General features: G+C 38.3%; 4 protein-coding genes across 4 annotated transcripts in view; all 4 read right to left on the bottom strand.

Moving 5' to 3' along the window:
• Positions 1-44,837: 44,837 nt before the first annotated feature.
• Positions 44,838-46,025, bottom strand: LOC140238729 (neuropeptides B/W receptor type 1-like). Its single transcript, XM_072318625.1, has one exon. The coding sequence runs from the start codon at positions 46,023-46,025 to the stop codon at positions 44,838-44,840; it is 1,188 nt and encodes a 395-aa protein (XP_072174726.1).
• Positions 46,026-57,470: 11,445 nt separating this feature from the next.
• On the bottom strand, positions 57,471-83,275 carry LOC140238728 (E3 ubiquitin-protein ligase MIB2-like). Its single transcript, XM_072318624.1, has 17 exons — positions 83,044-83,275; positions 81,068-81,245; positions 79,645-79,751; positions 79,000-79,200; positions 78,548-78,654; positions 77,036-77,146; positions 69,310-69,414; positions 68,431-68,587; positions 68,149-68,264; positions 67,700-67,848; positions 66,728-66,887; positions 65,778-65,968; positions 65,139-65,265; positions 64,251-64,478; positions 59,351-59,532; positions 58,332-58,652; positions 57,471-57,597 (listed from the first exon to the last, which is right to left on the bottom strand). Exons 1-17 carry the CDS (start codon positions 83,273-83,275, stop codon positions 57,471-57,473), a joined length of 2,799 nt encoding a protein of 932 aa, XP_072174725.1.
• Positions 83,276-95,533: 12,258 nt separating this feature from the next.
• Positions 95,534-128,967, bottom strand: LOC140238726 (uncharacterized). The gene is made up of 20 exons (XM_072318623.1): positions 128,871-128,967; positions 128,570-128,696; positions 123,403-123,653; positions 122,601-122,778; positions 119,609-119,715; positions 118,389-118,580; positions 117,390-117,496; positions 116,779-116,889; positions 116,117-116,218; positions 114,456-114,612; positions 111,542-111,660; positions 110,853-111,007; positions 110,230-110,401; positions 108,357-108,541; positions 107,067-107,193; positions 106,301-106,525; positions 102,626-102,823; positions 100,494-100,498; positions 99,295-99,647; positions 95,534-95,769 (listed from the first exon to the last, which is right to left on the bottom strand). Exons 1-20 carry the CDS (start codon positions 128,965-128,967, stop codon positions 95,534-95,536), a joined length of 3,204 nt encoding a protein of 1,067 aa, XP_072174724.1.
• Positions 128,968-142,008: 13,041 nt separating this feature from the next.
• LOC140238725 (carbohydrate sulfotransferase 15-like) overlaps positions 142,009-144,179 on the bottom strand; it is a 10,712-nt gene continuing 8,541 nt past the window's right edge. The window contains exons 8-9 of the mRNA XM_072318622.1: positions 143,342-143,486; positions 142,009-142,193 (exon numbers count right to left, since the gene is read on the bottom strand). Of these exons, the coding sequence (XP_072174723.1) occupies positions 142,009-142,193; positions 143,342-143,486 (330 nt within the window). The remainder of the gene's footprint in view (positions 142,194-143,341; positions 143,487-144,179) is intronic.

The following is a 144,179-nucleotide window of genomic DNA, read 5'->3' as shown; positions in this document are numbered from 1 at the left end:
TTCCGTGTGACACTTGGCGCTCCATGGTTTTTGTCCATGGTTTAAACCATGGTTTCATTTGTACCACCTTCGTGAATTCGGGCCTAGGGGTCTATAGGCCTATGAAGTAGTCCTACTCAGCACAAGATTACGTATGTTAGTACAGTGAATTAGTTTTGGACAGTTTGCGCAGGACTGTCTTCAGAAAAGCTTTTTATCAAGAGCAGAAAAATGGGGGAAACAGATTTTTGCAATTCTTAACAAATTAACATTTCCGCCTCCCTTGGTTGATCATCCCTGTATTATGACTCTCTCCTCTCCCCTAAATAATAATAATAATGTTAGTAATGATAATAATGATAATAACAATAACAATAATACACTGAAATGACGATAATAATACAAGAAGAATCTGTGGGCAGAACTTCCGGAGAATCTCATAAGCGTTTTTGGTAATTTTTTTTTGTTTTTGGGTTTTGTTTTGTTTTTTGTTTGATTTTTTTTTTCCTGCGTGGGTAGAAATGTGTGTGTGTGTAGTGGGGGTGGTGGTCATGGGTAGAAGAGATCGAGCACAAGTAACGACGGAATGAGAAAAAAATTTCTTTTTATTTCATCAATAAAAATGTGCAAAATCGTATCTATGAGAAAAAAAAATAAAACCCTCAGACCCGTGGATCTCCACGGGTGCTGCTAGTATATATATATATATATATATATATATATATATGAACGATATGATATGAATATATTGTAACGAACAACGGGGCCTTGGCACTTATGCAGACCGAGCCGACTGTCCGTTTGATCGATACGATCACTCTATGAAGAGGATAAAACCTTAAGTTTCCCACCACTTGTACGTCACCAGTCTACACCTGCTTCTAGTATTGCACCGCTTCAAAGAATTCAAAACACAGCTGCTAGGCTTGTAACCCTTACAAAAAGATCTGACCACATCACTCCTGTTCTCCAAACCCTCCACTGGCTCCCCATACATCAACGTATCACCTTCAAAATCCTCCTTATCGTTTACAAGATATGTAATAATCTTGCTCCATCTTACCTCAAAGACTTAATTTCTTTCCGCTCCTCCACTTCAACCCGTTCTCTTCGTTCTTCCTCCACTCTCCAACTATCACATGGTTCCCGCACCTGCACCCGCTATGGTGATAGGGCTTTTTCTGTTATTTCCCCGTCTCTCTGGAATAAACTTCCTCTCCATATTCGTAATGCTGATAACGTTGATAAGTTCAAGTCATCGTCGAAAACTTATCTGTTTACCCAACTTTAATTATGTTGTTTTGCTGCTGCATGTTATATCATAATACGTATATTTACATAATGCTGTATTTTATTTTAATGTCTATACTTCTTTTTTTTCGGATCGATGCGCTTAGAAACATCAGTATTAAGCGCTATATAAATGTTATTCATTATCATTATCATTACACCTTGCACTTCACACCATCTGATTCAAAGGCACATTCTCACTTCTCACATCTAATTCACCCAACACACTGACCAGTGAATTTTCACTCTCACTCACGACGTTGTTTCTAGAGTACGTCGTCCTCCGACGTTCGCCCTGGAAGTACGTCGTTTGTACTTTTTGATTTCCAAAGTACTGAACTTCGTTCTCCGACGTCAGTTCTGGAAGTACGTCGGACGTACTTGTTCCTTCCAAAGTACTGAACTTCGTTCTCCGACGTCTGTTCTGGAAGTACGTCGGACGTACTTGTTCCTTCCAAAGTACTGAACTTCGTTCTCCGACGTCTGTTCTGGATACTCAGTTATCCCACGGTGCAGCAAAGCCCGCTCGAGAATGCTCGCAAAGGCTGCTGGACGAGTTGTCTTCTGCTGCAGAACCACCGGATGCCATCCTAGTCTCACTGGCATTCATTCCAACCAATACTTATCTTATATTGAACACGAATGCATCACAACTTCAGAGGCGATGTGTTAAACCCACAAATGTAAAAACGCCCACAAATGTAAAAACGCCCACAAATGTAAAAATTTAACACCGCCTACAAAATTGTAGAAAACGCCCACTAATGTAGAAATGATTTCAAACGTCGTCCACAAATGTAAAAACGACAAGTACTATAGTACGTTGCCTTTCTTTAGGATAGCAGTGCACTTCTTGTAAAATAATATGTACGTGTACGGAGACGAGTGCGTGTGTGTGGGTATATAGTGGAGAGTTCAGCGGGGGAAATGGATGTGTGTGCGTGTGTCTGTCTGTGTGTTACGGTGTGCTGCGTGTCACACCTTTCCGGCGGGCAGCTGCGCCTCCGGGCAAGTTACAAATGTACGCGGGCTTGTTGCGAGTACGAGCAGTACAATTTCTGCGGGTGGACAAAGAGTTCCGTACTTGGGTTTTACCTCAGCTAGACGCGTGCCACTTACCTGCCATTTGCATGATGGAGTATCGTTGCATGTACTACTGTGATAACATGCTTGTCTTCTGTCTGTTTGTGTGTGTGTGTGTGTGTGTGTGTGTGTGTGTGTGTGTATGTATGTTTTCCTGCAAGTTTCTGTTTCTGGGCGGCGGGTGAGGACTGCATGACTGCAAAGGAATCCCTCTCGAGGTAATTTGAAATGGCAGAAAGTCGAATACAGAATGTCTATTATACTCTCAACTATTCTAAACCAGCAGAGAGGCAGTAACTGGCCAACACCACTGCGGGGAGCTCCGGAGGGAAAAAAAAAAAAAAAAAAAAAAAAAAAAAACAAACCTCCCCGCAAGTCAACCCGCAGGCTTCCCCAGACACGATGTGACAAGGCCTTAGTTTTAGAGCTCCAGTCCCCGTATGTCGCTCGTAACTGAAAACGGATCGGCTTCGACAGGTCACAGTACACGGAATACATGCAATTAAGTAGCGCGCTTCTACTAGCCAGTAAGACTCACGAAATAAGGGTCTACATAAACGCCCAATTAGTAGAAATACGTCAACCACAAATGTAAAAATTTTTTACATTTGTGGTTGATGTTTGAATTCTTTACTACATTAGTGGGAGTTTTTTTACATTTGTGAGCGCTGTCGTTATTACATTTGTGGTTGAAATTTTTTACATTTGTGGGCGGTGTTTTTGACATTAGTGGGCGATTTTTACATTTGTGGGCGTGTTTGCATTTGTGGATTTAACACGACGTACCGGAACATCACCTTGCGTACTTACAGATATGGTGCGTACACCTTGCGTACTTACAGATATGGTGCGCGTACATACTCACGCTCAGAAGTCGTACTGAGCGCAAGACAGAAAGATAATGCTATCCCGAGGATCGGCCTCTCTTTTCAAATGGTTAGCACTGAGAGTATGAGCAGAGCAGCGTGCAAGTATGTTTCATGCGCAAGTGCGTTTTGAAAAATGAGGTAGCGAATAGTACATGTGCTAAAATATTATAGACATGGTTATCAATTTCTCCTAAAATTTCCTTTATTGTTTCTTTATTTTACACAGAGTTAAACTATCCCTTTAAAATCTTCACAGTTTGATTGAAATCATTCAAATCAAACATCAGCACCATTTTCAGTCCCATAACTGATCATGTTTACTAATTAATCAACGTTAATTATGTGTCATATGGCCAACCTGTATATACACGTATACACACACACAATGCTAAATGTATGTGTCAAACCTCTGTAACACAACTTTGAACTAACTGTATGAATTATCGCTGCACTTATCATCCATACTTTTTATCACTATCTGAATCTCCACAAAAACCACTAATTGACAAATAATCATCAATACAGAAGACTGACTTAAAAGAACAATTCAAACACTCTTTTAGAATGCATAGCTTGTTACATGTATAAATCAGCACAAAGTAACCACGACTACATTGTGTTACTGAATTTGTATGAACAAATTTCGCTTCTGGAAATGTTAGTTGACAAATTCCTAATGAAATGTTCTACACAGTACACAAAATACATAGATCTCATTTTGTTACAATATGATATGTTTATCATACACATCATATATCGCTACGTTGAGTAACGCATTGATACGATTTCTTCCATGAAATAAAAAAAAAAAAAAAAAAAACCTGTTTCACTCCCTAAGAAATGACAGCAGGAACATTTACTTCACCAACTTGATACATTGTTTCATTCCATGAATAACATTTCGGGAAATTTTGCTCAAAATTTCATTTTGCTTAAAAGTTCATGAATCCATCTCTTAATCTTGTATATTTTCCCCAATTACAATAACAAAAGTTTACGCAAATAATAGGTTAAGTTGATTCAACTTGGATAACCTTGTTCAGTAAAGTAACGTATTCTCTTAAAAACAAAAAAAAACAAACAAAAACAAAACACTCAGCGAAGCATGGTCAATCTCAAAGAGAATCATACCTTGACGATGATACCACACATAAACTTACTCTAATTAAAAACAACACGCTACGAGACAAATATCTACCAAGAATCCTACTTGCAATTAGACGGATTTCATTTTCAACAATATTAAGAGGAAGTAAAGTAAAACGGTCCTCTTGAGTAAGGTGGACCTGCCCAATTATCTCCATTAGTAGCCTGCACTAGTTTCTGAATAATAAATTGCGCTATTATAGTCTTCAAAGGAAATGGCGCGATCAATTCCCTCCGGTAGAGTAAATGGGGTATCTCACTGAGCGGCGAATCCTTAAGGGGGTAGCGATTTTGAGATTTCGCCGGGGTTCATTAAAGGTTGCACCAGCTTCGTTAAAGGGTTGCAAGCAAATTCGCGACCAGTTTTCCTTGTTGCAAACAGGTTTTTTTTTTTTTTTTAACATTTTCAACATTTCTTTGCGAATTTATTTATCCGCAAACAGTTGCAAGAGTTTGCAGAACAGTCGTAAGTCTTTGCAAACAGAATGGACGCTGTCGCTGAAGTTCTTTCTTCTTCGCCACTGCTACCGACACGTGACCACATGATTACTGAATAAAACTAACCCACTGAGAGAAATTTGCCATGCATATTAAGAGATTTACCATGCCGGAGAATCAAGGTACTAACAAGAGGGTGAAAACCTCTCGGGGGTCGGGGTGGTCCATGCCGAGGTCCCCGGCAGGGGGAAGAACTCCTTCCAGTCCAGGAGGGTGCTATACTAAACCCTCTGCTGCTGCTGAACCTCTTGGATGCTATTGGAGACGATGAGCCCTCTTCCTTAATTGCCCTCTGGTGAGGGTAAGAAAAGGAAGAAGAAGAAGAAGAAGTCATGTGTTGGGACCTCAGCAGACAAAGAATTGGTGGGAGCCTTTTTGAGGAATACCCCATGATCTACACCTTCTACTTAGACGAATTGAAGGACACAGCTGCCAAGAGAGAGGTAATGCTGAAGCGAAATGTCCATATTTTGGAAATCCATCCCGAAAATATTCTTCAATTGCGGTCAGAAGAAATCGGAATGCTGGGGAAGGCTTTGCTCACCCTTTTTATCAGGTTGGGTCGATAGATTCGCCTGGTTCTGTAAATGTGGATATTTTCGCGCGAGCAATATTTCGCGATCTGCAGAGTAAGATCAATATCGCGTGTTTTTAATTCCGCGGTATCAAGACATAACGCAGTGATGCATATGTAAGTAAAAATTTTCGCATGCTTTTATTTCGTGCTAGTTTGTGGTTACGAGAAATGCGCGAAAATGTCCCCAACGCGAAAATGTCCTCCTTTACAGTGTTTATCCAGGAGTTAGCAAAAGTACAGAAACATTATGTTACAACAAGTCGAGATCGACATAAAGTTGCTAATCTTGACAAAAACTGCCGCTATTATTTGCTAGTAGTTGCTAACTGCCTTTCGCACACACTTTCGCAAGCATTTGCTCAAATGTTGCTATCGTATAGTTGTTGCTAAACATCGCTAAAAGTCGCTATATTTTGGTAATGGCAGAGGCAAAATCTGATTTTCGACAACATTAATCAGAAAAGTTGGAGAATCCAAAATTCGCAACGTTCGTAAGCATTCAAAACACATCATTGAAGGCATGGATTTTTATATTTTATGGTCTCTATGCATTATACTTATGGGTTATTTTTGTGAGTAATACCTTTCTCACTTTTGCGAATTCGAGCGATTCTGTTATCAGCGTGAATGCGTCGACTGACGTATGAAATCGCATTTATCACAGTAGGGGTCACTATTAGCTCTTGTCTGTATTCTGTGCACACAAGTATTTCTATCTCACTGATGTATAAATCAGGCCTACTTATTTTATGCGCTTACACTCAGGTTGGGTGCGGAAATATAAGAGAGAGGGTGGAGGCAAGGAAACTGTACTGCCGACATTTAGGCAGAACACGAAATCCGATTTTTAAACAGAGTTTCAGAATTGATTGTGATTGGGAGGAAGAACGAGAATGTTTTTAAACTTTATAACAAATTGTAATGAACAAGGATGATGACATAGCAACCTCACCGTAAGAATGCATGAGTTGGGGTTCAAGGAAGCAGAAACACGAAGGAGAAGGCATGCATAGATTCTACATCGAAGAACATGTTGAGCAATGGAATTACACTGCTAGTTTCTTAAATATGTGGGTCTCCTACTCCGGCATTTCTATGATGAGCCCCCTCATGCATTCTTAGGGTGAGGCTGCTATGTTATCAACATTCTTTAGCGTAATTTCTCTATTTTTTTTTTCTTCCAGAGTGTTGGTTTCATGACTGCTCAAGGACCGCAATGAATTTAACAAATCCGTAGATGGAGCTGTCGATTTATGTATTACATGATGTGAAATTATGAAAATCGTCTGGAATGCCCTTTAGAATGTCTAGAATCGATCTTTTGCTGTAAATAAAACGCATTGGAAAAACAAAATGCATAATTTGTTTCTATCTGTATTCTTTTTTTTTTTAAATCTCAGATTGCGTAAACGAAAGTAAGTAAGTTGAGTAAAATACTAAATATGAGCACTTTTTTTTAAATATATACCTAAATAGTTCACTGATATAAGCTTTTGCAACGGGGTAGATGATGATTTAGAGTCTGCTATAAAAAGGATTAGTGATTTCGGTTCTAAAAAAAATACACGATGTTTACTGGAGAGGAAGACTGGATGCTATATAACAGACTTCTTTATCGAAATGGATGAATATAATATGTATTAAGTGTGCATGATGTCATACTGAGGTGCCATTGGATGTGCTATTGCTAATGTAGGAAAAGTGAGAAATCAATATAGCGCCCTCTATCGGGTGTCTGATTACTAGCTGACGAAGATTAGGAGGGAATAATTGTGACGTAAAGACCGAGGATGAAGCCAGACGTAGTGTATTATGATTATGTGGATGTGTGTGTGTGTTCGTGTGCGTGTGTGTGTGTTTGTGTATTTTTTTTTTTTTTTTTGGGGGGGGTGTTTATTATGAGGAAAAAAGTAGTATGTATTTAATAGAACTGAAATCAACTTGCTTGTAATAGTCCTGCCTTTGAGATCTTTGTCGGAATTTGGCTAGCAACTATTTTTAGGACTTTCTAACCTACTATGAGCAGTACGATTATTAAGTAAAAATTAATAAAGTTGTGATCAAATGCTTCTAACAAAATATCCAGTCAGCAGTTAACAAAGATCAATTGAAGAAAAAAAAAGTGTTTGTTCCAAAAGTGCAACCTTGTTTAGTAAATATTGTTGATTTCTTTCATTTTGTTGAAATTATTGAAGCTCTTGAGTTTATATAGGAAAGGAACTCCCCCGTTTATTGGTCATTATGTTTGGTTGTTATTATCATAAAACAGCAGCAGCAGCAACAACAACAACAACAAACAAACACACACAACACACACACACACAAAATCTGGACAGCGGTCTATGTCTCTAATGTCGTTCTTAGACGTAAACCTTATGCTCAGGCAACAAAATGAATTCGGTTGTTCACCTGTCATTCCTGTCCTCCCACTTTACCTTCAGTGTCAGATTAATCTGAATAACACCTTATAACAGGCATCCTCAAAGAGGCACAATGAGTCATCATCATACAGAGGTGCCACCGCACTCACTAGTATGCCAATGTAGGAAAAATAAGAAATCAATATAGCGCCCTCTATCGGGTGTTTGACCGTGCTGACGAAGGTTAGGAGGAAATTGGGTATGACGTACAGACCGAAGTCACACCTATACCAGTTTTTATGTTACGTATACTAGTACAATGTATGTTATTATGATATGTGGATATAGTGTGTGTGTCGCGGGGGGGGGGGGGGATGGATGGATCGTTTATTATGAGGAAAAAAAGTAGCATTTAATAGATCTGAAATTAAACTGCTCATAAGAGACATGTCTTCGTCTTTTAAGATTTTTTAATCTACTATCAGCAGTAGATATGAAGTAAAAACAAACTGGTGATCAAACCCTTCTGACAAAGCTCAAATCTAATGTTCATCTTCTATGATATTACATGTTGTTTTTCTCCATAAAATGATTTTGTTATCACTTATCTTTGCCAATATGACAAGCATAGGTACCAGGAATGTATAATAATAGTAATAGTATACTATACTATACTATAATAGGAATAGTATACAACCAGTACTAGAGGGGAATGAAACCCAAATGTACATTTGAATTGAGTGAAGTCAGCAATTTTAGTAGATTATTTGAGGAAAATCGGGCAATCCGTTCAATAGTTATAACTTTCGACAGTTTTGGTGCAGCCATCGCTGGATAGACTACTACAGCTCGTCATGTATGGAAACGCAGTAAAGCAATAGAGGAGAATTCCGCAAAATTTCATTTGCTGCGAAAAGAACACATTTCCTTAGCTTTTAATGGCATATGGTTTTACGATACATGCTTTCTGAAAGAGATAAGTGAAATGCTTAGCGAAATTTTATGAAAATCGGACAGTCCGTTCAAAGTTATGAATTTTGAGTCGGTGTATTCCACTAATTCACATATTCATGAAATCTGGACAAGACCCTCCTTTAAATATATCTAATACCATTACGTCTGGTGCTTTTGCCATTTTTTTTTTTTTAAGATTGGAGGGACTTTTATGGAAGCAAATTAACATTGTGTAATGCAACATTGTCAATTAATATAGATATGTCTAATATCTTTTAATATTCAACATAAATTTTATATGCTCTATCAAAATCTCTTGACTTATGCATAAACATGTCCAAAAAACAACAACAAACGAAGGAACAAACAAACAAACAAACAAACAATCCCGGCAGTGATGACAGGTGTATCGAGCAATGCTGTAGAAACTCTGTCATTGTTGTCATTTTTCTCAACTTATACTATTTAACCATAAAGTAGTACTTAGGTGAATTCTACAAAATGCACAAGCATACACACATAATAGATGTATCTACAAAATAAATCAATGTATGCAGACGGATATAACATTTATGTTTGAGAATAGAAGTACATGAATGTATATCAAATAATCTTACAATCTCATACATACAATACCTATATTATGTGAAAAGGAAATATTTAGGCTCATACATGTACATACATTATAATGATACATTATGCTACTGTAAAATCATTGTGCAAAGCTCTGAAGAAAACGCGTAAAGCGTTGAAAATTTTGTGCAATCGTTAAAAGTTGTTGAACGCAAATAATGCATTGCCATCTCTCTTTCGGTTTATCATCTCTTGTATTCGATAGACAATATAATATATGACTGCATTTTAAGGACTGCTTTAATTCCTTCTCATCTAGCAATCCCAGTATAGGAAAGGAATCTTGGGTCTCTAAAGAGTCCTGCAAAAAGTCAAAGAAAAAAATATTTAGGGAAATGTGAAATGCAGACTATTCCATAAGATTTGCTATGTTCCTCTTGTTCTTGAGAATGCGGTCAAGAATGCATTAGCTTCCTCGACTCATCTCATGCATACGAGTGCTAGCCCCATCAGGGTCTCTTTCTCTCCGGGTTTTATGATGTCCCGTATGTTATATTGCTTTTACATCTGTCTTTCTTTTCCGAGAATCGGGAAAAAAAAATGAAATGAAATGAAATGAAATCGAGATGATATAGGAAATCGTACGCTAGCCACGTATCAGAAGGATGCTTTGAAGAGTGTAAATGATCAAATTGGGATTTTCGAATGTCAACAGTTTTTTCATCGTTCATCAAATTAACCTCCCAGTCTCCCTTATTACTTCAGGATATTACATTAGTTTTATGATGATATTAGGTGAGAGAAAAATCTTGCTTTGATTTGATTGTTCCATCGAGAGTTCAGTCAGTTCTTCTGAAACTTATATGACCTAGAATTCCTTTCTTCCATTCGTTACTGTATATTACCTCCACGTTCGAATGTATATAAAGCTCATGTATACACTGCATCCCTCTAGAAAATTGTAACTTTCTGAGACAATGGACAATAACTTAGTAGAGTTACACGTGAATATAAGTATAGTATAGGAATCAATTCAGATCGGTGATGCCATTATTTCTTAAATTGAATCACTCAAATGACAATAAAATCGGTAAAGATAAGTTATATGTTATTAGGTGTCACATCATTTGCTCCTGCGACAATTGCGCCTGTCTTATTTTCCCCAAAATTAATAGGGTTAGGGTAACTGATAAGGTTTTGGGTTTGGTTTGATGCAATGATTAGGATTAGAGTTAGGGTTATTTTTGCGTTTAGATTTGATGTTTGGCTTAGCAAGCAGATATTTCATGGCAGCAAAAATATGCCATCGAACCATGTCAGTGATATCTGAGATTCCCATTTATACACTTTAGGTCGAGAGGGACGTTGTGAGTATAATAACATCTTTTTTGATAGGACGAAAGCACTGGGTGGGAATCAAACTAATTTCCGAGGATGCAGTCTTATCCATTATGCTTCATCGCCCTCTATTTACGATGACTAACAACATTCCTCCCAGTCTGGATTCCAATAGATATGCAGTATTCCGTTACTTTAATCATCTATGTGTTTTCATATAAATCTATTTAAACATTCTTCCCTACAAAATTGTATTTTAGAATCGGCGATGGTGTGACATGGTTTTGCAGTGACTAATTATGTTAGAAGAACGACTGAACGAGAAAATGTATAAATGCATTTTATTCTTTCTGCAAATTATTATTATTATTATTATTACTATTATTTATAGTGCGCTTTTCCCACAAGGCCCAAAGCGCTTACAATCAATTCAAAACATGTGCTAGGGTATGTATAATTGGATAAATGTTATATATACAGCTACGAACTAGTTGCTACTGAAAAGATCCTGACACATTTTTTTTTTTTGCAAGGTCAATTTATTGAGTTGCCACATCCCTAAAACCTTATCTGTTACGTTGTCCTCTCTTTTAAATGATACAATGATTTTGAACAAATAATTTGTGTATAATATGTTTATGTACTTTTTGCATCACAGCTTTTTTTGTGTAATTGTATCGGGAAAAAAAAATCACGACAACAATGGGATATCGAAAATAAGATTGACTTGAATTGAACTGAACTGAACAAAAACATTATGATTATTGTGGCATTTGGGAGCCGAAGAAGCGGTATATACAGAAGACGTGCCGTAATAAAGTCAAGCTAATTGTGATTCGAAGAAAGCGTGACTATTTATCCTTTGCAGACACGAATCGAAAAATAAAAAGTTGCTGAATGGGCAATCCAAGGACGAATGTAAACTTCTTCCATACCTTACTTAAAACACAATCACAGCACTACGTGAATGGGAAACATGTTCTTAATCAACTTCAATACCAACATGAATAGACAAGATCTGGAATATAAAGCGGGAAAGAGACTGCTAGAAATTAGATCGAGCTCCAGAGATCACAATAGTTATGAGAGCATCGACAGGGTGATCTATTAGATTACAAAAATATTTATCTTTCCTTCGTACTTAATCGTGCCGACATTTTGTCAATGCCCATTTACTGAAGAATGATGCACCAGCAACAACATAAAACAAAACGAAACAAATCAAAAGAAAACAAACTAAACAAAACAAAACATGCCAAACAAAGGAATTGATTGTTCAGCAGCCTATTGTTATTGAAGAAATAGGCACCTACTGGACGGTGTAATCTTATAAAAGAAAGAAATGTAATGATAATGACAATAACAGTATCAATTATAACGATATTGAAAATAGTAATAATAATAATAATGATAATAATAATAACAACGACAACAATAATGATAATAACAAAAAAATGATAATACCTGTAGATTAAGTATGCAGCGACCTAGTAGTTGCAAATTACGCATAATTTTCCAAATTTAGGATTTCTTGAACTTATGTTTACAACTGGCATAAACCAAACACCCACATAGACAAAAATATACATAACAGCTTTGTAAGTAAATAGATGGGACTTGTGTATATTTTGAATTTATAACACCCTGAAATAATCGCTTTTAAATTATCATAATTATCGTATTCGTCTCCTATCTATCTATTCATTTATTCATATATACCTATTTAATTATGTAACATAATATGAATACAAGCAATTCTGCCTCTGTTCAGTGTGCACACCTTTCTTTGCACTCTATTATATATATATATATATATATATATATATATATATATATATGATATAAATATGTACAGAGATCTTAAAATACATAAATAACTCTTCATAGCAAGCATAGTTAGAGTAGTTAAGATCTACATCTGAATTTGACGTCTTCTTTCTTTTCGATGGTATTCCTTATGACGCTTGATTACTCTTCTGAAAGAAAATCAAGAAATGTATTCTGTCATGCCTCTCAGACACAAATATACAAGTCTTAATATGTTTGACTTTCTTTTCACTAATTTCTAGTGGGTCGTTTGCAAACATTGATCGTGGTCCGGAAACTATTGACTTTTTCACGTCATCTGCTTATTCGACAGAAATTTGATCATAACAGATATCTCTTCTCCGACTTTTTCTTGAACTTTTCACTGTCAGGAGAGGAAGAAATGGGTGATTACTGCTCTGAAACTTCTCCGATATTTTTAGAGAACATGAAAGGAACTAAAAGAAGCCACAAATTTTTGGTTCTTTCTTGTTTGCTTGCTTCAGAAACCACAGGATGAATGACACGTTTCGTCTCTGGATGAAACCTTAATGGTCACCCCTCAGCCTTGGACACCTAGCCCTGCCAAGTGCGGAGAAAAAAAATCGCACGTGAGCGAACATCACGTGGCGCTTATAACCTTCCAGACACGCGTCTTTTTTTGGTTTTGTTTGTTTCTTTCTTTTTCTAGAAGCTGAAATTACCGTGATTCGCGCGCAGTACGTGATCTTCGTGCATGTGTATTTCTGTGTGTGGGATGTTATATCTATATGCTTCTTTGACGAGCAAGCGGAACACGAAGCAGTGTTTTATCTTCAGCAACGCAAACCGCCAGATTTCAGACGTGACCGTATGCGCTGCGCACAAAATATGGATGAAATGACTATTTGCTCAGTGCTAGAGCTCATGTGTAATGAAGCGAAGCGAAGAGATGGTTTTAGAGAGAATATTTGCTTGAGATATTCCGTCAATTCTACACGATTTTACGTTTGTTCTTCCAAACGAATCCTGAAGATCACGCGACAGATAACGTGCGCCATTCTCTACCGAAATTTGAGAGCTGAAATCAGTATTCCATTTATGAACAAAACACGACAAAAATGATCCGTATTTAGATATAACGTCACATGTTACTTTCATCACAAACAGATCTTATGTCTACATGTTGCAGCGCTGCATGAGTAATAAATGATATACGATTTTATGACATGCACAAGCAATCGGGAGAGTCGAAAGCGTGTCTGACACTTATGGACTCAGTCAGGCCTCGAAGGTACAAATTTGCATGCCACGTGGAATTGAATGTGATCATATTTTTCTCCTCATCAGAAAATGCGATCTGCCCCCCCCCCCTACCCTGCCACGCATTGACCAGATTTTATCTTCGTCCGGTGGAAAAGATGTAGAAGACTATTACAAGATATGACTTTTTTTTTTTCATTCCATATATAGAAATAATGTCAAAGGTTCTTCCTTTATTCGCTGTAATGCTGTTCCGATCCGCTGTTGACCGTCGAGACATGTTATTTCTTTTAAAATGTCAGATGGTGTCAAAATAACAACAAAGTTTCCCTTCGTAAGACTTCGTAACCCTTCGTAACACTTCGTAATGGATATTTACATATAGCGCTTCTCCCACAGAAGTGCTCAAAGCGCTAAAAAGAAGTGAAAATTGAAAATAATACCCTAAGACGCTTAGACGCTATATTGTAGGCCCCTACCGTATGCCCCCTCCCAAAAAAAAGTACAACGGGACCCTCCGCAATGATAACTTTAAAATAGTGAATCAATCCAAACACAATTTTAGGGTATGCAACTATAACTCATTGCCCACATCTTACAGAAAACCCCGCTCGATTTGCTTCAGTAGTCAAAGAGAAATGAGGAATTTTGTAGAGCATGTCAGGAATCTCTTCCTTACAAGTTTTGTCCATTGTGTTCACACATTATGCAGTTCCAAGAGCATCCAAGTGCTAAACTTGGAAGAATCAGACTCATGCCATGCTTTACAACAATTCAAACTTCTCTGTGCCAGCTTAACCAAATTGAATGGGGTTTTCTGCAAAATAGAGCTAAGATGTTATATTTTAAGACCCTGAAGTAGCATTTAGACAGTTTAATCATATATGGAGTTATCAATGCGAAAATTTGATTGTATTTTTTTTTTGGGGGGGGGGGGGAGATACTGTATTTCCCAAAGTGATAACCGCGCTTTTTCCATCGTGACTGTAATGATTGTAGTGGTATACTCACATACATGTAGGCATTTATTGTAACTACTGTACAAAGAAATAAAGCCATGCAGAGAACGAATGAAACAGCGTTTTAACCCGTTCTCTACCACGTACTCTAGATAGTGTGCATAGTACTATGAGGTTTTCTGTGGCAATTAGTACTCGAAGCACAAAGGGTTAAATGTCAGTTTTACTAATCTTACTGATATAATGTAAAGGCCTATCATACCGAAACCAATATGTATCATGTATTCTGTAATTATTCAAAACTCATAAAAAAAAGAAAAAAAACTCACTCAAAAAATAGTCATGTAAAAGGACTGATAATCCTCTTTTCCTACGTAATCTTCTCGCATTAGCTTTATGCTATCCAGCATATTCAACTTCGGAATATTCCAATTCTTTTAATTTTGTAGAATCATTTATTCTTTTCTTCCGTTTCCTTTTTGTATTTTGCCGTGGCGTCTGAATTAAATCACTGAAATAAGCATTAAGAGCGAAGAAAAGAAACCCAGATACCGAACAGAAACTTCTGGGCATCGATAGTCGAGATTATGCTTTCTGGCCACATTTTAATCAACCTGTATTTGCGGACACACGCGAGTGTCATCTTAATCCTGTCGTTTTTTTTTTCCGTCATACCTCATTTCACTCAATCTCTTAGCCGTGATAAAGACCCTGGGATTCATGTATTCTGAAATGTCGCGCCTCGTTAGCGAACAGCGAGCGTCAGAGTTAATATTGTTTCTTCTCTGCGCTTTAGGGGATCTCTCAGCACTCCCTGCTGGGCTCATAGGCAATTTTGTTGTCAAATTAAGTGCCTACAATGCCAGAAAGGAAAGTCACTTAGAGGTCACCTGTGAAAGTCATCTTCCTAAAGGGGTTACATTCTGAATTGGCAAATCCAATGAGAAGGATATATCATAAAACCAAATTCGAGGAAAATTGTTTATATATGACATATACGTTTATTCATATGTATTGTGAGTATACTGTACATATACACTGGAGCAAAATACTGGAATGAGTTACCAACTTTTATTAAAGAGATTCCAACACTGTCATCTTTTAAACGTAAATATAAAATGCTTTTAATCCAAAGTGCAATTGAATAATTATTGTCATAATTTTGCCACTTTCCCCCCTTTTTATCGTTGTGATGTTCTTTGTTTTTGTTGCGTAATGTATATTTCTTCACCTGTGTTTGCATCCCTGTAACTGCCTGTCTCTGTTCGATGAAAATGGCGTCTTATTTATTGTTTGTATAAGGGAATTGGTCTCGGTAGGCTTCATATGGCCCTTACTGATCCCTCACGTGCTATTATTATAATATATTTTTCACTTCTTTTTGTATTGCGAACGTGATGAACGTAATGTATTCTTTTTAGCACGTGAAATGAATTTCAATCTGAATATGAATTTGAATATATGTGCACATCTATATCATGTGTATATAGTATGTGTTTATATATGAAGAGTTTGTTCGCAAAAACCGATAAGTCCATTTTTGAAGATTCTGAAGTACGGTCTCTGTCATAAAGTACAAAATAATACCTTTTAAATGATATATTGGTCACTACATTTAAAGGTACATTTTTGAAGTTGTGGCCAAAAGAAGCAAAAATTTTCTTATTATTCTCTTTATTTTTCTTGACCTTTAATCGCAAATATCTCCATTTGGCAAATATGGACTTATCGGTTTTTGCAAACAAACTCTTCATATATATATATATATATATATATATATATATATATACACATTTATTATATAAATAATGCAGTTGTAAAATATGCATGTGTGAATGTATGAGTGTATGAATATACACACAGTTTCTTAATATACTATGTATTGTTTTAAGAGGCTATTAAGGATGCAAAGAATAATTACTATAAGCAAGCACCCTTTGAACCAAAACCTTTAAAGACGACATCCACCAAAAAAAAAAAAAAAAAAATGAATAAACTCTAAAAGAAAAAGAACAATTCTCAACAGAACCTCAAAAAAGGTGTGTGTGTGTGTGTGTGTATAATGAAACAAAGAAAGGGAAAACTGACCAGAAACAAACAACAAATAGTGAACATTTTGAGCAAAGAAAACGTGTTTTCCCGATGGAAACCCAATTTCTTTGCTCAAAGTTTTCACTATAATGTAACACATTTAATCAGGGTATTAACTGAAACAGTCTAGGTAACTGCCTGGTAATAACACTTGTCGAGGTAGTTGACGTTTTGTTTTCTTTTGTACGATTATGGATTCATTCTTATATGCTAGTAGTCGGCTTTCTTTCTAGCTTTTTATCAATTTGATCTCTTTCTATTTCTTATTTATCTGCATTCATTTGTTTATTTTGAGTATATATATATATATATATATATATATATATACATATATATATATATATATATATATATATATAGAGAGAGAGAGAGAGAGAGAGAGAGATACATAGACAGAAAGAAAGATTAAGAAGGAATTAGGAGACTTAGGAGTACAGCAAAGAACCAAAGACGGGAAGTTTGACGCAATCCATGAGCAGAAGAAGGATGATTTGGTTTGGTCACACGCTCCGGATGGATGGCTTTAACCCCCCCCCCCCCCCGCAAAAAAAGCACTTAAGTGGAGGTAAATAAATGGAAAGGTAAATAAAGGAAGGCCTCTCACATCATGGAAAAGAACAATAGATAATGACCGACAGGACAAGAAATATTTTATGGGGAAAGGCAAATACCCAGACGCAAGACAAAAAGTGGTGAAAAAAACGTTGGGGATTGATGCCCTCCCGAGGACAGAACAAGCTAACTAAAGGCCTACATATTTCAAAATCAGAAGGCCTTATAAAATTTCGATAAAGGACGGGAAACGCATGCAGGTTTCCTTCCTTATAACTATGTCTACGGATTTTCTTCTCTGATCTCTTGGATTACGGTTAAAATGCAGCTACAACTGGGAAACTTTTATATCAGAATACGTAAGAATAATCAAGAGATAAATGAGTACAACAGTGTCAGAATGATGATGCAGAGGTGATTACGCACTAAGATATGGCTACATCTGACCTGCAAGTATTTTTTGACTATCTACTATTTGTAAATACATTGTATATTCAATCAAAAAGGAAGGTGTAACAGCAACAACAATTATGTCGATTATAATGCTATAAATAGTACTAGTATTAGTAGTAGCAACGATGAAGATGGTAATGATGATGAAAATGATAATGATAATAATGTTAATACTACTAGTACTGCTGCTACTATACTAATATTGTAACAATAATGATGATAATAATAACGATGATGCTAATAATAATGATAAAAACAATAATAAAAAATGCTAAAGAAACAAATGAAATAGCAATCAAATGGTCTTATTTTGTTTTACCAGGGGTAGCTTCATCAGTATGGACACTGTTCTACCATTGCAGAGCATCAACGGTATAGTACACAGAATAGAATGTGAGTTCGCTTTAACAGTAGCATAAAAAATAATACATGTAAAGACCCTGAGAAGACTCAATAAGAATATGATATAATGCAATTTAGTATAGATTTGAAGGACTCAGCAGACACGCAGAGAAAGTAAAAAGAGTAAATGGCTGTGTCATGAATTTTGTATCAAACTCGTCGACTCTATCAAGGCAAATAGAAAGTGCAATGACAGCTTATCTCTCAATAATGATGAGAGTGAAGCATCAAGAATGACGTCATTAGTAACACGAGGGACTAAGGATTCCAAAACGACTCCGGGAAATCTGTATAGATGTGTGACTATTTTCATGTATCCTATCAATGCGTATATTCCTTACCATTTCTGGTTGAACGTCATTTCCTATATTCAATGTAGCTGCCGGAGGGGGGGGGGGGGGGGGGGGTGGGGGAGAAGGGGACAAAATTCAGTGTCCACACTTACTCCACTCAGTTTTGTTCTTTTATCGGCATCATCTACCTTCGGGCATTTTGAATAATAATGATGAAAATGATAACAAAGTCTTTTTCTTTTAATCCAGGGTAACCTCTTCAGTGTTACCACTGCTCTACCTGAGGATCCTGCTATTATTATTACCCTAGCATTGCCAGGTACCCATTTATACACCTGGGTCGAGAGGGATATAGTGAGTAAAAACATCTTGTACAAGGACGTAAGTACTGAGCGGGAATCGAACTCGGACTGGTCCTCAGATTGGGAGTCAAGAGTCTTATCCACTACACCACGGCGCCCCTGCCACTCCAGCGAACAATGTTCAGAAGATCAAGTAACGCGCTCGTTCCACACGGACGGACCTGGACAGGGCAACTAGGCATATAAGTACAGGTACTTAACAATCATACTACCCCGCCTGACAACACGTTATAAAGGGCAATGGTGTGTCTTTTTATGCAGAGATGCACTTTAGCTAGGTTCTGCCGCAGCGGGTTTGTTTTGTTATTAAACGTACATATTCGAAACAAGCAATTACCGGGTATTAAGAGGTTTCGAAGCGGTTCAATCAGGGATAATGTGACCAAGCCCTAACTGGCGTGAAACGCACCATCCTGTTAGGGGAGAGCATTTTTATAGTTCGTTTGCTTTTTTTTTTTTTTTAAAGAAATCAACACCAAAGTGTTAAGTAATTACATTTTGCATCATTGACTATCGGATGCGAAGCTGATGTTAACCTAAAAGTGAACATACACACAAGGCCATGTCTGTTTCAGGTAGTTTAGTCTGTACTCTGTATCATATGCTGTATCATATGCCGAGGATATGTGTAATAATTGCAAATGTGATTTAACAAAGTACATATAAAAAGTACTAACAGATGAAGAAAACACACTTGCATTTTCTTTAAATATTATACACATACATATGATTCAAGTTAACTAAGGATGGGGATGGAATTTCATTTCTTATAGAATACCCGTAACTGAGAATTTCACACTGAGAAGTAACATCAACTTCCATTTTGTTTTTGTTTGTTTTTTCTATATACACTGCCAGAGCAGCTTGGTGGAGAGTAACAGAAATTGAAATAGACAGAACAGCACTTTTATCTTTTATGATACTTCCTCGCCATTTTGTCGTTTCCTCAATATTGAAAAGGCCGGAAAGAGACGAAATTATTTATATATGAACTAACCATTCCGCACGCTCGAGGACGCGTGTGTAACAACAATGTACACCTCAACCGGTTCGGGGAAGCACGCAGTCAGCATAACGCAAAATGACTTCACGAAGAACGTGATGGGGGGGGGGGGGGGGGGGGGGTTGGAAGCGAATCACGTACAAAACATGCACTACATACGATTGTGACTAACATTTGTCGTGGGAAAAATTCGGTCGCGTTGAAAACAGGCGACGATGAAAACAGCAGCTCACATTATTTTGCTTATCAGTTTATCGAAGTCATCTCCCCAGAGGTTGTCAACTTCGGAGGTATGATGGCCTACAGCACAGGTTAAGGGAGACAATAACGTAACTGCTCCTATTTCACCTTATTAGGTTTGTGAATGAGGACGTGGGAGCAGTCTGTCAAAGAATGACCTTACCGCTCCCTGATGGACACAGATAAAAATTACCATCAGTGAAAAGAAGGTTCTAATCAGCCGCACTCCCACTTGATTGGCCTTCAAAACGATGGGGACTCCACCCTTGACGAATAACAAAATTAATGAAAAGTGAGAAGCAAGAATATAAAGAGACAAAACGAAGGAAAATCGAGGGATGCGCAGGAAATACTACTACCACTACTACGACTACTGCTGCTACTCCTACTACTGTAATGCGCTGTACTACTGGACCATTAATAAAACAAGTGAGTTTAAAGAGTTTTTTTTTTTTTTTTTTTTTTTTTTTTTAAGATGAGAGATTGCTGCTGGCAAAGTCTTTGGGATAGTTGATTCCAAAGTTTGGGAGCAGGAGATAGATAAAAATGCTTTATCAACAAATAATACAAATGTGAGAAAGTAAAGAATCATACAGGTTTAGTTTGGTTGCATTTTGTATAATTATCTAAACTTATATTACGATTTTTTAAAAAGACCAAATAAGGATGCTAAGGTATCAAAGGATACATAAAGGTATGGACGTTCGTCGAGTTCGTGACGCAGTGGCCATTCTGCCTGTAAGCTTTACATTACACAAATTTGCATATTTTTGCGTATAATTTGCGTAACAAAGATCAATTTATGCATTGATATCGAAATGGGTGGAAATAATACTTAATTTACATCTTCATTTAATATATACTTATATCTGCTGCTATGAAACACTTAGTATAATCTCATGTACTTTCACGAGAAAACTGCTCTCCTTTAGTATCCTATATTTTCATACATCGTGATGCTCTTTTAGTAAAAAATTAAATTTAGAAGCAAGATAGATAATTCCTATCAAAATAATAAAGTTCGAAAAATCGTTTCGAAAATCATAAAAATGCTACAAGCGCTTGGTTTGCAATAGCAACAAGGAAAAAAATATATATGTCTACATAATTAGCATTAAAAGTAGAAAGTTTCAGTAAACAGAACAAAGGCCTCGTAAACAAAGATGCCAATGACAATATCTATAATAGCTATAAATATCGGATATTCAAAGGATCATTTTTGTGTAGAGGTTGACATTTATTGAAGATATAATTACAAGAGTAAGATAGGGAATGTCTCTCGAATACGTTTCCTGGATAAGGCACACTTATACAAGGGTTGACGATTTAGCGTGTATTGCAAGTTTCTTTAAAGGAATGGAAATCACTAGTTTTAAGTACACGTAATTGGGTTATTTAGGTTGTTCCGATCGTCTTAACTTGAGTATACATTGCAGTATTCAGTTCTTTTGAAAAGACCACAATCATTGGAAACGACGAACTGGGATGACGACCCGAACCCGAGGGAGGGGGGGGGGGGGGGGGGGAGAGGGGGATGGCCAGGGCCCCAATTTCTTCAAATGTTGATATGATAGCAACTCTTGCTGGAATGGCAAATTTACTGGTAACGACAAGAATCCAGCTTCCTGATTGGCTGTTGCTATGGGAAGTTGCCATTCCAGCAAAAAAAGTGAAATGAACGTGCTTATCAATAATGTATCAATTTCCAACGTTAAAGAATGTTAAGGCTCAGGTGGAGTTCAAGTACAATTAGAACTTATGTGAGGGTATGATTTATGCGTGTGCGCGTGTAAAGTGCAATATGATATGGAATAAATAGTGTGCATGTCTTGTATTAAGTTGAGTGTGGGGTGCGAGCTATTGATATGAATACGGATTGACGGAGAGAGAAAAATAAAAAAAGAGAAAGGAGAGAAAGACAAATAGATAGAGATAGACAGAATTAGAAGTACATTTAACATCGTGGTTAGATAGATAAGCAAATAAATAGATGAAGAGAGAGAGAGAGAAAGAGAGAGAAAAAAAATAAAGAGATAGAGAGAGAGAGGGAGAGAAAGGAGAGAGAGAGAGAGAGAAGAGAAGAGAATGAAAGGTGTAAAATGATCCATTACTCTGCATTATTTTGACGCTAAATTGTAAAGAAGCCAGGTGGGATCATAAATCAGTGTTTCCGGAGGCTATCAATCTTAACAAAGCGCTAGATAGAATAAACAGATATACTCTCTCTCGATCATTTCCAAGGAGTACGAGCTATAAAAAAAAATCCCGAGCAAAAGGGTTTAATGAATATATGGTGTAAAAGCCGGAACCCTTGAAGCATTCTTAATGTAACAGATACACATTCTCTCCTCAATATCAATCACTGCCGACTGAAAAAGGTCATAAATATTTGCAGCGAAAAATCGCGTCTCTGCCATATTCACGACGTACATATATTTTGCTTTTATTTTTTCCTTTAGGGTTTTCAATATGGCATAGGATCACTTAGAATTATGCAAAGTCAATGGCATTTTATAAAATAGGTTGTGGAATTGAAACAATTCCTCCACGATACAGAACAATGAATGCCAACTTTCGGATGGCAGAAGAAATAGAGTCATATCTTCGTTAGATCTTAATCTCACGATCACATGTAATTCACATATCTGGTTGAATTGACACCTTTTTCCAGGGGGGGGGGGGAGGGGGTGGGGGGTGGGAGACAGAACTAACATAGACGGAGTGAATCTGTGAGACTGGCATTGGTGTAGCAGCTCTATAGTTTTTTGATGTAAATGTGAATGAAGATATGAATATTATATTGCAGTCGAATAAATCGAATTTCTTTGCATTTCCGTGGGGATTGCTTTGTTTCATTTTTCAGGAGGGGCGGGGGACAGAATTAACATAATTATAGATGGAGTCAATCTGAAAGACTGATTTTGATGCAGCATAGGTCTATTTTTGTGATACACGGTTGTGTAAAGAAATCACTTAATCTGCAAGTGAAAAAAGATACGGAATATCATATTGTAGTTGTAAATCGAATTTCTTTGCATTTCCGTGGGGACCTTAGAATAGTCACGTAACCATGTTGTATATACACAGAATAACAGAATATTCAGATACAGATTATCACTCCCGATATCCAGAGAATCTCATCCAAAACTGGAAAAGGGTATTTTGGTGCAGGATTGTGTGTCTGAAGACCTATAATCAAGAGTACCTATACTATATTTGTGGCTGTTGTTGACTTGTTCTAGTTTTGCTATTGTTCAGGTCAGTTTTAAATTCAGTTTATAACTATTTTCATTCTAAATGAATCTTGTATGCCATTTAACTGTGTTCCTCTTCTTCAATAAAATTACAATAATAAAAACAAATCAACGTTTTCAAGACCAGCTTAATAATTCTGTAACTATCGTACCATCATATTTTAGCAGTAGGTCCAAAATACACGTCAAATACTACACTACGGAAATAACGTGACGTTGAACGGAAAACAAAACCAGCAATTGAAACAGCATCCATGCATGCACACACTCACACACACACACACAGCACAACACATTAAGATGCATCTTTGTAATATCCTTTAATGTGGCTCAAATTGACGTGAGAAATATTGCCATCGACATTGTCACCTTCTGATTGTAAGAAAATCGAGGTATCCTAAAGATTTCATATTCTAGGAACCACAAAGTTTGGGGAAAGAAACAATGAAGAACCTTTTCTGCTGTTACCCTCATGTATACATACTGGTGTGGCCGTAAATAAATAAAAAATTAATACCTTAAAAGAGCCTTAGATTTGAAAAAGATTACCAGACTTATTTCAAACATATACCTTTAATGAATATCGAAAAGATGTACCACATAATTGTTGCCACTCCAATTGAATTATTTTGTTATCGATTTCCTTTATTCTCTATTTCTTCACTTATTCATCTAGTTGTATTTGTTTGTATGTGTGTTTGTGAGTTTGTGTGTGTGTGGGTGTGTGAGTTTGTGGGTGTGTGGGTGTGTGGATGTTTGTGTGCGTGTGTGTTCATACGTATTTGCGTCAGGGAAACAATGTTATATCAAGTACAACTTCACCTTAGAAAGTATCTTCAGAAAGTAGAATTTAAGATTGCTTCACAATATCGTCGAACTTTGCTTTTGAATGCATCCACAATGGTGGAAAGTTTGCGAGCATAACCAGTTTTTCAAAGACTTGCAATTTTATTGCCTTCACGCAGAGGAAATTGAATTAATAATTGTGCTTTGCCGCGGAAAGGTCAGTCAGTCACAATGGCTATCGTCAGACCGTTGGAAAAGAAATCTTGACCAATAATGCTGAATAGAGAGACCATCAAGTACAGTAGTGAAAAAAAAAATGATCATCGTTCACCGCGTCAAGTTCTATTAAGTAAGAAGTGAGGTTGTAACTTTAGATTGAATAGACCGATGCGACACAAGAATGCGTCTATAAAAAAAGAAGAAAAATGCTCGTAGGAATCCATTAGTCAGTCTATACATCTTAAACACCTTGGCGTCATTGATTTTCCTCTAGGTAAAGGGAAATATCTGAATAAGAAGAAGAGAAGAAGAAGAAGAAAGACGTGACAAGCAATTTGAGAGCTCAAAATTAGGTTACTATCCTATGTCTTCGCACAGTGGGTCAACAGTGATGAAAGAACAGGTATCTTCAACGTGAATGACGGACATGTTAAAATGCAAGATGTATGTTTTTACATCTCCACATTCATCTATAATTACTCTACTATCTGTCTATCGTTCCATCTATTATCCATCCATCTATATATATATATATATATCTACGTATATATATATATATATAATATAACAATAGAATACATTGCGTAATACGAAATATGGGATATTCTAAATCATTAGATCAGGAATATTTCTCATTATGTAACAAGTGAGGTATTACTGGAAAGGGTTTATTTTGCTCTGATGATGAACTTACTTTTGATTGTTTAAAAATGGCGCTTACCCCGTTTTGGGATGATTATATACATAATATATTATATTATTATTAGTATCATTATCATTATTATCAGCATATATATATATATATATATATATATACATTCATACATATATATATATATATATATATATATATATATATATATATATATATATATTAATTTCTGTGTGTGTGTGTGTGTGTGTGTGTTTGTGTGTGTGCGTGTTTCTGTATGTGCCTAAGTTTGTGAAGTGTTGAAAACGGCTACGAAAAGTAAGTCCAGGCCGACCGGTGTGAAAGCACGACAGTGCTATAACAATATATGCGCCTATGTTTAATAAGTATGCTATGAATATTCCATGTATAACTCTTCATGTCTGTCGAAAGAGAAGAAATCATGTGCACATAATATAGGTACATGTACGAGCATAATATAGGCCTATAGGTGTATTGTGGTACAGGCTATCATGAGAATAGTTTTCTGTAGGCCATTCGCTGGATCTGACAAAAGTCCCAAACTGTTGAAGACATACGTGTGGATGTCTTATTTTCGTACACTTAGATATGGCCAAACATTTGTCTTTCGCGAAAAGGTAAAGATAACCGGATGCAAATACCGGCCATACTGCATGGAAGTGAGAGTTGTCTGTGAGACATGTTCTTACTACCCCCCCCCCCCCTTCTCCCTTCCCCATTACAAAGCAAACAGAAGTTAATTCACGAACCGGCATATTGCTTTCTCGGGTTGCAAATAATCCCCGGCACGCGAGCGGGGTCGGCGAGTTCGATTAAAGGCAGTATTTGTTCGCCATACACAGTTGGCGCAGCTGATGAAGCCAAACTACCTCACCCAAACGGTTTCCCTCTCTGACAAAAAGCAGCTCTGAAGGCCTTTTGCCTCGTTAAATAGACAATTCTTTCTGACAGAAGTGAATATGATGTCAAATAGTGAACACTTCCCAAGGCACACTGCTCGAATGGAAACCATATGAAACATCAGGTACAAGGAGAACGAAAAGAAATCAGAAACCGAAAAGTAAGATGTTTTTGTTTTACCGTGACGGAGGGTACACGCATGAGTGAGGTCATTATAGCGCTAATGATGTACATAACCTTTATACTGAAACAAAAAAAAAAAAAAAAAACACAAACAAAAAAACCCGAAATTATCTTGAACGAATCGCTGTGTACAACATTATGTTTAGTAAAATAATTTATTTTATGTATTTATGTTCTATCTTAACATGTTTAAGATCATTTCAAACTAGTAAATGAACAGAAAGCAGCTAACAGCAAATAGCTTAAAACAATTTTTCTATACGTCTACTCACCCTGCTATAGTATATAAGAAAGTGAGCATAACTACAGTTCATATACGAACAAATTGATTACAATGTTAACACATGCACATGGATGTAGTCCAGCGACAATATATTTCAGACCTATATTGTTCAGTATTTTCTATTCAACCCACACTTGTAAAACAAAAACTCGCAGGGCATGTGCACGTACATGATTAAGGAGGGCCTACCTGTAATATCATGGCGTATTTTGCGGTAATATTGTAACTAGGGTGTTTACTTGTTTATTTTTCTAGAGGAATACAATGTTCTATATATCCTAACCCAATAAAATATGTAATTTACTTCTTTTCGTTGAACAAATATCTCGCCGATGATACAGATTTCAACACGAATAGCCATTGCTATGATACCATAAATATAACGACGGCCATTCAGAAATTTGATCGCCACGTTTTTACTTTAAACAAAGTTCAGGGTTGATCAATATCAAATTTCCTTCGTATAGAATAGCTTAATCTGCATGTATGCCAAATATGACATTTTTACACAAAACTGAACAGTTGTTCCACAGTGCCGCTGGACTACTGTGGCAATGGGGATTAGAAGCTGTTTGAAGGGATGTAAATTTGATGTGATTTAAGAGATAACAGAAAAGTCTTTGTCCACATAAAAAAACAACAAAAAAAAAAGGTACAAACTGAGAAGGTAGATTAAGTGGGAAGATTATTCTTAAGAACGCCCAAGAACAAGAAGTGAACATCCTTGATTGGAAGATGGGCGATGTAGCAAGGTCCACCTGTCAGTGACGCACACAAAAGTGGGATACGCTGGAAGTAGAGAATCATGGAAGTATAGAAGGGGGGGGGGGGGGCTTTTTTGTTCCCATACATAGAAATGCAAAGGGTGTCACCACTTTAGGCCCGCACATTTTTTTTTTTTTTTTTTTTTTTAACCCCGGAAGTGAAGTGGCAGTAGAAAAAAAAAATAGAAAAAAAGATAAGTTTGAGCCCGGTAATGCTCTCAAGACCATTTTTTTTTTTGCTTGTCAGCTGAAGAAACCTGGAAGTGGCACCAGAAGTTGCGCTATTTGTTTGTTTGATTGTTTGTTTGTTTGTTAGCTCATGAAACCCGGAATTGGCCCCCTCCAACTTTTGAAAACGTGGCGCCGGCGGTTGGACAGGAAGATGAATGAAAAAGTGAATACGAAGGAGGACAAGGTTGAAAATATCCGAAGAAAAAGAAGGAGAAGAAGGGAAAGAAAAAAGAGATCAATGAAATGGAAAACATGGAGACGGAGAAGAAGCAGGAGATGGAAGACAAATGAAAAGAAAAATGCAAAAATTACAAGAAGTACAAGCAAGAAAAGATGGAGGGATGGAAGGACAAGAAGGAGAAGAATTTGAACGAGACGAAGTGACCGAAGGAGTAGATCACAAATTCAGACAGTGATTTACAAAGAGGAAGACAATACATTTAGTTTTCTCGATACCCCTTCCTTCTCCCGGCGCTAGCTTTAAGTGATATCTATGACATTTACAGTTAGAACACAGCGAAAAGCTACATCATATACCATATGTATACCAAGGTCAGTACCTCGCCTTTAATCGACTGCATTCGTCCATGAGGAATGGCGTAGAGAATGCAGGGTGCATTACCTAGTGATTAACTGATTAATGGTAAACCCCAAGTTTATATATAACTGGAACCCGTAACCCGTGAAAGATCAGCTATAGTGGAGCTGAATATGTCCCATCCAGCCATTTTTTTTTTTTTCGTGAGATGGAAAAGGAACGTCTTTTCAACGAGAAGAAATAAACCTAATGGCTCACTGCACTGTGTAAGTGGATTGTAGGCACCTCTAAGTTAACTGGGCGTATCGATATTTACGATTTTGTTCCTTGTAACTGTCTTGTCAAATATAAATTCTGCTACTGCAGCTATTTCATTGCTTCCCTTTTGACTACAAGCAATAACACGAATAATAAAGATGCTAAAGTTGTAAACACGTTAATAATGTGATAATGATAAATATGTTTAATTCGATGATAACGCTTATGAATGATAAGTCTAATTTCATAACTCTGAAAATCATTTTAAAAACAATGAAAATGGTAATGATAATGACGACAATAAATAACTCTTAGCATTTGAACCGAGTTGTCTTACGGCAGTTGTGGTTACATATTTTTGCACCCTTGCCCACTCAGTTAACAGTATGCTTCTCCAGTAGTTCTTGCCAGTATCAATACCCAAATATACGACCAGCTACCTCTTCATATCCCCGTGTCGAACGGGACGCTTTCGGGGAAAGCATCTTGTCCGAGGATGTATTCAAGCTCCTGCACGGAGAAATCTTATCAGTCAGCCAGTGCCCTACCCCGTATACCACACATCCTTGGAGACGTGAGAAAAGAGGGGATAAACCAGGCAAAAATGTCAAATTCCACATCATTTTCAAAGAATGGAATGGTAGCTTTCTCCGGTGATGTTCGCTATATTAAAGGTTCAATAAATTCAAAAAATCTTAGGTTCGTTTATCCTAAAATGAAATAAGGTTCCTTGTTCCAAAGTCGCGTTATCACGAAACGCAAATTTTGAATAGATGTTCGTTAATCCGAAAATGAAATAGGATTCGTTAATTTGAACATTTGTGGTGTTATCCCGAATCTTCAGTAATGTAAAAATTTTATAAGTGTCGGTAATCCGAAAATGGAAAGAAAGAAAGGTGCATACTACTAACCTTCGGAATTACGAACTTATTTCATTTTCGGATTAAAGAACCTTCAGAATAACAAACTTCATGCATTTAACTTTCGGATCAACGAACCGTCGAAATAATGAACTGTAACCGCATTTTCATTTTATTTGGACTCTAAACACAGGAGTTATGGAATTTCGGAGTTTCACAAAATATTTATATCGAAAGCAACCACAGGTGCAAATCGCGTGACTGGCTGATATCATTGAACACATTCTCTCTCTCATGATTGCATGCATACGAATGTAAAGAAAAAAAAAACACCCATGAGTTTTTCTACAACCTAGCAACTACCCCCTCCCTCTGACTGGTCATTACTGCTATACTAATGCATTAATGCGATTAATGTACATTTATTCTCTTTGATCTCCTTTATACATACGCTAATGCATGGAAAATTTATGACGTGTGGGCGACTGGGGAACTTGCCAGGCCAATATATCATCATTGTTGGGTCCCATATCATTGAGGGTCCCATATCGTACAAGCTCTGCTTCTTAGTGGGACCCTCCACTTCCATCCTCATCCTTAGTTGACTTGTATTATACGCTTTATGTATATATTAACAAAGATGTAATCGCATCTACTTCTCATTTTCATATTTATGTACCTTGTCAAAGTATGTTCTGCAAGTATTACAAATATCCTGTACATATGCAATGTATATAATTTCTTTGTTTATTTGATGGAAGTGAAAATAAAGTTGAATATTGATTATTGAATATTGAATCATTTAATCTGATTGCATAATTATGTTGTTCCTACTAACATCGTCGTTTTTTTTGAAAATGTATGGCCCTTCAACATTTCGCCTTTTTTATCTTAAAAAACCGACCCCAGATTTCTCTCGAACGAACCTGCATGGCCGTCTGCATCTTGCTGTTATTGGACTGGGAATAGGATTCAGAACTACTAATTTAGATTGGCTAGCTGGACTCTAGGGAACAAAATGTGTCAAATTTTTACACTGAAAGTTCAATATTGTCTTCATTTAACAAGACAGACAAGGTGAAAAAAAAATCATCTTAAGAGACAGACATCGCACAGAGAAATAGCAACAATGAACAAAGCCAATTTTGAAAGCCAATAATGGCCAAAGCATGGAATAGAAGATTTTATTAGATGATACAAACGATATAGTTATCTTTTTTTTTTTTTAAATATGCAACTCTGAACGAGCATTCTTTTTTTGTAATGATGTCGTAGTTGCTATTGAATGTTTGCTTTCAGATGAATATAGTCTTGTGACATTTTTGTTTGTATTGGCGATGAGTACATTATTTCATATATTTTTAATCAATTGCATCGTACTCCACTCTTTAGACGCCGTTTCATTTACTACTGATAATCGAATTCTTTCGTTTTGATTTCAGTGTCACTGAATAAAGAATAAATTGATTTAATGGATTATATATAAAGCCGCGCAAAACAAACCAAACGAACCGATTACTTTGTGCATGGTGCAAAACACGTCCACACGCGACTAATCCCTACGTAATTAGACAGCAGAACGCTGGGATCAGTATTCGGTTCCCCCTGCTGGGTGAGCAATGAAATCACACGCTTCGCTTAATGGACGTCACAAGCGTATCCTGTGTATGACAAGACCGTGTGATTTCTCGTGGTGAAACCAGCGTAATTGCCTCACTAATTCCTATTCTGAACATCCATGTACCAACAAGGTAATTGAAGAGTGTGTTTAACAGTAGGCCCCTCTGCAACCAAACCAGCAGAATACTATTCCTGACAGCCTTATTGATTTCAATCAAACGGGGTAGGATAGCGATAATGATTATTATGAGTACTAAATAAAAAGGATAAGAATGTAATGGACTATTGTGAACAGATTCAACGAAATTGATATGAGGTTTAAACTAAATTTCCGTTAACACAGCCCAAGGGTTTCAGTGGTCAGAGGGTGAATGCTACGAAATACTCTCAAGTTTCATATTTTTATTATTTCAATCATGTCATTCTTCGTCAGGTAATTCGTTTATGGCTAAAATAGATGTTTTGATTGAAAGACCAGTAAACGTAAGGCATTAGGATGTGTGGCGATATTACTGATATTGAGAAACTATACATGTGTGTCAGTACACACGCACACGCACACACACACACACACACACACAACCATGCTATGAGCGACCTCCAAAACCAGTGAAAAGCGAATGTCTCTGATAATAATTATAGATATCAATAGCCAATGACCATGAATCAAAATAATGTCTGTGAACACTGCATATGTATATATATATATATATATATATATATATATGTATACACGGTGTATATATATGTATATGTAATGTATATGTATATCTATATAGTATACATGAATCCATATGTTAAACACTGAATCTTTTGGAAGACGAGGTGCTTTAAGCGTTCTGACAATCTACGAAGCAATCTGTAAAAATTTGTGTACACATAAAGCCCTTGTTTGCACTGAGATAATAGATTTTGTCTCTCAGTTTCCGAATTGATTTCTCAAAGTCCTGGAAAGTTGATCTTGCTCTTTTCGGACTTGGAAAAAAGGGCCAAAAAACAACAACAACAAAGGAGAGCGTTTAATCTCGCCAAATTTTCCTTTTCTGCCGATGATACGAATGAAATCACGTGATTCTGCCCAACTTTCGCGTCTTTTGTGCCGCTTCTCATCCCTCTGCCGCGGTCACGTGCTGGTGACAAGTTATTGGCAATGGCGCCAAAAATCTGGAGACAGGAAAGATCATGCCGACATGAAGATGGTGAAGAAGTTGTAATAAACCATGTTCCGCCTTCTGCATCAAAGCTCCCACCACGTCACGTACTGGATGACAGTTATTAGACATGCGACAGAATTGGGTTACTAGTAGTTTGCGTATAAGAGTTGAGCTTTTAATGGAGGGCGCCAACCCAAGAATTGAGGAGATTGGACGTCAAATCTTTGTTGTGCCATTTAAAGGAGCAGGAAGGCGTGCCGTCAACATGGAAATCACCAACATCACCAAGTCCTTATTAAGCGTCAAGTGAAATAATCTGAAGTGTTTGAATGCAAATGGGCTCAGCGCTATCTTTAAACATTTTAAAGTAAGTCTGCTATCATTCTTAAAGCTATGATGAAAACTATCCCATGTATTCTTATAATTTTCTTTGTTTTTAGCAGCTCTGCATACAAATGTCGTAACTTAAAAAGACTAAAGTTATACTTGTTTTGCGATCAAATGCTTCCTACTTTGCAGCCTTAAATTCACCGATTGCTGTGGATTGCGCAATATATTACACAAAGTAGTAAGCATAGTATCTGTACGAATAACCTACTGCGAACACATAACATGGACGTTATCACCGACTTCAGCTCTGAAATAAAATGTAATGAAACGCGGGAAAATTACGATTCAGGGTAGTAAAAGGGCATTAGATTAGAGGTAAGGGTTGCATTGAATGTATGGTTGTGGCATCATTGTGCTACTTTAATAGATTAGATTTCTTTCTCATTCCTGCTCAATGAGTTCCCGTTGTTTTCAGAACTCAGCAGCAAAGCATTTTGTCTTCACCATCTCGTTTATTAGGTGACACGCCCTATTAGTGTATAGTTCATCCCATACCTAATTCCGGTCTAATATTCTATTTCCTGCACATGCAGGCTAATCTAGGTTAATTTTAAATGAATTCACCTAGATCAAAACTGGAATGAGCTAAATATATCACGACACAATCTCAGAGACGACAATTACGTAGTGAAAATTTCATGAATAGGCAAGCTTTCAGGGGAATTCATTTACGTGCCAACCCTGGGTTGTAATGTTGTCATGCTAGATGGATTTTGTGCTTGTTCAGAAATCAACGTCAGTCACTGAAAAAAAAAGAGATATTGTCATGCGCATCATCCGAAGTGATAAAGCAGTCATTGAAATGAAGGTTTGTTCTGAAGTGGGCTCCACGGCAACATACAATATTGGCTGCTAACGATATTTTTCTCTTTTTCTCTATTTACATGTGCATGCTTAGTCACACTTTAATTATCATGATAGTGACACTGCTGAGATAAACCTTTAACCACTACTTTTTTAGGTCTCTGTGTCCGGTATTTTTGTGAAGTTTTTAAGTATAAGATTTGTTATGAAATCTTTTGACACAGACTGAGAGAGTACTTTAGAGATCAATGTGTGCGCGCGTGTGAGGGTGCGTGTTTGTGTGTGTGTGTGTGCGCGCGTGTGTGCGTGTGTGCGTGTGTGCGTGTGCGTGACTTGTTATTGAGAGCTTCCCTCGCTATCCCCAAATCACCAAATTTTAATGTTTGTCGTGTAGCATGTGATCCTCACTGGTTACATTTGGCATAAAAAAAAAAATTGGAACAAAAAAAAATGTATGTCTGTATGTCTGTCTGTCTGCTTCTTTGTCTCTCTATATATTTCCAAACGTTTGTAATTACTGAATAAATGTATTAATTCAACATACATACATACATACATACATACGTATGCACGTATATTTATGTCGCAGGATATGTCGCATGATATGTTGAGAATTCACGTATTGGCTCCACGAAGAAATGAAGAAATACACTGGTAATGCCCTTTTCAGCCAATAACGAATGATTTTATTCGACTCAAATTTTCATTACCGTCATTGTCAAGACTCCTGAAGAAGGCGGAGGTCGCTGAAAATTTGAGTCGAATAAACTCATTCTTTATTGGCTGAAAAAATCATTACCAGTATACTTCTTCATTATGTCGCATGATATATATAGAGAGAGAGAGCGAGAGAGACAGAGAAAGAGAAACAGACACAGACAGAGATATATATCATTTTTCTGTTACATTATGATGAACCACCACTGACCTTGTCGATAACCAAATCTAATTGTCTGAAAAAGATCAAATAAAATCAGATCAATCAATCAATTAAGATAATTCAAACGCTGTAGGTGGGTACGTAGGTGGGTATGGGTATGGACAAGCGCTTAGAGACTTAAATGCAATTTGCGCTCTCTATAAAAAATGGGTTTATTGTTATCATCATTATGCTGGAATAAATTAGTACGTTTGCCCCATGGCGTTTTTCTCTCTCTGACGTATAGGAACGAATAAACTTACATTTTACTCTCACTTAAGCTGCAAAATGCACACACTCTAATATTGATTAGAATCACCGTTCCCATTAGCGTGCATGACAGAAACAATTTCATCTGAATTATGTAGGACTGTATAAAAAATTGGACTTCACGAATATTTCTCAATAATACTTCAAGTCGCTACTTAACATTATTTTCGTTGTCGATCACTGAAAATGAGAACGGAATCTGGTCGAAACGATTCCCGATTTATCTTTGCAACTGTACATTGATCGAATCCACGCGGCCACTCGTGGGAAGTTGAATAGCGCTGTCAGTCACTTGACGTATATCGCCAAAAAACTGAATATCAATGTAAGTTTGTGTTGTGTATAGCATACATAGATAGATTTAAGTTTCGCAGAAGATCTTCGGATCTTCCGTGAGGCAGAATCGCTTAGCACGCTGCGTGTTTATAATGCCCGACCGGAAGGAGAGAAGTTAATCGAGTCCCGCAGGACTTTTTCCTTTTATTTCTTTTTTCTTTTTTTTTCTGCAGTTCAGCTTCACTCTGATGTCATGAACACAGCTACTCTATTTCCCTTGTTTTGTATTGGAGTTTGGAGGTTGGGTTTGCTTCTTTAATTTTGTCACACGTTATGTTGTAAATTGCCCCTTGAAACAGTACCCCGCTTGCCACCATTCGTTTTCTCTTTCCTTTTCTCTTCATTTGTTCTTGTTATACTGTAGCAGGATATTTAGGAACGTGTACGTTTACATAACTAAAAGGAATGGGAACTGAATTAATTAACTCTAGTCCAGGTGCATGGCGTCTCGCTTATCTCTTTGGAATTCCAGGTTGTTATTGTTTGACCAAATAACGGAGTTAAAGACAGGCAGGGAAGGAAGTGACTTGATATTGCTTCATAATGAGGAATTTCGGGCAACACCTTTCCAAGTGTAGTGATTATGACGGGGTTCTCTGTCGTTTATTTTCGTCATGGCTGTTTCACTACAGTAGTTTAGCCATAGGTGATAATATGTTGTTGGCATCTGGGAGAATAGAACAGATCAGTACCAAACTGGAATAGCCCTATAAGCAATGTGGTAAGCGTTCAATTTTTTTGCATTATCTTTCTTCTTTAAAGTCAATCACTACTGATCGAAATACACAATATAATATGACACGTTCCATTGGTAGTTTAGGAAAAGGGAGTTAATGCACGATGCAATGATAAATGTGCTACCATTGATTTTAGAGACGTCATTGTGGTGTGGTACTGGTGATGGTAAGGGAACCATAGATTGCTTTTAAAGTAATGAGACAATCATTGGACCTTTGCATCAAGACCGTATTCCCATCTAGAATATAATGCATGTTCGTGCGGCGTTTTTTTTTTTTTAAATCCTGACGTGGACATTTTCTTTTTCTTGTTTTTAATTTAAGAATGTTATATCTAAATTTGTTTCTTTCCCCTAACATTTTTTTTTTTTGGTTGAATATAAAGTTGGACGTTCCGTGACCGAGTAGAAGAGCAGCGATTTAGTTACAGTTTCAATGCATCTTGTTTACCATCTTCTCTGACATTAAATTGATGGTTTTTATATTTGACATTGTCTGTCTATTTGCCTGTTTATGCTCATAAAACACTGCTATAACAACTAATACATTTGCTTCACTTGTCACACGCAATGATAAGGATTGCAGTTGTGCATGCAGTTTTACTTCCACCACCTTTCGTTTTTCTCTCCCCTTTTCCCTCACTTTGGTTTGGCTATACTGCAGATGGGAATGATTACAATAACATAACCCAACTTGAAGTAGGAATGAGAACTGAATAAATTAACTCTAGGCCAGGTGCATATAGCGTCTCGCTCATCTCTTCAGGTTGTCATTGTTCGATCAACGGAGTTGAAGACAGGCTTTATGTTGCTAACGAGGTATCTCGCGCCACATGAATGGAATGCATACGCTGTTTAGTATTAGTAATGATTTTTTTCATGTCCATCCCTGCCAATAAAAGTGAAGTGTGTTTGACGGGGTTCTGTGTCATTCTGCCTATGAGAAAGCAAAGTTTTATTTTCGCCATGGCTGTTTCTCTATGCGTGGCCGTGGGTGATGGGTGTTGTTGGCATCTGGGCAGAAAAGAACCGAGTATCATGCTGTAATACCCCCCCCCCCCCCCGTTAGGTTCTAAGCGTTCAATACGGTGGTATATCTCTCTTCTTTATTATGTCAATCACTGCTGATGGAATTACAGAATTATGTTATGACACGTTTCACTCAAAGCTTAAAAAACAAAGTTTATGCACGATACAAGTAATGGTGCATGAGTCCGATAGACCATTGATTTTAGATGAGAAATTATGATATGCCTATAGTAGGGGTGTCATTGATTAGGAATTAATGACACGATTAAGCACTCCTTCCACTTCTAACTGTCCCCTTTGAATGTGTGTCGATCACGTGAGATCGTCATAAATTATCATTCACGTATAAGCTTACGTTCAAAGTGTACTCTTAGTTGGAGGAGACCTATAGTTACATGGTTAAAGGCGATGTCTCTTTCGCTGGAGCCGTACGTTTGGCCCGTTTTTCTTTTGCCCTTTTCTCTTTAATTGAGGCATCACTTTCGTCCAGGATAAATCACATTCTCTTGTATACAGACTCACTTGCTCGATATCCCTTGTTTTGTATCGGAGGCTTCATTGGTTTTACTGCTGGTAAATCTCACAGGCTTGTATATAGCTGTAAGAGCTCTCTGAACTGATCATTATGATAGCAAGATTAGAGGGAGTAATATTGGTTATGTAAATAATGGTCAAAGGTCATGTTTTAAAAGGCCACTGTTAAAGCCAAGATGGTTATAAACATTTAATTGTCATGTTTTATTTGTACGTGCCGAGGATCACTTGGACCCCGTTTACAGTGCGAGGCTCGGCCGCGCCGAGCCCACCTTCATTTCGGTGTAAACGCGCAAAAGGCCCAATGCGGGGCCAAAATTGGCCTCGCATTAGGCCACGCTCTGGAGGTGGTCTCGGCCGGCCTTTTTCTCAATGTAAACGCAAATTGGGCTAAATGCGCGGCCAATTTTAGTCTGGTTTCCAAACCCTAGCCTGTACTATTTCGCTATTCAGGATATTAACCACTTCAACGTCGAAAACTAGTATAGTTTAAGGTGGTTTTGTCCTGCAAAGGATTTTCTCCTTCGGGAAAGGCCTTTGCCCGAACGGCGACTATGTCGCCACGGAATTCAGTTGGCAAAGGATCTGAAAACCAGACAATACCAAATTGCGTTTGTTTACAAGTAGAGCGCCACTACGACAAAATATTGAAAGGTTTGAATCGAAAGCGCGGCCGAGCCCGGCAGTGTAAACGGACTAACTTGCGGGGCTCGGCCACGCAATTGAGGTTGGCCTTGGCCGCGGCAAAAGTGATCTGAATAATGTAGGCCCAAAAAAGTTCAACTAAGTATCTCATTATAACTTCAAGGTGCTATATTACATTCTTTTCTTTGTCGATCACGGATGACCGACATCTGATGACCCCCAGCGTATCACCTAACTCGTCTTCAGTGTGACGAGTTTCATATCTCGTATTGATTAGAATCACCGTTCCCATTAGCGTGCAAGAAGAGATGAAAGTCATGTTGGTTAAAATTGATTACATCATCCACTCGACGGGAACTTGCAATGCCTGTGCACTTTTGTGCGAAATCTGTCAGTCTCCAACGGAGCCGGCTGTTATAAAATGACAAATAGAAACTAGTCGACAATAAATCCGCAGAAATCTTACTTAACATTTGTGATGAAAAATCTACCCGAGCTCTACATTAATGACTTTGCCACGGAAAGTCAACAACTTTTTTTTTTTTCATCCTTCTTTCATTGCCTTACCAACGAAGCAAGACTTTCCTTTCAGGAGAACATTTTAGATTAATTAGAAATCTCTTACTAGACTCTGGCTACAAAACAAACAACAGCAACAACACAACACAACACACACAAAAACCACAAAAACATGTAGAATTCCTCATATTCCAAACTTTGCAGGAAAACGGTAATGAGGGAAGCTTGAGTATTCCTACACTTGATGCGCCCAGTGGCTGAATGCTTACTGCAGGCTTTTATCGGCAAAAATGTCAAAGGTCATTACATGAACCTCCAGTTGACTAATGATCCACGGAGACACAGCGTGTTCTACCAAAGTCGATGAGAATTTTAGCGTCTCGTACCGACGTGGCAGAGAAGAAGCGCAGTGGACTGAGTTTGCTTCAACCCGGTGCTTAACATATATGTATATGTATATTTAACACTTATATACATGTATATGTGTATATATACATATTATATATTTCCGCCACCATTTCCAATTCCTTTAGCAAAGATTGGTGAAGCCTTTTCAACATCTTCATCTCAAATTTCCATTAAACACGGGCTGTACATTTTGTTTATATACAGTGACGATAGTCATCAAAGCAATAGACATGAAAATGATAATCCTGTCGTGCCCAACTTAAGGTCATCACTTCAGTTTTGACAAAATATATGCTAGTCTTATCCATTTTTACCACAAGCAATCAACCATAATAATTATATTCACACTGACATTTTATTTTGTTACTCCGTAACCTGATTTTTAGCCTAATGAATCGAAAACTTTAACTTAACCCAAACGAATTATAGGCTTCAATTGTAGATTTATAGGTTTTCCCGGCCAATTTCGCACTTTTGTCGGTCCGTTTGATAAAAGGTTCATTCAATTTAGCGAAAATCCTCGTCACTGCACATTCTGTCATTCAAAATTGCAACTTGTTCATTCAATTTAGCATTTCGATCAATGAAATTCGCACATGTGCCTTTCGAATTCGTAAAACGGGCATTCAAATTGGCACGTGCTCTTCAGTCATTCAAATTCGCCAGCACTAGGTATGGTATGGTATGGTATTTCGGTCATTCAATTTCGCGTATGGGCAGTCAAATTCCAAACATGTTCATTGAAATTGGCGTAATGTTATTTCTATTTTGAAAAGGTGAGAACTGTGATTTATATGTATTTAAATGTGAATTTTTGCTTCATCCACACACTGTTAAGTATATAGCAAAGGTATCTTTGACCATAAATAATTCAAGTTTGTTGTTCTGTAACGCCCCTCTTCTTTATACACGTCATCAGAACTATACATGCACCAGTACCATAGATTCACTTCACTTTCTTATGTCCAGTCTGGTAGTACGAGTCAGATACAGGCGTATCTCTCAAGAAGACATTGGAAGAATCATAGAAGCATTTGAGGGTAATAACCTTTACAAACTGATGGCTAGAGCTGATCCAAGAACTTTATTCTTAATGATGATTAACGCAATATTGCACCCACCAAATGAAAATAATGAAACATGCAGATGAAAGAAATAACCACGATGTAAATTAAAACCTCCTCCCAATTAATGTCCAAACAAACTTCAGATTAATGTATCTGTGAATGAAATAATGTTATCGAACATTATAAACACATACACATATTTTGACAGTACTGTTGCAAAGGTGATATCAGAATAAAGAATGAATACGAAATATGAAATCTTAAGATGCTTGCAAACAATACCAATGATGAATGAAAATGGGAAAAAAGGAATAAAAGCATCAACGTGTCTGCTAAATTGACTGCAGTAAATGCGAAATTGGATGCCCAAGAATGAATTCGAATGACCGAGCGCAGCGTATACGTGATCACGTGACTATATCATGCCAAATTGAATGAACGATTTGCGAAATGGTGCTTGTCTTACGAATTTGAACTGAAAAAGTGCTGATTCGAATGATGTTAAAGGTAATTTGAATGCCCAAAAATGAATTTGAATGAAAAGATTATAAAATTGAAATACCGAACATGCCATCTAGGCTAAATTGTGCTAAACTGAATGCACAAATTAGGAATTGGACTGAAAAAAGTGCGAAATTGGCCGGGAAAACCTATATTATCAGCACTATCGCAAAGACTCAAATTTCAGAAGCTAATTATGAAGGCACACATTTTGTCGCACAGATGATCAAATAAGGCATACATGCGCATGTGATCATTGTCAAAGAACGAAAAATGTCGGTTAAATCAATATGTGCACAATATCCTCGGGAACAACTTTTGAATCTATTTAAGCAGACGTATCAGACGTAATACTTTTTTTTTTTTTTTGCGAGTGGAATCACAGTATATTATATATATATATATATATATATATATATATATATATATATATACTATAATATATATGGATCTATATGTAACTTTACGTGTTTGTTTTTACTCTAAATGTGTATAAACACTGTATAAAGGACTCCCTTGGGCAGGTCAGCTGGATATAATAGCAGAACTGAACTGAATGTTCATTCATAATGTGTGAATAATAACCCAAACACACAGATATTTATATATCATAATATACATGTATGAATATACATTATACAGATGATATTTATTTACATTTTTCATCACAGGAGCATAAAACAATACATGTATACAGTGAAAGTGGAACTGAGAAAGTTGTAAAGTATTCAGGAAAGGTTCTCTTTAATAACGCATATGTGTTATTTACAGCCGTTGATGCAGTTAAATAAACCCATGACATTGATATATGAATTAAACTAAAGCTGCCTTTCATATGGTTCAGAAGCAACTCTTACAGTTCAGCTGCAGCATATACAACTTTGATGCAAATCTCACTCTTTCAGGACAGCAGCATGTTCTTCTGACGCAATATTTAATTTTTTCGTCAAGATCATTGAAGCTCTGATAAAGACAGTGGTCACAAAATATCGATTTTGTTCAGATCATTCTTACTGCTTCAGATACACTTTTTATCAAGATAATCATGATAATACCAAAGGAAAAGAAATAAGGCATGACGCATTCGCAATTTAAGTCTTCCAGCAGACCTCGTTTCAATAGAAATTTAAGCAACGTACGCTCAAGGTAGAATAGGTTCAACCTTGCACCTCCACAAGTGTCTTTACGAGTGCAATTGTGCACCTTTCAGTCAACAAGGGCGCAAAGCTGTACCCTTGAAGGTGCTGTAAATGTGGCACTGGTTAAGGCGTAACCTACTTTTCTTAGAGTGTATTTAGATACCAATATGCAATTTAAATAGAGGCAGTACCTGCAGATGCGTAAATGTACTCGATAAGACACAGCAACATCTGTTGAATGTGAATTTGATTTCAGGTACAATTAATAGTTAGTAGTAAAAAAAAATATATATATATATATATATATATATATATATATATATATATATATATAGTAATACATTATGAAATGAACCTGTTCTGTCTGCTGGAGGTATTCAGTTTCATAAAATTTAGGTATAAATCAAATAAGTCAACCAACGGATGATGTGATGAGAATTGTGAGAATTCATGGAATTTGTTTTACTTTCCAAGTGTTGAGCGTCTCCCTGTGATCGTTCCTTTTTTTTTAATGATATTGTTTATTCGAATTTCCTTCGATATCATATCGTATTCAAAATGAAGCGAATACAAACAATGATTTTATATAGATTCACAAATCATACACACATACACGCACACACATTAGTCGATAGCAAAGGTATAAACCAAAAAAAGATATTTATGTACCTACTCATAATATTAGATCTCTGCTATAAACCGACTTAGCAAACACCTAGCAGACTAATTTACTTACAATAAAAATTCCGATTGTACAGATAATCAGGTCGTGTATCTAGCAACCAGAATATTTCTTTGAAATGTGCCACACGACACCTACAATGCATGCGTGATTAAAAGATATTGGTGCGCGCATGACAAGAAATAGGGAAAAAGACTTTTCTTATCGGTCCCGAGGGAAAACGGTCATAAATCCGAATACATGAGAAAACAGGATCATTATACAGAAAATGATTAATTTAGATTTGTCCCATATGTATCTCATACGTCACATTTTCTTAGGTTACAAACGTATCAATCAAAATCAAGCTATCAATGAAGGGACCCAGATGTAGTACATGTATTGATTCTATTTGGGAGTTAAAGGGGACCTCCGGATGATTTTCAAACTTTTACATTCGAGCAACTATAAATCAGTTATACTGAGTACATAGTTTCAAAATTTTTAGTGATTGGCACGAGGAATGAGAATGTTTTCAAATTTTCTAACAAATTGCAATGAACAAGGATGATGACATGGCAGCCTCACTATAAAATGCATGAGTTGGGGCTCAAGGAAACAGAACAAAAGAAGCATGCATAGATTCTACACAGGTGAACTTGTTAAGACAGCGGTATTGTAATGAGATGAACTGCTATATTTTTACATATGTGACCCTCCTGCTCATGCATTCTTATGGTGAGGCTCCTATATCATCAATATTGTTCAGTGTAATTTGTTTAAGTTTTTTTTTTCAGAGTATTGGTTTTCTGCGAAAAGACCACAATAAATTCCACAAATCTATACATGGAGTTGTCGATTTTTGCACTCCATAATGTGGAATTATGAAAATAGTCTAGAAAACCCCGTTAACTTATCCCTATAGACATATTCATTTTTTTTTTTCCACTCGAAAGACAATGCTATATTATGGTCAACAATCATCAAAGATCTCGAGATGGTTTGTCATACTGTACAATTCTCAACAATTATCAGCTTTGAAAGACATAATAATGCGATTATAGACAGAAAATGCAAAACGTCGCTTCATCAACTTCGAATCAATCACTATTAAGCAACATTTAAAAACTATCCCTTACAGGGATTTGAATTTGCGTAACTAATTTTCAAAGTGATTTTGCTAATTACGTTATTTAAACTGAGAAAATAAGAATAAAAAGTGAGAAAATGTGTGGCTTTAAATATCTCTCGAGTAGAGTGTCCATTGTCATTGTAATGTTGTCATGCCTTTTCTCGCATCTTGCATCTTCCAACTCACCAGACGACAGAGATAACTGTTTTTACAACTTTAAAATGAAAATAAAAACTCTAAAAATTTGTCTTAGTACATTTTGTCATCCAATGACGTATGTAATGTAAATGTTATGATATCACAATGCGATATTAATTCATATTTACAATACAACCGTCTCCCTGATTAACTCTTTTTGCATAACTATCTTAAAACAAACAAGAAGGATCTAAACAACATGAACGTCAAAAGTGTTCTTTCATATTCGTTCATGAAGTGTTTATACAATTTCCAAAGAACACCACATACTCATTAACACTCTCTAGGTCTTTTTCTTTCTTTCTTCTTCTTCTTCTTCTTTTTTTTTCTTTTTTTTTTACAAGTAAAACGTCACATACAACCAAACAAAAAACCGCATGACCACTTTTTTCCGTGAGAACTCAAAACAGGTGGAAAGAGAAAATTTAGTCAAATTTTATCTTTTTTCTTTTTTATTTGAAAGAATTCATCTTTGAAATATTTATAAAATTTGGGATCTTAAAACGAATGGGAAATTGTCTTTTTCCAGTTTTTTCTCTAGAACACTTTGATATTGTCTGATGTAGTTTTTATTTTTAGAATTACGAATTGAGCACGAGAGGCCCTTTAAACACCCTTCACTTTCAACTCTGGTAAGTTTTGAAAGGATGATGCTATTGCGTTTGAAGTTACTATCAATCACAAACAAAATGTGTCTAATGAAGTGAGTAAACTTTCAGTTTGATCCAATAATCCCTTTTTTGAGGTTGACATATTATGCTTGACATGGAGTTTTGTATCCTGTTCTTCTACCATATATTGCAGACAGGATAGCTGGGTAAAACTGCACTTCATTACACCATAGACTTCAGAGCCTCTTTTATTTTCTTCTTCTTCTTCTTCTTCTTCTTCTTAGTATATACTATACACTATTCTCCACAGTGTGTTCTTTCTTTCCACTATTTACATGAGTTTGTAAAGTCCATTTGTATCGAACTGTATGTAAATTTAAAGCTTAGAGTCTTCTCCTTCGGGATCTAAAATTCATGTCTGGAGGCTTTGTTGGATTTGTGATGCAGGGTCGCATATACCCATTAAAGGGGAAATCCAGTCAACATATAAGTTAGTCTGATAAGAAAGAGTAAAATATTACGAGTTTAGCGGTATAATTTTAATCGAAATCGGATGAAAAATAAGGAAGTTAAGACATTTTGAAGTTCCGCTATTTTTGCGGAAAATAGTTCTCGAAAGGTCAATATGAATGTTCAAATGGCAAAGTGAGCATGTCATTCCCTCACAACTTACCTTAGTTTGTACATACAATTTTGAAATTTCCAGTTTTTTATTCAAACGCAATTATACCCGAGGATCAAATCCTCGTATATCTAACCGATCACTATTTTGAATTTACTCAACCAGGAATAACATCATGTTTCAGACTTCATTGAAAGAAATATTGAATTTTTGCCATTTTTTTTTTGTGCACGATCAATGGAAAATTGTGAGGTTATGACATAGTTAGCTCACTCATTTGCATATTCATATCCACTACACAAGAACTATTTTGCAGATATTAGCAAAACTTCAAAATGTCATAACTTCCTGTCAAATTTTCAGTCAATTTTTTACCATTAGACTCGGAAGATTTTAGTCTATTTTATCAGACCAACTTATGTTTGGAGTAGATTTTCCCTTTAAATCATCATCGAAATACTCTCAGGTACACTACATTTCTCATGTTATATAAATCCTGGAATAAAAGATTCCCATATAAAAGCTATCGGGAGTGCCTAAACAACCTCATGCAATCGACACGAAATCTCTTGTTCATTAGCGCGTACACAAAGAAATTGATCACATGATTATAACCGGGAAGGCGCTTCCCGATATAGACCAATGTTTCGGCCGTTACAGATTGTTCAATAAGCTCTACAGTGCTATCCCGGAGATGAAAGAACACGATGGGCGGTAGCCAAGACGCTAGAAGAATAACAGTCACCGCCATTAGCATCTTGGTTGTTCGGTTTTCGCCACGATCTGTCACTTTGTGACGAGGTCGTATGCACACGCTCGCCGTCGCAAGATGGGACTTGTTTTCTCCGGCGTTTGTCAGCGAAGTTAAGTCTTGGTCTAGGACCTCAGCCGTGGCCTGCAGATAAGAGGGACTCGACGACCCATGCTCAGCCTCCGCGGAAGACTCCTTCGGATTGCTGAGCACCGCTGGGGAATCTTTGCTGGTCGGGTTGAGGTCGCTCCGGGTGACTTGCGTTTCTGTGACTCCTACGTTGGTGTCTCGCAGCGTAGTTCCGTTGCTTGATTGTCCACTTTCGTAATTGAGTCGAGACGCTCCACTCACCAGTTGGGCGTGGATTTTAACCTGCTTCCGAATAGTGCAGTAGATTTGTCCATACATGACGGAGCTCACGACGAGGGCGAGTACAAACCCTGATGTTTTTAGCCAAGCCTCGAGGGTGTCCAAAATGTGGTATGTGTCAACGACAAGGCAGATCTTCTGGCCCTGCTCAGACTCGTATCCTTCGACAAATATCAGCTTCGTGCAGGTCAACGAACCTCCAAGCACGGAACACACGATGGCGAAGGCGAGAGCTCGACGATTCGACGCCTTCTTGTTGAACGGGCGGCAGACAATGAAGTAGCGATCAACGGCGATGGCGGCTGTGAGAAAAAGGGACGCAAAGGCGAGCGAGTTGTTGCCGAAGAGAGCTATCCGGCAGATCACCCTGGTGGTGAACCGATCGGCGATCGACTTCAGTATGTTGATTGGGGCCAGGAGAGAGGCGGAAAAGTCTATGATGCCTTGAGAAATGATCAGGATATCGGTGCTGATCTTTCGCTTCTTTTTCCCGTAGACGACAATGATCATCAGGTTTCCGGGAATGCCAAGAAGAAACTGGATGCTGTAGAAAATGAGGGCGAATATGCTCGTCGGGTGAGAGGGATTCATGATTGTGTCTTTGGCAACAAGACGGCACTGAACTGAATGACAGTATCCTCTCGTGACCCTCTTTTAGCGGCTGTCACTTGGGTTGCATGAAAAATGACGAGAATGGCTTGAACATCCTGGTGTTCATTGTCCGGGACATCACCCGCAGTAGCTATCCAGAGTGCCAACCAAAAGAAACAAGAAGCAACAACAAGAGTTCCTTCTAGATAATCTCTACCACCATGACTTTGGGGGAAACGACTGTGCGACTATGAAGTGAAAACTTACAGCGATCTGAGCACCCTTGTTACACGGAACAGGCAGATTTTCTGTTACTCCTCTATGATGAAGAAATGTTTTTCACTGAATACGAAGATTTCCGCTGAATGCACACTGTTAATTTAAAAAAACAACAACCTACTATTAGCTGAAGGGAGTGGCCAAATGTTGCAAGGATTCTTCAAATAGACCCCTCCGTATTCCATTCCGTGCAGAAAATCAATTTCTAACTAAAGCTTTCCACATCCTCTCGAAATAACACGGAGAAGTGAACACGCCGGGGAATCAAATGACGGCCAAATGTTCACGCGAATGTTGACACAATCGACACCATCAGATGCCTCGTCACGGAACGAAGTGGAAATGTAATCTGTAGAAAGGGGTTCGTCATCCACCACCAAATTCATTTCTGTCATTTTCTCGCAAAAGCAGCTCGCTATATCGAGAAAGGTGCGATCGCTCCTCTAATCCGTCGGATCCGTATCTGACCAGTTAAATTGAATGGTTGGCATCGGGAAATCCTGCAAATTTGCATCCACTCAGTGCCTGGATCCATACCGTTCATGTTAAATTTTGAACAGTAGTTGAAGGATTAAAGTACATGAGGCACATGCAGCAAAGTAACACTGAATCGATCAGCTCGTATTGTAATCCTCAAACAGCCATTCATCCTATCATGCTCGAATGGCCGGTAATCCATTGGTTCATGCCAGTGTTACTGGTACTCCACTCCTCTGTTTAGAAGACACGGATATTTTAGGAGAAAATATGTATATAAAACACGAGGAGACGAGAAACATACAGATTGATTTCCGTTAGGGGCATACCCCAAGTTATTAAGAGCAGAAGACAGAATAGGGGCGAATACGAAGTCGCGATGATTTAAAAAGGGGGTGGGAGAGCTGGCACAAAGCAGCTATCACGCACCATGCGCACGCGCCCCAAGCCGTGTGCGATGAACGGTGTATTATCTGCGCAGAATCAGACAACATAATTCGTCCAAGTGGCTTCTCATCACGAATCATGAACATCACTCAGAAAATAGCAGACGAAAAATCGAATTCTAGCAGCTAGATGCAAATATTCGATTCCCATGCATTTGGTTCGACAAGCAGTGACAAGAAAGATTGTCAATGTAAACTAATGTTCAGATATTTGCGTTTAAATCGGAAACGAAAAACACAAAATTAAGTTCATGGGAAACTATAGTCCGGTTTATTATATTTTTTCTCTCCAGCAAGGATCTATTTGAATAGGTACTAAGTTTTTATTTATATTCTTGAAATAAACTTGATACTTTCTTTTTTGCGCATATTGCTCCGACCACATCATTAAAAGGCCTAATTCATTAATTTGTCTTCATAAGTTATTTTACTAAGCTTGATCATATAAGTAACATGCTTGGAAACTTTGCATCAAAGATGACAAAAAGCTGAAATGTCTTGGTGAACGTGGTACAAGGGTACATGGTTGTATCAAAGTTGGTAATAGCGTTAATATCATAACGTGACTTCACTATATCATATTGAAGCATGTTTCAAAGATGGTAATTTTCGTTTTCAGCGTGCACTTCACATTGTCAATATTACTGAGGTTAATAAAGGCTAACATAGCGGGGATATTAACGGCAAGCGAAATGCCAAGAGCTTCGGATCCCGGGAGAGAAAGGCGAATATCGCAAAGCTATGGCCAGGGAGATCACGAGATAAGCTCACGTCAGCTAGAGATGAGGAGTATTACCTCTTTAATCACCACGGGCAGCAGGATCATGTGACATAGCAATGTTACTCTACACTAATGGTCCGTAGAGGGTTAAAGATATTCATGGTCGCATAGGCAGCGGACGTCACACGGGCCATTGGCGCAACATCTAATTGAGTTGACAAAGCGGCTGTCACCTCCATTAAGGAAGGCTGTTCAATCAAAGCGGAGATTAACCCTTTAACGCAGGCGAAGGTATAAAGTGATGGCTAAAAAAAAAAGGGGGGGGGGGGTTACAGCATTACTCTGTCTCGTTTGCATTTGACCATCATCCAATCTTAATCAGAACTCGTTTGCAATTGTATGATAGCATTGCAAATTCCCCCATTGAGATATTGACGATGAGAAGGAAAGTGAAAATTCTCAATTTCAATTAGTTCCTTCCTTCAATGAGCATAGAGACATTAATCTATTTTTTTGTCATAAGGGCTAAACAAATACGGTTTATTATTGTTATTGCGATTAAAATTAATAACAAAAAATACAAAATGGCTGGATATATCTGTGTTTACTTTCACTAAGATTTCGTTGCTTCGTTGCATGTAGCGATCTATGTCCCGTCAAAAATAACACACAAAAAAAAAGAAATATTAAAATAGAATAATAAAAAGATAGGACTGTATGATCCTATTTTGCTCTGTCTGTATAGGTTAAATATATATGCATATAATGTACACATTCACATCTGTGAATACATTTAAACACATTCACACGTATAATAAACCTCGGCTTAGTCGATATCGCATGATAAATGTCGACGTAGCGAGAAGTCCAGGTGTTTTTAATGTTACTTCTTACATTTTTTTTTTCGTGAATAGCCGGTATAATACATGCCAAACAAATCGCCCATATGTCATGATTTTATGGACCTATCTATAGAAATCCTATTTAATTGTCTCGCGTAATATGTCGACAAATGCTTTCACCGTAATAAGAAAGAGACGACAAAAAAAGGGGGGGGGATGCTAAGCTGTGATGTTCTGTGTGGTGTTGACTTTCACCCTCGAAGCGCTTTTGTGTTTACTCTTGTAAAATGCATTTATATATATATATATATATATATATATATATATATATATATATATATGAAGAGTTTGTTTGCAAAAACCGAGAAGTCCATATTTGCCAAACGGAATTATTTGCGATTAAAGGTCAAGAAAAATAAAGAGAATAATAAGAAAATTTGTGCTTCTTTTGACCATAACTTCAAAAATATACCTCTATATGTTGTGACCAATATATCATTTAAAAGGTATTATTTTGTACTTTATGGCAGAGATCGTACTTCATTATCATTAATAACATACATACACTCAGCAAAAAAAGAAAGTAAACCCTTTTTCAAGTTTATATTTCTCATAGAATATTTGGCTAGTTGTCATTAATGCTCAAGTGCTCTTCCATATAACAATGAGAACAAAAGACAAATTCAACACAATTAGGTACATTAAGTTGCAAAAATAAACCTTTGATCTCTATGATATCTTTGAAGCCCAAAATATCAATAAAGGCCAAAAATAAGAGAGAAAAATGAAGAATCTTTGGTCAACCCGAATTCAAATGAAACAAGAGAAAAAGCAATATTAAAAAATGGTAGAAATTTCAATTTGTTCATAAAATTAGGAAAATTGTAAATAATATTTGGTTCTTAAATTCATCTCATGAATCTTTAAATTACTAACTAAAAAGAGTAAAATAGAGAAAATGTTTGATGTTATAAAGAGATAAAGAGAACAAAAACTAGTGCTTGCTTTTTCATCCATATCTCTCTTTGCGTTAAACTAGCTTTTTGATGTCATTGTTATCCTGAAGGGCATTGCCAAATGAAAGACAGCTTGTCAAAACTTGCAATTTTTACTTTAATGTGCCTTGGCGGGCAAAAATGAATGTGTTTACTCATGCGTAAAGTTTCCTTTTCAATTAACCTACTATCCTAACAACCAATATATCAAATAACCTTTAAAGGGTGTGTACAGTTCTGTTTGAGGTTAGGATTTAGCTTTTAATGTTTTGCGAGATATTGAGAAACCACTCTATGAGATGTCAAAGAGCATGCAACCTTAAGGGGTATCAAAAGTTTATTTGATGAAAATTGGTTTGAAAATGGCTGAGATATTCAAAAACAAGGTAAAACAAAGAGATCCTAATAAAAGGCGTGGCCTGTCGCCTTTTATTATTATCACTTTTTTGGATATCTCAGCCATTTGAAAACCAATTTTCATCAAATGTTGAACATGCTCTTTCATATTTCATAAGAGGTTTCTCATTATCTCACTTAGGAATGTTATAAACCTGAATCCCCTCCTCAACCAGTACTGTACGGTCCCTTTAATATTATGGTATATAATACATTGATTTTCATCAAAGTCTTCTATGAAAAATGTGAACTCGAAAAAGTGTTTACTTTCTTTTTTTGGCGAGTGTATATATATATATATACATATATATATATATATATATATGTGACGCATCTTTACATTTGCTGCTTCTTCCGAAGCCAAAATTTAACATAAATAGACCGGTTTACTAATAATGATTATGCATAACGATACGTCAACCCCACGCGACCCTATAGTGATTGTAACTATGTCGGGCAAGCGAAATAAGCGCGGATGCGCAAGCCACATTGTTTTTGCATTTTGATAATCGACAACTTAAATTGTTTCCTATAATCTTGCCTTGTGATGGCGTCAGCTTCAGGTTCTAGCCAAAGTTCGAGCAAGCCATGGGAGAACTGGACAGTAAAGGAATAAACTGAGTATTTTAGGGATATAGGTGTGAGCACAAGCGGCTATAACAAGGAGAAACTCATCAAATTTGCAACTGCCGTAGCCGATTTGGATTTGCTCATCGACCCGACCTCTCCCGGGCGGCGTGTTTTTTTTTAGACGGCACAGATTGGGGAAACTAAAAATCTATCGGGGACCTAATCCTAATCCTAACCCTAACCATCAAACCCTAACCCTAACCCCAACCCTAACCCTAACCCTAACCATAACCATAACCAAAAACCCTAACCCAACGTTTTTCCCATAGGTTTAACACGCGCCATGCCCCAATCTGTGCCGTCTTAAAAAAAAAAAAAAAAACGCTCCCGGGCGGACACCGGCCGGTCACTGCAGGAGAAGCTCGCTCGGGTTGGCTGCTCGTTCTCCGATCCTACCAAGCTCGCTGGGTTTACCTCCAACTTCGAGAGTATACCAGATTTTGGAATCTTTGACGTGTTCAACAACCTGATCATCAATCGGGCTGACTATGACCAGTAAAAGCTAAAGGGATACAAGTCATTTGAGGACTACCGTCTTTTCGCGGATGGGAATGTTTCAAGCCTGGGAAGTTCAATGAGGTTTCGGACACGAGCCCTGTTCGTGTTTTCCTTGGTGAGGTTAGGCCGACGCAAAAGGACCGGATATACCTCAACATACCAACGTACCAGACCTAAGTCGTTATGAATAAATCAAGGGGGGAAATAAATGTTGCCTACTGCGAATGTCAGGGATGATAGGTCTATCATTGTTTTTGTTTTTAGGTCTATCCTACGTCTAGATCTACTCTAGATCTAGTCTATCTAGGGCTAGGCCCCTAGACCTAACTGTTATTGTTAATAGAAAAATGGGTCAAAATCGTCATTCTATTTCATGAAGTCTAATCCAGTCTGAGTCTAACTTTAAAAAATCCTTTGAAAATATCGATTATGAGAGATTCGTTGATACCACCCCCATCCGAAAAAAAAAAGTTCGAGAGGATTAGATTTTACAATCAATCATAATGCTTAAAATCATTGAAGTATGAAGTGAGGCGGTCATACTGTTGCATGTTCCGTAGCAGCAGTGTTTTCCACCCATTTTCAGAAACTACTGAAGACAAAATCGAAACCAAAATTCAACAAAATCGAAATTATAGTCCAAATTGCGTTTGATCACAGCAGAATTATCCCTCATCTAAGGTTTGGAATTGATTTAGAGCTACACGAAATGCCAGGAGGTAAAGTCGAAGTTGATGCATCGCACACATGTACACAACATACACGTAAGTCTACATGTGGGGACATGTCGAGAACGGCTGCAGCAGCCGACATTGCAGGCTCGTATCCTTTGTTTGCCCGAGGTTGCGGCCGTGTGCAAAATCAAAGATCTGTGCATATACTAGTAAACCGGTCTATTGTGGGTAAGAATTCCAAAATTCATCTCATATTCTTTGTCTTTATCACTACCAGCAACGCGGCTAATATTTATAATGAACAATAATGTAACAAGAAAATGTAGATAATCAAGATTATGAAATGATAAATCTTCGAAGAAATCTTCAAGGAAATTTGGGAAAATGTGGCTCTTTGCAATTGACATAAGAGCGTGCGTCTCTTCTTAATGGCTCTCATAGTTTTGCAGGGAACTCGACTTCAAACAAACATTAACAACAACAAACTGAGGGGGATCGGAAACACTTTTGAGAGGACTCTTTTCATTCATGCATTCATTCAAAGGCAAGCCAGAGGCGACAACGGGTATAAACCCTCTTTTTTCATGATTAAGCACAATATCAGACTCCTTTTTATGCACTTATTACAACTTTTGATACTAAATATTTTTGTGGTCATATTAATCCAAATTTATGAGCTTAACTTGTTGAAAAAAGAAAATGTTTGGTATAAATTCTAATAAATGACCAGTGTAAAGAGAAAGAATCCGCCTAAAATACTAACACATACGCGCACATGCATGGACAAATTTAGTCACAAGAACTAACATGATAATCACTTGAATGATAACTACATTCTAATCATTCGATGGAGTGTAACATCATGTTTTCTTTTTGTTTGCTAAGACATTCCAGGGACACTCGGTTTTCGGAGCATGCTGTGTACAGTAAACTTTCTTCAAGCCTGTAAAGTTTCTGTACCTGTGTTCCAGAGTTCTCTCGCTTTAATACCGGGATTTGACAATAGCGGGCGCTATAGTTTGTAGCCATATCATTTGTACTTCCACTTCCCAGTCGGCTCCGCGTATAGTTCCACCCTACCCTATAAAGGCGCCACTTCACGGCATCATGGGAATCGAACACAGAGTATTGACACCAGTAATGAGAAGTAAACTTGTTCCTAGCCTGTTCACAGACATGCAGACCATGTCAAACTCTTACGCGTCTATGTAAATTCAATAAGATGCTTCTAGTCAGGCAATAATTGTTATGAGGACCTCCATGTCATTCTTTTTTAAAAACACAACCCAGCATACACTATTGTTGTAGTGTTACTTTTTTTTTTGCTTATCATTGCATGTAGAAATGTAACCTTAACACTCTTTTATTGCAGAAGTGTTATAAGTATCAATTATGAATTATCAAATATCGTACTGATCTGATCAATACAAGGTATCAAAACAAGAATGATTCAATCACGCATGCATACAATGGTTGTATTATATGAAAAGAAAATAATCTGCATGTTGCACACAATATCTTCAGCCGGCTACACAGTTATGTCTTGGAAACATTTTATATCAGAAATGAAAGATCGATATCATGCAATCAAGTGCTAGGTTGCAACTGATTGACAAATTTCCTGTCATCGACGCTGATAAACACAGATTATTCAGACGTTCCCGAGTATAAATAGCCATGATAAAACAAAATAAAACAGAACAAAAAAACATGGATATACATTAAATCCAAATATGTATTACAAACGGTACGTTGTTTTTCCCCATGGCTATTACATGTACTCAGACACCGAATAATAGGTCTAATTTACGTCGATATAGGACATTTTGTCAATCAGTTGCAATTTAACAAAAAATATCTCGACACAGGACTCTTTAATATAGAATGCATATAAAGTCCTTAATGTATCCTTCATTATATAACATTACTACGTAATCATGTTTGCATCTGAGCCCTTCATACCGCCACACCGTTCACTGTGCGCTTTATCATTTGAACATTAACCCTCTGTGTGCCACATTAATTACCTCTCCATAGGTTTGTGTGTGAAATTTGTACACATTGACACATTGACACAGAAGGGGTTAAGCAGATCTTAGCATTCGATTCCCACCGAAACTACCTCAAAAATGAACGAACAAGCAAACCGTAAAATCCTAAAACTTTGCAATCATAATGATGATAGTTCGAGGTCAACACACTTCCGACAATGTCCGACGATTAACAATTAAGGAGGTTAAAGATTTGCAACAAAGGATAACGTGAACACCTCTGTAAAATGATAAAAGGATGAGTGAACACGGGATTCATCAAACAGACCATGTAAATTGATTTTGCAAACATGCCACTTTTCATCTGCCGAACACTATTTGATTCTCTTAGTCGGAGACTGCTATAATAATAATAATAATGATAATTGCATTTATATGGCGCTTCATACTGACGTTTCTAAGCGCACTTTGCTACTCATACAAATAGATTAGAAAACGCAATAACATTAACAAAATCAGCGTTAACAGTAACAAAAGAAGAAGAAAGAAAAGACAAATACATGTGATACAATGGTACAATAATTGATAACTGTGCGCCTCCAGGAGAAAAAAAAAATTACAACTGATTAAACAGGTGAGTTTTAAGAAGAATTTTAAATGATTCGACAGATGAGGCATTCTGAATATACAGAGGGAGTTTATTCCAAAGAGTGGGAGCAATGGAAGAGAAGGCTCGGTCACCATAACGGGTTTTTGTACGTGGGCCATGAAGTAATTGGAGAGAGGAAGATGAACGGAGGGGTCTGGCAGAAGAGGAGGAGCGGAGAGAGACTAGGTTTTGAAGATATATGGGTGTAAGATTATGTGTGATTTTGTACGTCAGAAGTAGGATCTTGAAAGTAATACGGGAATGGACTGGAAGCCAATGTAGTGAGCGGAGAACAGGAGATATATGGTCATGTCTCCTACTAAGGGAGACTAATCTAGCGGCTGAATTTTGGATACGTTGGAGAGGGGATATGTGAGAAAGAGGGAGGCCGGCAAGGAGGGAGTTGCAGTAGTCCAGATAGGAGGAGACGAAGGCATGGACGAGCCGCTCAGCTGATGATTGATCAAGCAGACGCCTGATCTTCCCTATTTTGAAAATACCCCATGATGCAGACTTACAAATGTTCGTGATATGGTGTTTAAGAGTTAAGTGCTTGTCCAAAGTAAAGCCAAGGTCTCTAACACAGTCAGAGACCTTAATAATCCCATCCCGAGTAGTTAGATCTGGTAGAGGAACTGTGCTCCTAAACTGTGATGAGAAATGGATGAGTTCAGACTTGTCTTCGTTCAGACGGAGTCTGTTGGCAGTGGACCAGGCTTTGATGTCGTTGAGACATTCTCTCAGTGAATTAACAGCAGCAATCCTATCGCCAGGTGACATAGTTATGTAAATTTGAGTGTCGTCAGCATACATAGCGTAGTTGACTCCATGATGACAATTGATGATTCTGGTGAGTGGACCTGTATAGAGGAGAAAAAGAAGGGGGCCGGCAACGGATCCTTGCGGAACTCCGCAGCTGATAGGACTAAGACGTGAACAGGTCCCATTGATTATCACCCTCTGTGTGCGATCTTGAAGATATGACTTGATCCAGTGGATGGCAGTGCCTGTGATGGAGTAGTCATTACTAAGTCGTTGTAGTAGCAACGTGTGGTCGAGCGTGTCAAACGCAGCCGAATAGTCAAGAAGAAGAAGAGCAGCCTCATTGCCCTTGTCGACAGCAAGAAGGAGATCGTTGAGCACTTTCAACAAGGCAGTTTCTGTTGAGTGGAGGTTGCGGTATGCTGACTGGTTTGTAGGAAGCAGATGATTACTGTCAACATAAGACATTAACTGTGTAGACACAATCCTTTCAAGAAGCTTACTCACAAATGGCAGATTGGCAATTGGTCGGTAATTGCTCAGGACATCACGGGGTCGTTGTATCACTTCTGTTTTTCTGGTCAGACGCATTTTTTTTTTTTTTCATTCTAAAACCATTATAACCTGGGGTAAATATAACGTATTCTGTTATATGGACCTGATTATAGTGCTGATTCGCTCTTCCCCTTCATCGATGGCGTTTTTCATTTCATGTATTTGTGTATATTATAGGACACGCACCTTGCCACGCTAGGCGGGCAATTTGTTCTTAAAAACCCCCCTCATGAACAAGACGCCCAAAATGGCTGCCCCTTGCATTTCTTGACTTAAACTCACAAAATGATTACGACAACATATCTATTCGATGTGTTACAGGATCTCTTGCTTAATCATGCCGTTATCTACCGGGAGACCTCCATTTATCCGAGGAAACTCGGTGAACGATTCAATATCAGATGTAACGAAGACATTTCCGCAGTCTCGACTTCTCTTTCCTTCAAGGTTATAGTGAAATGGTAACTGCTTTAATGAGTTGAATGTCAAAGTTCCCTAACTATTATCAATCCTTTATAGCAAGGGGAAATTCATAACCGAGATGACTGTAAGTCCAGCAACACACATGTTCACAGTTCATTATCCCGTTGTCATTTACGACTCTAGCTATTGGGGTCATGCAAAACGCAGTCCTCGGTCAAATCTATGCTATGACACAGTGAAATTGTAGAGTTCTATTATGTTATAACCCGATGGGACCTCAGTTTGTGCATTGATAATTACACGAGGTTAGCAATGCCAGTCCAAACGCCGCCGATGCTCACGCAATTCTATTAGTTGTGTGACGTTGATCTGTATAAAACACAGAACGCACGCTAACCCATGTGTGTGCTCTATACGTACAGTATGTAACACAACCACTTGATAATATTATTTCATTGGTGAAAAAAATTAACACATGTAAAAGTTGACTTTAATACACTCAACCACGCTTCGCAGTGTCAGCGGAGTTATAAGCATATACATACCGTACCGTATGTCTATGCAAAACGGTGTTTATTGTCACAACGAAATGATAATGGCTACAACAAGAAATATGACATGGTTTCCACTTCATAATACTGAATCAAAGTAGTTCGTATACATACGTTGCTATTAAAAAGAAAGCTCAATCTCGTCATATCAAATCATCAAACCATAATTACTAGACAACGTGCAAGTTATATAGTGACTTAAGATAATTATGTCGCATAGAGATAAAAACCAAGCATTTTAACCATGTTAACTCGAACTTAAATCAATCGGAAGTGGGAATGGCCTAAAGTGACATACAGCCATGACAGTAGTCATGTAAAAATATTCAAAACTAGACAAAACAAAACACAACATTTCCATAGTGAAAGCGGACACTTGTGACATCACTGTTTGTGATAGTTTATGTCACTTCAAAGAATTCAAAGATGTTTCTCTCTCCAAATATTTTATCATAACACATTAAGAGCCATGGTTGCCATTAGAAAAATCAATTGTTTGAAGCACGTTGCCTGTCAACTTCCCGCGGGTACCAAATCAGCAACGCTCTTGATGACGTCATGCCCGCAGGCGAACGATATCCTCATCTCCGTCAGGACGGTGGTCGAAGCGGCGGAGGTCGCGACGACGCAGGGAATCTACTTCTTTGTCAGAGCCTCCATCATCGATTTCTTCACAATCTCTTCTGTGGTAAAAAAAAAACAAAACAAAAAAACAAAACAGAAACAAAGATCACGCACTCACCCGAGTATCGCGAGTTCACTCTCCACACATTCTTGCAGAATACTGCTGAGGACTTGGAAAATATGTCTCCCGCTCGATACCTGCCCAACCCCTGGATGTATCTATGAAAGTGAAGTCATTGATATATAGTTATGATTTTAATACTCAGAATATTTCAAGTTTCAACGTCCATAAAAAGGCATTGCAGGGTTGATGGAAATTTTCAATGATTTTTTTTTCTTAACCGCTAAGCTACAGCATCGGAAATGCTTTATTCTGGACTGCTGGTCCGAAAGTATACGGGGGGGGGGGGGGGGGTTGGGGATATACAATTATATTACAGGTTCACACATCTTTCTCGGACAATCCTGAAATGTGAAATCAATATGTTGCACGCATGTTAAGCTGCTTGTACGTGTGGTCTAGGAGGCTTATCTTGCGAAGGACAGTGACGGAGGGGGGGGGGGGTGTAATTTTTATGGCCTGCCTTTAAGAAGCCCTTGACAGGTGTCAAAATCCCAACCCATTTTTATTTCTGAATTGAGTATCTCCACGGAGGTGAAGTCATCTCCCTAGGAACAAGCAAATGAGTAGGCCTATCGTTGCGGGGTGGGGGTTCTGATATAGACACTGTGATCAACTTTACCGCAGAGACCAAAACTGAGCGTAACACTTCGTGAGGGACTGCCTCCTGACGCAGCACTCCCATCTGGTTGGGTGTTATCCGCTGATGCTGTGGCGGGTTTGCCACGGCCAGACGCGCCCGACGACTCGCGGGCAAGTCGAGCTCTGGGACTGTCGTCTTCTGCTCTCACTTTACGGGCTGTGCCCATTCTCATCCGTCTGGCTCGTAGTACCATATCAGCCAAATCAGGCAAATCCGACACCTTTCGGGCCCTCTGAATGCGGGGGGTTGCCCTGGTCTCGCTCGCCGTCTGTGGATTCGATGATTTTTCTTTCTTGTTGCCCTTCTTGGACTTGGACTTTTGCTTACTCTTGGACTGCTTTACCCGAACGCTGGTGATGAAAAGGAGCAGGTGAAACGAAGAAGACGTGATTTGTTGAATCTATATCTCGGATCGAACATTTTGTTGCTACATGTTATTCCATACGATTCCATAACGTTATGTCACTTGGAAATGAATTGTATTTTCACTTGACCTCTGACCCCATGATCCAAATCTTACCCTACGGCATCATTTGGCGGTAACTAATGTATCAATTAATTAATCAAGTGTACAAAGTCGGTCATTCCAGTGTGTACGTTACAGTGTAATCTTAGCATGAAATAGTGGAATTTTAGCATCTCAGTGTCACCTTTGACCCTTGACCTTTGACGCCAAGGCCCCAAAACCTCCAAAGAGAATTGTCAGGTAATTCACATGAAATACCTCGCACATAATGATATCCCACTTACCTTGAGCCATTTCCGACATCGCATAGAGGAAAAAGTGAAATGGTACAATTTTTCACTCAACCTTTGACCTTTGACCCAATGGTCTAAAACATTCCTTAGAGAATTTTTCACCTGGTAGTACAGGCGTGCTGAAATAGAGGGGAAGTAGTGAAATTATAGAACTTACGAGCACAAAGCAATATGCGCAGTGGGCCAGGTTAGACAAGCAGATAATACACTCCGGATTGCTTCATGCAGCTTTTGATATTAAAGCATTTTGGAGTTTCGAGACATAAAATTATATAGAACATTATGTAACCTTCTCTCTCTTTCAATTGCTTCCAGGGCAGGCAGGGTGGGGAAGTCACGACGTCTAAAGTAGTCTCGAAATGTCTCTTTGCTGTTATATAGGTCATCCATGTCTGCTCCGTGCGATACAAGGTAAGCAATGAGGGCGTCTCCCGTTGACGTAACTCCTTTCCCACCCCACTTCTCTTTCATCTGCAGCAATGGAAATTTAGATACACACACAGTTAGCCCTACGTCTTAATGATATATTCACGCCTATAACTTTTGATACAGCTTAAGGGGGACACTATTATGGTCATAATTACTCTATCAAGAAGACACTCGGCATTTAGGAGACAATTTTTTTTAAATTCATAATTCATATTGCCTTTATTTTTGAACATCTATATTTCAATTTAAATCCAATATTATGCCTTTTGTATTTCCTTTTCTTTATCATTATCTTTCAAACATTCTTAAAAATATGACAGAGAAAATGATTAAGTGATGCGGTAACAAACTACTGAAGTACTGTAAAATTGTTAAAGGCACTAGGCGAACATTTATAAGTCAGTTTCATGTCAGTTGACATTGGTTCGTTTGGCGGTTGGCGTTTGTGCTATGAGTCCCAACATATTTGTACCTTGCATAGGGCCCCACTCACAAGCCTTGCTTCTTTCGGGGTCCTAAAAACCATGTAAATTTTTGTATCAGCGATTTGTGCTATCTTGTTATTTATGTGCTTTTTTTTAATAAACTGACATTCATTCATTCATTCATTCATTCATTCATTCATTCATTCATTCATTCATTCATTTTGTTATATATCGGTTTGTAGCTTAATTCATTATTCGCTGTCTTGTGTATTTTCTGAGGGTCCCATACCGTACAAGCTTTGCTTTCTAGTGAGACCCTCCATTTCCATTCTTGATTAACTTGTACTATATTATGCATATGTATATATTGAAAAAAATAATACAATTATGTCTTTTTTCATTTGTTACTCGTTTTCACATGTATTTTGTAAATTCCCATTTTTGCAATTATTACAAATATATTCTGCCTATGCACTGTATATATAATTTCTCTGTTTATTTGATGGCAATGAAAATCAATTTGAAGTTTGAACATTGAATGACTAAAGATCTCAGTAACTGATAATTATAAGACAACCACACATTCTACATGATTTACATGTCGAATCTTATCTGACATGTAAGTGGGGACCGCAGCTCGAACCTAATGGTGCGTTCCCACTGCCGATCAGATCAACTCGATCAATCACGATCAAGCTTTTTTGGCCTGGTCGGGCTCGCTCGGCATTGGTATTCGGGGTCGATCTACCTTGATTGTCATCGCTCCTGCTTCCTTCACGATAATTTTGGACATGTTCAAAATATTCGAGTAGGAAGCCCGAACACCAACAGCTCGGGTAGTGATCGAGAAGAGATCGAGCTGATCGGGAATCGGTCGTATAGAAATCTAGTGTGGTCGGGACGGATTTTCCCCCGAGCTCAGTTCCCGATCATTTCGAGTTATTCTCGAATGCTACACGATCGGTTTCAGATCATCTCGATCCAGGATTCATCAGTTTCATGAATAACTCGACCACTACACGAACGATACAGGACTGCTATCGATTAATACTCGACTAAACTCGATCACGCTTCGACCGGCCCTCGATCAAATACCGAACACTTTTTGATTTGATTTGATTTGATTTGATTAATTCATTCTCCGTATGGCATCATTTACAATTTTTTTTTCAACATAATCAAACATAATAATATACAAATATGAAACGAAAAGAAAAGGAAAAGAAAATGGCCACGAAGAGAGCCACGACAACAAACAGCAGACATGGCAGAATTAGACTCTCCAGCCAAAAATACCAGAACAAAGAAAGGAAACACGACTGAAACTGAGAAAAATTAGGTATCCTGGCAATATGAGTGTAACGTGAAAGGAAATTTTCTAGATTATTTACTTTATTTATAAACTGAGAAATGTTTCTTGAATTCGTTTGCTAGCTTGTGTGTCTTAAAGTTGAAGTTGGTTACGTTGATATAAAATCTATTTCTTACGCTGACGTGTTGAAACAGTAGTTGTAACGTAGACTCATAAATGCTCAGTGGCTTACTTTACTTCTATTTACGTAGATGTTACACTTTTGCTTCGCTTAATAAGGTTTTGGTTATTGAGAGTTGTATGTACATTGCTTGAAGTCCCCCTTGTTATCGATTGGCTGGGATGAGTTGAGAAAAAAAATAAACAACCAAGATTTTCATCATTATTTTTGCTATTATGAAATGTTATATTGTTTTATTTTCATAATAATGTACTCTGTTCCACATATCAGCACACTTCATGAATTTAGAAAAAATGAATATGATACAAGTATTTTCTTTTACACGCTCTTGGGCCTATACCTTATCAATGAATACATACATATTTTTCATTCACTTTTTCATTCTTTAATAATGAGAACAATAATGACAAAGATAACACGACTCATTAGGGTTGTAGAACAGTCAATTTTTTCAACTCTATAATGGTGCATTTATGGGCATTTATGTTTCATTTTAGACCAAATTAATTTCAGCCCACCTATGTAATGCACTTATGAATCGTGGAGGTGTAACATTTTTTTTTTTAATGAGACATCAAACTTAGATTTGCTATTCTTCTTATATATCCACTGCAAATATTGAATGCATATGAACGAACCTATCATATTATACATGGTGTCCCGGCAGACAGAGTGCTACAAAACTGTCTCTTATTCAAAAAGACATGAGCGACTGAATGAAATCGTTACAGTATTTAATAGTTCCTAAAGAACACCTCAAATTTTATTTGACACAATGATAATCAATATTCGTGTAGGCGCTTTGATCTCATGGCCATTTCCCTGAAAATTTGTGATTTACAAAATTTGTAACTTTGGGCACTGATATCCTACTTGACTGAGCGATAGTGAAGCCATAAAAACTGATAACGAATGCGTCCAAAATAGCTACTGAAAACGGAATAAGTGAATGAATACAACTGAATGCATTTTTGTACCTTTTTTAGTGGCTCACAAACAGCAGTGATCAGTCTTTGTCATCGTTTTAAAAATCAGCGCAGAAATTTCTGTCGGAAGCTTAATCTTGCAAAGTTGTCAAAGTTGTCCCTCAGTCAAGAATGGCTTGGGCGGCAAAAGTATAAAAAAATGCAAATCACAAGTTCTCAGGAAAAATGACTATAGAATCGAAACGCCTGCATGAGAATTGATGATTGTGGTTTCAAAATAGGAAGTGTGCTTATATCAACTACTAAAGATAATCATTTTCTTTCATTCATTCATGCTTTTGTAATGAAGAGTCAGTTTTATAGCACTTTTTTGGGACACGCCGTATACAGGTATAAATACCGAGTTGTCTCATATAACCAAACGAATAACTGTAACCAATTCTTCTATCACTCGATCACTGTACGAACCTGCCGACCCGTTCGATGCACGATCTTACACAGATCGTGTCATGTCGATCTGGTCTAAGAAGTCTAGTAGAAATCGAGTTTTTTTTTTGACCGTGTAGTGATCGTGTATTGATTGTGTGTGGATCGGGATGTTCGAGTAGAGATCTGTGTGGTTGTCGAGGAGAGATTCTGGAGATGTCGAGAATGGTCGGGTGTGGATCGTAAAAGATCGAATAGCGGTCGGGAAGGGATCGTGTTGAAGGACGATCGAGCATTTAGTCGGGATTGCTCTGGTAAAAATAGGTGATCGGGATTGATCTCGCTTGATCGAGTTGATCTGATCGGCAGTGGGAACGGGGCATAAAGTTTTATGTAGTGATGTATGTACTGATGCAACGAAGAAGACAAGGATCAAGTGACTTGGTCCTATTGGGCAGTGGTTGGGGCTTTGTTTAAATAGGTGCCCCATATCTATTCCTCGCAGCTACTGGTATTAGAATTCCAGAACTTCCAAAGAGCATCAATGTAAGGCAACACATTTATAAGTAGGACGTTACATGGAGATACGGTGAGCCACTTCCTAGATATGGAAGAAAAACGTGAAGTTTTAGCATTGGTAATTCATGTATAAATCAAGTTTCATAACAGTTATTTAGACATAATACTGCATAGATAAGGGGAATAGTGAAAGTTTAGTATTTGGTCTTGAATTTTGAACTTTGACCTTGAGCTTGTTCTCCCAAACGTTGATAAGAACAAATTTGTCCACTCAAAAATACATAATATGCCAAACGGTTCTACGTCATGTCTTCCACAAAATTGATTACGGATGGACAAACCGAAAACATAATGCTTCCGGAGCCACTTCGTGGAGAAGGCATTTAAAATATTTATATGGGGACGTCCTCCCGTTTTCATCCTCCCACGAGCCCCATCCATGAAACTGAGATACCATAACAGTGACAACATACACTCATCCAAATTATGGCTGCACACAAACTGTACCGTATGTCTCCCCAAAATTACATCGGTGCCCTCCGCAACGATAACTTTAAAAATAGAGAATCAATCCAAATACAATTTCAGGGTATGAAACTATAACTCATTGTCCATATCTTACAGAAAAACCACACTAATTTGCTTCAGGGCTCAAAGAGAAATGAGGAATTTTGTAGAGCATGTCAGGCATCTCTTCCCTTCAAGTTCTGTCTATTGTATTCACACATGATTATGCAGTTCCAGGAGCATCCAAGTGCTAAACTTGGAAGAATCAGACTCATGACATGCTTTACAACAATCCACATTTCTCTGTGACCGCTTAACCAAATTGAATGGGATTTTCTGCAAAATAGAGCTAAGATGTTATATCTTAAGACACTGAAGTTAAGTAGCATTTAGACGGTTTGATAATATTGGGTGTTATCAATGCGAAAATCCGATTGTATTTTTTTTTGGGACATACTGTATACCTCTCTGACAAATGGCGTCCGCTCATGGTCAGAAGTGAACTCCTCCTCCCTAAGTATACTACTTATTAAGGCCACAAAGAGGCTGGTGAAATCCTCATCGTTCTCAATATTGCAGCTGGCGCCGTTCTTCAGCAGGTCCTCCACCACGTGAAGATGCAGGTTTTCTAGGGCAATCATCAACGGCGTGTCCCCGGACTCTTCATCGCGCAAGTTCAACGAGCAGCTGGCCTTTTTGATAGAATATTGTATAAAGAGCGAAGAGAAAACCAGAAACCGAAAATAAGTCGCTGTCGATCAGTAACACACACACAAAAAAGGGACACACTTTAAAAACTAATATAAAAAAAAGATAAATAGAAAAAATAAAATGAAAATAACAGAGATGCAAAAGTAAAAGGCAAAGGAATGTTATATCTTCCCCGTTTGTTTGTACACTTCTGGGAGGAAACGCTTTCAACCTCCAAATGAATGAGAATTAGGCCCTTTCTTGCAGACTTCATAACTTTTACATTGTCAAAAAAGAAAAGAAAATTTGGTCGGTAAATCGGTATTGTTATATACCATATGCTTTCGGCAGCATTCGTATAAGCAGACATGACATCGCAGGCATTTTTTTTTTAAATCTCATTGTCCAATGGCAATAATGAAAGCTTAACTGAAGGGTTAACCGTTAGCTGTTATGTGTCTATTTATCATTTTTTATAGATATATAATCAGAAGATGAGATTATACAACATAATCTTACAGCTGACCAGCTCTTGCATGACAGCACTCGATCAATAAGCAAAAGAGCATTTGGTAGTAGAAGATGGTAAGAACCAGGGAAAAGATAGAGATATGCCTAGTCTGGAATAATCTGGTTGCTGTGGGGGTGTATAGCATGGTTACCTTCTGTGCAAGGTACTTTGCCACCGCAAGGGAATTGTGTTGAGCTGCAATGTGTAGTGCTGTCTCTCCTCGTGTCGTCCTTGCCGTAGAAAGACGTGGTACTCTTTCGAGGAGCTTTTGCATGGCACTATAACAAACGGGGGCATAATAATCATTAAATAACTTGAACAGGAAATTAATTTTAACTTTGAATTTTATCGTCGCTGGGCAAACTGAAATTCATACACAAGGTGCTGCCAACGCTGTAGTCAGCCGACGTGAAGACCTTGCAGCGAGTCATACTTTGAACTCAATTGGTGGAAATGAGCTGTTGTTACAGCGTCGACTTGCTGTGTTCACCGATGTCAACAACTTTCTTCAAGTTGAAAGATTTTGTTTTGTTAGTGTCGAGAGCGACACATATTGCGACGTAAATAACGCATGTTTCTAATTTCTTGAAGTCAAAGCAGTAATGCAAATTGACTCAAAGCAGGGGTGGATCAAGGAATTCCGTAAAGAGGAGACGCCTTTACAAAATTAAAGGGGAGCGGAAACGCCCCCATTTTTTCTTTTCATTTCTTTTATTTTAACGAAAAATAAAGAAACCACACACACACAAGTGCTCACCCACACGCACACACACAGACATCGAGCACGTACTAGATGTTGTCATGTCTTGCTGCGAAGTGAACGGCTCCTCTATTTGTCATTGTTGGTCCTTTCAAAGTTACGGCCTTGAAATCAGTGTCCTTGCGTGCTGTCAGCATATCGGCAATCGTGCGACTCTCGGGGTTGATAGCGGCGTAATGCAGCGGTGTCGATCCTCGTTCTTCTATTTGCGACCCTCCGGTCTTGGTGGAAGCAATGTGGGAAGAATAAAACTTTCTGATGAATAATCTGCCATGATATGACTATGGGTGTAATCCAATCAAAGTTCTCTCTCTCTCTCTCTCTCAAAAAAAAAAAAAGAGAACAAGAGAGTCGTCAGTCTTAACGATAGTTTGTGGTTGTTTGTATTTTTCAGAGTGCCATTAGAAGGGACCTTTACATGAGGTGATTATCTGAACACAGTAAGGTAAGATCAAATCCTTGAACAAAATTAGAAATGAATCAGGTAAGGAAGACATTATAGGCTCTATGTATCCCCTTCAAAATACTCTATTTCCCTGCGCATCATGTGTGAAAGATCAATAAAGATACATCAGACGAACTGATCGAGCGTGAAACCGTCCTTGAATATAATATAAAACACACAGTCCAGATGAAGTGATTCAGTTGGCAGTTACAAATCTGAATGTTTTAAGTATTTTATGAAAATATACACATAAACGTAGACTGAACGCATTAAAAGGGCGTCTTATCCAAAGGGACACAATTAGAGGGTTTTTCCAATTTGTACACCAACATATAAGTTTTAATGCACTGTTAAATCATTAAATAAAATACACTACATAAACAGGCAGTCTCATTCATATCACTTATTGAAAGGTCCAACACTTTTCATTCTTATATATCACAGCGTTCATATGGTGTAGTGCTTTAAAATTTAAGAAAGATGTCTACTTTAAGAAAAGTACAACTGGAATGTCGATGCACGTTCCTGAGGTTACCTTGGTAATATTGACATCGGCGCCGTGGAGGAGGAGGTAATGAGCGCACTGGAAGTGGCCCCGCTCCACCGCCATGTGCAGGGATGAGTTGCCTTCTCCGTCGACCTCATTCACATTTGCCCCATGTCTGAGAAGGTAATCTACCACCTCGTACTTATTGCTATACAGGACACGAAAAAAAAAAAAAAAACGACAACAACACACCACCAATGAAAAGAGTATAATCTATAAGGAAATTTTTAGCTCTTCAAAATATAGATAAAAAATACAAACATGACTAATGGCCAGTAAATATGTCACAGTTACGAAAATGCGAAGCCAACACAACTGAAATTGATGACATACACCTGTTTTTCTACGTGGTCCCTAAAATCAGCCTCAGCCCCACTACCTTCAAAGCTTGGGATAAAAAGTGTCATAGTAACATGATAAGTAAAAAAAAAAAACAATCTTCGCTTTGCGTAAACATGCGAGCATAACATTCTGGGATTCAAAATCAATTTAGGTATAAATTTCTTCAATTTGTCTCCCTCTACAAACGAAATTTGTGAAGATCGCAACCAGTGGGACTCGAACCAGAGGTCCTGTCATCTACTGCTTTCAGGGCAGCGACACTACCACAAGGCTATCTCTGGTTGCCGACAGTGACACGATGAACTTGGAACAAATACCCAAACTCCGAAATTCCGATATTGTTATGGTAAGAACTCCAAGGCGGACAAGGCATATTAAATGAAAAGAAGACGTTTACAAGACGCTCGCCATCTGATCGGCAAATAATCGGGGACCAGTTGGTAACCAATTTTATTGGAAGCTAACTAATGGAAAATTAAGGGGTTTGGTTGTTGATGTTTGTCAGCCATGCCAATGAATTTTGGTTGCTGAAGGTCGAAGAACAAATCTTCGTGAATGTGTGGCCGGGGCCTTTATACTAAGAAGTGTAAGATTTATACTGATCATGTTGTAACGTACTATTGGACGGCGCGCATGAGGGACGTGCGGCCGGTCTTGCTATCGATGAATGCCCCTCGGTCAACGAGTAGCTTGACCATTTCCGTGGCGTGATCACAAGGAATCACCTTCCAAATCAGATTCTTGCCCGCCAGGTCTTCATATTCCACCTGTTGTGCAAGATTCATACAATACAACACGATAACACTGTCTTCGACTGTAGTCTTCATCAGATGAATCACTATAGAATTTTTATGATTTGCTCAATTATTATAATAATCCCACTGTTTAAGTTGCAACTTGTGGGAAGACATTAACATAATGATATAAAGTATCCTAACGTAGTCCCGAAAACTAGAATTATGTAACCTATAGTAATGTATGATGTAAACGATATAAAGGGACGATCACAGATGATATATGGTCATTCAGTTTCATATTGTGGTAGAAGATTTCAACATCAGACTCACCTTATCTGGCTCTTCGTCCAAGATGCGATTTACAAGCTCCGTATCTCCATTCATTGCGGCACGGACAAATTGGGAATTATGATCTGAACTGAACTGCAGCATGCGTCCCAACGCATCTGAAATTCAATGACCACAGAAAACGTAGTAATATAGTATGATAATATTTAAGATATATATATATATATATATATATATATATATATATATATATATATACATGCATGTACGTATATATTTGGATGGAATTTGATATTATTTAGATAGGCCTAAGGAAAATCTTACCAGCCAGGCGGTCCCTAGCGGCTTCATCTCCTGGAAATGACGGACGCTGGAAGGGTACCAAACACGATGCATTGAAGACCAGTCTTTTGTCTTCAGGAAATTTGACTTGAATGTCGCCATTCACAATCTTCGTTACCCTTCCCGACTTTCCGAGAAACTGTATGTTTTGGCAGCAAATGAAAACAAAAATTAAGCACATTGCTTAAGCTTTGCATGCAAGACATTTGATTGTAACGTATAATTGAAAAAACAAACAAACAAACAAAACACCATACCACTCTGAAGGCAAAACTTGGTGTCTAAATCAGCGAGGGTATACTGACTACGTGGTTCGGTCTGATCTGGTAGTGAATGTCATATAACAATGCGTATAATTGGTGCATAATATATCTGCAGTTTTCGCAACATAGCAGTTATTACGTAGCGGTACTCCCGTATAAATGAAGAAATACATGTGAGATATACATGTATTTCTCTTTTTTTTTTTGCCTTTTGAGCGACGATCCGAACCAACGTGGTTCCGACCTCAAATATCCACTCATTTTTATCATATATCTTAAACGTCACTGTCAGGTTTTAAATTCTCTGACTGATACACCCAACATAAATTTGTAATTGTTTACTTCGATACTTTACACCTTCTTGAATAGTACTAAAAATTATCTATGTATTACGTACTAATTGTGATGTGCTTTTTGAAAAAAAAAAATGACATTATCATTAAAATAAGTTAGTCATATAATCATGATAATGATAGTAACACCAACAGTAACAATAATAATGATTATCATTATCACCATGATTGTTATCAAAAGTATCAATGGTATCACCATGATTGTTATCAAAAGTATCAATGGTTCATTTCAAGTTGATATATACCTCTGTGATCTCATTCTCGTTTCCTCCACCATCTCCCTGTAATCTCATTACCATATCTTTATCACTGTGGACAAGTACGGTCTGACCCGGATGGAAAGAAAGGAGCTGGAAGGAGAATAAAGGAGGGAAAGAGGAACACGTGACTGTGTTTACAATAGGGGGCTTAATACCCCCGTCACACTAGAGGCGGAATGAGCCGGAATGCCGTTGGAATGAAAATTTTTCCTGCATTCCTGCATATTCGAAGTGCATTCCAAAAATTCTGACCATATTCTGAGTGCGTTCCAAACATTCGGGCCCATTCTTGTGGCCAGCCCGAATGTTTTAAACATGCTTAAAACGTTCGAGGAGCATTCGAAGTGGAGAAATATCGATTTTTATTCGAAGGGTATTCTAATTGGACTCTGATTGCATTCTAAATATTCATACGGCATTCTAAATTTTCCTACGGCATTCTAACAGCATTTGAAACAATCTAACCTCATTTGAGGGAGAATCGGAATGGTGTTGCACCTCAAATTCAGCCAAAATATCTCAAATCCTCAAATACTCATTCAATTACCCCCAGTTAAATACTGGTTAGTGAAAAGGTTAGAGTATTAAAGATTAGAATTAGGGTTGGGTTTGGAGTTAGAGTTTGGGTTAGGGTTAGGATTAGGTTCAGGATTACACTCTTATTTCTGCGGCGTCAAAAATAACTCGGAAAGTGTGAAATGTGACTCGGAAATGGCGCCAGCTGGGAGTCAACTCCTTCCGAGTGAAAGCTACTCGGACCTCCGAGTCAAATGATTTCACTCGGATTCCGAGTCACTTTCCGAGTCATTTCTGTGGCGTCAAATTAACTCGGAAAGTGTCGAATTTGACTCGGAAATGGGGTCAGTTAGGTGCAATCTATTCCAGCAAAATGACACGGATTTCCGAATCAAAAGATCACAATTTCACTCTGATACGGTGTCGTTTCATCGGTGAGTACCCACCTCATTCACAACACTCATGTAAATAATTGCCTGAAACATGGTCTAAACAGTCAGTTTTATTTAGGGCAAAATGATCTTTCGACACGGACACATTGACAGGCGGCCGTACGGTAGCTCGAATTAGCAATCAAGACGGTACGTGTATTTTATGCATGTACAGTGGAGGTGTAGATAGGTAGGTTCACATCTATTGTAGATTGGTTCTAACGTATAGCATATTATAGCCCAGGGCTACGTACAAAAGGTACGAGCTACCGTACGGCAGCCTACGGCTACGTCATTACCAGTCAATGTGTCCGTGTCGAAAGTTCATTTTGCCCTAAATAAAACTGACTGTTTAGACCATGTTTCAAGCAATATTATTTATATGAGTGTTGTGAATGAGGTGGGTACTCACCGATGAAAACTCCTATGCATTCCTCCATTCCGCATTCCTCTAGAAAAGTGCACACAAAATTGTCCATCTTGAAGACAAAAAGTTGCAAGACATCTCGCGGCCGCGGCGGATCGTCGAGAAATGACGCTTTTTTTTTCGCGGGGGCACTACGTCACATAGGACACATGACATGTTTTGTCCAATTGTAGCGCGCGTATGCCATGTACACCGCGCTGGGTATTTCTGATGTGACTCTGCGCAGGTGTAAAAAGTCCGATAACCAAAATGATAACTCGGATTTGAGTCAGAAGTACACAGTTGGTGTTAAATTCACACGGATCGGAGTGAAAAATTTTTGACTCGGATTCAGAGTTGAAATTTTGACTCGGCAGAAATAAGAGTGTAGGAGTAGGGTTAGGGTCACGGGAAGGGTCTGGGTAATTGCCCAGGGGGTAATTGGCCTAGGCACTCTCTTTCAAGAAGGTCTTACAGGAGGACAGCAATCTGTAGCAAAGCAACATGGTTCAAGGATGATGGTGTTGAGACTGGTGAAAATTACCATTTTATACACTATCGGAGACCATTCCGGCGGCATTCTTGACACACACGGGACATTCGTGTTGCATTCTAAGTACATTCTAAGTGTATTCTAATTTTTCGGACTGCATTCTGTTTGAATTTGTGAACATTCAAAGTATATTTGGTAGCCATTCCGGGAACGTTCTGACCGCATTCGAAATGAGTTTGTACTGCATTCGAGGCGCTTTCCGACCAACAGACTTCGGGTAGCAATCGAACCGCGCTCGTGCGGCATTCGAAGTGCTTTCTAAATATTCTGACTGCATTCTAATAGCATTCTGAATATTTCTACAGCGTTCCAAGTACATTTGAGTAGCATTCGAGAGCTAATTCATTCGGAATGTTCAAGAATGATTCGAGAAGGGTTCGAAGTGCATTCCAAGTATTCGAACAGCATTCCCCTGCCAAGCTGAATTTTCTCCCGAATGTGGCGCGAATTTTGAAAACCCCTAATTCCGGCTGGTTCTGCTTGATTCGTGCTGATTCCGAATTAGTGTGACGGGGGTAGACCTCCGCCAGGCATGCAGCTCATTTCCATCTCTGATCTTGTTCTTCCATAGAGATATCAGTGATTTCCACCCATACGTACTTATACTATATCATGCTGAAAGTGTTTATAATACTACTTAGTGTGCTGAAAGTCGCCCGATTTCCCGATATAGAAGCCTTTATTTGTTACGTCATAAACCCTCAGCTGCACGGCGCGCCTCGCCCTAGCAGAAACTAGAGCACGCACTTTAGTGCGCGCATGCAAACCTCAAATACGCGCAGCCTGAACTCCCAAGTTCATTGACCCTACCTGCCAAAATATAAAAAAAATCCTTCATAAATTCCCCCAAAATTTTCGGATCACTACCAAAAGTTAATCGCTTGTTACTTGTGTCATTCTCAACCTTTCCTGCAAGTTTCATTCCAATCCGTTAACTACTTTTTGAGTTGTTTTGCACACGGACAAACGAACTAACGAACAAACAAACGGTAACGCAAACATAACCTCCTCCCTTGAGCGGAGGTAATAAAATTGCGTCCCCATATGATCGGTGCATGAAGTAGTTCTCTACGTTGCAAACTGTGCGGACGTAAAGATAGCCCAGTACGCGAAGTGAAAAACTCAGGCGACACAAGCTAAAAATAGATCGGCTTGACGCGCGCTTCTGCGCATGCTCAGAACATGTTTTTTTTCCCCCTCTGGACGTCCGCGCGTCAAAATCTAAAGCTCCCCAATACTTGAGAGAACTTGCGTTCCTTTCTTTTCATTTCCCTCGTTCGTTCGTTCATTACCAGTCAGACCGCAACGCAGCTGTTAATGAGCTCAAAATCAAAAATTTATCGTACGCGCTGGTTTTTGCGCATGTCCTTTTCAGCACCCGAGATTTTGCGAGATATTCAGAGACGAAGTGCATGGTCGACGAGATTCACTTATTGACATGAAGATCTACTATCCGTGACTAATTGACATGGTTTGTGAATCTTTGAAATAGATCACACCTTTTAATGCTTACATTATAGAAAATGAACTTATGATACCATAATTCTTATCTCTGCATTATATCGATATTTTCAAAACGACCCTGAGACAAATTATAACAAGGCTTTCTATTTACTTGCAACCCGACCCGTTCATAGGTTGAATCACCACATTAGTGACAGTAAACGTTCTAGAGATACTAACTATGATAGCACAGTAAGAACTGAATTGTTCCATCGCCTAGAAACCTATAAGAATTGAAAGTCTCGTCGAGTAAAAACCATAGTGTGGCAATTTAAGATACATGAATGATCATGCGCTCCCAGTGTATCATATTAGATAAATTAGTCAGCGATGTATAAAGTGGATTAATATGGAATAATCATTCTAATACAAAATAGAGAGCCCCAAAGAAGTGATCATGTGTGCAACGTATGTGCTATAATCTTTTATCATTGATTTATATGCTATTCATTAATGCACATTACTCTATCTACATGTACAGGTACAAGTAGTTGTGTTAACAAAATCCAAGCCAAAGTTGAGCTGCGCTGTCGATCAATGTGGAGTGTTGTTCTTGTTGTTTACGTGGATATCTTAGTTGCAGTTGCCTGAGCCCGAGCGCGTATACATACATTGTGCGCGCATACCAAAGAGATGGCGCATACACACTCACACACCATAGGGTCCTACGCTGTCATCAACACACAGTATTACTGTTATGTACAGTACACGTTTGCTGTCATTCCGCGAAGTTCATTCAACTCTTTACCACTCTCTGCCAAGAGGGAATAACCAATCAGGTACGCGTATTCGCGGCAAACTGAAATCCCGTCAAAAATTAACTGTACAACACAAATGATTTGTGACCGTGCATCACAAGACGAACAAAAAGTCGCACACACTGATTTTGTGTTAGGACTGAAAATGGGTGAAATGGGTTAACCAGCCGATTTTGACTTTTTCATATTTTCTGAAAGAGCAAGTCTTCTTCTACATTATGCTAAAATTTGGGATCATAAAATGGGCAGGGAAGTGTGTTTTTTACTAGTTTATCTCGAACATATTTTTGGCAGCATAGTGTGATTAAGTGTTTCTTTAGAGTCCCCTTTTCATTTCTTAAAAACCATGTAGACACTTTTCACTTTCAACTCCCATAACCTTTGAAAGGATGATGCTACTACTTTGAAAGTTGGCATTCATTAAGGATAGACTGTGTTGATAAGGCATTTTAATCTAATCTGATAATCGCTTCATTGTTGTTACTCCGGTGGTTTACATCCTGCTTTTTGCCCCATTCATTGCACAACCAGCACAGCTCGGTAAAGATTAAGCGCTTGAATAGACACTGTACTTCAGAGCCTCTTTTCTCAGTTCAAACTTTTTCTGAGTGTGTGCTTTCTTTCCAATATTTAGATAGGTTACGAGTGTCCATTTGATTTGAGTAATACATCATTATAAAGCTTAAAGTCTGCTCTTTCAGAATATACTGAAAGATATAACTAAAATTTCATGTTTTGCGACTTTTTGTGTGTTTTGTGGTGCAGGGTCACATTTATCCTGCAACCTGACCCGTTCATAGAATCAGTCCACATGAAATTATTATATTTTTATGGAATGATATATTCCCTTTCATTTCATACCTCTTCCATTTTGGTCCACGTTTATTTCATTGGTCTAGTGTACCGGCCCAAAAATTATAAATCCCTTATTAAGCAGTTGTTAAGTATATTTAATATGTCATAACCTTTAAAGTGGTAGAATTTCATCAAAGTAAAACTCTTCAGCTTTTTATCGATGTATAAATCATGTAGATTGCTTATGTCGTTTAGATTTACAGACACTCTAAAAATGTGGTCTCCCAGCTCATTACGTATTCATGTCCGAGAGGTCCATGCATACGCGTACGATAAATGCGAAGGCTTTTCAGGGTGTCAGTTGCGGTCTGTTACCTCCGCTAAGGGAGGAGGTTATGTTTTCGTTACCGTTGGTTTATTCGTTTGTTTGTCCGTGTTCGAAATAACTCAAAAAGTAGTGAACGGATTTAGATGAAACTTGCAGGAAAGGTTTAGAACGACACAAGTAACAAACGATTTTTTTTTGGGGGGGGGGGGTGGGGGGTTGGAATATTTATGAACGATTTTTGGTATTTTGGCAGGTAGGGTCAATGAACTTGGGAGTTCAGGCTGCGCGTATTTGAGGTTTGCATGCGCGCACTAAAGTGCGTGCTCTAGTTTCTGCTAGGGCGAGGCGCGCCGTGCAGCTGAGGGTTTATGACGTAACAAAGGCTTCTATATTGGGAAATCGGGCGACTCCCAGCGCACAATGCTGTAAGTACGTATGGGTTGAAATCACTGATATCTTATGGAAGAACAAGATTAGTGGTGGAAATGAGCTGCATACTTGGCGGAGGTCTGCGCTCTCAGAGTGCTTCTCTGGTTGTATTTATTCTGCTTGTCCAATCAAATCAAATAAAAAAATTAATTACATGTGTGTGAAAATTTTAAACAAAACATAACCAAATGACGAAAGAGCAATACAAAAGTGCAGTTTATACTACAAACATAACAAAAATCTTTGTAAAACATTAATAGTTGCATATAATACAGAAAAGGCAGTACATATGATCCAATAACAGACACACAGACACACACACTCACACACACACACACTCACACACACTCACACACACACACACACAAATGGTATGATTTACTTCCCTTGTGTTCTCTAGAACTGCAGAATAGACGCTCAACTCCCCTCCCCAAAAAACAACAACGCACACACAAGCACACACACACACACACACACACACACAACTAGAGCATCAAAATAATCAGGTCAGCAAATCAAATCGAATCAAATTAAAAGATTAAGGAAATGTTCGCACATCGAACGATCTGCACTTAAACTCTCATTATATACAATGTTTTTACTCGCACATGTCACGAGTCTTCTGACACGTACTTTCTTTAAAATAAGGAATGGACTGTCCACCTTATGAGTAAAAAAATAAGAATAACTAGAAATGTCGCTATGGCGACTGGTGTGCCTGCACCATAATGCATGATTCTCGTAATAGGTCTATAGTACATGTGGACAATGTGTGATTACATATTAACAAAATTGGCAAAATATTAAATTGACATGTTTGTCACAGATGTGTTGAATGTTCACCTTTCTTGACCTGTTTAATTGTGTAATTGGATGAATAGGAGAGCATGTATTTGGGGATTTAAGAACTTTAAGTTGACTTTGACCCTTTCATAAGTTTATGCATTGAGTAATTTTCAAGGTATGGAGAAAAAGTGCAATTTCTGTATGGAACAGTAAATTGGTATCATTTTCATCTGGCCTTTGACCCTAAGATTTATAAGATAATCGATGTCAGGCAGAACATGCACTAAGTTCCAAGATAACTTGAACCACTTCCGAGATATGGCTTTGACCGTTTGACTTTTGACCTCCTTGGCAGAAAAAAGAATTTTGGAGAAACTCTATTGGGTTATACATGCATACACCAAGTTAAAAAAAAAATAATCCTGCTGGCATTGCATGAGTATAAGGGAAATATTAAAACTTTGAAGTATTGCCCTTGACCTTTGACCCCTGACCTTTGACCCCATGAACCCCAAATTCCCTAGATAACCACTGCCAGTCAGTACATGCATATATACTATGTTCCATGAAGATACATTGAACAATTTCCAAGATACGGAGGAAAAAAGTGAATTTTTAACATTTTTACTTGACCTTTTGACCTTTGACCTCATGACCCCAAACTTTCACCAGAGAATCTTAATTGGGTAATACATGTATACACTAAGTTCCAAGAAAATATCTTCAGGCATTGTATAGATATGGGGGGAAATAGTGACATTTTAAGCATTTGACCTTGACCTTTTGACCTTTGGCCTTGAGCATGTGCACCTAAAAGTTAATAGGCACAACTTCACCCCCTAATACACATACGTACCAAGTTTCATTAGGATACCTCAAAAGGTTGTTTAGTTACGCTGTCCACAAAATTCATTACGGACGGACGGAAGGACGGACGGACGGACGAACGGACGGAAGGACGGACAACCCAAAAAAATAATGCTTCCGGCACCACTTCGTGGCGGAGGTATAAAAATAATTAAAAAAAAAGAATAAAAAAATCCCAAAATAGAGATAGGTGCATTGGTACACAGCGGGCTAACAGTCGAGAGCAATGTTTCCCGATGCAAAGATTACCCCACAATAAAACTGTAGTAACAAAACAGCAACAATTCCAGCAGAGAGGAAGCAATGAGAAACATAAAGAATACATTCCAGCGACATTACCTTTCTCAATGCGAAGGGATTGATCCATACCGTCTGTTGAGAGCCTGTGAAGTTAATTTCGAAGTTGCCTTGCTCTGATCGCTGGGTTACCACGCCCACCTTTCCAAGATTCTGTTAAAAAATCCGAAGCATCATTCACTGTACACGTACTTGCATGGCATAGTCTCCGTGTGTGTGTTTTGTGTGTGTGTGTGTGTGTGTGTGTGTGTGTGTAGCCGTGTGCGCTTTTTCGTGAGTGTATGTGTTTGTGTTGATTTTTTGTCTACGTGTACATATGTTTGTGTCAGATCATCTCGAGAGATTGGTGAGGAACTGTGGAATTTTGACATCAATTACTAGTACTCCTGATCACTCAGGTATAATTTGAGAATTACAATTTGTACTTGTAAAAATTACCGTGGTAAATCATATTGAAAATGATATAATAGATGTTCGGATAAAGAGTTTGTAGATGGGTTGATTGTTGAAATAGAAATCATTACGATGGACTGGACAGGAGAATTTAATGTTGAATAAGTATACTTAGGTCTTTTTTTAAAGATAAATGTGAGGTGCTAGAAAATATCCTAGAGATAAAGCGAAAGAAAGACGAATAAAGAGGGAAAATTAGAAAAGTTTATTAAGAGTTTCACAGCAAAATTTATAACCCTCGCAACTTCTTCGGAAGTAGTTACGCAATTGGGTGTAACAGATGGAAAAGAAATTTAGAAGACAAAGCTCCAGATACTGGATACAATTTAGTAGAATACTTTTTGGTCATAATTATAGGATGGGATTTAGTATAATGTTTGAATGAAGTTTAACCCCCCTGGGGTAGTTTATCAATATCTCAGAGTTATCACATCAATACAAAAAGATGATGCTCTTAACATTAAAAATGATGGACCAATTACACTCCTAAATGTGGATTATAATTTTTTTTGAAGGTATTAGCAAAAAGAAAAAAAAATGGAGAAATAATACACACGAATCAGCACCCCGCATTTTTCTTTTCATTTCTTTTGTTTTAAGCAAATATAAAAAGGGGGTGCGCGCCCGGTGCGCCCCTTCTGGATCCGCCACGGGTATGGAAGGTTTTGGTTGTGGATATATGGCGTATAAAGGTATATATTGTTGAGGAAAGGCAATTAGGGAGTATATAATTGTTTTTCATGCTGATGGGTTGTTAGTTTTAGATATAATATTCTTCCATTTTTTATATTTGTAATTTTGTTGTATGTTTTCATTTCATTTGTTTCAATGAAAATGAAATATGTGTTTTCGCTATTACCTAACCTATCTCTCTCTTATTTTCCAGTGCGGAAATGCTAAATACGAGAGAAACTATTTTGGTTACGATGTGCAGTAGTATCGAATTGAATTGCTGTGGCCGAGGTGGGTCTTCGCTTTCTTTTCTCTCAACACTTGGTTGATGATTACATACTTTTTTATTAATTAGAACAGAAACACACACAAATTGACACACACTCACACACATTCACATACACAAACGCTACTTTCTGGAAGACATACCTCTGCATTAATCTCTGGCAGCGCACGACGTTGTTGAAGTTTCCGCAACTCATCAAGACTAGCTGAAAGAACCACATTGTCCCCGATTTCGACGATGTCCCTTTCCCCTACAGATGGAGCATAATATGTTTGCATACTTACATATGAATATATATATATATATATATATATATATATATATATATATATATATGCACACACACATATATATAAATTCATATAAAGCAATACCATAATAGAATAATTGATCTTTATGGGGGTTGTATTTCTTATATTTCATGTGTTTGATATCAATACCACCAAGTGGAAGATACACGTAAAACTTTTGAATTTCGACAACTTTCTACGGGATTCTTTTTCCTTCGTATATGCCACATTGTGACTCGCTTTCATCATCTGCTCAACTGTTCTTACTCTGTTTATCAAAGTCAACTTAGAATCGATAATCTCACCACAATGAGGAAAGTGCGTCTCGTATATCTCTTCACCATCTTGCGCGGGTAACGTGCACATAGCTGTAACGTAGAGATTGTCATCCCGTTTACTGTGCACATTTGACCTCACACCATCACTGAATTCAAGAGTGATCTGCCCACACCCTTGTCCTGTCTCTGTGTCGGAAGTACGAGCAACAATTTTACCTGATCCGGTGTCTGAAGAAAGATGATATAAACACGATGTGGGTTCATTATGAAAGCTGCTGTTACGTTATGTTTTCGTCATTAAAAATCTAGGATAACCGTGCAATACCCGTAAAGAAATTAAATTTGATAGACAAAGGAAAACAATGGAAGCACACAAGCATACACGTTCTTTGGAAATGCTGCTATCTTGGGGCATCCCTTACGTAAAGTACATCACTTTCATTTGTCGTTATATTGTAAGTAAAATGAATGACACACAAATTTATGTAACAAGAGTGGACATAGTGACGTAGGCATGGGTTGGAAAAATACAGAGCAATGAACACTTACCATATCATACATAACCACGTTATATCAGTAATGCATTTTGATCTGTCTTTCATAACATGGTAGACCATTAAATTGTCCGTGATATGTATTTCAGTATTTTAATGAGACTGATTTCCTACTTACCCGATGTCACCCTCTGCATACGGGAAGGGTACTTGACTACCTTCGCGCCGGGGAAAAAGCCGTAAATTGGTGAGAAAGATGACGAACATCTTGGAGGCATTTTTGGCCTGATAAAGACGTCATTTTCAAAGCGAGAGAAAAACAAAACAAAACAAAGAAAAGTCTAAAATAAAATGTAAGAATCTCGAAAAGCCTTCGTGTACGTGAAAACCTGCAAAGTGGCTGAATGATTTTCACGATATTAGTCAGTGATATAAATCGGTTCACGTAGTGATTTCCATGCATTTTGTTCCATTATCTGCTTCTAAAAGGACAAGAATGCGGGGAATTTTCATGAACTATATATTCTATACTATGCCAAAGTGTTTGTCTCTATTATAACATGTGAGGACAAGTCAAATTATCATATAAATCCCTCATTTAACCACAAAAGTGATAACAATAACGAATTCTTTCTGGCATTATTTGTCTACTTGATATCGACTTCCAGAACTAATTCTTATGGCGATTATAGAATGACCCGTAGCTTTCAATATTACCATGATTACTAGATTCTTATTCTCTGATTTTACCTGAAGTTTTGATGTGACGGTTGGAATATTACGTAATGTCATTTTATGCAAAAGCAAGCCTCGAGAATTGTACTATTATTGGTATTATTATTTTAGATTTGGTCTTGTTACACGAAGCGATGTGGTCACTGGAACTACCTAAAAACTACTTTAAAAAGTAACACGATAATATAAGTGCACGAATGAATAGATAAGGCATGTGTATACAATGTACAATTGGATGAATAATCAGTTGGTTTTCCATTCATCAACCATAAATAATTGGCTCCGAGGATTAAAACAAACCAAAAACAAACAGAAAAAACCCCACTAATCAATCACAGCTATTCTCAAATTCATAATGATTCTCTCAATCCAGTAGAAGGAAGCTACTGACCTCATTTCGAATGGATTTTGATGTAAAATGTCACATCTATTCTGAAAGGATAGCGCATTGTGGATGTAGTAAAGGTAGTAAAAAATTGAATAAATATATATACGAGGAAGGAGCATAGAACATTCAAACTCTATGATTCATTGAAACGCCGAGCACATCTCGGGGAGGAATACGAAAGTTTTAACCGTTTGATTTTATTCTTAATGATGAAAATTACAACAGGACAGACAATAACATCTGCGTCAAGATGTGCACAACGCTCCCCTATATTTTGTAGATTATTTTGTAATTCGTACTTGTTTTTTGTAATTAAATATCCCTTTTAAAATCAAGATAAGATATGCTCTTATTCATCGGTGGAAGGAACGTGAAGATAAGAATCAATTAGGAATTTTTGTAAAAAAAAAAATAATAAAGACCTGCCTACAACTTGATCCGTGTGGTGATCTTTCTTCATACGAAACAGAAGATTTACCCCAGTGATGAATGTTCGGAGCACCGCACTCTCATAAACTCGTGTCGAATGTCATGCTTGTCCCCCATGTAACAGTCAGTGCAAAGGTCAATACCATAGCATTCTGTGCAACGCCATCGGAGCCCCTGGATTTCAGACTTGTTACACCCGTCACACCATACCCTGCTGTGAACTTTTCCTATAGAGATGGACAGGGAAACAAATGAAAATTCGTGCGATCGTTTATGATACAGTCACATGATCACAACTTGTCATTACTAGTCGGAGTGTTAAAGATGATAATGGTCAATGGTCTTCGCTTAATAGGGTCGGAAGACAAGTTTCTCCCCTGTTTTGATTTCGCCTAAACGCGTTGACTAGTATTAGCATGTGCAAATCAACCTACATGAAACCCAGGTTAATGGGCATTATACCATAAACCATGCACAGTTCTTAAACCTTCATATCCATCCTCACTGGTTGGAAGGTAACCATTCTGGAAAGGAAATAATATTCCTTCGATTACCTTTCAGGATCTTACTCTTTATTCCCATACAACATTAATGATGGGTAATAACAGTGTTTCATCCAAAATACGTTGCGTGAGAGGAAGGCCTTTAAGTTCCCACTAAAGCCATACTGTTGGAGACAACTTTACGCCTTCTCATTCTCAATCGACGAGTATGTCCCGATAAAGCGGGTTATTGTTCCGATTAAGCGGTGAAAATACATAACACGTGAAATTTTCGTTACATTGGATTTTCTGTTTGCACTAAAGCGGGGTTCCCGCTAAAGCGATTTCAGATTATTGGACGAGCACTGTAATAACAATGAACATAAGAATAGTGACAACATTAATAATAAGACATGGACAAGGAGACTGACAAAAAACATTTTTCTTTTTTTTTAGGTACATGAATTCGCTGAAAGGTTTCTTAGTTATTATGAAAGACACTTCAAATCTCTTTCAATTTTAGGTAAACATCTAATGATACATTGAAGAAAATTTATTTCGCTGTAATGACTATTTTGCAAGCATGAAATACTTGTATTGATTCTAAGGGTCACAACCACCAATCAAATAATCTAAGCAAATAATTGCTTTGTCATTGGATTTGTCTAAAGTTTTATAAAAATCAACATGAAATAGAGTATATTATTTGTTATCTACATAAAAGATATATATATATATATATATATATACATATATATATATATATATATATATATATATTTATAGATCAATCGATGTTTCATCCTTTATTCTGTTTATTCTGTTTTCGCAGTTTAAGCAAGGTTATACATGTACTTCACTTCGACCACTTCTGTTTCTTTCTTTTGCTACAATGTATAATTACTCTTAGGCCCTCAATTATTGTATAGTCTTTTCATTTCACAATGTTCTGTTTACCTTATTCTCTGTCATCAAATGAAGTGAAACATAAATGTTTTGTCGAAAAATGAAATAAACTTTTCTGACCTTCATGTTTGTGTTAATTCAATATATTCAGTATATACAGAATTCATAAAATTACTCACAAAGTGGAGCCAAAGACGTTTCTTTGAATAGCCAAGGGACAAAATGTATGTTATTTATTAATACTATTGAATTATTACCTAATGAAATTGCACTTGATGGTAATTTTTCGGAAGTATAGTTACACACATTATGTTGTGGTAATAAATAATAAACTGTCCTGAAACCTATTGATACTCGACATTGTACTGTCAACAAAATTATGTATTCGTGTTCATATTCATGAGACTAGTTTATGGTTAATTGTAATCAACGACAGAGAATGATGGAAATAATAGTGTGAAATAACCATAACCTTCATATTCTTGAGTGTAACTGATGGTAGCATGATATATTTACACACAAACAAAATAGCGGGAGAGGGTTTTAACATTGACGACAAAGGTGGAGCAGACGTTTTCAGGGTGAAAATTAGCTTTGGAATTGAACAGCATTAAGGAGGTGATCAGAAATTCTTTACCAGCAAGCGCACTGTCGAGGATCCTCAGATCAAACGCTCCGTCGTGTCCCGCCCGATACAGTCCCTTACTGCCTACATCCCACTGCACCAATCTTGTATAAATCGGACAGCTTGGTCTGAACCCAGTCTCTGTACTTATTATGGTGCCCACGTGACCTGGACCGCCATCTTGGTCTCTGTAGATCCAATCAACGCCGCGAATGACACGGAAACCAACGTCAAGTACATCCATGCTTGCTCTAAATGCATGAGGGAGAACCATTATGTCATTACTGATTTGCATCATCATAAATGCTTCTAGAGTGCACTGAAACGCCTGTGCACCACTAATAAATACAATTAAAATATATCGATACTGAAGAACGTAAAATATTCAGTCATTATGTCATAGCAACAATACATATGTTACAACTTTTAGCCCTCAAAGTGATGAAGACATCAACTACTCATGCAGTAGAATCAGACTTAATAAAAATTACCCACATGTTACGCAAACAAACAACCAAACTTCACTTGGATATAGATTGTCACTGTCCTTACTTCTATTTGGGGCAAAAAATACCAAGTGGGCCTCTTTGACATTTGTTAATTTTTTTAATGATTCCATTTGGTGTTATACTAGTGATTAATAGATAGTTACTTTAGCCGTCCATACGTTCGCTACTTTTGTGCTTTTTGTAGCATATATTTATAATACAGCGTCTTGAACGGAACAATAACGCCTAAAATGATTGATATTTAATGTAGATCTACAGCATGTAAAAACTATCACCAAATCTGAAAATATCATCACAGTAAGAACGGTCATTCAGATAAATGTCCTGAGCACTATATGTATCAATTTGTTTACTACCGAATGCTAAGCAGTGTTAACGAATCGCATAGCTTCTTAGCAAGAGACCAGAGCAGCCAAGTCCGTCAATCAAAGCATTTGATTTAATACCTGAAATCTGTGGAGCAAATGCAATTCTTCCACGTCTTTAAATGTAACCATATTGGATTGACGGATATGAAATGTAGAAAGTATCGGGTTCTTGTTCTCAGTCTATACCCTGAAGAATTTAAAGAAACATCCTGAACATCTTGCATTATTACCCCCCCCCCGAAAATGTAGTTGTTCTGAACAGATTCCTATTCATACAAAATCCTTGAAAAGTTGCATTAATCTTGTTTCAAGGCTTCCTGTTTCAAAATTAGCAACATATGACATATTATGCTAATTAGCTGGATATTCGTATTAGGCTAATGAAGATAATTGTCCAAGGATGCCAAGGCGGCAACCAAGTTCACTTCACTTCAATACCAATCAAGAGCACGAATTGAAAATAAACGTTTCACTAAACAACTCTCCCCAAGTACAATGTGTTAAAATTTAACATCATAACTCATATTATGCTAATAAACTGGATATGCTATTATAGACTAATAAAGATAATTGCCCAAGGCTGCTAAGGTGGCAACCAAGCTTGATTTACCTCAATAGCATCTGCAGCACGATTCAACAAAAATCCCGGTACTAAAAAATTTTTCAATGCCATACAAATTATATGCTTTACCATTTTGATATTAGACTGTGTTCATATGCAAATTAGCTCATTATGCTAATTTTCTTGTTCAAGACATTTACATCATTTCAAAATGGATAGCGTTGCTATGAATGAATTCCTCGTCATAGAAACCCCTTTAAAAATTATCCATGTTTTCTGGCTTCTTGCATGGAGTAAAATTAGCAACATATTAGATATTGTACATATGCTAATTACATGGATATGCTTATTAGGCTAATAAAAAAAGTTACCTTAGGTTGCCAAAGTGGCATCCAAGCTAAATTTACTCTAAAATCCTTCCAGAACACAGATCAACAACAACACCAACAAAAACAACAACAAAATTAATTATCATATCATATCATGATATCACATGATGCCATACCATATACAAAATCATTGTATGTCATTACATATAATATATTGAAAGAAATTGAAATCGAAATAGAAGCTGAAATTGAAATTGAAAAAAAAAATATGACATCGTGTTCAGTAATGTATCACGCAAGTAACATTACTTGTCAAGTGCATTGTTCCGTTAAAATATTTTGAATGAGTGTGCAAGAGGAGATATTTTCTGCCATGTAACTGTTTTACTCTAATAATAATATATTACAGGCCCGAGGAACATTTTTAGGTGTGAGAGAGCTGGGAGAACGGAATGTGAAAGGTTATTTTCTCATGCTTGCCAACATAAATGTACAAAATCTACCTCCATTACATTGCGAAAAGACAACAAATTGTGACCCTGCACCTCAAAACAAACAAAAAGTCGCCAGACATGAATTTTTAGTTAAGACCATATTCTGAAAGAGCAGACTTTAAGCTTTAAAATGATGTATAACTCAAATCAAATGGACTCTCCTAAATATCTAAATATTGGAAAGAAAGCACAAACTCAAGAAATGTTTGAACTGAGAAAAGAGGCTCTGAAGTACAGTGTCTATTCAAGCGCTTAATCTTTACCAAACCGTGCTGGCTGTGCGACGAATGGGACAAAAAACAAGAAGTAAACCACCAGAGTAAGAACAATGAAGGGATAATCAGATTAAACTGAAATTAAGCATGCCTCATTAACACATTCTGTCCATAATCAATGCCAACTTTCAAAGCAGTAGCATTATCCTTTCAAAAGTTATTATAGTTGAAAATGGAGAGTGTGGACAAGGTTTTTCAGAAATAAAAAAGGGATTCTAAAGACACACTTAATCACAATATTCTACCAAAAATGTTCGAGATAAACTGCTAAAAAACACACTTTCTTGCCCGTTTTATGATACCAAATTTTAGCATAATGTAAAAGAAGACCCGCTCTTTCAGAAAATATGAATATGTCAAGTTCGGCTAGGTTGACCCATTTCACTTATTTTCAGTCCTCACGCAAAATCAGTGTGTGCAACTTTATGTTCGTTTTGAGGTGCACGGTTACAATTAAACACTGAAGAATAACATTGATCAAACACAAGGAAGCCCTATTGTAAATTTTAATAATTTTTACCATAGGCTCCTTTAAGGCTCGTTTACCAAGATCGCCATTTTTTTTTTTTTTTTTTTTTTTTTGCTAACAAACCTTCCGTCCTGTTTGCCATGATTTCCTGAAATGAGGGTAAGAATACACAATCCTGTACTGAAGAATAATGTAGAGCTGAATTATTGCACATCTTCTAGCTCTCATCTACGTCACTTTGACTGAAGGATACAGAACTCACTGAATATGGCACACAGTATAGCCCTAAACCTGCCTTCGAATTATTTCACTGTGAAGGAAGAACTATCTCTAAGACGTTAGCGCCTTATACCCAGCATTGCGATTAATTACGCTCAGAGAGTTTGTGCTAATAATGTACCAATCAAAGCCAAATAAGAACTGAGCTTTAGTCGTGTACGCATTGTAGTGCTGCAGAATGACCCCTAAATTAAAAAGGAAAGATAAAAAAGAAAAGCGATATTTATGACCCAGCGTACGTATACTCACCTCTTTCTATAGTAGAGTTATGCCAGGGTACTGTGCAACGCAACAGGTAAACATTGCTGCATCACTATTGCGAAATCTTCCGCAACTGTCTCGCAATATTGCGACACATCGATGAATCTCATTTCCGCTGTTACTACAGGGCTCACACGGGTAAATAATTCCCCACAGAGACGTATGTTAAAATTCAAAATTAAAAAAAATTCTGAAAAATAGCTGAGAGAAATGAGGTGTTTCATCTTTACTAACCTGGATAAGTGAGATATATCCTTTCATCCATCAAATTTCCAAGGCAGGTTCTTCGACTCAAACTCTGTCCAAGGGTCCGCAAAGCTAGACTACGAGTTCTTTTCACTCAAAAAATCACCTATTTTCCGTACACGCACCCAATGAAATACAGTCCCTTCAAATTCCATGAGAAAAGCTTTCATCTTCAAACCAAAATGCAGTTTGTAGAAGAATTCATACTCAATATCTGCAGCTACTCAGTTTTATGCCAAACTACATTTATAATTTTTAATTTTTTTTTCTTCATATATTTTGGTATCTTTGGTACGAATTGTGAAGGGATCTGGGACATTCCATTTTATTTACAGGTGTGAGCCCTACAGGATTGTTGGCCACAATGTTGGAGAATGCTACAGAATTGCGTCATAAAATGTAGGCAGCCTTTGAGACTGCGCAACCAGTGTGGAATCCCCCAAGCCTCAGTACTGCCAAGCACACAGTATGTGTTATGTTTCTCCTGGCTACATGCTCAATTTTAAACCAGTTATACAGAGTATGAAATCTAGTGACAATTATTGTCTCTGAAGGTAAATAAAGCATGTGGTCATGACGGGTCTAGGGCAATTACCCCTTGGGCAATAATCCCAGAACCTTCCCCTGACCCTCTCATCCTGACCCTACACTAAATCCTAACCCAAACTCACCTTAAACCTATACCCCTAACCCTAATCTTTACTCTAACCTTATCACTAACCAGTATTTAGCCGGGGCTTTTGTCCTCCCGGGGTAATTGCCCTAATACGGGTCATGATGACACTATCCCAGCTAGACTGATTAAAGAGATGCAGCAGAATTAATTGCTAGACCATTGTCCAATATCACTCACTTCTTACAAAAGTATTCCAAATTCTTTGAAAATGGTCAAAGAAAGACCTATCTAAAAAAAAAGGTGATTAGGAAAACCCTAGGAATTATCTTTCAATAACGAGCCTTCCCTTATTTGCACAGGCTATAGAAAAAAAAAAGGTAGGCCTAAGTGATAGATTTTTCTCCGAAAAGAATATAAAACAAAATGTATAAACATCAATACTGCTTCAGAAAGAAATACAGTATTACAGGCCTACGAAGTTTTTCTTAATCAAATTGTATAATGATGTTATTCAGTTGATAGACGTCGATAGACAAAGGGATGGCTACTATAGGAGCTTTCATTAATTTCATAAAGGCTTTTGACAATATAAATCATACTATCTTGTTTAAGAAACTAGAGCATTATGGGGCCCAAGGTATGTACTTTCTATGGTTTAAAGATTATTTAGCTGACAGACTTCATTTTGTAAGGTGCTCTGCAAACAAAAAGTACAAACCAACGACTTGCGGCGTACCTCAGGGTTCTCTTTCTGGACCAACATTCTTTCTACTGTTTAATAGTGTTTTCTTCATTTTTAAACTGTTTACTGATGATTCCAATCAACTTTATAAATTTTCAGTCAGAAAAAGAAAATGCACCATGAACGTAGTAAAAATTGCAAATATAAAACATTGAGCCAAGACTGATATTAAAAGTCCATTAGCTGGATAGATCACTAATCGGCATGGCCATGTAGGTGATTGGGGTAGGGATGGGCAGGTGGGAGGGGCAAAGACAGTTGGCCCTCAGAAAATTTCAGTGTGAGTATTTTTTTTTTCAGTTGACGAGAACAGATTTTTCAGATTTATTAATGAGATTTCTGATATACCGATCACAAATTTTGTTCAAAATACTCTTATCGATTCACGTTGTTCAATAAAGCATCTTCCGAGAACCGAAAGCTTGAACCCGGCAGGCAGGGGGCGTTGTCTTTTAACTGGCCTTGGTACAGTTTGTTACCATGGCATTATGTCTTTAATCTTTACGCTCACAAATCTTGATGTCCCAGTAAGAACTTAAAGGACATGTTCACCTTCATAAACATGTGGGTTGAGTGAATGCAGCAATATTAGTAGAACACAACAGTGAAAGTTTGAGCAAAATCGGACAATCCGTTAAAAAGTTATGAATTTTTGAAGTTTCTGCTCAGTCACGGCTGGATGAAAAGACTACTATAGCTTGTGATGTCACATGAGTACAACAATAACTGTGCACTTTATTCAAAAAGTAAAGTTTTGTGAAATTCTCTTTTTATTTTCCTTAGTTGTACGCATGATTGTGACAACATATACTGTAGTAGTCTTCTCTTCCAGCAGTGATTGCGCAGATACTTAAAATATTCGTAACTTTTGAACGGATTGTCCAATTTTCCTTTAACTTTCACTGATGTGTTCAACAATATTGCTGCATATTCTCAATCCTTATGTATATGAAGGTGGACTTGTCCTTTAAGGAACATTGCAAACCTAAAGCCCCCTTCCCGAAATTTGTATCGAAATTAAAAGTACACAAACATGACAAACGAGTGTCGAAAATTGAGTTACGAAAAAATTCCAAATCCAGGGAAATGTGAAAAAATTCATTGCTTTAATTCTTTAAACCATATCAATGAAACTGTAAGGAGCATTGAACTCTGTTTAGTCAAACTGAACGAGAAGCTGACGTTTACTGTAGGTTTTCCAGCCCAACTTTATCAGATTTGCATTCGATTTAACGATGCGGTCTTTCAAGTTCGAGTGAATTTGAATGATCATCATTCGAAAAGGTAACTATTTCATTCAATTCAATTTCATCAGCATGCGATTTCACGAGTTTCTCACTCAAGGGTGTAAAACGGGCCTTCAAATTAAAGATACAGGAGCAACGCATTCAAATTCGTATCAGCACCGCCGTGGAAAGCGTTAAGGAATTCAAATTCACGATACGGCAAACTATAGTATGGGCAGTCTTAATTTTCGTAGTTGCTTTTATTCTTTGTAGTTACTCAGCTGTTTTGAATATGCAAACTTAATATACCTTAAAATGTGACTTTTGACTTATAATAGGTAATAACTCGTATAACCCCTCTTTTAAACTTAATACATTTACACTTTATTCATACACGATTTTAGCCGCTGCTATATAGATTATAGAGTATGCGTGAACATCTCGACTATGGACAGAATTAGTGAATAAAGAATGACCTTGACAAACAAACAAAAAATAGGAAAAATAGCGATATACACCCTTTGGTGAAATAGGTCTATCTACAGCTGATCAGATATCGGGAACTTATGATATGGACGGACACGGGGAACAAAGGAATTGAATCAAAATGGATCAATATGGCTTTGCACGTATATAACCCATAAGATATTTTGGGATGCGGCTATTTCCTAAATGTTACATCCATACTGTTAAGGATGAATTGAAAATGACAGAAAGGTCGACGGGAAAGAAATACATCCAATACAATCAAGATAATTAAATGAGACTTTGAAATGAAAATGAAATTGTATCATTCAATCGAATGACAGTGAAAAAAAGGCCGGGGAGGTTGTGTATGTTGATTAAATTCGAACGTTGAAAGTGCGAAGTTGTGTTTCTATAAATAAAATCGAAACTGATATTTGGCATGAATTTGAACGTCTATCCAGCTGACGCGAAATTGAATGCTAACTTTGAGTCATTAAATTGAATGAATTTCTTTCTAAATTGAATAAAATAAGATCTAAAAGGAATGACACTTAATGAAATTGAATACCCAAAGAATTAAAATGAACCTTGAGAGTAGAGCAGTGACCAAAATCGCATGAATTTAAACGCCTTTTCATTAATTCGAATGCAAATCTGATGGAATTGGGCGGGAAAACCTATATTAACATGATTGATAATGTCACAAATGTACACACAAGTAGTTATGGATCAAGGTTGTATGCATGGCTGTTTTAATGTGTACATTGTATGTACACAGGGTGACCAGAATAATGGAGAACATTCTATATGATATAGATAAAGTACATACAGGCTGACCAGATCAGTGGAGAATTTTCTACGTGGTATATAATGTAGCTAAAGTACATGTATGCATGTGACAGGAAATACATTATAGTTCACTCAATCTGGAATGATTTAACCCATTCCAGAATATTCTGGGAAGTGCTTACATATTTGGCTGAGTGAGGCACTGTCCCTGTAGCCCAGTGTGACTGGTAGTTAATTTTGGCAATGATGTTATGCACATAGTTAGGCAGTGAGTCATCCAGGATTCCTGGAATTTGAACTTGCTAGTATGTTCAGGTATGTGGCCCCAGGTTGGAGAAAGTTACAGAATGTACTAGAAAGGGGTGAGTGGATAGTATATAAGCTGGAGAAATTCTGCAGTAGGCAGAGTACCCAAACACCTCTGCTCTGAGAGTTACGTCACTTCTGGCTCTGAAGCGACTTGTTATAGTCAGTCCTGTGTTACCTGCTGACCTGCTATACAAACTGTGTTTGTGGAGATAAGGCCTGGGAGACATTTTGCCTGCAGAGAATTAATTTGCCTACATTGGAGAGAGACTCCATATTTTAGTGTCAACGGACATTTATTACGGCAAAGCTGTGACGGGCTGGATTCCTTGCTGGACATTATAAAGTGAATCATCATTCAACGCATCAACTGGACGTGGTCGTCATAACATTTGGATTCTGCCCGTTTCCTGTGGATTCTGCACGTTTCGCTGTGGACGTATATCCTGGATTTTTACCCCGGATTAATACCGTGGATTAACGCAACCTGTGCCTCTGGAGTTACGTCGGAGGAATCATTCATCGGCACGTCAAGGATTATTCATTTGTGCACCGAACATCGCATTTGGACCTTTTCAATTAAAGGATTACCTGATATCAGATACGTGTAAGTGATTCCACTACTGATTTATAACTGTTTTATTGATCATTATTGTACTGATGTGAAAACCGATTACGAGTCTGTACCCACAATATCACTGTTAATAAACCGCCTGAACATTAGTTGATTGTTTCTTTTGTGCGATCATTCTCAGAGTGATTTTGGTCGTAACAATAACACGAACTGTCAATCACATAATTTTATCCAGATATCATACACATGCAGACACATAAAACACACATCCATACACACACACACACACACACACACACGCACGTCAACCAGCACATACACGTTAATAAACCACGTACGTTGCCATCAGTATGACTTCATTATGAAATCACCATCAACCTGCACAATGGAGACACTGTCTCAAGGATAAACAATGAATCAATCAATGCGGTAGAATTTTACACTAGGAAATCACGTTATGGATAGCACTATATGACCATGGAATCTATTTCGGCCTTTTGCTATTTGGAAAAAAAGTTGTTAAAAAACATACATGAATGATGCATTACTTAATTCCCCTGATAACATGGCAGATTATTCAAACATGTCAAATGGATGAGAAGATAAACGGGAGAGCATCTGCATAATTTGTGACATCGCTCTTTTTATCTGTACTATATATGTAATCATGATGATAAAAAAAAGTAAGAACAAGGCAAGTGCCATAATGTGTCTCGCCCATTCGCGTACAAGAAATTGTACGCGAATAGGATATAACAGATAAAAAAAGAGATATAACAGATAAGAGATATAAAAGGGTAAAAATTCATGGCAGAAAAAAAACACCTTAACATTGGGCTCTAAAAGTTCGTTGACCCATTCTTGTGACCATTGACCTTGCGGTGACCATCCACTCCCCAAGGGACATCTACCATCCAAGTTTGGTCACAAATGGAGTTATGGATCAAAAGTTATGACCCATAATAGAAGCGCGCCTAAAAACTTAACATTTGGCCTTGAAGTTCATTGACCCCTGCCTGTGAGCTTTGACCTTGAGGTGACCTTCATACATGGTAAAATGTGAAACTTTGTATGACCCCTCTTCCCTCGAAGTTCGATTGCAATTGAAGGCTAGAATAAAGAGTATTGAAGTTTTTGTAGCGTTACGGACAGACGATGGACGGACGGACGGACGACGGACGGACAGACGCCGCAGGCGATCCCTATCAGTCTCCCCTCACCTCCGGTGGGCTCGACAAAAAACGAACTAGTCTTGGAATTGAACTTGGAATTGTCACCTACCGCAACAGCTTACTGCATGGGTAGTGACAGATGCCAACTGACCTCAGGATAAATGATAGCAGCGATATGACAAAACAAAACAAAACAAAACTAAACTAAACTAAACTAAACCAAACTTTCTCTTCGAATTTCTCTACTTTTTCTTACAACAAACAAGTTTTTTTTTTTCTTCATGAAATACATATCACATGACCAGGACCTCAAAATACTGGATTTGTCAACTCTCTATGCTGGAACACCAAGGTAAATTGCCTTATGCTTTTGTGACATACATTCCAACAGTGCAGATACATTAGTACACAGTCAACATTTTTTAGATCAAAGTCATGTAAAGGCAACAGTCACAAACTTCGAATACAAAAGTAAGGACAGAATGCATGGGGCTACAAGAAATATACGTTCTTTCAATAAATCTTTGATTAGCAAGTGATAAAATCTGGCAAATGAATATTACAAATGATTTGTGAACTAGGTGCCATCATAACAAAGACAATCACACACAGTGTTTATAGCTGATTAGCACATAATAAAACTGCATCACTTCAGGTCATGAGCAATTGCTATCTCAACAAAACCGGACATAGTTCATGAATAACGTTGAAAGTAGATAAAGAATTTAAACATTAGACTCAGAAGAAATGCATATACATATCTCCGCTACCTCTTTGAAGAAAAAGTATACGTAAATGTGATTGATCTGTTCTTAAATGACCGTAATGGAAAGACAAGAATAAATAAAATAAATATGTGTGCCATACCATTACTTGACAGAAATGGTTTTCGAGGGTATTTTTTCTCACATTTTCTGTATCTTAAATTTATGATGAGATTATGAGAAAGTGAATGTCGTAAGTTTTACCACTTCTTTTTTTGTACTCCAATGCAAATGCAGTGTACCTATAGCTTAAATGTTAAATTCTCTACCACAAATTCTCATACAATTAAAAAAAAAATCACTCAAAATAACAGAAAACATAATACAGTGAATATATCCCTCGTCTATGTAGAGAGCTTCACTGAATACATTTTTTACTACTGAGTAATAGCATTATTAGCTGCTAATACAGAACGATTTCTCCATATTAGTCTAGGTTGCATTTATCACTTGCCTTCCACTGTGGTAAAGATGGATCCGTGTGAAGTTCGAAGTCGCAGATTTCATAATGTGTCGATATGGTTGCTCTTTCATATTTGTTAATTAATGGCTTAGCAACTGTTAAAGTGTGATAACGCAATCACTTGTAAACAAATATGGGTATATCATAGAAAAAAGGGCGAGATAATTTTCCCCCAGCAAGATAAGGAACTTCCCTGGAATAACTACAGTTGAGTTCTAAAGGCAACTGCTATCAGTTCTTCTTAGTTGCTGTCTTGCTCTCTCTTCTCTGAAAAAATAATCCACCCTTTTCTCAGCACTCAATGGGCATTACATCTACACCAAGAAACTCTCTCATTGTCTCTGCAGGCTTTTGATGATTCCGTGTATACCTCCTCAGATTTTAAATGGTACAGCAAAATGATGATATTTTCAGCGTCTTGATGTTTTTTGTCCTTTCTTCGGTAGTGTTCATCATTTGCTTTATTTGAAATATAGGATTTCATACGCTGGAGTGAAATTAAGTCTGGGAGACTACTTTAACAATGTGTCAAAGCCCGCCCACATCGTACCTCCAAAAAGTGCACTAGGCCTATTTGCGCAAAGTATCTTTAATGGAACACTGAGGGAGGTGAGAGCTCACCTCCCTGGTGTAACTCATGAATTTTGGACACATAGGAATGTTTATTATTTTAAAGAATTCTCAGATTGATACCTATAAATTACGTGTACATTTTTATGTGGTAAATTCGTATCATACGGTAAAAATTACTCTGAAGCTCTCTTGGATATGTCTGATTTTTTCAAAATATTGCAACATAAACACTGGATTACTTAGCAACTTTGAATAAGAAGGCATGAAGTGTTAAGTTATGTCATAGAATATGACATTACAACATAATCTAGTTTGTAACTACTTATCATTGCTTAGTGCGATTTTATACAAGAAGGCTACATTGCTGCATTATACTATGACTTATTTTCAAAACTTTCCCAAAACACAAAAGAAAACGAACAACCACACAAAATAACAAAAAATATCCACAAACCCTAAACTTTTACTCATCTACTCATCATTTTAGGTTAACTTGTGTTTCATTTCCTTTTGTATCACTGCATTATATGTACATGTACTTCTCTCCTTTTGTATCAGCAATAATGACAATAACCAGTACTGACATGGCACATTTTATTATTGGGTGCTCTTCATTTCGATATGAAAAATATTTGAGACCCATGATGTATCGCTTGGCCTAGGTATATATAGGTATCGTGTTTCATATTTGATGCAACGGAATTAAGCACAAACAAATCAAATCAAATCAAATCAAATCAAATCAAATCAAATCAAAAATCAAATATTTCCATAATACTGGAAATCTTGAGTTTGCAATAAAATTTCAGGAAAGGTAACCAAATTTTGTTGAAATTTAGTCAAAGGTGAAAGAGTGGGCAAATAAAAATGCGACTGGGGCCACAATGTGCCCCCCCCCCCCCATTGGACTTTATGGGTTAAAGTAAACAATGATTGTTACATCATTATCTATGATAGTTCCTGTTCCTTCAAAGAATTCACAGATGTAACTCCCTCCAAATGTTTTATCAAAACACATTAAGAGTCTTTAATGTCATCAGAACCGTCACTTGTGTGAAGGACAATGCCCGTCAACTTCCCACGGCAGCTTGGGCAATCGGGTACCAAATCGGCAACGCTCTTGATGACGTCATGCCCGCAGGCGAACGATATCCTCATCTCCGTCAGGTGGTCGAAGAGGCGGAGGTCGCGACGGAGGGAGTCCGCTTCTTTTTCCAGATCCCTCAGTTTGGTCTTCAATTTAGTTATCACTTCTGTGGTTATGAGAGAGAAAAAAAAAATGTAAAATTAATGTATACATGAAGAAGATGTCAACAATGGCAGAAAATAACACAATAGTATTCATGAACACACTCAGTTCATGTTGATGTATACAATTGTGGTATACGTGTGTGAATATTTCTTCCTCTTAAGTGCACTGAGTTTCTCATTTTATAAGAGGTCTAAAACTCCATGGCAACCACTAAGTAAATGGAAAAACAATTGAACATATAATTTGAAATGAGTGAACTAGATGACAAGAACCCAAGAAAAAGTCCGCGTCGTTCAGACGAATAACAATTAAAATAACACATCGATAAGTGAAGTAAATATTCATAAGTATTAATACTCTTTTTCAGCATGTTCAGACCATTATGATGGGCATGCGCTATCTGTATTACAGTATTTTCTTCCTACGTCTTTGTTTTATTTCTACTTTAATAGAGATGTCAGAACTACAGTTAAAATAAGCCAGTTCGGGGTTCCACTTTGAGCATGAGCAGGAAAATGGCATCTGTACCAGCAGAGGATATTGGTTGTTAAAAATTCACTGAGATAAGCATCTGTGATAAAATGATTATTCAAGTGCTCCTTATAAGTGGTACTTGCCAGCACATCCACCTGACACTAAAAGCAGTATTTCACAATATCAACAGAAAAAGATTGATAAATGGATGATTTCCAGAGTGCGAATTGTGGATCATTCTAGTCACCTGTTCTTTGTAACTTCATCCTTTGTTTAAACATGACTGATGAATACCATAAATTGTTACGTGGGGCAAGCTTAGCCTTCTGTCGCTTGAAAACTGGTGGAATGCCTCATCAACTGAGAAATGTGCCCATGAGCTAACCCCGAACTAGCTTATTGTTACGGGACGCACATATTAATGCAGACCGAAACATCTAACTCACAGACAGAGAGACTTACAGCCACATGCATAACAAACACATATAGAATGTACTCCAAATGCATTAGTGTATGCGCAAAAGCAACTCTTAAAAAAATGTTAATGATTTTTTATTTCAAAGTACAATGTATGTCATGCGAAAGCTATAGTGACTGTAACTATAAGCGTCCTTTAAAGACCTAATAAAATGGTTTAGGCATTTTTTTTTCTCAATGATGTAATAATATTAAATGTTAAATTCTAAGTAATTCTATGGTTGTGCGGGTTTTTTTACTGTTCTGAATTTTGTTCTATATTTGTTAACATAATGGATGCAATTTCCTCGGTTTTGGAAAACTTGCTATACTTTCACCGCATGCGGCGCACTATCACTTCTAAATTGTGATGACGTCTAAGAACGGAGTCGTTAACGACCAGTCTAGCCGTAGCCAGCGAGCTGGCAAGGCTATGCTAGCGCAGCGCAGCGACAGCCGGCGCGCGGCCAGCGGCCGGCTGCACTGGCTAGCGCTGGCGGGGGAGCGAGCTAGCGAGCGCATAGCAGGTGCTGCGCTGCACTATTGTCATTGGCTAAGCCTTTAGACAAAAGAATATTTAATGAACTGTATCGGATTTAATACTGCCAATAATACAGATTACAACTGTGGTACGCTTGGATATCCATTATTTTCGGCAAACTCGTGAAATAGGCCCCACCTGTCCACTGCGTGTCTGTACTAATAGTAATACTACGGCGACTCGCCTGTTTCAGCCCCACCGTGTGGCGTTCATCTCGGTAGGTAAGCACGGCGGTGGGGCTGCCTTCCACAGTGAATACTCGTGAATGCGGCGAAAATGACTTCATAATATGGCCCTCGGCTCGACTAATTTAACGGCCAATTTAACCATAAATACAACCCTACCTAACCCTAAACCCTAGGAGGACCTACCCTTGCTTGCTAGGAAACGCACGGGTACGGTGCACGCGTGACTGCGGTGGGGCCTATTTCACGATAGCCCCACCACCACTGCGTGTCTGTACTAATACTACGGCGACTCGCCTGCTTTTATAGGCCTAGACCTACTCGTGAATCCAGCCCCACCGTGGCATTCATCGGTCACGGCGTTTGGGCTTCCTTCCACAGTATGATTTTTAGCATAAAACAAAAACTACTCGACCAAAATTGACGATCATTCTTGGTATCGTTTTTCTTAGAAAATGACGCATCTAAATTACTGATCATATTGCAGAAACTGACTATGGGAAACTGGTTAACGTGTTAGGCTTTTTTTTTTTTTTTTTTTTTTTTTTTTTTTTTTTTTTTTTTTTTTTTTAGCCACGACCCACCCTGTAACAACATATCCCCCTAACCGTTAATCGTTAGAGTGTAGCCTCTGTACTACTACCAAAGATTCTGCTAATTACTAGTCTACTAGACCTAAGTGCCGTAGTGGTAATAGTACACTACTAGTAGTAGTACTAGTAGACTATTACTACTAGTAGACTATTATAACTACTAGTAGACTGCTACTAGATCTACTACTAGACTACTACTGGTAGTTTAACTTGTAAGCGCCGGCCGACGGGCCAGGCCACGGCCGGGACGCTCCCGCTTGCTTGCTGCGGCCGGAGTAGCCGCTCACTTTGTGAGCGAGCTGGGCCTGTTCTTCTAATCTACTTACTAGACAGTTACAACTTACAATGTCAGTCATGTAGAATACAGTGTATCCTTTCTAACGTTAAACTACATGGGGGCATACCAGACATACCACTCTGTATTTCCCAGGCGATCGTTTCCGTGAGGTCTATTCTCGGGCTTGGTGCCATGTTCATACGCTCTTGCACTGGCAGCGGGGGAGATGCAGCTGGTTCATATCGGTAAGGTGCAGCCCCACGATAACGTTCTGGTTCATCGGCTGCCTCTCCCTCCCCATCTTCCCCTTCAACTTCATGTGCCTCCTCTTCCTCTCCGCTGTCGTCAGAGCTGCAGTCTTCATCATCATAATGTCGAAGTTTACCCATATAGGGGAAGACATTATGCTCGAGGTACCAGGTATCTGTGCAAGCTAACTCAGTGATAATGTACGTGGTAATGCGTACATGTCGACAGTCAGTGTGTCGACCGGGAGCGCACATCCCGCGGGGCCCGGGCCTGGCCGGGCTAGCTATCGTGTACGCGCGTGTACCAAGCTAGTAATCTGAGTGCTTGTGCTGAGCGGCGTCTGCTAACTGAGCACAACTCCGTGCTTATACGTCATCAATCGGTTCAGGGGTGTTGGTCACGTGACTATCTTTTTCGCAAAAGCTGCAACGGGGTCCTCCAAAAATGTGATATTTGGGGGAGTTTCTAGAAGCGATGAAAACCGGAACGACACTGACAACATATTTACATTGATAATCATAACATATATTTTACATTTCTTTTGCATATTAAAAAATTTTGCAAGCATTTTATTAGGTCTTTAAGGCTACCTAGCAAAAGAAATACTAAATATTTTCCACATTTTTCTTACCGTTTGGTTTTGTTCACATCTCTGGGTACAAAATACGATACCGGGAAAACATTAAGTCAAGATTACGGTTGATTTTATTTTATTTTTAATAATATTTCAACTTGCTGATTTTATAGTTACCACTGTCTGTGGGACTGCTTCGTGAAGCAGTACTACCATCAGGTTGGATGTTATCCGCAGAGGATGTGGGTGTTCTGTTACAGCCGGACGCGCCCACTGACTTGTGGGCAGTTTCACTGGGACTCTCGTCTTCTGCTCTCACTTTACGGGCGTTACCTTTGCTCATCTGTCTAGATCGTACCAAATCAGCCAAATCAAGCTTGATGCCATCTTGTTCTACTGGCTCCGACACCTTTCGGAGCCTCTGGAAGCCTGTGGTTGCGCTGGTCCCACTTGCCGGCTGTGGATTCGATGATTTTTCTTTCTTGTTGCCGCTGGACTTCTGCTTATTCTTGGTCTGCTTTGCCCGGGAACTGGTGATGAGAAGAAGCAGGCCAAGAGAAGCAAACGTATTTACATTGCGTTCCCGTTATGACGTCAACGGGACGGGCAGTTTTCTTTCTTCATATCGAAATTTCGTTGTAACATGTATAAGAACACATATACAGTATACAAATAATGAATGTTTATGAGTGCAATGGACAGAATGTTTCATGAGGTGAAAGATGAAAATCAAGGATCCAGTCAACGAGATGCAGCCGAGTTGAATGGATCTTCAATTCATCTGTCACTAAATGAAATATTCTGTCCATTGCACGAATGAAAAACATTTATCAGTTGTTTTATATAACGCCTAAAATAGATCCTTGTCCTTTGATGTTTTATCAATTAAACAATAGATAATCTTCACGGAAATCGCGAGAGTGCAGTGCTCACTGAGCGCTTCATGCTAGCGCTTTATGCTAGCGCGCTGTCGCGCGCGCGCGCACACACACACACACACACTGCAAACGCAAGCGTTGCGCGTAGTGTGCCGGGCTCTCAGCGAAGTTGGACAGGCATGCAGCTGACCTACAAGGAACAACTCAAGGCCATAAGTGCAAAAGTGTCTTCAAGGAACAACCTCCTTCACCGACTTGCAGGCTCAAAATGGGGTGCCAGTGCAACCACTCTCCGCACTAGCGCGCTAGCACTGGTATACAGTGCCGCGGAATACGCCTCCCCTGCGTGGTGTAGGAGCTCTCACACCAAGAAACTTGACTCAGTTCTGAATGACACCATGAGATTAATAACAGGATGTCTCCGGCCTACACCAACAGAATTCCTACCTGTTCTGTCAGGCATCGCTCCTGCCCCCATGCGCCGAGAACATCACACACATAGGCTGGTAAACAAGGCCTCCAGCAACCCGGACGACCTCCTCCACGACGTAGTTGAGGGCTCTGTAACTCTGGGTCAGCGGCATCAGCGACTGAAGTCTCGCCGCCCTTTCTCCCGCCATGCAGCAATCAACATCTGCCAGACATGGAGAACAAGCTGGGAAGACACCCAACGACCTGCCCAACTCGTTGTCACGCCCAATACATCTGTCCCCCCAGGAGCAAACCTCCCAAGGAGTGAGTGGGTGTCTCTAAATCGGATTCGAACGGGAGTTGGGCGTTTCAATGCAGCCATGCATCGTTGGGGGCTACGCCCGTCAGCAGCTTGCCAGTGTGGTGCACCAGAACAGACTGCTCAACACATCTTGAGTGAGTGCCCTGATCTCCGCCCTCCTGACAACATGGACCTGACACACCCTACTCCACAGACTGTAACTTGGCTACAACTATATTGAGGGACATTACTTAGCTGCTGCTGCCTCATAAGCAAGAAGAAGAAGAAGCGAGCGTGCAATTGAGCAAATCGTATTAGCCGGGTTCACACGTACAAAATAGCGGGATGACGATCGCGATGCACATCCCGATTTTTTTTTTTTTTTTTTTTTTTTTTTTTTGCGAGCGTCCACACGTACCAAATTAGCGGGATAGCGATCGCGATCGCCATCCCGCTAATTTGGCGAGCGTCCACACGTACCGAATTATCCCGCTAATTGCCGATAGAGATAACAGCAAAGCCTGCAAACTGGGTTACACAGCACCCTTCTCTATCACTGCCTGCGCGCACTTACCTTTGTCCATTGTCTTTTACGCGTCAGTGGTGTGGTTCGCGCGCTGTTGCTGTTGTGCTCCAAAGAGGTGAAGGACCTCTTCGCTGAGGCCTCGCTGTTGTGATGTGCGCATTGCACGATGGGATATAAAAACTGGAAATTCTAATCCCGACCGTTCACACGTACCAGTGCGGGGCCAATTATCCCGCGAATTGATGAACCAGCGCAAGATTTCTTGGGATTAGCATCGCGATGCTTATCCCGCTAATTTTCGGGTTTTTTCTGTCCACACGTGCAAAAAACTCGGGATGACGATCGCGATGCAAATCTCGAGATTTGTATCCCCTAATTGGTGTACGTGTGAACCCGGCTATTGATCCAAAATTGCACGGTAAATGGAGCCACAATTGCACGGATGATGACATCATAGTGAAATGGGCCGAATGATTAATGTCAAACAACCAATCAAATGACAAGGATCTCTTCAGGCGTTATATAATACAGCTGTAGATGATGAAAACACGCAAACCCTGCATGCGTGTATTGCAACATGTTTATCAAAGACTCACATACGCTGAAAAGCAATGTTAAATGGGCTGCTATCTCATTACTTTCGTTTATATTTTGAATTTATGAGGGAGCATAATGCTGTTTGTTCTTTTATGCTTACTTTGAAAACACATGTATGAAACGTGATGGTTTAGAAGTCGGTTACATAAATTCCAAAGGTTCGTTATTCCGAAGATTCGTTATTCTGAATGTTCGTATTTTAAGGGCTTACTATTCCAGATGTTCGCTATTCCCAAGATTGCTTATTCCAAAGGTGCGTTAATCCGAAAATGAAGTTTCTTATTCTGAAGGCTCGTCACTCAGTCAGTCGACATTTTTTTGTTTAAAATCAATTGTCGAAATACATGCCTCAATTACAAAATTGACAGCAGAGCACGCGGAAGTTTTCAGCAAGCCATCGTGACCAAATATAAAAAAATGGGGTGGGTTGGGTAGCAGGGCTTCTTTTAGAGGGCCTACAAGGAACAAACTCGATTCGAAAGTATTAGATGTGAAGAAATGTTGATAAGAAATATACCGTGTTGAGACATACAACTCACCCCCCCCCCCAAAAAAAAGAAAACAACAACAACAACAACAACAAAACTAATCTTCACTATATGATACGGATTTCACATATTTTCCTTATGGAAAAATAAAGGGTACTCATCCCCCGTGCATGTTAATATAATATCCTCCTTTCCGCTATCATTCCCCTTGAAGATGATAGAAGTTGGCTAAATTGTACTAGTCCAATTTTCCATTTCAAAGCAGTATTGGAATTTTCAGCCGATATAGATAATAGAAAAGAGAGACAGGATTGTCACATAACCTCCTCTGTCTTTCAATTGTCTCTAGGGCAGGCAGGATGGGGTCGCGAATCGTTTCAAGGTAGCTTCGTATCGTCACGCGTTCACTGGCCATACAATGTAAATCACCTCCGTGGGATACGAGATACGCGACGAGGGCGTCTCCCGTTGACTTCACACCTTTCTTACCCCACTTCTCTTTCATCTGTGGGAGTGTAAAATGCACACACAAAATTAGGTTTGAATGAAACATTTTGTAATACATGCGTTGATCTGAAATTCAGAAATAGGATAGTCCTTTACACACGTAACAAAAATCCAGTATTTCATTTTAATTCATTTCATTTCATTTTATTTTATTTGGCAAGTATTGTTACATTGTCTATGTTTTTGTGCGCTGTGGCGTATCGGGGGGGGGGGGGGCAAGGGGGGCACGTGCCCCGGGCGTCACTCCTTGGGGGCGCAAAAAAAAAAAAGAAAAAAAAACGAAGAAGAAGAAAACTCGCCCGGACCGGGGGGGGGGGGGGGAGGGAGAATTGTGGGGGGGGGGGGGCAGGAAATCAAATCAAACAAGATAAAAACAAAACATGATGATGACGCGGACAAAATGACAATGTTTATTGTGTTCACACAAGAATTTCATGTTCTGTAAGCTGAAATACAAACATTTTCGGCTTGCTCGCTGCGCTCGCTTGCCAAAATTTATATATAAAAAGAAGGTAAGAACAAAACGTGATGATAACGCGGATAAAATGACAATGTCTATTGTGTTCACACTGGTCATTTTACATTTAGCAGGCAAAATGTTTCACGGAGCAGCGGCTGCAATTTCATTCGTTCTGAAGCGATCGCCAATTGGATCAAAAGAAGGCGCCAACGGTTTCGAACATACGGGGGGGGGGCGCAAAAAAATCCCAAATCAAACAAGATAAGAACAAAACGTAATGATGACGTGGAATTATACAAATTTCGGCTCACTCGCTCGTACAACAGAATATAGAGTAATTTTTCATGTCCTCAGTTAGTTGGTACAAATCGTTATCTATAAGGCCGTCACTATATCTTGATTAGAATTGTAAGATTTGATAAGCAAATAATAACAAGAGTTCCATGTTTTGTAAGGAAAATTACAAAAATTTATCAAACAAAAAAAAAAGAGAAGAAGATAAGAACAAAACGTGACGATGACGCGGACAAAATGACAATGTCTATTGTGTTCACACATGTCATTTCATATTTAGCAGGAAAAATGTTACACGGAGCAGCGATTGCAATTTCATTCGTTCTGAAGCGATCGCCGATTGGAGCAAAAGAGCTTACCAACAGCTTCGAACATGCGGGGGTGGGGGGGGGGGCGCAAAAAAAAAAACCAAATCAAACAAGATAAGAACAAAACGTAATGATGACGCGGAAATATACAAATTCTGGCTCACTCGCTCTTACTAATCTAGAATATTTTTAAAGTCCTCTGTTTGTTGGTATAAATACTTATCTATAAGGTCGTCACTATATCTTAATTAGAATTGTAAGATTTGATACGCAAAAGAAAATGAGAAGAATTTCATGTTTTGTAAGCTGAAATACGAAAAATTTTCGGCTCGCTCGCTGCGCTCGCTCGCCAAAATTTATCTATATTCTTCACTTTTAAATCACCCTCAAAAGACCACTTTTAAGTGCTTGAAAAAGCATATCATGTGGACTTTGTTTAAATTCCCTATACCGGGTTGGGATTGAACACTATTTCAGAAATTACGGACGCAATTTTCGAGCTTGCCCCGGGCGCCGTTTTCCCTAGATACGCCACTGTTTGTGCGTGAGTGAGAGCCTTTTACGGCGTATATTCTATAATTATCATTTCATGTGAATGCAGTTTCGTGTAGCATTATCAAACAATTCGCATATTATCGCATAACATCATATCATATCACGTCACAACATAATAGAAACATAGCATATGTTAGATAATAACGTAACAGCTAACGCACGATATCAAATGTAAATGGCAATCCTGCTTATAGCAGAGTAAGTCTGCCATAGGTTTACACGCAAAGAAAGATGGGGCCTACACCATGATCTCGTTATACGCAAGCTCGTTATAACGGGATTTCACTATATGTGACTCTGCACCTCAAAACGAACATAAAGTCGCACACACTGGTTTTGCGTGAGGACTTTTTCATATTATCTGAAAGAGCGGGTCTTCTTTTACATTATGCTAAAATTTGGTATCATAAAACGGGCAGGAAAGTGTGTTTTTTAGCAGTTTATCTCAAACATTTTTGGTAGAATAGTGTGATTATGTGTGTCTTTAGAATCCCTTTTTCATTTCTGAAAAACCTTGTCCACACTCTTCACTTTCAACTCTAATAACTTTTGAAAGGATAGTGCTACTGCTTTGAAAGTTGGCATTGATTATGGACAGAATGTGTTAATGAGGCATGCTTAATTTCAGTTTAATCTGATAATCCCTTCATTGTTGTTACTCTGGTGGTTTACTTCCTGTTTTTGTCCCATTCATCGCACAGCCAGCACAGTTTGGTAAAGATTAAGCGCTTGAATAGACACTGTACTTCAGAGCCTCTTTTCTCAGTTCACACTTTTCCCGAGTTTGTGCTTTCTTTCCAATATTTAGATAGGTTAGGAGAGTCCATTTGATTTGAGTTATACATCATTTTAAAGCTTAAAATCTGCTCTTTCAGAATATGGTCTTAACTAAAGATTTATGTCTGGCGACTTTTTGTTTGTTTTGAGGTGCAGTGTCACATATTGCATGTGAGGTTGAATGAATAGGCCTATGGGAGGAATAACGAATGTGTTTCCCCGAGATACAGAAATACGTATTTTGACCTTTAACCCTAATTTGAATAGCCAAGATTGTGTCTGGTCAAGAATTGTTATTCTATTAGACTGGGATTCGTTTCAGGTTCAACAGCATTTGAAAGCGATATATCACAAAGGTGACGACTGTGACAACACACATATGGAAGGCCGTTGCGGACATTATTCGTCTGGGGCATACGAATGGAAACGGGCATACGTATGCAACTGCCTTTAGCAAACGTTTGCTAATTGACCAATCAGCGGGTGTTGTTTGGCAAACGTTTGTAGGGTATTTAGCATATACGTTTCTACGTAGTTTAGCAAGCGTTTGAATGTTATTTATTATACGTGCAATTGTATGTTCCGTTCGATACGTAGGCCTTATGTTGATTTCACTGCCCATACGTATGCAATTGATCGACCAATCAGGTACTTCATTTGATATGCGTTTGTATGTGTGTGTGTGTGTGTGTGTGTGTGTTGCGTGTGTATATAGCGCGCGCTGTAGGTACTCACGCCCGATCTGAGCAAGGAGGTACTACAGCTGTAAGTGTACGTCTTATGTGTACGTGGTCAACGTGGAAATCTCACGCCGTACCTTCTGACAGCTAACTTCATTGGTTGCCTTGAAAATCAATTTACTGGCATTCTGAGCACACGTATACAAAAGCATACGTTTGCTAAAGCAAACGTTTGCCAAACAGCACTCGCTGATTGGTCAATTAGCAAACGTTTTCTAAAGGAAGTTGCATACGTATGCCCGTTTCCATACGTACCGGTATGCCCTAAACGAATTATGTCCGCAACGGCCTTCCATACACACACTCCCCCAAAACAACAGAGCGTATGGCTACACACATACCTCTCTGATGAATGGCTTCCCCTCATGGCCAGAGGTGAACCTGGCATTCTTGCGGAGGACAAACACCGCCATATGAAGGCTCGTGATTCCGTCACGGTTCTGGATATTACAGCTGGCACCACTCCTTAGCAAGATCTCCGTCACGTCAAGTTGCAGGTTTCCTAGGGCCATCATTAGTGGTGTGTTTCCGGCAGCTTTATCTTGCAAGTTCAACTCGCAAGTGGCCTTTGCATAGAAGTTTTTTGTAGACAGCAACAAATAAAAAATAAAGAAATAAAGAAATAGAAAAATGAATAAACAAAGAAAAAAGAAAAATGGAGAAAAAAAAAATGAAAAAAGTCATGCTATCCTATCATGATTTGCTTGGTTCACAAGGCATGTTTTGTGGGTTTTTTTTTTTTTTGGGGGGGGGGGGGAACGAAAAAATAGGGTCTACATACTATTCTGTGACTCAGGCATTGTTATAGACAATATGGCAACAATGTAAAAAAGGGTGATATGGAAGACTTTAGAGAGGTTACAAGGAGGTGTACGTATCTCATTATTCATGACGATGCTTCGCAAAAAAAAACAAAAAAACTACACTATACATAGAGTTTTACATCACATTGAAAACGTGACCTGTCAGTATCTTTAGATGGAGAGCAGGAAGTGGAAATTTCACTATGCGTATTCTACGCAAATACGTTTGAAAGGACTGGTAATTCAAAAGGAAAGTACCTAGTGCGTGCAGCTGACCAGGGTACCGTGGTCCGATGGTGCTTACCTGTTCAATAAGGTATCTTGCCGCGGAGACGGAATTGTGTTGCGCGGCAATGTGCAGGGCTGTCTCTCCATAGACAGTCTTCGCCATAGAAAGACGTGGTACTCTCTCGAGAAGCTTTCGCATGGCACTAAATGAATGAAAAAAAAAAATCAACACAATTATAGGACGCTTCATTCATTGTAGATTTTATATTCACAACTCTTGCTCTCAAAAGTTCTCAATCGGTAGCCGATAATGACACAAATGATTTGTTCATTCGATTATAACCGCTTTCTCTCTTCCTGAAAAACGTACGCTCAAATCAAATCGAATTGTATTACCTATCACTCATTCATTTTTCCATTGTTACGATTGTAATGGAGCTTTCACTGTATTGCGTTATCAATGTGGAGCGTACTGCCACCTTAGATTATTACGTCGTTGAGATAACTACTCTTACATAATACAGACTACGGCCAGACCTGTAGTCTGTTGCTTTGCAGTCAACATTCGTTTACTGTATGTACTAAACCGCGCAACCATTGCTCTTCACATTCGTTTAAAGCTCTCTGAAGCCAATATCTTGATGATCTTTCATGAACATGATTGTCAGTAGGTTCCATGACCGTCATCTTCGCACTACTATACATGCGTCAATGATAAATAATCATAGGATAAATTCACCTTCCCCCCAAAACGCACACTCCCAAACCACACCGAAACAAAACAAAACCAAATAACTTCAGGGCTTTTTACACTTGTAAATTTTTGCTTAGTCCCGTACCAACGGTGGGGCTAAGGGGGGCCTTAGCCCAACCGGTGGTACGGGACTATCCTTAGCCTACTTTCTGTTTACACTCATTTTCGCCAAAGTGGGCTAGCCCCACCGATAATCCCGTACTATCTGGCCCTGCAAAATAGCAGGGTTAGCACCGCAATTGCAGTGCTAGCACCGTAATTGCGGTGCCAAGCAAGAGAGTGTAAACAGAACGAAAAACATAATCCTGGGCTAAGCGACGGAGACGAAGTCCGACCCCCACTGACCAATCAGAAACGAGGTAATCAAGTGCTGCCGGTGCGTGCGTGTACTGTACAGTACACAGCGTAATCATGAATATTCATGTGGTTTGGAATGTACCGGACTAGGAAATAGAGTGTAAAAAGGTCAATTTTCTCCTTAGCCCCGGACAAGAGCTTAGTACCGGACTATTGGCGAGTGTAAAAAGCTGAATAAATTGGTACGGGACTAACGATAGTCCTGCGTCAGAGAAAGTACGGGGTTAAGAAACACAAGTATAAAAAGGGTTTTACTAGAGGTTGTCGTGTCTTGCTGCCAGGTGGACGGCTGCTTCTGCTCCTTGTCTTTCACTAGATGTAGCCTTGAAATCTGTTTCCTTACGTGCTGTCAGCAGATCGACAACAGTGCGACTCTCACTGCGTGTTGCAGCGGCAAAATGTAAAGGCGTCCAGTTGTCTTCTCCCGACGGGAATCCAAACTGCGAGACAAGAAAGATATCAATATGTATATATATATCTATCTATCTATATATATATATATATATATATATATATATATATATATATATATATATATATATATATAATATATATATGTGCTGTTTCCAGCCATAGGGGAAATGCAGTATAAATGATAGTTTGGGGGAATTTTGATACAAAGCATGGAATTATTCAGAAAAAATGTAAATATTGCCTTTTAAAAAAAAATATGCATTAATATGAGTTCAATGCAGAATGGAACTGACAAGAGCACAAAGTGCGTCTTATACCACTAAATTCTGTACGTTAGTGAGAAAATACAACTCTCTTTTATGGAAAAGCAGATATGCCTATCTAATTTCCCCAATGACCCGTTTTCTATGCATATCCAACACATAATACAACCTTTTTTGGCATCCCTGCCAATCCCAGCAAATACATGTTCATTATCAGTTACGTTTTGTATTCATATATTGTAAATAATGTTTGTGCTCTCATACCCCTATAGAGGGGGTCGATAGAGTCAATAAAATCTTACAAAATCTTACAAATTCTTTATGCACAGCTTGAACTCCCAAATTCATTGACCCTACCTGCCAAAATACAAAAAATCCTTCATAAATCCAGAAAAATTTCCGAATCGATACCAAAATTTAATCATCCGTTACTTTTGTCATTCTCAAACTTTTCTGTAAGTTTCATTCAAATCCATTCACTACTTTGTGAGTTATTTTGCACACGAACAAACACACAAACCAATAAATCAACGCCAATGAAAACACAGCGGAGGTAATGAGATAAAACTAATGATTTCCACTCATCGTCGTATGCATACTGAAAATCGCCAAATTCTCAGCATGGAAGCATTAATTTTTTGTTACGTCATTAACCCTCAGCTGCGCCGCGCGCTCGAAAACCTAAAAAATGCGCAGCTTGAACTCGTGAACTCACAAGTTCATTGACCTTACCTAAAAAAGAAAACAAAATATTGAAAATCTTTCATAAAATCCATACAAAATCCTAGAACACTGCCAAAATTTAATCATCTGTTTCTTGTTTCATTCTCAACCTATCCTGCCAGTTTCATCCAAATTCCCTCACAACGTTTCCCTCATTTTGCACACGGACAAACAAACAAACGGTAATGAATCCATAACCTCCATCCTTGGCGGAGGTACTAAAACATATTTACTGCGTGATCTACCTCATAACCTCTCTCATCAAGCACCTCATTTTATGTACATTTTGATTTCGGCAATCACCTCTTTGATAACAGCACAACATCAGCATACAGTCATCAAAATTTCGCAGCCAACACATGACGTAAACCCATGAACTCTAACTATCATTCTCCTTGGCCCGTCTGTCCTCAATGCAAAATCTCCTCAAGAATGCTGATGAACTCAATCAAAAATCTCTTAAACAAGGAAAAGGATTGGTAATCACAGGAGTGCAAGACAGAAAAAGTTTGTTTGTTATTTGTTTGTTTGTTGTTGCTGTTGCTGTCATTGTTGTTGATTCTGTCATCATGTATATATAAGAACTGATACTACTCATTGTCACTCGCAAGTAACATGAGTAAACACAGCAATAGTTGTCTTTCATTGAGTGGCATGTTAAATTCTGTTAGTTTTATGTTAGGTTTAGGAATAAAAAAAAATATCTACAGTTGACGACCGTTACGTACGCTGCTGGGAGGTAATTTGGAATTGACATCGGCGTTGTGTAAAAGGAGGTAATGTACACACTGAAAGTGGCCAAGTTCCACCGCTATGTGCAGGCTTGTCATGCCCCTTTCCCCTATTAGATTCACATCTGCTCCGTGTCTTAGGAGAAGATCAACGACATCAGTTTTATTCCTGCAGGAGACAAGAAAGAGAAGAAAGAAACGACAACAGCGATTAGGCGATTGTATTTTCTTTTTTCAACGAAAGAAATGTAGGAGGTATGTAGTGGCAACAAGTATTATACATGAGCTAGCATTTTGGTTCTTATACTGTGGAATGAAGATTTGCAGTTTGAACTAGCAAGCCTCTTTTCTGTACAAAAAAAAAAAGATGCAGTCACGTGCAGAAGATGCATCTTAATGAATTTGCTTTGGATTTTAATTTCTTAGTCATTAGTCCTAATGCCGAAGCGAAGCTCAATGACAACGTGAAAATGTACTGCTGACATTGCTGTTCACCTAAAGCTGTGGTTTTTAATTTTGGGGGTTTGTCTTTTTGTATGTCCGTTTGGGTCTTTTCGAGTTGCATTTTATTTTGTTGTTACAAAGGAAGTTACAACGTCTTAGCCTGTGTTGTGACGTACAATTGGACTGCTCGCATGAGTGGAGTAGGAAACGAGCCGCCCAGGCCTTCGATGAATGCCCCACGGTCAACAAGCAGCTTCATCACGTCCATGGCGCGATCATAGGGTATCAAAAACGAAACCAGAGTCATGCCAGGTACCATCTCATACTCCACCTGTAGTGGAAGGTTCGGGGAGAAGCATCGTCACCTTCTTGGGAGGGAGGCGGGCGGTCAGTTACAGTGAAATTGGCGCCGGTTATTGACTATGATGTCATTACCTCTCAATTACCCGATGTCTTTTGCACACGCATAATGTAATTATGAATCATATTTTATAATAATACTTGAGCAACATTTGCTAACATAATATGGCTGAAGGTTTGTTATGACAGCAATTCAGACAAGAAGATGATCATACCTCGTATTACTGTAGAGTTGCAATGCTTTGGTTTTAACATTTTAAAGTGGAGAGGGACTGTATTTGTTGATGAATTGATAATATTGATTAAGTTTAATAGTTCTTTGAAAAAAAATCTATGGAAAAGTAGCAAGTGAGATCATCGTCTCGTGATAACGTGAAATCTTACTTATGTTTGTCCCAGTTGAATACGACTCTTGCTGTTCTGTGTGTATGAATTTACCTAAATGATTATGACATCAACTTCGTAGACGTAGATTTGTTAGAAGTGATTTGAGCAGCTGACTCACCATTTCGGGCTTCTCGTCCAAGATACGATTGACCAAATGCGTATTCCCCTTTTTGGCAGCCATCAAGATGGGAACCAGCGGACTATATACTTGCATGAATGCCAAGCTCTCTACCTCAGCTAAGACCACAAGGTCGCAAAACAGGTCATTATCGGAAAGGAAAGGACAAAGATAACGCCTAATCATCTCTACCAAGGAGGCTATGTTTTAGCCTTTTACCAAGGCCCTTTCGCTGTATGTCCCCCCCCCCCATGTTTTGTTTTTTTTTTGTTTGTTTGTTTTTTGTTTTTTTTTACCCCGGAAGTGGCCTTTTTTTTTTTTTTGCTTGTTTGCTCCGAAACCAGAAAGTGTCCCCCCTCTCCCCCCCCCCCCACACACACACACTTTTGAAAACGTGGCGCCAGTCATGTGGTGGTGAGCGAATAGAGGCGAACGAAGCGAGCTCAGTTGAGTTTGGGTAATTCTGATTCGCATCCTTATTTTAATAGATTGACCAATCTGTTTGCCCTACAGCCCGATGTGCAAACGGAAATGCACGCCACAGATCTGCTCGGGTCGTCAGTAATGCATGCGAACAGGCCAAGACGGAGGAGTGGGAAGCGCGCCATTCCATTGGAACCCGTTAATATGACCAAGGAGCTAAGAATAGCTCCTTGATATGACTATTGTCCATGTGTCATGAACGTAAGAAGCAGGTATCAAAAGGCCTTCGCGCTGTCATGCTGGTCTGGGCTCGCTTCGCTCACACGTTATAGCCAACTATATACAGCGAGAGGGCCTTGACAAAAGGCGAGTTTTCTTTTCTTTTTTTTTTTCTTTTTTTTGTCTGTCTGTCTGTCAGCAAAACAATTCAAACAGTTCAGGCGCGGTGGAGCACCCCAATTTGCATCTCATTATCGCCCCGTTCTATTTGAATTTCCAACGGGCATCCACGGCTGCCCGAAACTGTGTGCATGAAAAAGTCAAATCTTTACCTTCTCCTTGTGCCGCTATGCGTGCCGCTAGTAAACTCAAACTTCCCACACTATCTAAGTTTTTAAAAACCTTCCTTTTGATGAAAAAATTATGAAATTTGCTGCACTAGAGCTTGAGATATTAAAGCGTTTTGAAAATCACCTCTCGCAAAACATGGTCTCTGTTTTTTTTTTCCGACTGGACTATGGCCGGGCTCCAATGTGTCCGAATTTGGCAACATAAGTTCATCAGGCCTCAATCCATATAATTATGGTGAAAGTTTTCGCTTGGTTCCACCTGTACTTTTTGAGAAATCAACTTGTTTCTACAGGGTTTGGAATAGAAAATTGTAGTCAGCGAAACAATTGAAAATGACGTCATTTCTTTTCCCGTAATATTGGGCATGCGTGGTACGTGAGATTCAGGATGTCGTGCTCATTGTTGGTTTGCATGTGACGCAGTCAATTTTGCTGAGTGTCGCACGGCGGTGACTGCTAAGCTGCTGCCGCGCACGCTGCATGCAGCAATGCGTTGTGTGTGCTGTGACATGCAACGCTACAGTGACGCGATTATATATACATGGGACCGACCTGTACGCTTTGCGTTCGTGTCATTTTTGACATATCACCTTCTGTTTTTTTCCGACACAACCATGGCCGGGAATATTATGGTATGAAATTTAAAATGCAAGCAGATAAATAAATTTCGGTGTACTTTGTTCGAATGGCGCTTTGGTTCCGCAATCACACTTCCTGAATTTTAGGATGATTTTCGAGGCATATTTTTGGTAATTTTGCTCGCCAGGTTTTCGCTAAAATTTCACATTTTATCATTGTCAAATCCTTTAATATGTTATATGTGCATATTCGGACATGTTTTCAAATTCAAACTAACTCAATTTTGATCCGAAAATAGGTTTCCTTAAATTGTTATTAGCTTGAGAAGTTGTTTACTTTTTCACAACTACGCGAGTACATGTTGTTTACTTTATGCAAATGAGGCTCGGCTGCCGATGGATTTCTGCGAGATAATTGGGGTGCTCCACCGCGCCTGAGTTGTCAACGGATTAACATGAAACTTACAGGAAAAAAATGATGATACAAGGAACAAATGATGACTTGACCCAGGTCAAACGATAGACCACAGTGCAACGCACTTTTGTTTTGCGCGTACTCAAAACTGTGATATCACGCGTTAGGACTGTGGAATAAGAGATCAGCGAAATAGAAATGACTATCATAAAAAAAGTGTAACGAATTTTTCTTCTCAGGTGATGTGATGGCCCAAACTACGCTCTACCACGTGATCAGCTCTTAACCAATCGTATAGCAAGATTCTTATTATGTAGTATATAATACATCCTATATGTTAAAGGTTAACTGACCATTGTATCTTAATTCTACGATACGCAGTGTAGGATGAACCATTGGAGACTCTCAAACTTAAAGCTCCCTTTAGATGTGCATTACACATGCATGTCTCAACGAGTACCGGATATCAGTTGGTGTATATCGAAATTTTTGCGCGGTTTTTGTGCATCAAATTGTCCATGTCAGCGGTGGGTTCAGACCTCTGTGAATCTTTTACCATGTTGCTTATCCAGTATACTACGCTTTTTTTTTCCAATTTGTAATCTCAGAATGCAAACTTTATCTTGCTCTCCTTATCTTTCAAAGCACAAGCACTTGAACACACACACACAGGCAGACAGGCATATGTACACGAATGTATACATACATCGAATTGAGAAGTATGCACTAGCTGGGAAATAACTGGCTATATATACATATATATATATATATATATATATATATATATATGTGTGTGTGTGTGTGTGTGTGTGTGTGTGTGTGTGTGTGTGCGTGCGTGTGTGTGTGTTTGTGTATATGATACAAATACATTTCACTCATCTATGTATATATAGGGAGATGTGAAAGAATACAACCAGTTAATTTCTTACCAGCACTGAGATGCGACGAGTCAAATTCTGGAAGAGGTCCAGGGCAAAAAGGCATTAAACACACAGCTTTGAAGACGCGTCTCCGGTTGTCATCAAGTACCACTTGAACATCACCATCCGGCATGATCTTTGTCACCCTCCCTATCTTCCTGAGAAACTGGTCCGTTCGACGGAATACCAGAGAATAGCGAGCAGAATGAAGGCGAGAGTCCCTTCAGCTTTATAATGACATCTCTTCTATCGTCACTGTGCTATGAAATTTCTATTCCTGAGTTTCATATTATTGTTATTAATTATGCACGATACTGCTATTGCCAAAGATTTTGTCAATTCAATTCATTTGTGCTTTATTTCCATCAAACAGAAATGTAATGTAAATAGCAAAGCATATCTTTGATAAATTGTACTGTTATTAGTAAACAATACAGATCGTAAAGTTTGATACAAATTATGAATCAGTGAATAGAAACAATGTATATATTGCAACGGTGACGAAATGTACATATAGTGATGGAAAAGAGTGATCTACTGACAAGCGCAACTTGTAAAACGTAGATCACTCGAAAAACAAATGCCCAAAGTAATGTCATGTTACATGTATACAAATATCCAAGTTTATCTATTTTCAATGGGAACATTTTATGACCGATGTATATCTAAATCTCACGGGTCAACTTATTGCTCTTTAAATGACGGCTGGATCCGATCGGAGCTGATGCTACAAACACGAATATTGTTATTCCATGTGTTTTGTTAACGTTGATGAAGTCACTGCTGTAATCGTAGCAAACACATGAACCGATAGAATACAATGGCAGTAAAAATGACAATGATGTTGAGATAATGAAGACCTTTCTGGAATCACAAGCTAAAACATCATCATATTCTTCAACATGCATACATGCACACACGAAATATTTTAAAGATTTTGTATAATTTTTGACTATAGTATCGAAAATGAATTAAGAGTCGATTTGAAAAATACTAACCAGCTTGAATTTTTCCGAATCCCTTAAAAGTGGCAACAAACCAGGGGCGGATCCAGGGAGGACCGCAACCGGCGCACGCCCCCCCCCCCCTTTATTGTTTGTTGAAACAAAAGAAATAAAAAGAAAAAAATGGGGGGGGGGAGGGGTGCGTGCGCCCCCCCCCCCCCCTTTAATTTTGTAAACGCGCCCCCTCTTTACGGAATTCCTGGATCCGCCACTGCAAACAGCTATTAATCCTAAAGCTTTGTACTATGGTTTTGAAGGCCATATAAAGCATATGCTGACTTACTGTTTTCCAGATTAACACAGTGATAACCAGAACTCCTTTACAGACTCTCTTGTTTCAACATGGTCTCAGACTTTAGTTTCCTCTTACGACACCACATTATAAATCTGTTCTTGCTTTTAGTTTCCTTATTGTATACAGCATAGGAATGAAACGCTGACGAATATGCACTTTTTGAAATTCATTCATTCATTCATTCATTCATTTCTTTATTGGTCTATATATGTCAAACACAGAAATTTGGCTTCCACTGGTCATTGCAACAAAATCTGACATTTTCATGATTAGCATTGTCATAGTCATTCACGATATGACATAATTATCATCATCGCGACTTTCTTTAGTAGTCGCAGTGGTAATAGAAGCAGAACAGTCCAAATTAATACCTCTTTGATTTCAATACTCTTGCTTCCACGACCCTGAGCCCTCGTAACCCAGTCTCCGTCGCCGATGATCAGTACTGTCTGACCAGGGTAGAAGGCGTCAAGCTGCCGAAAGGGGAGAGATCTAAGATGACCTTGAGTTCGTGATAAAAAGGACAATTTCACATTTTCTCCGAGTCCATAAATGCATTGACTTTTGGCTGTTTCATTGTTCCAAGTGTCTTTTGATGGCAAAAGAAATCAAATTTAACGTTAAATAAAGATAACATTTCATCGACGAAATGATCATTGCGTTTACGAAATGGTCATTTTGTCGAAGAAATAACTTTTTTCATAACGAAATTTGTCAAGCGACAGCGAAATGACTTATTTCGTAACGAAATAGGCCATGCGACAGTTGGCGCCCCATACAAAACTATGGTCTTTGTCCATGGTCTAAACTATGTACAAAATTGTACCACCTTCGTGAATTCAGGCCATTATAGTCACGCAATTTATTGCGAATGAGTGGGGATCCCGTAATCTTCTCTTTCTCATAATGAACCACCGAGGAAAGCATACAGATAAATACAGAAGCGCACGAAGGGTTAAAGCTTGAGAGGTGCCCCCTGTATATACAAGTATTTCTCTACGAAATTAAGGGATCACATGTCAAGCGACATTACCTTGGTCAAAACGAATGGATTAAGCCAAACCGTCTGTGGACAACCTTTAAAGTTGACGGCGAAGTTGTCTTGCTCTGATCGCTGGGTTACCACCCCAACCTTTCCAAGTATCTGTTTCAAGATCCAAAGCATAATTCAGTGTATATGCTTTATTTCATATACCAAGATTCTCACTAAAAAAAAATAAAAAAATCCCTGGAATGTGATAAGTCCATTGTAATGTAAACATTTACGCAAGCTGCATTTAGTATTCACCTTCGCGATTCCGATAATTACCCGTAGCATACATGAATACACATACATACAGCGCACGTTTCAAAATGAAACACAAAATATCATAATAAAACAAGGTTCCTTTCATCAATTTGTTGTATAAACAACACAGAAATCTTAACAAAAATTATACATCCACGACACAGAGTATTTCCATAGAGTTTTTCCTGTGTTCTTTCCAGCAAAAAAGGTTACATAATTTTACACATGAAAGAGGATGTGGAAGTTTTAAGCCCCACCCCGACCTCCAAAGAAGAACCCCCCCCCCCCAAAAAAAGGGGGAAACAACAACTGCAACATCAAACAAACACTGATACTAGTACTGGATGAGAACGCACCTCAGGACTCAACTCCGGCAGCGCACGACGCTGTTGAAGTCTTCTCGACTCTTCAAAACTTGCTGTCAGAGCTACTTTGTCCCCGATCTTCAAAGGGTCCGCATTTCCTGTGTAAACAGGAAGAGTTTGTTCGCAAAAACCGATAAGTCCATATTTGCCAAATGGAGATATTTGCGATTAAAGGTCAAGAAAAATAAAGAGAATAATAAGAAAAATTTTGCTTCTTTCGACCATAACTTCAAAAATGTACCTTTATATGTAGTGACCAATATATCATTTAAAAGGTATTACTTTGTACTTTATGACAGAGATCGTACTTCAAAATCTTCAAAAATGGACAAACTCTTTCTTATTATACATAATATGTCTCTGTGTGTGCGTATATATATATATATATATATATATATATATACATATAACTTATGTATATTATATATCTTAATAATGTGAAGTATGAAAAAAAAAGGTTAAGTCCAACCTGTCAACAAGTTCTCAATAGGAATTTTGACACGTGGTCGTTGTCTCGACAATTTCGATGATGTATCCAATGTATAATAGATGCACTTCGCTGACTGCATACACTCGTTATGAAACGTCAACTAAAGAAATGATGCAGGTATGTCCAGTATCTTCCCTCAGTCATGAACATCACTAAAACTTATTTGTATTTCACATGCAAAGATACGCATACAGGCAGCTTTACGGACAAACAAAGGCATACATGATGTACGTTTAAATTCGTATAAGACTTAGATCCCGTTTACAATGCGGGGCTGGGCCGCGGCTCGGCCGCGGCTGAGCCCGCCTTCATTTCAGTGTAAACGGGCAAAAGGCCAAGTGCGGAGCCAAAATTGGCCGCGCATTTGGTCACGTTCTGAAGGTGGTCTCGGCCTTTTTTCGGCTCGGCCCAGCCCCGCACTAGGAATTTCATGCTTCAACACACGCAAACTAACCCACATGCACACACACACGCACGCACACATACACCAAATATCTTACCAAGATTGGGCATGTGTGATTCATAGATCTCTCCACCCTGGCCAGGAAAGGTGCACATAATGTCGACCTTGCCATTCAATCCACAGTGCACCTGTGACGTAACGCCATCACGAAATTCGACGGTGGCTTTCCTACATTCTTGTCCCATCTCTGGAGCCCGGGAGCTCGCTACAATTTTGCCCAGTACGGTGTCTGCAGATTGAGTTGGGTGATCAAATTTTGAAATGCACTTGAATCAGGACGTATTATCCATTCGGAAATGTAATGTAAATTGTTCTTTGTAGGCCAGGGTTGACGAGTTCGATCAAGTTAAAGACTTCTTTGTAAATTCTGTGATTTATAGTGGCGTCTTGTTTATGTATCACTTTGTTGTATCTGCTGTGATAAATTTGACAACATGAATAATACGTTGATTTGCTATGAGTTTTAGTGGACGTATAGGATAGTAATATAATATGGCGAAGGATAATACACGTCATGCAAGTTAGGAAGTTTGATAAACATGGTCAGGTGACCAGTGATCTACCATAGTAACGTTCTTGTATGGACAGAACATACTTGGTTGTATTTATCAGCTCGGAAAACATTCTCGTTTTATGAGAAGAATATCACACAGATTAGAGTCGGCCTGGTGCACTTTATATGCATGAGTTGTGACTCTCTCACACACGGGAGCTCCATTTAATGTCTTATCCAAGGGACAGAGTACTTTGCTTTTTACTATACTTGTACATAGAGGGGACGGTATACACAACATTGGTCAGTGGGACCGTCGCATCGAACCGGGGTCTTTTGGATCGTGAGGCAGACGCGCTACCGACTGAGCTATTGACTGAACCGCCCTGTAAAGGGTAAACTAATTAAGAAGTAGTCGACTACAGTATAATTCCCTGTTCGTATGTGCGTGAAATTTGTGCACATACTTATTATGACCTATCGGGACAGAAAGGGTTAAAGTGTTTTTGAATACAAAGTAAGCCATTTAAGCAAGTTGTTTAGATCCAAACAGTATCAAATATTGTGAAGTTTGTTGTCGGGTATATGATATATATAATCAATGCTTATCGTTTGAAATGCTTTAATTCGAGGAATATTATTATAACCTCCCTGAAAATTGAGATACAAATGAAAGTAATAGTTAGCGCTAATGTGCATGGCTTAGCAGATTATCCAACTCTTTTATTCTGATTCTGATGGCACTGCTCATTAATTTTGCTTACCTGATGCTATCCGTTGGACCCAGGAAGGAAACTTGACTACCTTCGCACCCGGGAAAAAGCCGTATATTGGTGAAAAGGATGACTTACATCTAGGTGGCACTTTTTCTCTGAAATGAACATTTATTAAGATAGCCACCATAGAGGAAAGGGAGAGGGTGAATAAATGATGAGAATTGAGTGACATTAAAATATGAGTAAAGCAACATATTTACCCAAAAACATATGCACACTGTAGTCGTGTGTCCGTGAATCATATTATAATAGTCATGGTTTTTTATTGTGCAGTCGTGATATTAATATTAACTATCATTTTAACAAGTCTCAGGATCTGCCCTTCATAAAAAAAAAAGAAATGATCTGCCAAATTTGTGTTTGTATAAACAAGGATGGACTTAAATAAGCCGTCTTCTTATCGTTTTGATTGGATCAGATGTGAAGGCTTCTCATCTATAATTACTGTAGTTGCAAGAGTAAAAAAATCCATCACTTGCCTTTGCTATCAATATAATCCATTACCTTCAGTACCGTTACTTTGAATATTAGATGGCTTCGTACAATGTATAGCTGCCGATAAGCTTTATTTGGACACTGGTGTGTGTACTTACAATCAGACCATCCTAATTTCAAGTATATTTGTGTATGTTGCTAGCTGACTTAATATAGAAAGACATGTTTTTCGTAAACAAATTTATAAATGTCATTAAAGGACAAGTTCACCTTCATTAACATAAGGATTGAGAGAATGTAGCAATATCATAGGTTTTCCCGGTCAATTTCATACTTTTGTCACTCAAATTCATTAATGTGCATTCAAATTCACGCAGCGCACACACGCGAAAATATTCGGGCATTCAAATTCAGAATCCGAGCGATCAATTTCATTTATGGGCGTTCTATTTCGTTTTCGTGAAATCAAATTCACGATTAGGCATTCAATTTCAAAATGCGAGCACCGACTTTCCTACTCGTGCATTCAAATTCTTGCGATAGTCACGTGATAGTCCCAATGAGCTTGTTTGGAGCGTTCAAATTCATTTTTAGGCGATCAAGTTCCTACTTCGTGCAATCAATTTAACGAGGAAAATGGAGTAGATTTTTCAGAAAGGGAAAAGGGCCAACACAACCAATAAAGGCTTGCATATAGTGTAATTATGGTTGTTTACAGGTTCTACATTGTTCTCTGTTCATGTATTCTTTGTTTTTCATCTCAATAAATTTCAAATTTCAATGTCTAATCAGCAGTGCATCCAAACAGCACAGCGACTAGTAATCACATTTCCTGGTGATACTGCATGCTGACAACGCCCCAACACCAACCACATAATCATGATAATGACAATTCATCAATTTAAAGACAAACTGACACACAATGATCTCACATAGTCCCGCAAACTAAATCAATAAGACAGCAATACACAACAAACAACACGTATAAAATGTTAAAGTATCAGTTTCAATATAGTCGAAATTTTTTTTTCCTCGAAAGTGTCAACAAACCCTCCGTATTATGCTCGTCTGTAGGCCTATACAGTGCCTATTTTTTGTTGTTTGTTTCGTTTTCCATCAAACAAGATGGCTGGATAACCCAAATTCAGCTGCAAAAGCTGGTCTTCCATAATATGGGGTCCAGTTTGATGTTTTGCTCCTTGCGATGAATAAATGAAGTGGGATCTTTTACGTGCATGATTTGTGACTCTCTTACACATGGGACCTCCATTTTATGTCCAATCCGAGGGACATGTGCCTGTATATTCCTATTTGTTAAGCGCGAGTTCATTGTCAGTGAACAGGTGGACCTCTACTACAAAATAAATAATCATCATAAATCCCAATATATTCAAAGCCAAATGAGAAACACATGCATACACGACCCCAAACTAACTAAATTCAGGACTTATTTTAAATTGAATGCAGTTATTTGGAACATGGTTGCCTATTCACGAATTTGAATGACCGACGAGGTTCCGTCGCCAACTTGACATGTATTTGATTGCTCATTGATGAAATGCGTGCTCCTCTCTTAAATTTGAATGCTCCGATAGTGAATTTGAATGTTCCGATGGTGAATTGGAATGCTCCGATCGTGAATTTGAATGCTCCGACAGTGAATTTGAATGCTCGGATAGTGAATTCGAATGACCGGATTTTGAATTTGATTGCTGATTCAGTGCTGCGAGCGTGGAATGCATGAAATCGAATGCTCGGAATAGGAACTTGAATGACAAAAGTATGAAATTGACCGGGAAAACCTATATAGTAGAACACATCATTGAAAGTTTGAGTAAAATCGGACAATCCGTTCAAAAGTTATGAATTTTTGAAGTTTTTGTGCAGTCACCGCTGGATGAGAAGACTACTGCAGTGTATGATGTCACATGCGTACAACGATATAACGAAAACATAAAGAAAATTTCACAAAATTTCATCTTTTGACAAAAAGTACACATTCCCTCGACTCGTTACTGACATGTGTTATGGGTAATATTATTTCCATTGCCTTCAAAAAGAGGAAAGTCAAATGCTCTTTTATTATGCGAAAAAAGTGAAAATATGTTGAATTTTCTTTACATTTTCTTTATACTGTTGTACTCATATGACATCACGAGCCTTTGTAGTCTCCTCATCCAGCGGTTCCAACACAAACATTTTAAAAATTCGTAACTTTTGCATCGATTGTCCAATTTCCTTCAAACTTTCACTGATGTGTTCTACCAATATTGCTGCATTCTCTCAACCCTTATGTTTATGAAGGTGAACTTGTCCTTTAACCCCACCTCCTTGATCCGCCACTGCTATAATCTGGTGTCCAGACCCTTTGCCAACTCGACTCCGCGCCGCCTTTGCCGAAGGACAAATCCACCTAAACCTATTACAGTCTTCGACGTTGAGGTCGTCAATATCATGTGTAGCAAAATAGTAGTCTGGAAGCCAGACAACCACTGCTATGTAAAACGAAAACTATTACGCGATCTCTCCTTCTACAGAGACTTACCCCATGGATGAATTTTCGGAGCACTCCACTCTCATGAACACGTGCCGAATGTCATGCTTGTCCCCCATGTAACAGTCGGTGCAGAGGTCTATTCCATAGCATTCTGTGCAACGCCATCGAAACCCCTGGATTTCAGACTTGTTACACCCGTCACACCATATCTTGTTGTGAACCTTTCCTAGAGATGGAAAAACAATGTGACACAAAGAGAAAAATATCTTACTCATGATGATTAACATTTAAATGATAAGTCTGAGAATCATGACTGTTACGACGGATCGATCGAAATAGGAGTATGCCTATTTTGAGTGGAAGCGGAAAATGGAAAACATATAGGACTACGTGTAAGTCTCAGAATGGAAAGTTTTAAAGGGATCGTATAGTTTTGGTTGAGACCTAATTTCAGGTTTCTAACATTTTTTGATGAGATGATGAGAAACCTCTTCTGAAATATGAAAGAGCATGTAATTCCATGAGGAATTCAATGTTTATTTGATGAAAATTGGTTTTGAAATGGCTGAGATATCCAAAACAGAGTGATTCCAGTAAAGTGTGGGACCCACACTTTATTACGATCGCTTTGTTTTACTTTGTTTTTGGGTGTTTCAGTCATTCCACACCCGATTTTCATCGAATAAACTTTGAAATCCTCTTTAAATGGTATGCTCTGTACCATTTCATAAGTGTTTTCTTGGTATCTTGCAAAAAGTTAAAAGCCCAATTCTCAGCTCCACCAATACTGTACCATCCCTTTAAGGCATAGGGCCTATATATATATAGGACAGTGCATGGAATGTCTCACCAGTAATTGGGATGTGCAATTCTCTGAGATCCCACGCACGGTCCAGTCCGATTCTGTAAAGTCCCTTGTTTCCCACGTCCCACTGCACCAATACTGTGAAAGGTGGGAACTGTGGTCCCCATAGAAAACGTCCAGCAGTGTGTCCAGCAATCACAGTACCCACGTGACCTGGGCCGCCATCTTGGTTCTTGTGCATCCAGTCAACGCCCCGTATGACACGGCTACCGACCTTTGCATTTATTTTGATTTGCCTAGTACATGAAAGAGCACTCAAAAACTTATAATTTGTTTTTTCTTTTAATCTTCTTCTACAGAACAAGAAGTGAAAAAGATAATGGTGAGATTGATGAATTGACTGTTAATTGTAGTTTCCAGTATGCTTATGGTAGATCGAGGGATGCCCAGCACAAGGCAGTATGGGAGGGGGGGGGGGGGGACGAATGAGCTGGCATAATCCGGGACTAGAAACTACATCAGTTATCAAGGCACCTTATAATTACAACATTATTTTTTCTTGTTATGAGTCTAGATAAGAATAACTTTTCATTTCTGTCTTTTTCCGGGTAGGCCCCTGCAAGGTGAGCATAGTGATGCAAATTTATACGACTGGAGATAGGCCCCAATTCTACCCCCTCCCCCCGGGCATCCACGGACCCATCATTGACAAACTTGAAACTATATAGTCTTCAATGTTTTAATAGCAATGCATTAGTTCTGCTCCTGGGTCTATTAAACAAATTTGATATAATTGTTTTTTTTTTTTAATTTTGGGATATACCTAGGGTGAGACTTATGCCCACTTGTACAACTAGATCCTGTTGACGTAGTCTCCAATTCAGATGAATCCCTCGTCCCCCCCCCCCCCCCCGCCTCTTCGGACCCGCCATTGACAATAGATATTTTAAAACTACATACAGTCATCAATGAACCAACATAGCACCTGATTGTTAGCTCTGTTACTTCTTGTCCTACAGACAATTTCGTCAAGAATTCCTTAAAGGGAGAGGCTAGTAACTGATCAGTGGGAATCAGTGGAAATGCTGGGAGATGATTGTGGCAATCCTTATGGGATTCATTCAAGAGTTCATTGTATATCTATTGTTGTATGAAAATGATTTGCTTCAGAACGGTCTCATATTCAAGTAATGTGCAGATTAATGCTCCGTCACTGACCAGGGACGCTAACCTGGAAGCATTAAACTGCACATTACTTGAATATGAGACCATTCTGAAGCAAATCATTTTCACACAACAATAGATATACAATGAACTCTTGAGTGAATCACATAAGGATTGCCACAATCATCTCCCAGCATTTCCACTGATTCCCACTGATCAGTTACTAGCCTTCCCCTTTAAGTTTTAGGCATCTGGCCCCAGTCCCAACCCCCCCCCCCCCCCCACACACACACACACACTCTTCTGGGCTTGTTGCCTATTTTGAATTTTGGAAATTTGAGATTCAATTACCCAAAGACGGCGCTCTCCAAGCTACTGGCGTTTTCCTCGATTTTTTTTTTTCGAAGGCTTTTTTGATATTTGTTTTATAAGTTAAGTAATTACATGGCAGGTAAAATTATGGGAGGGATATTAGTAGTCCACAGTTTACCTTACAGATAGAAAACATTGTATTACTTCCGGACCATCAGCTTGTACTAATTTCATTCCAGCTAGGAATATTAACGCCCTCTAACGTCAAAAGAAGCAACAGATGCTGGATGGTCCTGCTTGCGATTCTGCTTCGGCAACGGCAGCGACTTCGTCTCGGTCGGAGATGAAAGATATCTGCTCTGTTTGTTGAAAATCCGTCAAAGGGTTTCATCAAGTAAGGGTGCGTTTATGCTCAATTTACGAAGGCATAATCAGCGTTTTGGAACGCTGATTTAAAACGCTAATTCAAAGCACCGTTCACGGTAGCACTGTTTATGCTCACTTTTTTTCGAGTTTGGGACAGAGCCGCGTTTGCGGTTATTATACTTGACCATAAATTGGGGGCGTGCTTTTTGGAAGTTGTGGACAGAGTCTGCATTCTTCGTGTTTCAACTGCACGGCTACATGTTCATCATGTCTAATACAGGATAATATCATTTTGATTATTTACCGGCACATTCATGTGGATTGTACACAATAATAGGAAATACGAGCATTTATTTTATTGGAAAGGCGTTGAGATGACGTCCCTTAAAATTCGTAGAATTTATATGTCATTTAAGCTTCCCCATGAAACGTGATTAGGCAGAGTGGCCGATCGTAAACGCACCTTTTTGTGCTTTTTAAGTGAAACGGCTTTTATATCACAATAAGTATGGACCAAGGCAACCGCGTTTTGCACTAATCACGTTTCAAAACACTGATTATATCCCCGAAAAATTGAGCATGCTGAAACGTAAAAATTTGATCTCATGCAATCAACCCTCCACCGCCCCCCCCCCCCCCCATCTGAGGCCTGAAGATTGTACCCTCGGATCCGCCATAATGCAAACTTTAAAGGGGTGATCTATTGTTTGTTGAGGTGAGGATTCAGCTTTCAACTTTTTGCGAGATACTTGTTAGAAACACTTTATGAAATGCGAAAGAACATACAATATTAAGAGGAATTCAAAATTAATTTGATGAAAACTTGTTTTGAATATGATAAGACATCCAAAAACAAAGAAAAACAATGCGATCCTAATAAAAGTTGGTTCCAACTTTTATTAGCATAGCTTTGATTTGGATATCTCAGCCATTTTAAAACCAATTTTCATCAAATAAGCTTTCAATTCTTCTTAGATTTTTTTTTTCATTTGTAAGAGATTTCTTAATATCTTAAAAAAACCTACATCTTTACAAAGCGTTGAAAACCTGAAGCCCCATCTCAACCAAAACTAAGCCACCCTTTAAACTTCACTCGTCAATACACTTATTTAACATACTGACGTAGCTCTGTCACTTTTTTTTTTCTAATTCCATTATTTGGGGTATTTGGGTGCTCCTACCACGTATAAAAAGAAAAGTAAAAATTCAGCCAATCTGCTCAACACCCTCCTCCCCCTCCCCCCCCCCCATAAGCAGGCGTGAAACTACATGCACAGAGGGCATTATATATTAAAGCTCTATCATGTCTATCACTTGTGGCTCTAGAGAAGGTTTTTAACTATTCCTTTAATTCGGCGTTTGATTTGACACCCAGTAACAAAGGATATGCATGCTACATGTGTATATCTGTCACGTTTGTTGATTATCTGTACAAAGAGTTTTTGAGAAGTAGCTGAAAATTAGCATGAAACGAATCAGTCAAAATACAATAACAAAATAGTCAAGTTTCTGTGAGTTTCATGACAAAGCACTGCTTTCCATAGGAAATGTACACACACACACAAAAAAGGGGCCCCTTATGGGGCAACAGGAAGTTACAAAAAGGGCATGGTTCCGTGAAGACAATACGCGCGGAGGTTGCAAATTCGGTTTTATCTGCAGAACTTTGCGCGAGAACTGAAGAAAGGTAAAGAAACCTTATGGGGAGGCTTTAATTGCTTTGTGGAATTGTTGCGCCAAATGTCAAGGGGGGGGGGGGGCAGACTTTGACCCCCCCCCCCCCCCGGCCCTTTAAGGTGAAGCATTTGGGGGTATTTTGCAAAAGATATGGTCACGAAAATCACGCAATTTTTTTTTTTTTTTTTTTTTTTTTGATCTGAGGCAGCTTTGGTTTGTTAGTTCATTTGTCATAATTCAGTTATCGTGATTGCTGATTGCACTTTCTAAAATAAAAAGTTAGATAAGTTATACTCATCTGAGATCACTTTCCCCGATTGACATCACGGCTCACTAAGAGAGCGAGAGAGAGAGAGGGAGAAAGAGAGGGAGAGGTCGTCATTATATCTGGTGATTGATGAACCTTCCGTTTCCGTAAAACAAGACAGAAAAAAAAAAGAATAACGATGAAACATAAAATATGGTGCGTGGAAGCCAACCTGCACATCATGAAAACATATCTTTTCATAGAATATATATTAGTGAGCAAATCTGGTCTCGCACGTAACCTTGGGTGGTAGTCTGGTTTCCAGACCCTTTTCCAACTAATACTCCGCGGCGACTTTGTCGCCGCCCCGCGACGAAGTCTCCGCAAAACCACCTTAAACTATACTAGTTTTCGACGTTGAGGGCGTCAATATCCTGAATAGCGAAATAGGAAGGGCAGAGGGTCTAGAAGCCATCTAGAAGCTATTTGGGTGGTCGAAAATGATGTTGTATACAAATCTCCGCCATGAAGGAACTCGGGTATATTTCGAGTGGATCCCAGGCCACTGCGAGATCCTTTCAAATGAGGTGGTAGATAGAGCGGCTATTAAACAAGCCTTATCACACAATCAAGTAGAAGTTCAAAACAAATTAAACAAAAGTGAGTCAAATAGTATTATCAGATTATATCATATGAAGAAAATAAAAAATGGCAAAAAAGATGGGAAGAAACCGTATCCATTTAAATAAAAACATACAAAATTGTGTATCAATGACATTCAAATGTATATTAGATAATAAAAAATAAAATAAATTGCACTGTTTACGAATGGATAATATTGGCCTAAATTTTAATCTCTTTTTACTGAAGAAGGATGATACCGGGTTATGTGAAAGATGTGGAATACCAGAAACCACGAAACATTTTCTAATCGAATGCCCTAGATTTGAAATAGAAAGAACAATGCTTTTAGCTGAAACAAACTGCAAGGAAGTAAGGAACATTCTGAGACTCCTAAATTCACCAGAATATTTACACCAAAAAGTAATGGTGGCCTTCGTAAAGGCCCGGTCACACCGCCAGAACTTTGCTGGAGCGTTCCCGGAGCGGTGAAAAAAATTCATCACCGCTCGTAACCGTTCACCACCGTTTAACAGAAGTTGGTCCCCGTTAAGGCAACGCCGTATACGCTCGGCCACCGCTGATGGTCCCTCCTACCGCTCCGAAAGTTTTGAGCTGCACAAAATATTGCGAGCGGTGAGGAGCGGGCAATTTTCCTCTCCGGCAAAGTTCACCACCGCTCCAACAACGCCCAGTCAAAGTTTGACACCGCTAGACGCAAGTCCGTGGACGCTTGGGTCCGCTAGGCCAACGCAGAAATCTTCAACGCTGGACCACCGCTGCTTCGCCAGCTTTGCCCGGGCGGTAATTAAACGTTGCACAAACTTTGGTGGAGCGGTTGTAAGCGTTTTTCGAGCGGACACGGTGTCGGGCGTTGAAGCAGCGATCCATTGCGGTGATGAACTTTGGTTCGGCGTTGGTATGGAGGTGTCGGAGCGAGACCAGAATTTGGCTATAAATACGGGGAGAAATGAACCAGGAGCCCATTTGGAATTGAGCTGCCGTTGAGTGCAGACCTCATTTATATCGAATTTGCTCAAATGTTGAAGTAAAATGATAATATAACAGTATTTTTTCACAGTTGTTAAATATTTCTCGACACACCCAGTGGGCCACATATATTTACCTGACTCCATTGGTTCAGCTGCCTGCTCAGTAATGATCTTCTTGGAGGATGCTGCCTTTCCTTCTCCAGCCTTCCTCTTCTTTTGTCCACGTGGCATGATGAACTTCGATTATCGACTTCTATCAAAAATCTATCAGAACTTCTATCAAAGCGATCCGTTCAGCTCCGTAGTCAAAAGCGGTATGCCGCTAAACCAACGTTAAACCCCCGCCGAGCCAACGTCCGCATGCACAGAACGCCGCTCTATCAACGCTCGCGTCACCGCTAAACCAACGCTCGCTACCGCTCGCTACCTAACGCAACGCCGGCTTCAGCGGTGCACCGCTAAGGCAACGCCCGTATTTTCGATTTTTTTTCCCCATTTCGTGCGCGGTGACGAGCGTTGTCGAAATTCGGCCCCCTCTCCCTACCGTAAAAGTTCGGGCGGTGTGACCGGGCCTTAAGAAGGACACAGAGATTCTCCTTCCTATAATCATTTACAATAAATTGTTGAACCCTGGGAAATACGTTTGAGTTCGACGAGTTAATAATCAATTTAATGATATAATGTCAGTGTAAAGGTGTGAAAGTGTAGGTACATTATGTGCGTACAGAAATAGGCATGATGTGCATGAATATGAATATTAAAATAAGTATGTGACCGTGCATCACAAAACAAACCAAAAGTCGCACCACTTGATTTTACCTGAGGACTCAAGAAAGGTGAAACGGGTCAACCAAGTCAATTTTTGCTTTTCCATATTTTTTTGAAAGAGCTATTATTCTTCTACATTACCCTTGAGTTTGGGATCATAAAATGAATGGGAAAGTGGGTTTTCAGCAGTTTTCTACCATGTCTACAACCCCGTTTTTGGAAGAGTATAGCGTGATCAGGCTGTTATAGAGACCCCTTTTCATTTCTTGAAAATAATTTGCACACTCTTCACTTTCAACTACAATAACTTTTGAAAGGATAATGCTACTGCTTTGAAAGTTAAAATAACATGAACAGAATGTGTTAATAAAGCATGCCCAATTTCAGCTTAATCTGATAATTCCGTCACTATTGTTGCTACAGTGGTTTACATCATATTTTCTCTCATTCATGGCACAGGTGGCACGGCTTAGTGAAAGATCAAGCGCTTGAATAGACCCTGTACTTCAGAGCCTCTTTTTTTTTTCAGTTCACACTTTCCAGAGTGTGGGCTTTCTTTACAATGTTTATATAATTATAGGTTAGGAGAATCAATTTGAATTGAGTTATAGGTCATTTTAAAGCTTAGAGTCTGCTCTTTCAAAATCTGCCCTTAACTAAAAATCCATGTCTGGCGACTTTTTGTTGTTTTTGTGGTGCAGGGTCACATATAGGTATATATAATACGTATGTATGTATGTATGTATGTGCATGTATGTGTATGTATGTATGTAAACTAAAAATATACGTAAGAAGGACCGTATGTATGATCATTTGCACCTCACAAGAAGCCCAGAATGTCTGCCCTGATTTATGTTACAATGGTTTCGAAATTATTTTATTTGTTTTAGGTTTCAGTGATTCAGTCGGAAAAGGAGACATTCAGATTGACAAACATCATCCCAGTCTTGGCCGGTATTGGAGTGGCCTAGGCTTGCACGCGCGCATGCGCAAGCAGAGAAGTCTGTTCACGACGAATTAACCGGGCTGGCCAGAAAATACGCAAAAACGGCCAATGATGGGTGATGACAGTCTGTTATAGAATCTCCATAATTGCGGCAATAATGCAGCGGTTTTTTTCTCCAGTATTAATTCTAATTTGAGTGTGGGTTTTTTTAAGGAAAAAAAAAGATGTCAGTATAAATTGTAGTAGGTATTAGGCGCAAATATTCATAACTGAATGACACATGCCTTCAAATTGAAATAACAACGACAACAACAATGGCAGTACAAAATGACTTGCCCCGAGCTAAAGTTAGCTCGCTTCAAAAGCGAGCTAAAAATCGTGCCCAGAATAAAAAGGTATCATTCTAGAATGTACTGAAAATAATTGTGACTAGAACTATACGTACACACTCTATACATTACGTGAGCATACACTAGTGCACAGACAATCCTTTATGGCGTGGAAAATTCCCGAAATCCTCGCCTTTGATTTCCGTATTTTAAGTCGATTATACGCTTGTACGGTAACATGTTGTGCGGCTTAATTATCAAAATATATCTGACAGATTACAATCATATTGTGTCGGAAGAACAGTCTTACAACGTAAGCGTCCGATCTCCAGTATTGGGAGGAATCATTTCATAACAAGCAAACAGCTTATCGTTACAGTGATGCATACCAAGCCGTTGAGCCTTTGTTATTGCTCACGCACGAGTGTAGTAGCGAAACTGCAGAATGATCCCTATTACACATCACTGTAACATTGACAGAAGTAGAATCAAGAATAGAACGTATAGAACGTACAGGTTTGTATACTCACCTTGTACTTAGTCGTGCTTTGCTAGAGTACTAAGTGGCCCAATTGGTGACAGCTGTCAAACCCAGTCCATGTACGTACTAAAACGTCTCGTAATGCTATTGCGATGTAGGAGTCGGAGGTACTGGTAGGATAGTTGGTCGCGAGGTTGGGGAATTCCAAGGAGTGGTATGTAGGCATTCAGCAGCCTTTAGTTTGTCGATCCAGGTGGGGAATCCCCAAACATCTGAGCTGCACATAGAGTGCAGTGTGTTTCTCCTGTATGTGTATCATATTGTTCATGAAATTATAGTAATGCAAGCAACAAGTGTATATGATATTGATAATTCTCACCCATTATACTAGGTGTTACCAAAAAAAAAAAAAAGAACCTTTCCCACTTTTGATCCTCAATATTTTCAAAACTTATATCAGATAACACTGGCATTGATATGAACAATAGCTGAATAGTGTACAATTCTGTTGGAGGCAATTTCAAAATTACAGCATAATTCAGTTTTATAAAATTTAACATTAATTTTCAGTTAGGTTTCATATTTTTCTCTATTTTCAACCTTCTGTACAAACTGTAACTTTGCACAGAAGTCAGTTGGTGTGTATGGGAGTGTGTAGTTGACACCCAGGCAGTGGTCCTGGACAATGCCCAAGATTTGAGTGCTCCATTATTTATTCATGAAAAGAAAGCAGGTGGAAACATGTGTTTACTTTTTTCATGTGCATGCATTTCACCCTTTGCTTGGAATTCAAACTAGCGTGCCCAGGCAATCCATCATGAATGATTACTAAAGCATTACTGTGCCTTGGAGGAGATCTCTGAACAGGTGGTATCCAGGTCCATTGTTCAGGGTCATTGTAAGTACACACACACATAAACACCATTAGTTTCTGTGTTCAGGTTTTGTACGGAGGGTTAGAATTTGACCAAAATCTGGAACCTAACTTTGAAATTAATCATTGATTTCATGAAACTGATCTAGGTTTTCATATTCAAATCACCTCCGACTAAATTGTACATTATTCAGCTGTTACTCATATCAAAAACAGTTTTATCTGATATATTGTTTTCGAGCTATCAAGCATCAAAAGCGGGAAATGTTTTTTGTAACACCTAGTTGTACTTCGGGCCACAAACGTGTAAAAGGGATGGTACAGTTTCAGTTGAGATTGGGCAAGAGGTTTCCAACATTTTTTTTTATGATGATTTTTGAAATTTGAGATAATGAAAAAATTCGTATGAAATATTAAAGAATATGAAATTCTATTAGGAATCTAAAGTTTATTTGATGGAAGTGGCTTTGAAGTGGCTGATATATTCACAACAAAGCGATCCTGATTAAAGGTGGGACCCACCTTGAATTAGGTTTGCTTTGTTTTATTTCGTTTTTGGATATCTGAATTTCAAAACCGATTTTCATTTTAAAAAATTTGAATTCCTCTTAAGATTGTGCACTCTTTAACATTTCGCCAGTTCGCAGTTCCACTTAGCGCGTGAGCAGAAGAAAGTCATTCGGTAACAGACATGTTGGATTTTAGATTCACTGGGATAAGCATCTGTGATGTAATGATTATTCATGTAATCCTTATAAATGCTGCTTGCCAGCATATCCACCTGCCAGCAAAAGTGGTATTTGGCAATATCAATAGAAAGAGATTGTTAATACATTCAATGCAAAATAATGAAATGGATGCTTTCCCAAGTGTTAATTAACGGATCATTCTGGTCATCTGGTCTACGTAAGTTCATTCTTTGTTTGAACAGGATCAATGAATTCCATAAATTGTTATGTAAAGCTTGGTCTCCTTCCACAGACTTGCTACACTTCTCTGATTGACAAATTCCAGATATTCCAACAGTGTGCCAAGTGTGCGCCAGATCGCTGAATTTCAGTTCTAAAAGCGAAATTTTTTTTCCCCCAATATGGGAGGGGTATAATCGCCCACAATCCCATTGCTCACGGTCCCCTCTCAAGACTTGACTCATTTTAGAGAATGACAGTTTCCAAATTTTCGATAAAACGTGTGCATCAGATCGTTTTATTTTGATTCTAAAAATGCAAAAGCTCTGTCGAGTGGCAGGGCATATATTATACAGAGCGAGATTCGATCTTTTCAAGGTATAAATATCAGCTTCTTTTCGAACGGAAAAGTTACGTTTCATGCAAACATTCTTGGCTACCAGGGGCAGAGTGTACATAAGTTTAATGTTAAAGAGAGTAGGGCCTATCATTTTTGTCTTTCCTATAAGTCATCTATACTTGTATACCTACAACAATTCATCTGTTTGAGAAATTGCCTTGTGATTAATGGCGTCTTTTTTTTTTCCTTATTGATATAGATATTGACTCGCTTAGTCAGCTAGTCGACCATTTTTTTTTTCAGCATTTTATTTTCAGTGGCATACACAGAGCATGATCTCTTTCTATTTCTTTATTCTTGCTATTATTTAGGCCTACGTCTTCGTTGAGGTGACACCCATGTGTTTTAATATAACACCACAAATGAGCTCAGGACATTTAACACGTGCTTGGTGTTTCATATTTCAAGACCCAACTTTTTGCTCTGCACAGGTAAATCCGGTACATCGAGGGTAACACATGTGGGTACCGAAAGCTATGCTTTGCATTTGGAGGGTCATATTCTGGTATTTATAATATTTTCGATTTTGAAGTAATGTTGAGGTTTGCATCACTCGTATTTTGTGAATAGTTAAAGGTAATCTTTGAAAATATCGTGTCTTCACGGAGGTCACCAAGTTCATGTCTATAGTACTTTACGATCGGTATCCTTTCACATTGTGGCATCAATTGACACGCTCGTTTTTGCTATTGGTTTTTACCGTTCGCTAATCAAGCGATCGACTTCTCAAAGGCAACTGGATACGGTGGGAGAGTAATCTTAATCATGCATTGTTCTTTCTCTTCCTGATGCATTACGTTCCGTCTTACCCTTTACATTGGTACTGGCAACGTAGCATAGAAGATGTGAAGACGCACGGGAAAATGTAACAGATCAGTGCAAACAGTACAATAATACAATAATACAATAATACAATAATAGACTATAGATGCTGGATTGCACTCACACCGGAAGAAGAAAACAAGGGTCTCCGTATAAGAAACCCAACATTTTTCTTAACACGCTTATAACTACCAGGCTTCACACATGGATTGAAACCGTAAGTCCTCTTCTTTATGTATTTTTCATCGTCAGTTTATAAACTCTAAACTGTTGTAAAACTTTGGTTCACATTTGTTACTAAACGTATATTTTAATATACATGATATTGATTTGCATCGATTAATTCACGCTGCTATTTTTTATCGCTCGCTAGTAAATATTTTGGAAGTATTTTTACGCCTTCAGCTGACTGGGCCAGATGCTAGTTAGATAGCCGGTCACATTTAGTGGCCAGTCAGCAGTTAATATCCAGTAAATAGTACAAAACAGGCACAAAGTGCCAACTGAAAAAATGAAGAAGACTTAAAACGCAAAGACTTCGAGGTAATGGCCGGCTAACGATAAGGACACGGTAATAGCTTGCTCTTCAACTTAGGTGTCAACTTCATGGAAATACACTACAACCTGAACTGATATTACACTATAAGTGACGCAGGCAACAGAGGAAATGGACACTATACCTTTAGAGTCCGAAGTCAACCAAAAGGATCGAATTTGTCAGGAAACACTCGTCCAAGAAACCCTGAACGAGAACCATAACATTTAAGGCCTGTCTGCAAACACGCCAAATTAACCAGTTCGCGCCAACCAACACACAAGCAATGGCCTCGGAGGTGGGCAACCAGTTTTGGACTCGTTGGCACTACTGTCTCCCGGGCAAGCAAGCTCTAATGTAAGTCTGTCGAATAAAACCGAAAATCCTATGCTGGCCGAAATCCGTATGATGTTCTCTACCCTCTCAAACAAAATTGAAGGAAAACTTGATATTATTACCAACCTATCTTTGCTGAAACGAGAAATATCTATGAGGAAATCCACCATATGTGTTTTGGAAGCATCTGCAGCAGACACGGCAGCTAGAATTCAAAAAGTGGAAACAGAAAAGTTACCTCCCCCCCCCCCCCCCGATGGAACGCAACCTGGAAAAACTCAAAGCGGAAATCGACTACAAACTTCTTCAGATGGAGCTCCACAACAGAAAGCAGAGACTGTTATTCTACGGAATTGATCCCCGCCCCAGAGAAGACGTATACGCCACTGTCGCCGAAGCCAGCGCCAAGCTCCTATAGATTCCAGAAGAGGAAGCCACAGCGATCCCGATCATCAATGCCCATCGTCTTCCTCGGAAATCTTTCCAGGTCGCCAACATTGCAACCGACAGCCGTCCCGACCCAATAATCGTCAGATGTGCGAAAATGAGCGATCGCGACGAGATTCTTCATGCCTTCGAGCATCGACCCACAACCGAATGAAAGCCGCTCCAATCCTCAGCCAACTGGGCCTCGAGTCACCGTCAGAATGGACCTCCCGCCATCTATGAAACGTGAGCGGGGTTATACCTCGCCCACATCTCATACAATCTACGAGCCAACGATCGAGGTCTCAAACCCCGAATCAAGATCCTCGGAGCTCAAGTTGTTCTTCAATCCAAGAAGCCATCCGAATCGGGATCAACTTGGACAACGTGCACCAATTAAGCAATGAAACAACTGATCAGTTGGCTGACGATTCATTGTTATCACATATGAAGGTAATTCCCTTCACTAAAACATGTTATAATTGCATAATTTATAGTTTTTTACATGTTTCTCTTCCCTGGAAGATCCATCTAGAAAGGTCATTATTTTGATTCTCCTCACTACACGTTTTTTTCTACCCACAAAGAATTACAATAGATAAAAAGCCTGATTTTTTTTTTCTCATTGACCTCCACGAAATAGGGCAATTGAGTCATAAGCATGTTTACGCACAGCGAAATCTCAAATGCACTCTAATATACAATTTCATTTTAAGTCTGGAAAAAAAAAAATCAAAGTGCTTACATACAGGCCAAACGTTGGCTTCACAGTGCCATGTATTCATTCATCCGTTCAGGAAGCTATCCACAACAATTTACCCTCAAAACTGTCAGCAATTCTGTCTCTTAAACCAAGGAGGTTTTATACATGGAGTTCCAACTGGCTGTAATTATTCAAACACTTGTCAGATTTCTATTGATGTACAAAAGAATTCCACAGGTGCATTTGTGCCTTTGATGATCGATGTTCCAAGCCGCCGTCTTGCCGAGCAATCTGAAGATTCATTTTGAACGTTGTCATATTGTTGATCTTATTTTGCTTATATTTGTTTATCAAATAAAATGAAATTTCACTTAATAATAAAGCATGAAAAACAAAAGTCAATTCCAATCAGAAATTTGCGCACAAGTGTTAATCAGAGCTGTATTATGTGAAAATGTTTAAAACTGTACCATCCTGGAAAGCTGGTTTTATCACTTTTCGACTTAATTTCCCCAAATGAAACTAATTATGTAATAATCTTCAAGTATAATTCTTTGTTGATAGATATGTCAGATTAGTGCCCGCATATGCCCAGTCGAGTAATTTTCACCTTCATTTCAGCATTTTTTTCCTCAATTTCTGTTCGCGCATCCTCGTGTCTGTACCACCTACCTTTTATAAGAAGGGATAGCGAAAAGTAATTACCATCACAAAGACATATCTTTCTTTGAAAGTGGCTGGTGATTATGCAATGAGACACGAGTCAAATGTCTTCGTATCGGCACGGCAGATCCTGTTTGGCACATGCTTCAAATATTTTGAGCGGCGGCTTCGAACATAGATCAAAAGGAATAACTCTGTTGTTACTCCATCTCTTCAACCTCCTTGATTAAACCAACAGACTTCATTCTTTCAAAGGCCAATTCTTTCACAATGCCTTGAAATCGCAGGTGAATGGACCCACACTGTTAAGCTACTAATGTCTATCTGTGAAAGAAGTGAAGTCCTTCTCACCTGTTCTCATGTTTTATCTTCGTCAATCAATACTATTTGTCACCATACGTCAGTGAACTTCCCTCATGTGATGCAACCCGTCCAACGATAAAAAAAGTCTTTATATAACCTACATGTATGCAATGTCTTCGTCTTATATCTTTTGTGTTACACATTCTACCGACTATACCACCAAGCTCTGATACCAGTTGCTCTTTATTCTCACGATCACTCGTATCATTAACCAATTTGTCAAGCATGCATTTCATCTACAATTGAGAGGTATCTGAAATTAGTGTTCTATTTCACATACACAGCGCTTAGTCTTAAAGGAGACCTCCGGATGATTTTCAGATTTTTACATTTGAACAACTATAAATTAGTTATACTAAGGACAGAGTGTCAGAATTTACAATAATTGGGATGAAGAATACGGATATTTTCGAAATTTATAGCAAATTGCAATGAACAAGGATGATGACATGGCAGAGTCACCATTAGAATGCATGAGTTGGGGCTCAAGGAAGCAGCACAAAAGAAGAAGGCATGCATAGATTATACACAGGTGAACTCGCAAGCAGGCGGTATTGTAATGGAATTACACTGGTACATTTCTGAAATATGTGAGCCTCCTATGTCATCATCCTTGTTCAGTGTAATTTGTTAAGGTTTTTCAAAGTCTTGTTTCTCTGCTCAAGAACCACAATAAATTTCATAAATCTATTCATGGAGCTGTTGATTTATGTACTACATGATGTGAAATTATGAAAATCGTCTGGAATTTCCCTTTAAGGTCTTATCCAGACGTTCTACTACATAATACTAACTCCTCCTCTTTCCCAGCTTTATTTATGTTCTTTTAGCGTGATCAGGATTTATTACGATGAAATAGTTTATGTCGTCAGTGTAGAGAGACATTTGGCTTTGTTAACTGACCCTAAATAGTTAATAATAACCATGCAAAACCCATGCCCAAGTATGGGTGCATTGTGACACCCCATTTGAACTGAGTATACGAGAACTAAAATGGAATGAAAAGTCAAGTATTACATTGATGTTGATCTTGTATGGTAAAAAAAAAAATCGTCATTGTTTGATAAACAATAAAAACTTACATATCGCAAACAAGTGATACAAATAAAAGTTCGCTTCTAATGCTCATTTGCAAACAGTAATGTTGATGGTTCAATTTTTTTCATACCTATCTTACTGTGTGTCTAATTTCAAGAAAATCTCGATCCTATCAGGTTGGTTACATTTTAGTTTATTCATTTACGTGGATTTGAGCGTATTTTTAAAGTGTAATTTCGTTTCGAATGCTTCCCAGATCGAGGAGGCATTGGTCGACAATTTGGAAATGATAGTGACGGCAATCATGACGAAACAACTGTAGCCAATTCTCCGGGCAGACTTGGCAGAGGAACTTTGTTGACATCAGGAAATCCCAACGTGTTAACGCCATCGTCGGAAGTATATAAGATAGCAAAGGATGTAAGTAAGAAAGCACAATATCATTTCTAACGGTGGAGGATAGAGTATACTCTAGAGTTTATATAGTTTATCAATATTAAGAATGTGACGAATATTATAAGTGATTTTCTCCATGATCCACGTAATCTGAACTCGCTTCACTCACAAGCAAGCAAAGACAACACTACATTTTTTTAAAGGCTGTGAAAACGTGATATGCTGTTCAATTCAGAACACAGCATTATTCTGTTTTCTATTTCAGAAAAAATATCACATAAAACATAATCTTTATTACATCTCTACTATAGATGGTGAAGGTCATAGGATGATTTGCATCCCAATTAACGAAGACATAATCATGATCATGATTGTCTATTAATGTTGATATGAATGAATATAATATAAAACTAATATAATGCAATGAATATGATAGATAAATGAGTTAACATTATACATTATATATTCATACGCATATTTTATGTATATGTATATATATATATATATATATATATATATATATATATATATATATATTGTAGTTGTTCCGCGTATTGGCAGTACTAGAAATATAGCAATAATAAAGTCACAACACAGGAATGCAGGGAATGCATTAATAGCCAATCTTGATTATTCATTAAATCAAGATTGGCTATTAATGCATTCCCTGCATTCCTGTGTTGTGACTTTATTATTGCTATATATATATATATATATATATATATATATATATATATATACATATATATATAATCATGTATTTAAAGGAGGGGTATAGTCTGGGAGAGAGAGAGAGAGAGAGCTGATACTCTTCCCGAAATAAATTGTTGGTTTTTGTGTATTTGGTTTTGTGTGTGTGGGTGTGTGTGTGTGTGCACGTGCGTGCTCGTGCGCACGTGTGTATAATGTGTCTTTCTTTTGTTAACCAACGATATTTTCTTATTCTGTTGAAACGAAGGTGTTTAAGGCGTAACCCGACCGGTACATTGATGATTACAAAAGCTCCTGTTGGCTGTTGGAGAGTGACGATCCTCTCTCCCTCAGATGCCTGCCGTATTTTTACATTCTGGGCATGCCCAAGTGTGGAACGAGCGACCTCTGGGCGAAGATAATCAAACACCCCTATGTTATATCTCGTGGTCTAACCATGGAACCTCATTGGTGGACAAGGGGGCGCTGTAAGTTTTCGATAATCTGTTTAATATTTACGGCATTTGTGTTTGGGGCAGTTATCAAAATCAAATGTCATGAATTTGTCTACATTTTGAATTTAAATTTGAAATTATTGCCACTTCATGGGGTGGAACACCCTGATCAGCAGAGCTGGTTTCCATAGGGATCCACATATATACATAAAAAATGGAAAAAAACGAAGAATACATACATCTTGAGTATAAAAAAAAAAATCATGGATACACAACAATACATACAGAACGATACTAAACACATAAAACAAGCTTAGATTCAAGAGTTAAATACATGTAACACAACTGTAACAACTAATTTTTGGCAGTTATACCTTTAAATGAATAAAAGAAACAGTTGATTCCATTATAATCTCCAAGATAAATAAAAATATATAATAATCATACTGCACATCATTACAGAAAATTGATGTGCATTTAAACGTACATCAAACAACAATTTAAGTAAAAGTCACGCAGAGAGTATACAACTGAAAACAAACTTTCAAAAACGAAATACTAAATTAATGTAAATAAAATGAAACCATAATTATAAACAAAATGATAAAAAAAAAACAAATCTCAGTTTCAACGGAGCAGTCATAAAACACAGATAATTGTACAGTGAATCAAACATAGTTATGAAGCAATAAAACATCTTCAGTCAGTGTATTTACATAGCGCTTGAATGCCTCCAATGACATGGACGGAGTTACCGATCTTCAATCTTGTTCCACAGTTTATGCATCCATATGCGAACTTACGCTTAAAATAATTGGTTTTGGGTCTAAGAAGCTTCAGCTGAGAATATCCAGAACGTGTATTGTAACTAGTGTCACGAGGAATAAAGAGTTCACTGATGCACGGGGGACCAATCTGCCTCACAGCTCTAAAGAGAGAGTGAGCTAATAATTGTTTAGACCTGCGAACGCTTAAAAGAAAACTGTACTGACATTTTCTAATTGTCTGATAATTCTAATCTACATTTTTTCGATGCCTACAACTGGAAAGAGAGGATTCTAAAACCCAGGATAAGCCTGTGATGATTTTTTGAAAAAAAAAATGAAAACGAGCAGGCCAAGGAACGATCCACACAATTTGGCATACGTCACAGGTGCCACCCTCCGACTTTAGCAAAACGAACTACACATGTCAATTTACTGATGAAATCTCACATGAAGTACTGCAAAAACTGTTATTTAATAAAATTACATTATGGAGCTGAAATAAACATGTTAAACAATATTAATTATTTTTTGAAAGGAATCTCTTCAAAAGCTTTTTATTTAGATAAAATTTGTGGGGGATATTCCAGATATGCAAAACGAAATTGGCATCATTGTCCGAACGTGCTGCCCATAGAAAACTGTAAGTAACGTTGCACTAACTATACTATGCACTGATGATGAGCGATAATGGTTCGACAGTTCAAACTTATCTAACGAAGATGAGGACTGAGTGATCCTAGCAACGCTAGGGTAATAATGATAGCAGGGCCCTCTGGTAGAGCAGTGGCAACACTGAAGAGGCTACCCTGGGTAAATACATTTGAAATAAGACCCTATTATTATTAAAGTGGTTGGATTTGCTGAAAATCCATCGTTAAGTATATAGGTCCATGGATGGTCGTATCGTTTTTCCACATAAAGAAATTAATATGGAATATGTCTAGCTCAGTTCCATGTTCCAGTACTCATAGAAATCCATCAGCACACGGTATGTCTTTGGTAGTTATTCTCTCTACAGCTTCAACTTCGGTCTTGTAATTGGCTTTGACATGTCCAACGCGCATATTGCCAATTTGAGTGTTTTAAACACCCATACACCTCCGCCACCTCTCCCCAGTATGGGTGGGAAGTGCTGAGAAGTTTGCATCATTACCCCATAGAGAGATTGTTATTGAGTAACTCACTTAGTTCCCTGTTCCAAATACTCATAGAAAATCCCTCAGCACAAAGTTTGTCTTTGCTACTATACTTCAACTTTGTTTCTTGGCTTCGACATGTTCGACGCGCAGAGGTCCTATTGAAGTGCTTTAAACACCCGTACCTCTCCGTAAACTCTTCTTCAGCCTGGATTGAAACGGTTGAGAAGATGGTATCATTGCCACATATAGAGATTGTTATCGAGTAACTGGCTTAGTTCCCTGTTCCAGTTCGCATAGAAATCCCTCAATATTCGCTCTGTCTTTGGGAGCATTGGCCCTACAGCTTCAGCCTTCTTCTTGTTCGAGTTTCTTGGCTTCGATGCGCAGATTTCCTGCACACGACGACTGGACAAACGCTCTATTAGAGAGAGAGAAAAGAAAAATACTGACATCATAGTGTATATTCAATCAGGGGGGTATTCTCTTCCAACTTCCCTGTTTCAACCAAAGTGGTACTACAGTGCACTCCTGTTATAACGAACACGGTTATAACGAAATTCTGGTTACAACGAAATAAAAATCCAGGTCGCAAAAGGTCATTTTTTTTATGTTTATTTGTTCGGGTGTGACGAAATTTCGATATATGAAAAGAAAACTTCCGGTCCCGAGGACTTCGTTATAACGGGAGTCCACTGTAGAACCTCCTTACTTCAGCATGTTTTGTTTGTGTGTGTGTGTGTGTGTGTGTGTTTTGTTTTGTTTTTTACTTTTTGATACAATGTAATCATTGTTTGTGGGGAAATGGGTCATCAGTGATGTTAAAAACTTTTTTTTTCAACCTGGAACAAATATAACAATCACGATAACATACCCAGACTCCTTTCTGCAGACCTGTCACCGCATAATGAATACGTTCTGCTTACGAGGAATGTGGTGCATTCTTTTTTAGTTATGCGATTTAAAGGTTCAAAGGGAATTGCTTGAAATAAGCAGGTTGTATATTGCATTTAAGTAGTCTGCCGAGGAGCTTACTCATATAAATGCTTATAACTTCATCACTCATAATGTGAGAAATCGTGGCCAGAATGTATGGAGCACGTATATCGAAAATAGAATGGAATCATGCGTCGAGCAACATTTTGAACATTGTCATAAGCTCATTTGCGCAAAACAAATAAACGAACAAACAAACATAAAACAAGAAAGAACGTATTACTGCAGTTGTAATTGTATTTTGCCTTTCTCTTCGTCTAGCCATTACATGAGATTTTAAAAGTGTATTGACGACACCATGCTGAGGAATGATTAGTCTCTACATGCGAGAAGTCTAACGGCATTACATTGTTTACAAATGAGAAATTTAAGTATGTAATTTTGTAATATGAACAATACGGCTCTCACCGTGCAGTAAAAAAAAAAAAATGTATAGGCCTATGTTTTCTCTCCTTTGAAAATTCGTGCTTATTCATACTATCATCATTATCTTACGTCAACTTATTCTATCTTGGATGTAAACGATGACAAATGTGAAGAATTTTATAAAATCTCAGGGAATGAAGCACATACCTAACTGAAAGAAATCAAAAATGTCGGGTAAAAGTTCCGTGCAGTTAACATGCCAGTCGTCAAGGCGTAGGATCATCAGCTGGTCTTGCGGGAACACCCGCAACCAATCTCTGATGTATACAACGTAGATTCCTAAGAGAAGTCGCTGTTACAATTTGGAAGGAAAAATAAACATAGGAACATAGCTTAGAGGCGGACCATGAAGTGATGAGTGCTTTAAAAAACACATTCCAAGCGTAAGATCAAGGGCAGTATGGAAAGTATTAATTGCATAATGGAATCAAATCAAATATCTAAAAGTTCAGGCGGATTTTTTTTTTTTTGAGGGGGGTCATCATGAAATGACCTCTTCGAAACTTCTATAATTCCCCCTCACAAAATATCATACAATAAAGAATAAAACTCTCACTGCGATCCACTTTCGACAAGTTTGCGAATTGTGCGCGGTCAAGAAGGAAGAAACAGACACAAGTTTCCGAAGAAAGAGTTGCCTTATCAAAACAACAATATCTACAATTGAGTTTCCTGATAGTGGAAGGCGTTATAACGATTCGATGAGTCACAATCAGATCTTGTTCACAGAGAACGACTCATTTTCAAAACGACGATACAGTCTCCTTTCTCTGTGGTGTTGCTATAAACTGTTTTACTGGATGCAGTATACTTTCCTTTTACTCCTTTCTTAGCTCTTTTGTCATGGACCGGGAATAACGGTTATAAACACACAGGGAATAAAATCAATCGGCTGTGAAAATTTTAGTCAATGTCGCTTGGATTATCATGTCTTTTTTAAGGCTTCATTTTGTTCATTATCAACACCATCACCCATAACCAGTAA

Source organism: Diadema setosum, chromosome 15 (assembly GCF_964275005.1).
Source record: "Diadema setosum chromosome 15, eeDiaSeto1, whole genome shotgun sequence".
Classification (NCBI taxonomy): domain Eukaryota; kingdom Metazoa; phylum Echinodermata; class Echinoidea; order Diadematoida; family Diadematidae; genus Diadema; species Diadema setosum.
The sequence above is the reverse complement of the archived record's forward strand: the minus strand, read 5'-3'. Positions and strand labels throughout refer to the sequence as shown.

Bases quoted from the DNA above. Each gene is read 5' to 3' on its own strand.
- LOC140238729 (XM_072318625.1), bottom strand. From the start codon at position 46,025: ATGAATCCCTCTCACCCGACGAGCATATTCGCCCTCATTTTCTACAGC.
- LOC140238728 (XM_072318624.1), bottom strand. From the start codon at position 83,275: ATGGATGTACTTGACGTTGGTTTCCGTGTCATTCGCGGCGTTGATTGG. The intron at 69,415-77,035 runs GTAATGTCGCTG...TTCTCCTTCCAG, and splicing joins ATCCCTTCGCATTGAGAAAG to CTCCTTTCTTTCCATCCGGG. The intron at 58,653-59,350 runs GTTACATAATGT...TTTCATCACCAG, and splicing joins GCAATTGAAAGAGAGAGAAG to CGTTCGGGTAAAGCAGTCCA.
- LOC140238726 (XM_072318623.1), bottom strand. From the start codon at position 128,967: ATGCCACGTGGACAAAAGAAGAGGAAGGCTGGAGAAGGAAAGGCAGCA. The intron at 116,219-116,778 runs GTAATGTCGCTT...CCCTTTCGGCAG, and splicing joins ATCCATTCGTTTTGACCAAG to CTTGACGCCTTCTACCCTGG. The intron at 111,008-111,541 runs GTGAGTCAGCTG...CTTCCACTACAG, and splicing joins TGGACGAGAAGCCCGAAATG to GTGGAGTATGAGATGGTACC.